Raw genomic sequence first — 144,179 nt, 5'->3', positions numbered from 1 at the left:
AAAATCTAATAGTTCTAAATCTAATTTTTGGGGTCCCCCAACACACTTTCGTTGTTGTCTGAGCTATTTGCAGTGCGTTTCTGTATTTGCATGTGTTGTGAGTATTTTCGTGCACATGTTTAGTCGGAGATTGTTGAATTAATGTTAACTACTTGCATCTCCATAAAAATCTTATAAACAATCTATAAAATTTTGGGGTCCCCCGACACATTTTTGTTGTGGTCTGTGCTATTCGCAGTGCATTTTTGTATTTGCATGCGTTGTAAGTATTTTCACGCATAACAATCTATAAATACAATCAAGACAAAGATACAATTGAAATATAGTTTTTATCGTTTCCTGAGTCTGACGGTATTCAAGTACAGTAACTGAATGATAAAAATTTTAATAATTCAATAAACTTAATCGCCACAAATGGTGCAGTTTCTCATATCTGAACACTTTTTAAATCATTATACAAATCACAGCAACAAAAACACATGCAAATGATTTGTTATAATTCAAACTCAACATTGCATATCCTGCAATGTGACTATTGCGAAAGATCACATTGCGATATCGATGCTGAAACAATATATTGTGCAGCCGTAATTTAGATGAAAATGAAGATTTCTACTGTACGAGGACTGAAGTCACCAAATGGCCTTAAACAATCACTAAATTCCCTACAGAATGTTACGTTTTACACACACACATGCACAAATAGCCTATACATGCATCAGCTTAATACTCAAGACTTTTAAAAGTGCTCATTTTTACTCATATTTCAAGTGATATTTATGACAGATACATTTACTCTACCTGCACTACATTTTCAGGCAAGTAATGGTACTTTTACTTACGCATGATTTTTCAATACTTTTCCACTACTGCTTAAAACCAATGTAATTTCCCCATGTCAGATATTAAATTTTTGAAATCCCGCTAATACTTTGCCTTTAAAAATGAATTCTTGCGTGTGGAAGAACAGTGCGTTTGAGATTCTCCCTGACATCGCGGTTAGTGCATTGTTCATGTGTGCGGCAACCTGACAAAAAAAATATTTAAAAAATGCGAGTCTCTCATACGTCAGGTAACTGTCTTTGTTTATTGCTGGGTTACTTGGTGCAAGCATTTTCACTTCAGCAAGTCAGTTCAAGCGAATGCAGACAAGGTAATTAATATTCAAAGACCTGACAGATTATTAGTAACTATAGTTTATAGTGTAGTTTAAAATTTTAGGTTATAACATGTCAAACATCCAACCCAGGCTAATTGGAAATATATGCCCAGGGCTACATTTTAGAGAACCGAGAAATACGTACCCTGGACTACGTTGTCTTGCAAATTTTTTTTCACAAATCCACTAGAGGGCGCCATGTACATTTTTTGACAATCACAAATACGTTACTGTGGCACGTTTATTCATATGTGCCATTTCTCATGAATGCAGTGAACATTTCTGTGAATATTTACATCGTTCTGGCCCCATTTTAGACAACTGTTATTTTCTCTGTTTTTAATTAAAACTCGTCTTTTACGTTAAAAATGAAAGGTGATCTTTTGTTCACAAGATGACTCATGAAATTTTAAGCATTTTGTGCTTTGATTTCAGTGAAGTACTGATCAAATACCCATGAGAGTATAACAGATTCAGGGACACTGGAGCGTTTTAAAGCCGTGAAGATCGGCTGATCTGTTTATAAGCTGACATACGAGCGATCCGCTGATGAATCGACTCCAGTGTTCCTGTATCTGTGGTTACACTCAGTAAACAGCGTTGAGTTCATTGAACTGATGACCTTCACGGCTAATCACAGCCATTTCTGTTGAGCACGTGAACACAATGGCCAATCAGCGCTGTTTAAGAACGCGCTCAAATGTTAGCTGGAAATGGACATTTTTAACAATTCTGTATCGATTGGTATTGAATTTCAGTATCATAACAACGCTACTTGCATACAATCTTATCAATTTTAAAAATGTTTTTCAAAGGGCTCTTCAAATCATGAAAATATGCTTCATATAAAGGGACAGTTTAGCCAAAAATGTCAATTCTGTCATCATTTCTTCTGTCACCCTCCTCTTCTTCCAAGCCAATTTGAGTTTCTTTCTTCTTTTGAAAACAAAGGAAGATACATTGAAAACTTTGGAAAAATCAGCCATTGACTTCAATAGTATATTTTGTTTCTACTATGGATGTCAACGGCTAGCGTTTTCCCCCCAACGTTCTTCAGAATATCTTGTTTTGTGTTCAACAGAAAAAAAACATTCCTAAAGGTTTAAAACCACAATGAATGAGGGTAAAATGTGAGGAAACTATGCCTTTAAGTATGGTTTACTGAAAAGTTTAGAAAAAAATCGTTTAGTTTTTTTGTCAGCATTTTTCAGCATCAACGACTGTCTAGCATGCAAACTACAATGCTTAAATATGCTGTCTAGTTAGTTAGCACGCTTTTAATAGCACTACGGACTGGCTAAAAAGGTTTAGTACACAATAGATTTTCAGAAAGTGAACCACAAAAATCCTGTGCATGTAGGCAGCTTACCAGATTTTCATTGTAGAAACCTAAAATGCGCTCTATTTATGTGGCTATTTAGGTTTCAAGACTGCTATACTCAAAAATGGCATCTAACATTAGCCCTCGGTAACAGACGCACAGCAAGTTGCCATCATTTTGAGAGATCGCAACCATAGTGAGCAATGCAGTGCTCAAACATGATGTCTAGCTAGGATACTTCATATAAGCCCCAAATTTTTGTAGCCCATCACTGAGTCTATTTATTTACTTATGTTAATATATATTTATTTTATATTAATTCCAGTAATGTTACTGAATCAAACGCCAACTTTTATTTGATTAATTTGCAATACAGTTGGTAAAGTATTTTTTTTATCCTTTAGTAGACATATTATACAAGACTAAGACTTGCTTTGTTTACCAGACGAGTTGGATTTGCATTGTAAACCTTCAATAAAAGTTCATTAGGTATTATTTTTTATCTCATGTTTTAAGTTACTACACTCTCAAAATCATTACAAACTTTTGCGCAGAAATATCAAAAAAATAATAATAATAAATGTCAGCAGATTCTGTATAGCCCTGGTTATATGTAGGAGACTCAACTGCTTCTCACATAGAGAAACATTTGTAGGCAGCAAGGTCTCGTGCTGTCTAGATAGGACACTTGTTGCAAGATCTAAAGATTGTATTGGCTAAAAAGGCTACAGGAGCTCAACCGATTCTAGATGTATGCAATAGATGTCTCTAAAGAACATAATGATCAAATATTTTAAAGGGGGGGCTATTATTCCCCTTTTTACTTCAGGCAAAATAAGCCACTGATGTCGCTAGAATGTGTGTATGTGAAGCTTCAGCTCAAAATACCTCACAAATATTTTTTCTCTTTGAAGCTTCCCTTTTTAAGTTTTGGTCCAAATTGAGTGGTTTTGGTGATTGCCGCTTGGTGATTCAAAATAAGGCGAAGCTACAAATGCCTGCATGTTAGCATAGAGACAGATTCAAAAATTTGTGCATGATAAAACTCCACATTTATAATAACTTAGTCGCTGACATTATCTTCAGGGGGTGAGAACTCTAATGGCGGACAGCTGCTTCTCACTCAGGGCTTTCTATACAAATGAGGCACAGATCGTCACTAATGGGCGGGGCTTTTCCCCTCTCATGACATCATACAAAGTGAGAATGTCAATCAAAGTGTTTCTGCAGACTGTTTTTATAAAGTGTGATTATAAAAAATAACAATAAAAAAATTTGACCATTAGAAGCTGGTTATGTTCACAGATTGTTGCCACACAACTGTGTTTAAATCCATTATAAAAGTAATATTTACATAATATGTCCCCTTTAAATGTGCAGTTAAGATGCTCAATAAATTCTCACACATCAAGACCCTGTATATATAGAAAAATAGACATAACCTTAATACGAGGCTTGGCTCTGAGACCATGATAACCAAAAAATGTTGCCTACGTAGGCAGCTCACTAAGTTTTGATTCCCAGTCATAGAGTTGCTATGACTGAAGTCAGTCCAGTCATTTAAAACCCGACGCCGGTCAAAACAAACAGCTTTAAATGGTCGCCATCACAACAATTGAACACAACAACCGAAATACGCCTCATTTAACCATAACTTTCTTTGACAGTACAATAAAAGTGTCAGTTTACAGTACACTCGACGTCGTAATTACAGGAGTAATAGTCCAACTAACGAGACTGACTGATTGACGGCTGTGGGTTAGCTTAGCATGCTATTCTAAACCCTAAGATCAAACGGCGAAACAGAATCACCCGCATAAAACATCACCCACCTCGGCCTCTCCTTCCTCCAGACTCCGCAGGCTCCATACCACCAGCCCCTGGACCAGCAAGATCGTTAAACCGGCAGCGATTACGAGTTTGTACCGTCTGAGGAGCTTCTGTACACGGGTACTCGCGACCATCTTTCCCCCGTGAATCATTCGCATACAGCAGCGAGTCAGGCTAGCCGCGAGTGACACTTGGTGGGAGTCGATTCCACAGTTCGGACTGTCAACCGAACAACGCCTATTGAGATAGGTTTGCGGTGTGGAGTTGTTCACACCAAATGATTCTGATTCAACTGAATCGCAGAGTGCTGTTCGGAAAGAAACTGAACGCTTGCGTGAAAATATTGTATTATTAAAAGAAGGACATGATTTACAAATTGACGACAATTGTGATTGTTGTTGTTAGTATAGTAAGTTTTTAGAATGATAATAATGATAATCATTTTTATAAAATCTACGGATTTAATTTAATAATAAATCATTACATGCTTCTATCAGCAGAAAACTTATGTAAAACCTAAACAAACGTCTAAAAATGGCCTGTTTTTGTTATTTAGATCAAATGCTCTTTAGTGTTACGTGACAACATTTGAATAAATGTCATCAGTAATTTGCAGAACAAAACATGTTTTATGTTATCACACATCTATATTCATATTGATTTTTGGACAACACAATGCCAGTGTTTTATCTTCAGAAGAGTTCAGAAATCAATATTTGCTGAAATAATCCAGAACCCCAACAAATGACAGCATTTATTATTGATTTGATACCAATTTTCATTTATTACTATTTACCACTTTCCGATAAATAATAACATCTTTATCAAATAATAATAAAAAAGTTTGATTTGAAATGTTCATGAAATTCGATCAATCCTTTAAAGGATAAAACAAATATTAATATTTGTAATATAACAGTATTATACTCACAGTAGTAAACACAGACAAATGGAGAATTTTCAAGAATTATTATTATTATTTTTATTTATAGTAAAATATAGTAAAATTTCTAAATACCTTAAAGTGACATTTAAAGGCTTAATTAGGTTAACTAGGCAGGTTAGGGTAATTAGGCAAGTTATTGTATTACGATGGTTTGTTCTGTAGACTATCGAAAATAAATAATAGTCTACAGCTTAAAGGGGCTAATAATATTGACCTTAAAATGACTTAGAAAAAAGAAAAAACTGCTTTTATTGTAGCCGAAATAAAACAAACAAGACTTTCTCCAGAAGAAAAAATATTATCAGACACACTGTGAAAATGTTCTTGCTCTGTTAAACATCATTTGGGAAATATAAAAAAAAAAATAAAAAATTTCAATGGGGGTTAATAATTCTGACTTTAACTGTATATATATATATATATATATATATATATATATATATATATATATATATATATATATATATATATATATATATATATATATATATATGTATATATATATATATATATATATATATATATATATATATATATATATATATATATATATATATATAGATATATATAGATATAGATATATATAAATATATATAGATATGTACATAGATATATATACGTATATCTATATATATCTATATATATATATCTATATATCTATATATCTATATATCTAGATATCTCTCTCTCTCTCTCTCTCTCTCTCTCTCTCTCTCTCTATATATATATATATATATATATATATATATATATATATATATATATATATATATATATATATATATATATATATATATATATATATTAATATATAATTTTCTTTCATACTTTCATTAATCATATTTTTTCATATTAACAGCTCATTTGCAAAGTACGTGATTTACGAATATCAATAAAATCTGTACATGAAAAAAATCAACGAATATCTGAATGGTTATAACTCTCTGCAGAATATCGCACTCTGACACTGGGCGGCGCTCTTTATATTTGAAAGTTCTTGCTGATCTCCAAGACAACCGGTAAATGTTTGAGGAATGTTTCCTCTTTTTTTTAGAAATACAAAATCTGATGACTACAACAAAATGACACTAAACTTTACAAATTATGTATTAAATGTGGAAGACTCAACACAATGGTGTCAAATTGGGTCCAGAAAAAGAACATACATGCCTTATCCGTGTGTGCGTGCGTGCGTGCGTGCGTGTGTGTGTGTGTGTGTGTGTGTGTACATATGAAAATAAATAAAATGTTTGAGAAATGTTTCAGCTTGTGTTTTTAATCTTATAAAACAAAACATGTTAATTTTCATTTTTGATTAATTATATATATATATATACATACATACTTTTGTTTATTTCACATTATCCTACATTTACTTAACATTTATTTTTATCCAAATAAGCGACTTTAACAGGCGAGGATAAAAGAAGCACCTCAAATCATCAGAGTAGCAGTAAATAAACGCTATGATAAGTATAAGTTACTTTAAATCTATAAATCTTTTAACTCTGACGCCGAAATGAAGAAATTCTACTAAGATGAAGGCAGACCTCATGAATATTAATGAGCTCGCGCAATCGTCGCTTAGCAACCGTCCACTCACGACGCTTATTGTTATTTATAAGACAAAACTCCTCGCCATAGTAGGATTTCCCCAGTCTGTTCACGGATGCCAACAAAGTGTCCGGTGCTTCGTGAGGGTTGACCAAATAGGATGTGTGTCGTGACAGACGTTCAGCTGTAGGTCTGAGACTCTCATCAGTTGTGAAATGAAGCTTCACGACTTCTATGAGGACTTTTTCTGAGGCATTTTGAGGAGAGAAAAGGGAGAGAAGTGTGTATTTTTTGGGAGATGTCCAGCACTGTGCCACCGACCGTCCCCTCCATGAGCTTCCCGGAGGACCAGCGCACTATCGTGGTGGGAGCCTGTGAGTAAAACTATTTCAGATGTATGGAGATAAATACCGCGTTTAAAGGGACAGCTCACCCACAATATAATTAACCGTTTAACGATTTCAATATTTAAAAAATCTAACGTTATCGATTATAAATCATCACATATTTGTATCAGCAGAAAACAAAGTCTAAAACTGTAAAATTAATCTGTCGTCTAAAAAATGTCTAAAAAACGACGCTACACGACTCTTCTGAGGCTCTGGAGAAAAGTGTGTATTTTTGAAACTGTGAAAATCAGATGTTTATGAAAGTAAATACCGTATTTAAAGGCACAGTTCACCCACACTATAGTTAAACGTTTAACGATTTCATCATTCATTCATTCATCTTTCATTTCCTTTTCGGCTTGGTCTCTTTATTACTCAGGGGTCGCCACAGCGGAATGAACCGGCAACTTATCCAGTTTAACAATTTCAATACTCACATATTTGTATCAGCAGAAAACATGGTCTAAAACTGTTATCTACAATTAAACTGTCGTCTAAAAAACGTCTAAAAAACGTCTAAAAAATTAACCTACACCACTCTGGTCACTGAACACTTTGGTCGCTCTGGAGAAAAGTGTGTATTTTTGAAATGTAAATCAGATGTTAATGAAAATAAATACCTTAGTTAAAGGGACAGTCACCCACAATTTAAAATTAACCGTTCACTGAACAAGTTTTTTGAATGATTTCAATATAAAAATAAACGTGACCGATTATAAATCATCACATATTTGTATCAGCAGAAAACAAAGTCTAAAACTGTTAAATTAAACTGTCGTCTAAAAAATGTCTAAAAAAAACGACGCTACACGACTCTTCTGAGGCTCTGGAGAAAAGTGTGTATTTTTGAAACTGTGAAAATCAGATGTTTATGAAAGTAAATACCGTATTTAAGGGGACAGTTCACCCACACTATAGTTAAACGTTTAACGATTTCATCATTCATTCATTCATCATTCATTTTCTTTTCGGCTTGGTCTCTTTATTACTCAGGGGTCGCCACAGCAGAATGAACCGCCAACTTATCCGGTTTAACAATTTCAATACTTAAAAAAAATAACCGATTATAAATCCTCACATATTTGTATCAGCAGAAAACATGGTCTAAAACTGTTATCTAAAATTAAACTGTCATCTAAAAAACGTCTAAAAAACGTCTAAAAAATGAACCTACACCACTCTGGTCACTGAACACTTTGGTCGCTCTGGAGAAAAGTGTGTATTTTTCAAATGTAAATCAGATGTTAATGACAATAAATACCTTAGTTAAAGGGACAGTTCACCCACAATTTAAAATTAACCGTTCACTGAACAAGTTTTTTGAATGATTTCAATATAAAAATAAACGTGACCGATTATAAATCATCACATATTTGTATCAGCAGAAAACAAGGTCTGAAACTAAAATCAAAACTGTCGTCTAAAAAACAGCTAAAAATAACACTACACGACTCTTCTGAGGACTTTGGTCGCTTGTGAGAAAAGTGTTTATTTTTTAACCTGTGGAAATCAGATGTTTATGAAAATAAATATCGTATTTAAAGGGACAGTTCACACACAATATAATTCACTGTTTAACGATTTCAATATTTAAAAAATAATAAACATTACCGATTATAAATCATGACATATTTGTATCAGCAGAAAACAAAGTCTAAAACTGTTATCTAAAATTAAACTATTGTCTAAAATATGTCTAAAAAAACTATGATACATGACTCTTCGCTCGGGAGAACACTGTGTATTTTTGAAATGGAAATAAGATGTTTATGAAAATAATTACTGTAGTTAAAGGGACATTCACGCACAACATAATTAACCATTTAATAATTTCAATGTTTTAAAAAAATTAACGTTACCGATTCTGAATCATCACATATTTGTATCAACAGAAAACAAGTCTAAAACTCTTGTCTAAAATTAAAACTAATTTAAAAATTGTCTAAAACACGACGCTAAACGACTCTTCTGAGGAGTTTGGTCGCTCTGGAGAAAAGTGTGTATTTTTTAAATAAAAATCAGATGTTTATGAAAATAATTACTGTAGTTAAAGGGACAGTTCATCCACAATATAATTAACCATTTACTGACCAAGTTTTAAGAACGATTTCAATATCATTTTGTAAAAATCTAACGCTACAGATTATAAATCATCAAATATTCGTAACAGCAGAGAACAAGGTCTAAAACTGTTATCTAAAATTAAACTATTGTCTAAAAAAACGTCTAAAAACATAACCTACACGACTCTTCTGAAGACTTTGGCCGCTCGGGACAAAAGTGTGTATATTTGAAACTGTGGAACTCAGACGTATATGGAAATCAGATATATGGAGATCAGATGTTTATAGAAATATAAACGATTTCAATATCATTTAAAAAATCTACGGTTCTTTCAATTTAATATATATCATAAATCATAACACAGCAAGAAGGTCGCTGGTTCGAGTCCCGTCTGGGCCAGTTGGCATTTCTGTGTGGAGTTTGCATGATCTCCCAGTGTTGGCGTGGGTTTCCTCCGGGTGCTCCGGTTTCCCCAACAGTCCAAACACATGAACCCCTGATGAATAAAGGGACTAAGCCGAAGGAAAATGGATGAATGAATATATACATAAAACAAATAAATATGACTCATCTGCTTCTCTGAGTTGGTTGACCCAGAACTTGAATTAATGTACAGTAAGGTGAGTACATTATAAGTAACTTTTTTCCGCTGAAGATGTAATTTAATTACAGTAACTAGTTACTTTGTAACTAATAACACCCAACCCTGTTCACTTCACACTATCATGGAGCACATATATTGTACTTAACATATGGACATGTTATTACACCTTTAATATCATAACTTAATTATGTTATGAACTTAATTGAACCTAATTTAATTGATTTGACCTATACAGGCCTATGGGTCTAAGACCAGATGTCCACATCAAATTTAAAAAAGTGATTTCATATACATGGAAAGCAAATTAAATACTATAAAATGTCTTCAATGTTAAAACATCAGTGAGATTCATTCATTTTCTTTCCGCTTAATCCCTTATTTATCAGGGGTCGTCACAGCGGAATGATCCGCCAACTATTCCAGCATATTTTTATACAGTAGATGCCCTTCCAGCTGCAACCCAGTACTGGGAAACACCCAAACACTTTCACATTCACACACACACTCATACACTACGACCAATTTAGTTAATCAATTCTCCTATAGCACATGTGCTTGGACTGTGCGGGAAACCAGAGCACCCAGAGGAAACCCACGCCAACACAGGGAGAACATGCAAACTCCACAGAGAAATGCCAACTAGCTCAGCCGGGATTGGAACTAGCGACCTTCTTGCTGTTAGGCGACAGTTCTAACCCCATCAATGAGATTTTCAATCATTTTTATTGCATGACTGGTAGATTAAAAAAAAAGTCAGGCCAAGTGTTTTGAAAACCACTGATGTTGTGTTTTTTCCAGTCTGCTGTCTGGTGTTTTTCTTCATGATCGTGGTGCTACTGCTGATCCTCTACCGAAAGGTTCCTCTTTGCTGCAAAATGAGGGTTTATCGGGAATCTCGTACTGACATGGTAAGAAGTTTCAGGTGAATTTTCACGTCTTTTGCTTTCATTTTTTTCCATAGAAAAGATATTTGCATCCAATTTGTGCACCCATGGGTATGCTGAGATGAAAAGGAGGGACACTGTGGCATTGTTCGCTATTTAAAGAGCTTATAAAAGTCCAAAACGTGAATACATGTTGCTTATTGCACACACAGGGATGCACAGCAGCACAGAAATATCTTAAAATTGTACTAATTTAATATTAAATTATTTTTTTTATTATTATTATTATTTTATTATTATTATTATTATTATTATTATTATTATTATTATTATTATTATTATTATTATTGTATATATCTGCAAGTTACAAAAAAACTACATATATTTTGACATATAGGCTATATAGAGTATTGTATTAAACAATTATATTTATTTAGTTATATTTATAACATAATATTATATATAATATCTGCAAGATTTACTTTTACAAAACCTTTTTAATATTTAAAATGATTGTACTAAAATGCATATAATTTTATACTTTGTGTATTATTACTTTGTGAAAATACTTTGTGCATTTTCACATGAGTGGAGAAAAAGTTTCAAGTATAGTTGAAGAGTTACCTATCTGACCTAGTTTGATAACCCTGCGAATGAAGAGTGTCCCTGGATGTTTTTATTTCTGCACGTTTGGTACACTGACACACAAACAGAGATTACTCATTATCTTTTCCTTAACTGTGCTCAATTTCATTGTGTACTTCACCGAACGCTCTGACTCGGCTTGTACATTGTTAACGTCAGCTGCAATGATGAGCAAAACAAACCAAGAATAGTAGCGTAAGCAAAAAAACAACAACATTTAATGCCTGAACATTTAGTCAGCTTTAAGAAGAGAAACGTTGCTGTGAGTCAGATGTTTGAAGCATCTAAACATCCTGTTCAAGAGGATAAAACTGTGACACACACAGTACACAGTGCACATTACACAGTAATCAGAGAGTAAACTGAGTGAAACTTAACCAGGGGCACTTTTAAAACAGTGTTTATTGTGGAAAAAGTGCTCTTCAAAAGAATATACTTGATGTTTTCAGACAATAAATGAAAATTTATTGTAGTTTAAATTGATATTAAATACATTTAACTGAACTTAAGAGCACTTTTTTTACTGCTTAATGTACTGACAGGTGTTCATGGTCAAATAAATACAGATTTATTGATTTCTGTTTATTCTGAGAAGTTGATTTCATTGTAACTTAAATTACACATGAAGTTTCAGTTTAGTCCAGTTGAAAGATTTCAATTTTAAAATGTATATTATATTAATTAATACCACTGGTAAGATTATAATCAAGTACTTCTCTTGTGCTTTAATGTGGTAATCAATATATTTAAATAATAGTATTTGTTTAAAGTATGACTAATTCACTTTAAATTAATTAAATGGCCTTCGAATTGTCACCGTTTCCGCCCCCCCAAAATAATTAACTGGCAACAAAGAATATGATGTTGATAGTATGATAGTATTGACAGGATTTAAAAAACAATAGAAATAACAGACATGAGGAAATTGTGTTGATTGTAGGTTATAAATATTCATTTCTTTTCAATTCATCGCTCAACACTGGCTGAAAATATATTACTGACTTGGGCAGAGGGTGCAGTGTATTTCTAGCTAGTCTACCTGTGTGACCTACTCTTGTTTCTCTTCTAATGTGTGTTCACACTTGAGGATGTGCAGTTAGATTAGACTAAAATGGAAATATGTGCTTCAGCTTACATTGTTGTGAAACTACAAAAACATACTTCAGCAATCTGTGCGTTTGACTGTAGTTTATAGGTGAAATCAACACTAGAGGGCAGTATGATGGCAAAACTTTTTCGCCTTATTACTTTAATGATATTTACAAGGACGTATTATTGAAGAATAAAAGATTATTTTCATGCTGTTTTAGGTTTAGGGAAGGATTTAGCTCAGTGGTTCGTTAGCTGATCTGTAGGATAAGCACCACCTTCGTCTAGATGTGTACAAGAAGGACATGAAAACCTCCAACAAAACACCCTCTAATGGATTTGTCATCTGAAACGTACAACAAAACACACCCTAAGTAACGTATTTCAGATTCTCACAAATGTAGACAGCGCCCTCTAGTGGATTTCTCTCTGAAACGTACGACAAAACGCACCCTAAGTAACGTATTTCAGATTCGCACAAATGTAGACATCGCCCTCTAGTGGATTTCTCTCTGAAACATACAACAAAACGCACCCTAAGTCATATATTTCAGATTCGCACAAATGTAGACAGCGCCCTCTAGTGGATTTCTCTCTGAAACATACAACAAAAAGCACCCTAAGTAACATATTTCAGATTTGCACAAACGTAAACAGCGCCCCCTAGTGGATTTCTCATCTGAAACGTACAACAAAACGCACCCTAAGTCATATATTTTAGATTCGCACAAATGTAGACAGCGCCCTCTAGTGGATTTCTCTCTGAAACGTACGACAAAACGCATCCTAAGTAACCTATTTCAGATTCACACAAATGTAGACAGCGCCCTCTAGTGGATTTCTCTCTGAAACGTACGACAAAACGCACCCTAAGTAACGTATTTCAGATTCGCACAAATGTAGACATTGCCCTCTAGTGGATTTCTCTCTGAAACGTACGACAAAACGCACCCTAAGTAACGTATTTCAGATTCGCACAAATGTAGACATCGCCCTCTAGTGGATTTCTCTCTGAAACATACAACAAAACGCACCCTAAGTCATATATTTCAGATTCGCACAAATGTAGACAGCGCCCTCTAGTGGATTTCTCTCTGAAACGTACGACAAAACGCATCCTAAGTAACCTATTTCAGATTCACACAAATGTAGACAGCGCCCTCTAGTGGATATGCCATCTGAAACGTACAACAAAACGCACCCTAAGTAACATAATTCAGATTCGCACAAATGTAGACAGCGTCCTCAAGTGGATTTCTCATCTGAAACGTGCAACAAAACGCACCCGGAGCAACGTATTTTAAGTTTTACAAAAAATGCCACCTATTTACAATGAACCTGGTTTCAGTTGTTGGTTCAGAGTTCATCTTGTGATAAGGCAGATTTCTCATGCCTACCCTGGAGTCAAACCTCAGCATAATTTCCTTTTCCTGTTCACTTTCGACCCGGTGAGATCTTTAACCTTATCTGAGAAACACAGGGAAGCTGCCTCCACATTTGTACTCCCACCAAGAGGAAATGCAAAACACATCTGCTGAAGATAGACACACTAAATGAGCAGGCTAAATGAGAGGTCTGCGATAAAACGACCTTCGCATGTGCAATTCCAGTCACCTTTATAGCACTTTATACAGTGTGGATTGTGTCTGCAGTGGCATATGAATCTTTCTTGATTTAACAGGTTAGCTGGCAATATTCAGCCCATTCCCTGTATCAAACACTGCCGTCATGTTTCTGAGCACGTTACAATTTCTTCAGATTTACTTTTACTTCTTTACTACCCCCCCCCAAAAAAAAAAAACATCTAAATTACCTGCTTTAACACTTTACAATGAAAACAGTTTTATGAATGCACCGTTTTGTCTGTTTATTTGCAGTTGTGAATTGCATCATGGGATGTTGATCTCTGCTCTGTCGACTTTTTGAAAATTCAACTCTAGAGTTTAACAAAGTGACTTTTATTGGCATTTTAGTGGTTTGAAATAATATAATAAATAATATCTAGAGAAATAGGTTTTTAAATTTGCAAAAAAAAAAGTGCTGGCAGTTTATTTTACAAGGTTTTGAAGCATAATATACAACACCAACTCAGACAATATAGCACTTTAAACTACTAAAAATGTTCATAAAAGTGACTTTTTGGAACTTTTCAAGGTTAAAAGTTGTTGGGAGAAAGATCAAAATCCCATAATGCAATTCAAAAGCAGAAGTAAATGGGTAAAATAAAAACATGAATCACAAAATACGGAAAACTGCAAATTTATGGATATATTTTTACAGTGTCTGATAGTTCACTCAAAAATAAATATTCTGTCATTGTTTATTCATCCTCCTCTTTGATTTCAAAGCCTATTTGAGCTTCTGTTAAACACAAAGGAAGATATTTTGAAGAATGCTGGAAAAAAACAGACATTGACATCCTTAGGGCTCTATTTTAACGATCTAGGCGCAAAGTCTAAAACGCAATCAGAGTCTCATCACCCATTCCCTTTGAGAGTCAGTTGCGTTGTGCCATAGCACATTAGCTATTTACATGGCGACTTTGTAAGTGTAAAAACTGAACGCTTCACTAGCGAGAAAACAGTTAAAGAGTCTGCAGTGCGGGGATAAAGAACGAGCCTCCTCTATTCGGCCTCTTTACTTTCTTTTTACTTTACGTTTACTCTTTACTCCTTTACTTTCGTGGATGCGTTTTTCCTTTCTAGTTTGCTACTTTTCTTTTGATTTTCAATGAAAACATGCGCTTGATGGACATTACATTTGGGCCTTTTGAAGCGTTGCCCATGTGAGCGACAAATATCTTTATCAATTCTCAACGGAAGTTCTAAGCAGCCTATCGGAAGCCGCTGGTCACTATGGCACCCTCCATTCAGCAACAAAGAAAAAGGTCTATAGCGCATGTGTTTAGACGGTGGGGGAAACCGGAGCACCCGGAGGAAACCCACGCCAACATGGGGAGAACATGCAAACTCCACACAGAAATGCCAACTGGCCCACCAAGGACTCGAAGCAGTGACCTTCTTGCTGTGAGGTGACAGTGCTAACCACTGAGCCATCACGCTGCGGTAAAGGTGTTTACATGTCATGCAAAGTGAGAGTAATGAGCAGAGATCTGTTGATCAAGCTGTGCTGATTGGTTTAAGTTGTTTGCATGACCACACACATTGTTGGCTTTACTCAGCATAATCAGTTTAAGAATGTGCATGTAAATGCATTCGCTGAGGCGTTACGTGAATGAGCAATCCTGTCCTAAACGATGCTTCTTTATAATCGCTCCTGAAATACTTAAACACAGCGATGTTTTGGCTTTTAACAACTCTTTTACTTGATGAAGAATAAATGTATTCGACGCCTTGTGAAATTTAATCCAAATTTTTTCCAAGTGATGTTAGACATAGCAAGGACATTTTCCACAGAATTCATTCATTCATTTTCCTTCGGCTTAGTCTCTATGTCAGAGGTCGCCACAGTGGAATGAACCGCCAACTATTCCAGCATATGTTTTACATAGCAGATGCTCTTCCAGGTGCAACCCAGTACTGGGAAACACACATACACACTCACACACTCATACACTAAGGCCAATTTAGTTCCTCCAATTCCCCTATAGCGGATGTGTTTGGACTGTGGGTGTGTGTGAATGTGAGAGTGTATGGGTGTTTCCCAGTACTGGTTGCAGCTGGAAGGGCATGTGTAAAGCATGTGCTGGAATAGTTGGTGGTTCATTCCGCTGTGGTGACCCCTGATGAATAAAGGGACTAAGTTGAAGAAACATTAATAAATGAATATGTGAATGAGCACCGTTTATCTTGCTGTATAAGTATTTACAGAAGTATATGTATATTTTTACTGTAAAATATACAGTAATTTCACAATTAAACTTTAAACTACAGTAACATGCTACATAACAGTCCTACAGTAAAATACAGTTCATATTACTGTAAAATACTGTGGTAATTTACACAAATCTTCAACTATGATGAAGATAACTGAAATGAAGCAGATTTAATCTATAGTCAAAATTATTTGCCCTACTGTGATTTTTTATATATATTTCTCAAACGATGTTGAACAGATTCAGGAATTTTTCACAGTATTTCCTATAATATTTTTTCTTCTGGAGAAAGTCTGATTTGTTTTATTTTGGCTAGAATAAAAGCAGTTTTTAATTTTTATAAACCATTTTACAGTTAATATTATTAGCCCCCTTAAGCAATATTAGTTTTGGATTAGTAATTGTGATTTAGTAAGTAGTTTTATAAATGTGTACTTTTACTGTTCCTTGAGTACATTTTACTGCAGTATCGGTAATATCGGCAATCTGCAGTCACTACTTTATTTTCTCTTGTCTATGGGTATTGTACAAATCAGTCCTGTGATTCCTGTCCAATCAAATCGCACACAGAAGATAAATCACCTCATAATGAACTTCCTCAAGACATGGGTGATTTATAATAGCAGAAAACTGTTTGGAAGCATTAAAAGTGTCCAAGATGTCCAAAATCTTTACAGGCAATAACCCAGAGACTGTTTAGATTCATGTCATATATGAGAAGATGACGGATGTTTACTGTATGATGACCAAAATGGCCTTAAACACCCAGCAGGCACAAGACACCAACATAACGTCAGATTAATGTTGTACCCCAACGTTGTGGGGATGTTGCATTTTGTTTGGAAATGAAAATCAGGTTGACATCAGAACCCAACGTCAGGCTGACGTCAACGTCCAACCTAAAATCAACCAAATATCAACGTCTAATGATGTTACAGCTTGACGTTGTGTGGGCGTTACCATTATGACGTCTATCAGATGTTGCCATACCTGATGTATAAATGTCAGTATTTGATGTCAATATGACGCTGCTTTAAGATGTTGGCTCGACGTTGGATTTTGGTCACTTTCTAACACAACCTAAAATCAACGTCGTTATTGAACGTCAAAATAACGTCCTTAGACGCTGGCTACACATTGAATTTTGGTCACCTGACATCACAACCTAAATCTAACCTAATATTAACCTCTTATGACGTTGTGTGCCTGCTGAGCAATAACTAAATGCACTACAGAATGTTACGTTTACACACATCCACAAATTAGATGTAAACATATCAGCTTTTTACAGCGTAATACTCACTACTCACTACTCTTGAGTACTTTTGAAAGCTCTACTTTTTACTCATACTTTGAGTAATATTTACAACAGACACTGTTACTCGCACAACATTTTAGGCGAGTAGTAGTACTTTAACTTAAGTATGATTTTTCAGTACTCTTTCCACCACTGATTATTAACACTAATATGTTTAAAAATGTGTTGAATAAAACTCCTTTTTTAATATATTTAAGAGCATTTGATCTCCAGCTGCGGTGTTTTGGTGGGGGATCAGAGTAAGTAAAAAAACAAAGGTTTTCCTTCAGGTCAGGCGCTGAAAAAGGCTCACCGTCCTCCCCCGACTTCACTGATTTTACACGCTTCACACTGAATCACAAGAGCGCACAAAAGGACGTCTTTCTTTCAGGATGAGGCGACGGCGGTGAGGGAAGGAAACCTCTGACCCCTCATTTACTGAACGTGTCTCTCAGGGGCCCGAATGGGACGGGTGATGGGAAAGGTCAGAATACGTCACCGTGAGGGATGTCAGAGCTGTCAGGAGCATCCCGCTGCTCTACGCTGATTAGCCTTAGGTTTATCAAGAGACAACATTAGCTTTTTAGATTTGATTGTTGCATTTTCTTATTGTCTGACAATATTAGAAATTTAATTCAAGATTACTCACAATAATTGTTGTTTCAAAGCAGCTTTGCAAAAGGTGCACATCATTGCATTACAATCAAATTAGGAAAAGTTTAAGTTATTAGTAAGGCCAGGTGGAATGATTTTGGGAGTGTCAAAACTAAAAACTTAACATATGATATAAAAGATAATACCTTTTTAACTTTTATTTAATGTTTACAATGCAAATCCAATTAGATCAGCAAGTCTCTCATATAATATCTCTACTAAAAGACAGAAAATATGACTTTACAAACTGTATTGTAAATAAATGAAGTGAACGTTTTCATATTAGTCAATAATAATACTGAAATTATTGTAAAAACTGAATAAATATAAATTTACTCATACATTTACATACATTTAGACTCAATGTGCTATAAATCTGCAGATTCTGTGTGGGCCTAGTTATTAGTCACTAATAACTTTAACATTCATTCATTTTCTTGTAGTCCCTTTATTAATCTGGGGTCACCACAGCGGAATGAACTGCCAACTTATCCAGCATTTGTTTTATGCAGCAGATGCCCTTCCAGCTGCAACCCATCTCCACACACACACACACTCATACACTACAGACAATTTAGCCTACCCAATTTACCTGTACCGCATGTCTTTGGACTGTGGGGGAAACCGGAGCACCCGGAGGAAACCCACGCGAACGCAGGGAGAACATGCAAACTCCACACAGAAACGCCAACTGACCCAGCCGAGGCTTGAACCAGCAACCTTCTTGCTGTGAGGCGACAGCACTATCTACTGCGCCACCACGTTGCCCTAGCTTTTAACAGTTAAAGTTAAATGTAAACATAGTTAACCTGCAGTTATATAGTATATAGGTGATGTAATGGTACTCAGAAAAAAAATAGCTGCTTGTTCAAACTACTTATTTAAATTGAGCTGAATTAACACAATTCTTCAGTTTTTTAGGGTAAACTTAATTGTTTTTTTGTTTAATTTACTCCAAAAAAAAAAACGATTAGGTTAACTTAATTGATTTGTGTTGGGACAACATGAAATAATTAGGTGGAACCCAGCTTTATTTTACAGTGAAATTTCATTGGATGATAGTAGTGACCAAAATTGTCGCGATTATCTAAATGGTCACAGCTTTGTTAAAATGAGCTGAAAAAACGGAGTAGGGTCTGTCTGCAGACTGCAAGACAGGGGCGTAACTTGTAGTAACTATGTTGTCGGCAAGATGGCGCTGTATCCATCAGTTATTAACGTCTACACCTAATCCAATGCTAAATTCAACCTTTAAAGTTATTAATGTCTACACCTTCCCCAACTCTAAACCCAGCTATCACAGTTATTAACGTCTACACCTACCCTAATGTTAGCTTGTTAGTTTTTGCAAGTTTAAGTGGATTGAACATGAAACAATTAAGTTGTCACCCAAAAAGCTAATAGTTTTTGTTTCTCATAAGTATTTTCAACCATCTGCAAACGTAATTTTTTGAGAGACGCGGGAACCGAAGTGAGGATCCAATAGTAGTTTATTAAGAGAGTTATCTTGCAAGCAAAGGTCAGGAACAAAGAGGTGCAGACAGATAATCTAAAGCGTGGTAAATAAACAGGGCAATGGACAGTACAGGCGGCAAACAACGTAACAAACATACACAGCAAAAGAGTCAAACACGGCAAGGCAAGGGAAAACGCATCGTAATGCTTACTTAACAGTATATGTGTGTGCTGAGTTTATAGTGCCTGAAATCTTCCAGCTGTGTGTGTGTAATCAGTAAAAATCAGGAACTGGTGTGTGCGAGGTGCATGCTGGGAGTTGTAGTTTATTAACGTGGCATGTGTGTAGTTCTCCAGCAATCCGTAGCCACTAGATCTCTGGTGATTGTAACATGTGCGAAGTTAAAAACCATCTACAGAAGGAGCCGGATTCGCGGTTTCCTGAGGTGAAGAAGGCCATTTTTATGTCAATATTATTAGCCTCTTAAGCTATATATATTTTTTGATTGTCTACAGAACAAACCACTGTTATATCTCAAAGGATACCATTAAAAAGTGAACAGAAAAAAGACACTGATTGTAGGTCATTGTATCACTTACAGTCCATTTCCCCCTGAGCCATGATTAGTTTCGGACCCCTCTCTGCTGGTGTTGTCCAGCTTGTGAACTAATGACTAGTAATGCTGTCCGTGTGACACATGGCCAATAAAACACAGTGCACTGGTTTACTAGTACCTGCCACAGAAACAAGTGTGTGAAACACAGGGAGACGTTTAAAACAGCAGCAAGGGGTTTGTTCCACAGGAGCCTGATGACGCAGGAAGACTCCTCATTGTCCCGGGACACAAAGCCCTCTATTTAGGTGAGGGTGATCAGTGAGTGTCAGGAATTCCTCTCCGCCTGCCCAATCTAGAGCTGCACGGGTGGGCAGATCATGGAGGAAGTGGCCTTGGTGGTCTTCCCTTCAGCGGCGTAATTTACGACCATCCCGAGGACACTCTGGAGTAGGAAGAGGAGGAGAGACATTACACCGACAATAGAGGAGGGTGTGAGGCTTTAAATCAAGACGGCTGATCGCTTGACATGCAGTCAGGATGAAAAACATCGTCACTTTGGAAAACTACACCATTATCGTCTCATGATGTCAGAAGCATGTTGAAGTGAAAACGATGACATCACACGTGTCGATTACATCATGAGTACTTGACAAGGAAAATAACAAACTCCTGCAGGACCCCTGCTGGCTATTTACAGGCACAAGTACTACTGAAAGCCCACGCCAAATCTAACAACCCAGGCGCATTGGGGATGCATGCCAAAGACTAAAATACAAAAGATGCGTTACTCCTATAGTTTTGTAACGATCAATATGGTGAATGAAGCCCCGCCTACTAGTACAGGAGCCAATCAGCGATCGCTATAGACTGGCGATTTTCCAGGGGAGGGGCTTGGTCCAGACTTACGTTTCTGCAGATTTTGTGTGATTCGAACGTTTAGAAATGAAACCGAAGAGACAGTTGTTGTTTAATTTTATTGGTGATTCCTAATATAAAATTTAATCGTAAGCTTGGCAAACAGTTCTAGAAAATTTGATGTTCCCTATCCAAACAGAGAGGCGTTTCAAAGTTGGCCACAGAGTGAAATGACCTGCCTTAAAGGGACTTTGTGTGTGCCCAGAGATACATTATCAAAAACTGCGAAATATGAACACTGGACTACGTCTTCTTGCAGTTTTTGTTTTCACAGATCCACTAGAGGGCGCCGTGTACATTTTTGACAATCTCAGATACATCACTGGTGGCACGATTTCTCATATGTGCCGTTTTTTGTAAATCCACCAGAGGGCGCTGTGTGCATTACTGCGAATATTAACGCACTTTTTTTCCGCATAATATATCAGCTTGCCTAAAATGACCCAGCTTCTGTAAACCCGATCAATAGCGATTTTAAAAGCAAACTAGAAAAGAAAAGCCAACGCAGCCAAATGCTTTTACCAAAATAACACACGGATATCACTTCCGATATCCACAGCAAGATGCGCATACATTTTGAAAATATGCTTAAAAAACGTATGCACACAACTTTTAAACTTTAGCCACAGCCGTATCACCCTGCAGGCCAAGCCTGGTTACTCACTGAAGCTAAGCAGGGCTGAGCCTGGTCAGTACCTAAAAGGGAGGATGTGAATGCTGCACACTGGTGGTGGTGTGGAGAGTCACCCCCCTCACATGATTGTGAGGTGCTTTTGGTGTAAGGCCATACACGATAAATGCATATATAAATACACACAGTAGATTTATATTATTATTATATTTATAAACATGTATTTTAAACGTAAAAAATATTTTACTGTTCAAATAAACGCTCAGATGGTGGTCAGACTTATTTCCAAAACATCAACAGAAACATGACATAAATGTTAGCATCTGCATAGACCCATTGCACATTTCCTGGTTTCTCAGCAGCTGAAGTCGTTGAGTAAACTCGGAGTGCAGTGAATGGGAGAGTACAACAAACACATTTTTTGCATTCCAGATTGATCAAATATCAAAAGAAAAGCTTGTGTTATCATGACTTTCAGAAAAAGGAAGCAAATAGTGAAACTGATCACCACAGCCAGAAGTGAGAACGTCAAAATTACTGTCTCACTTCCATACACTCTGGAAACACCCCGCACATACTGTAAGCGTTCAAGTCCGTTTTTTTTTTCCATATTGTGATGCAGTTCCTATAAAGAAATGGAATATTAAATAAGTAAACAGTGGGAGTGGCTTGTTTTTTTTCTACTGTGAGCTGATTGGATGTAGTAAAGTAGGTGTTTCATTCAGAAAGATGAGGAAAAGGGCTTGGGGAGAGTTATTACAACCTAACAGACTCCTCCTCCTCATCATCATTACTGTTTGTTGTCAAAACTGACAGCTGGTGGGGCGTGGTTAAGTATGTTAGCCACGCCCAATACCTCAGACAGACCTAGGGCTCTATTTAAGCAATCTAGGTACAAAGTCTTAAGCGCAGGGCTTAAAAGCATTAAGGACGTGTCCGAATCTACTTTTGCTATTTTAAGGACGGATAAATACGCTCTGCGCAGCGGCGCACGGTCTAACGGTGTTGTGCTTATTCTCTTAATGAGTTCTGGGTGTGTTTTGGGAATAAACCAATCGGAGTCTCATCTCACATTCCCTTTAAGAGTCAGTTGCATCACGCCATGGCGCATTTGCTATTTACATGGCGGACTTTGTAAGTGTAAAAACTGAACGCCTCACTAGCGAGAAAACAGTTAAACAGAGCATCTGCAGCACGAGGATAAAGAACGAGCCTCCTCCATTCAGCCTCTTTACTTTCGCTTTCTCTTTCTCTCGTTCGTGGATAAGGAAACATGTTGTACGCACAGACATCCATTAGCATACATAATTAATTTAGTTTGTTAAGAGCAAAGATTTGTTTCAACACTATTTCTAAATTCAGTTCTAATCTCCAGCAAACAAATAACTGAACAATAATAACGAAGTGTGGTCAAAACACTGAGTTATATCTAAACACACGTCCTGTGCCCCATTTGACAGGTGGACAAATCTAAGCTTGTTTTTAATAAAACAAATATAAATATGAATATAATAAATAATACTGCTAATAATGATATCATACAAAAGCAAGTTGTCGCGTATAAACAAAAAAATCAAGAAGATTAAGATCACGAAGGCATGCAGGCAGTGGCTTTTATATTTATGGAGAAAATAATCATTTTTGTAATATTTTAATCCTTTTATATCTGTAAAGATATTTGCGTATTGCTGTACATCCTGCGTGTTTTAAGCAATGTGTAGGCGAGGCGTATAACTAACGCACTCTGCACTGGACTTTAGACCACCTCTCAGCTGGTATATTGCTTAGTCTATCTTAGTTCCTCAAAATAGCAACGTGCCAACAATGCGCCTTAACACACCTCTTTTCTAGACCAGATCACCCATGAGTCCACAAAGTGGTGCAAAAGAATTTACAATTTAAACAACGTAGCGGAAAACAGGAACATTTAGGTTGCGCTGGTCTGAAAATAGCAACACGTCGGGGCAAACACGTCTTGCGCCTTATTGCTCCGGGTGTATGATAGGGCCCCTAATCCGAGAATTAAACTGAAAACAAACAGGAAGTGCATTTGCAGATTTCCGTTAATGATTACAAGGGCAAACATAGTTTTTTTGTCTTAATGACAAGCACAGATGAATCGTTCACCGCAAAACTAGCAATGTGAGCAATTTTGATTTCATTTCATCAACTTTAGTTTCTTGTTTCTTCCCATTTGATGCAAAGATGATATAACACAACATATACTGTATAAATCTACATATGTTTCGTATAGAAATATTAAAACCTTTTGAGGATTTAAGAAGCTGTTGATCACTGTCTTGCGATAAGACTCCATGGTCACTGATGATGTCGCAGGTTGTCATGTTAACAGAGCTCTTCATGTGTGTGTTGATCAGGAATCTCCTCCTCAGTACTACAGCAGCAGACAGACTCTGGTCACGTCATCTGATGTGGAGCAGAATCATGACGCAGGTCACGATAACATCACTGCTCAGGTAAGCACTTTCACATGGGAGTTCTGCTGAGCCGGCATTCACACAGCAGCCTAACTGACCTAAAACCATTAATAATCAGCCATCATCTTCTCACCTTCGTGTCCTTAAACCTGCATGAGAAATCAGTTTGTTGAATCTGACTTCATGCAAAAAATATTATATTATAGATATTATAATATATATTATATATATATATATATATATATATATATATATATATATATATATATATATATATATATATTATAATATAGATATTTTCCGTATTTTGTGATGTTTTCCCCATTTATTTATGCATTTGAATGGAATTATGGCATTTTGATCTTTCTTCCAACAACTTTTAACCTTAAAAATCTTCCAAAAAGTGACTTTTATTGACATTTTTAATAGTTTGCAGTGCTATATTGTCTGAGTTGGTGTTGTATACCATGCTACAAAAACCTTGTAATAAAATGCAGCACACTTTCTGCTATTTTACACACTTATTTCTCTAAATATTATACTTTATATTATTTCAAGCTACTAAAATGTGAATAAACCCCACTTTGTTAAACTGTAGAGTTGAATTTTCAACATCAAAAGTTGACAGAGCAGAGGTTTAAAAATCTTTGCCATGATGACAGTAAATAATATTTGACTAGATATTGTTCAAGATGCTAGTATTCAGCTTAAAGTGACATTTAAAGGCTTAACTAGGTTAATTAGGGTAAAGTTAGGGTAATTAAGCAAGTCATTGTATAACAGTGGTTTGTTCTGGAGACAATACAAAACTAATATTGCTTAAGGGGGCTAATAATATTGACCTTAAAATAGTTTAAAACAATTAAAAACTGCTTTTATTCTAGCCGAAATAAAACAAATAAGACTTTCTCCAGAAGAAAAAATATTATAGGAAATACGGTGAAAAATTATTTGGGAAATATTAGACAAACTCAAATATTTGAACTGCATGTGTTGTGTTTCAGTCTGGCTCTCTGTTCCTCATCGGTGTGCCCAGCAGTTATTATTTGTCCTCTCTGGATCCGGGTCTTCCTCGTTTACCCTCATATGAAAGCGTTCGCAAAAAAGACAGACAACGGCAGATCCACATGATGATCGCGGACCGATTCGGACTCAACGGACCCACTGTGACTGAGGTGATGCTTATACATTATTCATTTCCTTAATTACACTAATGTCCAACAACTGCTAAATAACGCAGACTTATCCGGGAGCTGAGAATCACCTTCTTGTGAATACATTCACGTCCATGTACTTACATCCACACTCATACAACACAGTTTTTGACTGTTTGGCAACATTTTGTGAAAGAATAATATGTAGGTTAGTATATGCTCCATTCAGCCAGTTTCGGTTCTGTCAGCTTTGTGTTTTTGACTGTTTGGCGCCATCTTGTGAATGAATAATATGTAGGTTAGTATATGCTCCATTCAGCCAGTTTTGTTTCGGTCAGCTTTGTGTTTTTGACTGTTTGGCGCCATCTTGTGTCTGAATAATGTGCAGGTTAGTGTATACTCCATCAGCTGTTTTAGCTTCTGTCAGCTTTGTGTTTTTGACTGTTTGTCTCCAACTAGTGTCTGAATAATGTGCAGGTTAGTGTATACTCCATCAGCTGTTTTCATGTCTGTCAGCTTTGTGTTTTTGACTGTTTGGCGCCATCTTGTGTCTGAATAATGCGCAGGTTAGTGTATACTCCATCAGCTGTTTTAGTTACTGTCAGCTTTGTGTTTATGACTGTTTGGCGCCATCTTGTGTCTGATTAATGCGCAGGTTAGTGTATACTCCATCAGCTGTTTTAGTTTCTGTCAGCTTTGTGTTTTTAACTCTTTAGTGCCATCTTGTGTCTGAATAATGCGCAGGTTAGTGTATACTCCATCAGCTGTTTTAGTTTCTGTCAGCTTTGTGTTTTTAACTCTTTAGTGCCATCTTGTGTCTGAATAATGCGCAGGTTAGTGTATACTCCATCAGCTGTTTTAGTTTCTGTCAGCTTTGTGTTTTTGACTGTTTGGTGTCATCTACTGTCTGAGTAATGCGCAGGTTAGTGTATACTCCATCAGCTGTTTTTGTTCGTCAGCTCTGCGTTTAATTTAAGAATGAATAAACTATTATGGCTCAGAATATTGTTTTGTGTTTTATTTTGATGTTTTGTGGCAAGTATGCACATAATAAGTGGGATAAAGTACATCCAGTACTGTGGTTTTCGCAGAATAAACCATTCAATCAAATACAACAGTGTTCCGCTTCAGGCTGCTGATAACCCTGTCAGACTTTATTCTGCAACAACTACCTCCTGGATGAACTTTATCCCTTACTTAATAGTTATAGTTAGTGGTTTTGATGTTAAAAGAACCACGCAGAGCTTTCAAAAGCTTTCATCTGCTCTGTCAGCGAGTTGCTCATCTCTAGCAGGTGCAGCCGAAGAGCACAACAATAGACGTTGAGTATGAATGACCGCAGCGTAACATGATCATATCCCAGAAATGGACAGCAGACACTCACAGGCCTCACCTGCGCTGCTGTTTGGGTTGAGAGCATTTTACGAAACAAACACGCTAATGCCAATAAATGGCCATCAAACATGACAAAGCACTCTATCTGGAAGAGTAAACATCAGTGGAGAATACACTCATTGTCCATCTGTCTGCTCTTACTGAACTCGTCCTATTCACTTCTGTCTGCCCTGAAATGACCCTGAGATTGCCTCGGAGAATGACCCCTTTCAAGGTAATTCCAAGATTTGCTCAGATGAACGCAGCCTTGGTGAGCCTTCTATTCAAACATTAACAAATCTTACGGTTTCCAAAGGTTTGACTGGATGTTGATGATAAACAGAAAGACAAGGGATAAAATGCAGAAGGGAAAGTTGCTGCAGGCTGAGAAGGTACATCAGCAGTTCAATTTGTTTAAATAAACAATGAGCACTGTGTTATGAATTAGCATAGAGCAAAGGTCTTTATCTCCGAGGATGTATTAAGCTGCCAACCAGCAGCAATATTGAATAATAATAAAATAATAGCCACGTGTCTGTTTGCACTGAGGGCCCCGAGTGTAAACACAGCAGTTTGTTACCAAAGGCTTATGGTAGATCTGCTCATCCCTGACTGACTGAGACAGACAATAGTAGGGAAGAAAGAAACACTGAAGGTGGGACAGTATGGAAAAATAAAAACAGAAAGTAGTGATTTCCATTTACGTTGGCATTGGTTTCATTGCAGACAACACAACAACACATTATTTAATGTGTTCATAATGTTTCTACGTTTTTAAATGTACGTATTCCAGTTTGGTTCCTGCAACACATTTCAATAACGTTGGAACCGTGAAGCATTTACCACTTTACAATGTTGGCATTCCTTTTCACAACACTTAAAAGGCGTTTAGGGAATGAAGACACCAAGTGATAAAGTGTTTCAGGTGTCATTTTGTCCCATTTTTCCTGCAAACAAGTCTTAGGGTGGGCAACAGTACGAGGTCTTCGTTGATGCATTTCTTGGGCTTCAAAATGCAATACACATTCTCCATTGGAGACAGGTCAGGACTGCAGGCAGGACAGTCAAGTACCTGTATCCTCTTCTGTGTGCAGAATGTGGTTTTCCAGTGTCTTGTTGAAATATGCATGGGTGTCCCTGGAAAAGAAGGCAGCATATTGTGCTCCAAGATCTCTATGTACTTTTCAGCATTAATGGTGCATCAAGTCCAAGTTATCTTTGCCAAGGGCACTGACACAACCCCATACCATGGCAGACCCTGGCTTGTGGACTTGTTGCTGGTAACAGTCTGGATTATCCTTTTCTTATTTCGTCTGGAGCACATGGCGTCCATTTCTCCCCAAAATACCTGAAATACTAATTCATCTAACCACAGTACACATTTCCACTGTGTGATGGTCCTTCACAGATGCCTCTGAGGCTAGAGAAGTCAACAACGCTTCTGGACACTGTTAACATAGGGCTTCCTTTTGGCACAACACATTTTTAGCTGGAATTTGTGGATGTAACTACGTATTGTGGAACTTGACAAAGGTTTGTCCTGAGTCCTGAGCCCATGTGGTGATCTGGCTCACAGATGAATGAGGATTCTTGATGCAGTGCCGTCTGAGGAATCGGAGATCACTGTTGTCCCTACGCACTGAAATTCCTCCAGATTTTCTGCACTGTTGAAGGTGAAATATCCAAATGTCTACCTCTCTTTCTTTGAGGAACATTGTTTTTAAACATTTTAATAGTTTACTCCTGTATTTGTTGGCAAACTGGCGATCCTCAGCCCATCTTTGCTCCTAAAGGACTAGACCTTTCTTGGATTCTGCTTCTGTACTAAATGATAATTGCAATTACAATTACGTATTGACACCTGTTTCACAGCATTATTTAGCCAGTTTACCTGATTACTAGCCCTAAACTGCAGGTCTGAATAACAGGAAAGAATGTATAAGAACAAATGAAATAAAGCTGACTGGACAAAACATGAAATATTTTGTGTTCGTACTGTCTGCAATGAAACACAAGTCAAAGTCAATTTGGGAATCGCTATTTTCTTTTTTTAATTTGTGTTTCCATACTGTCCAAACTTTTTAGATATTCAATTCACCTTTATTTGTATAGCGCTTATACAATGTAGATTGTGTCAAAGCAGCTTCACATAAAAGGTCACAGTAAATAGGAACAGTGTAGTTCAGTTTGTAGTGTTTAAGTTCAGTTCAGTTGAGCTCAGTTCAGTGTGGTTTAATAATCACTACTGAGAGTCCAAATACTGAAGAGCAAATCCAACGATGCGCAGCTCTACAGATCCCGAACCATGCAAGCCAGTGGCGACAGCGGAGAGGGAAAAAAAACTTCACTAAATGGCGAAAGTGAAGAAAAAACCTTGAGAGAAACCAGGCTCAGTTGGGCACGGCCATTTTAATTTCTCCGCTGGCCAAACGTCTTGTGCAGAGCTGTAGTCTCAGCGGCGGAGGCTGGAAGCTGGCCTCAGCGAAGACTCGTCTGTCTCTGGAGCATCACAGGAATCAGTCTCATGTTCTCCACTCCTCCATGACCACCACAGTAGCTGCTCAGGATACGGCCTGGTCCAGGATATGGAAACCTTGGGATCATCTCGTCGTTGGTCTTGGATCGAATCAGTGATTCTGCATAGTCTGAGGGCCTCGGGAAGAGCATCCCCAGGTGGAAATGGAGAATAAAGAAGTTAGCGTAGCTGCTGTTTACAGTGTATATCAACAAGACGCATAACCTGTGTGGAAGCCTCCTAAGTGGTGCACTGACTGTATGCTTTACTGAACAGATAGGTCTTTAATCTAGTTTTGAATTGGGAGAGTGTGTCTTAGCCTCGGACGTTATCAGGATATGGGGTAGTACATGACTTTTTAATTATAGGAGTGTGCAATCTTTGATAATATAGTATGGTAATTGTTGTTTTGATGTTGTGTGAGCTGACACTGAAATAAAACTCTGAGTTTACTGGGATTACTCATGATTAGTTCCAGTCAGTTCCGAATCGATTCTGTCTTTTGGGATACGAGAAATGTCATTTCAATGCCTTACATTTTTGGGTAAAACTAAAAAAAGTGTGTCACCAGCAAAGCCACCACTGAACAAGTGCTCCTAATGCATCTATCCTGTATAAACTGTTGTGTCACATGTGTGGTTTGACTCCAGCTTTATCTCTGTTTTCGCCACAGCTTCCTCCCACATACGAAGAAAGCATTCGTCAGTCGGTCCAATCCATTGACGTCCCGTTTGACATCCTGTCCTCGGAGGAGCCGCGGGGTTCAGTCTCCGAGCCTGACACTGATCTGCCTGCATATGAAGCTCTACCTCACAGCACAGACTCACAACAGCCTAGTGACACTAATAATTAATGCACACTCGAGCATGGGAAACTAGTCTACCCTCAGCGGAAATGAACAGCTGTTGAGCTTTTCCCAGGCCTGACAGCTCATCGAGTGTGTCAGTCTGCTGTCTTTGCAAAAAAACACCACCAAAATATGATATGACTTGACCTATGCAAATACTTGCACTAGCACACCTCCAGAGGAGACGATCACTGCAACACTACCGGGAAACAAAGGGAAGAGAATATACAAGGATTTGAGCTCTGTCTGTGTTCGAAATGAACGTGAAACTGCTACTGCCTTAACTTTGTGACTTTTCCAAGCCAAAGGTTTTAAAGTGCCCTCTTTAGGACAGTTTTAAAGAATTATTTGAACTTCATTTAGGTTAAAGTTTGTCTTTTAATGCACACTGCAGCATCAGCTCTTCTCTCACAGTGTCTGAAATGGTTGGTACAAGGATCCCTAATGAAAATTAAAAAGGAGGCGTGGCACCCAACCCCACCATACCTGCCAACATTTGACTCTGAAAATCCGGGAGGCTCGGCGGGAGATTGAGGCGGAGGAGGAAGAGCGCGCATGTGTAGGTGCAGAGAGTGGCATGCTGGAAATTACGCAAAGTGTGTGTGTGGGGGGGGGACATTACACCAATGTTGGCACTCCGGGGGTGTTATAGACTGTACCAAAAAAATGAGGAGCGGGAGGGGGTTGGGGGCCTAAATTCCTGGAGTTTTCCGGGAGATGGGTCTGAAATACGGGAGACTCCCGGGAAAAACGGGTGTGTTGGCAGGTATGAACCCCACCCCTAAACCCAATCATCATTGGGGGATGAGCAAATCGTACTAAATTGTACGAATTCGATCATATAAATTCATACCTAAATTCAGCCACTAAATCAAAAAAGTTACGACTTGCCGTGAGATTGCGTTGTTTTACCTGCGATTTCAGGCGTTTGTTAGCGATTTCTCAAAACCTGTCGAGTCAAAATCGGGGTTAAAATCATGCAGTCTGAACTCAGCATTACATTCGGCATTTTAGATTCTGGCCCAGATTCACGAACATCTTTTTATAACTATAAATAAATGAAGTCTGTTTTCATTTCATGCTTGATTTTTCACAGAGATGGCCAAAGTAGCTACTGACGTACTGTACTGAACTATATGCACAATATTGGAGATTTGAAGCCATGTTTGGGACATTACAGGGAATATTTCATTTGTTTTTTTGCAGAACTGTTGTGTTCAGTGTAATCATTATGTGTTTTTGTATGAACGTGATGTTCTTGGTTTCTTTAGGTAGAACAAATGTTATTGTCTCTTTAGGCAGAGATATTGGAAATTCATTTCAGCAACGCCGGTGTCATTTTTGTCTGTGTAAATATGTCAAAATGATGTCTCTTGAATCTCTATTTTTTTAATTGCCGTTTATGAAAATGCATTTTTTTTTTCATTTTTCATTGTGAATAAACACATTAAACCAAATGTTTGGGTCCCACGAACATTTCTTTGTTTAGGATCGCACAATATATTGAGAAATTACTGTTAATGCAACATCCATATCGCAAAGAGGTGCGATAAATTACCTTTATTTCTTGTATGCCGGGGTCGCCACAGCGGAATGAACCGCCAACCTATCCAGCATATGTTTTATGCAGCGGATGCCCTTCCAGCTGCAACCCATCACTGGGAAACACCCATACACACTCATACACTACGGACAATTTAGCCTACCCAATTCACCTATACATGTCTTTAGACTGTGGGTGAAACCGGAGCACCCGGAGGAAACCCACGCGAACGCAGGGAGAACATGCAAACTCCACACAGAAACGCCAACTGACACAGCCGAGGCTCAAACCAGCGACCTTCTTGCTGTGAGGCGACAGCACTACCTACTGCGTCACTGCGTCGCTCCTGCTCCATGCAGAGTTTATCCAAATCTGGCAATACAGCACAACCTCCTGTGTAATGTATATCTGATTGGTGTATGGTTTCACATAATCACCGATAGCAATGCCAGATTTGTTTTCAATATCAAGTAATTGCGATACTAGTATTAGAATCTGAACAACTCAAACATTTGACCAATCACATGGGGCCTTACTATCTTTTAGCCCCGCCTTTTCAGTAGTTGCTGTTCCAACACAATCTCATGGCAATTCGTAACTTTTTGATTTAGTGGCTAATTCGTATGAATTCGTACAATCTAATTCGTACATTTTAGTACGATTTGCTTATCCGCCAATGACGGTTGGGTTTAGGGGTGGGGTTAGGTGCCACGCCTCCTTTTTAAAATCGTACAATTTCGTATGACTGAACTCGTACGAATTAGCCACTAAACTGACAAAACGTAAAATATTTACGTTTTCTCGTGAGATCAGGCTGGCTGTTCTGCTGTTCTAACAATTTAGTTTACCCAATTCAACTATAGCGCATGTGTTTGGACTGTGGGGTAAACCGGAGCACCCGGAGGAAACCCACGCCACACGGGGAGAACATGCAAACTCCACACAGAAATGCCAACTGACCCAGCTGAGGCTCTCTCTCTCTCTCTCTCTCTCTCTCTCTCTCTCTCATATAGCTGAGAATGTTATTGTAACTCCTCGTTTTCAGAATTTCAGGACATTCGGTCAATAATTAACACGAACATAATTCAGAAGTCTAGTAGAACTGAATGTACTCTGCCTGAGGATGTCTTAAAGGGACAGTTCACTCTAAAAATGAACAAGTCTGTCATCATTTACTCACTCTTCACTTGTTCCAAAACCTGTTTGAGTTTCCGTCTGTACATTATTTTTATTAATTAGGGTGATCTGTCACTTTAAATAAGACAAAAGGGACGATAAACACGTTTATAATACAGAAAATAGAGATTCCGAGTACAAGAAAAAACAGCCATTGACTTCCATAGTATTTTTGTTACTAACATCGTCATTCGTGTTCAGCAGAAAAATTAAAGGTTTGGAACCACTTGAGGGTGCGGAAATCTCCATTTTTGGTGAACTATCGCTTTAAATTATTCAAAAGTGACAGTAAACACATTCGTAATAAAGAGAATATTCATATGAGAAATATATATATATATATATATATATATATATATATATATATATATATATATATATATATATATATATATATATATATATATATAAACGTATCCATCCTGGCTATCTCTATGTAGACCAATATAGGGCTCTACTGGATAAGGATTTATTTTCAGAGAAATAGCGCTATCTTGTGGTCATTTTAAGCAGATGAAGTGTTGTTTGACAATGAGACTCTCTCTCTCTCTCACACACACACACACACACGCACACACACACACACACACACACACACACACACACACACACACACATAGTGACAGCTGTCAATCAGATGAAGACTCACCAGTGACGTCACTCCCACAGTCAGCTCGGTTGTCGCTAGAAGGGACACAGTTGCACCTGGAAGTTAACGAGAATTATTGATTTATTCAATTATTCATGAATTGTATTTTTATGTAGGTCTACCCCTACCCCAACCCTTAACGCATCCCTCACAGTAATGTAAAAAGAGTAATTATACCGAGTATTCATTTAATTTATAAAGTTACCCATTCAATTGTATTTTATTAACGCCTACCCCAAACATCAACCTAACAAAGCCCGTTCCAACCGCTGAATAATAAAAAAAAAGGTTATTGTGACTTTTTAAGCCAGAATACTGAGATAAAAAGTCACAATTCTGAGTTATAAAGTAAAAATCTGAGTTAAAAACAAAAAAAGTCACAATAAAAAGTCACAATAACCTTTTTTATTTTATGGCGGGAAACGCCCTCCATTTACACCCAACTCTCACAGTAATGTATACCACATTAAAATATTAATTATCTTTGTACCATGTGACAAAATATATGCTACACTGACGTGCATATCCACAGCTGTATCCCCTCTAGACTATTTGTTTATTACACACTTCATCAGGGCTCGTCTTAAAGGCACAGTTCACTCAAAAATTAAAAGTGTCCTCATCATTACTCACACTTAAGTGGTTCTAAGCTTTCACGAGTTTCTTTCTTGATCCAAAAAAAAACTCAATTTAAATGACAAAAATAAAGTCTCAAAGAAATAAAACCAATTTTATGCCTGATTGTTATGCATTAAAATGTGTATACTGTTGTATTTTCACTTTCGAGGGCAGTTTGGACATGAAGAATAGTTAGAAAATGTTCCTAAGTTAAAGTGTTGAATGTTTAAATGTCTTATGTATTTAGACATTTTTATTAATTAAATAAAATGACAAATTCTTCAACATTTCATATCATACATGCGCATATACACACAAAACCTGATACAGAGACTCTCTGATATGGAAAATATAAAGAGAAACTTGAGAATTAGCATTTTCATCCCTACAAATGAAGAAATGTAATGCTAAATAATTTCAATACTCTACCAAATATTGACTTCCCTGCTCTTCTTAAGTTAAAGGATTGATATTGTCTTTTAAAATGAATAAAACATGTCTGAAAACATGACACCTTTGTGTTTTTTATGAAGGAAAAATAAAAATGTGCTCGAAAACAATCCAAATGTATGAAAACAACATATGTATTTACTTTTAACCAAAAAAGAGCAACTTTATTTGATATTATATTTAAATTAATCAAATAATTAGGCACATTCCTTTACTATTTGGAAATAAAATTCATTTATTATGATTTCGAGTATTATTATTATTATTTTATTTTTAATTTCAAGGTTCAAAGTAATATTTATTTTACGAACTTTGGTTACATTCTCAAATTCACATTTTTGTTCACCTTTATTATTAACAAATAAGATAATAACAAAACATCTACGAATATATAATAATATAAAACAATATATTCAATAAAACTTCTTATTTATGCAAGGGAATACAGGGTTATACTACATAAACAGTATACAAGGGAAATAACAGCAAAAATTAAAGGAGTTTATAATAATAATTATAATAATAATAATAAATAATAATAATAATTATGTACATTAAGTAATTTTCAGATGTCTTGCTCTTAATTAAAGTCAGTGAATCATAATAACATAAGGATAACGTAAGGATTTTTCTTATTTTGTCAATTTCTGATAATCCAGAGTTGCGATTCATCAATAAAAGCATTTTATCAGCTATATTGATTGATATTCAAGAAAACTCGCGCTGTAAGTGCCACAATAAACATGGAGCCGCAGTCTTTCCGCCTGTTTTCCGGAAAAGCCCGAGTGACGTTCGGCTGTGTTCGTTCGGGCTCTGCGAAGTCATTGTATGTAAACAAGGTCAAGTATTCGCCGCAGCATTTCATTCTGCACTGACCAACCAGACGTCTCTCTCCAGAGAAGACAACATCATATCAGCAGCACAACTGTTACAGGTACAGCAATCAACGCAGAGAGACATTTACAGCTCGACACGATCATTTATTTACGGTTTAATCTGTTTTCTGCTAATCTTGTGCGGCGGCGGGTCGTTTCTTGCATACGTCATGAAAAAGCAGCATGGCGTTGTTTACATTCCTTCGCAGTGTGAAAAACATGTCAAATATCGAGTCGAGAATGTCATTCAAGGGCATCAGCTCATCAATATACATGGCAGATCCTGTGCAGTGCAGCAAAGTCATGTGTCTCTGTTTATTCAGCCTCACAGACATTAATAACATTTAAATGCAGGCGGATTAACGTGCCTTTACAAACTTACCAAACTCCAGCGTACATGTATTTGATTTACTTATAATTTATTAACAATTTTTGTAAATTTTCTAATATTTATTAATATTATCTCAGTAATAGTACAACATTATAGCTAACTGGTTTAGTCTAGTAGGCTATAGTCTGAAATAAGTGATTAATAAAATTGATTAAATTATTGATTTCGTTTTTATATGTGACCTATAGTATGAGGAGTCTTTCGTTGTGGTATATATAGCCTATAATTCCTCTTTGTGAATGTTTTAGATTGAGGTAAAGTTGGTTTTCACACATTCGGACTTTCCCCTTAATAATATAATATTAGAAAAGTATTATTTGCAAATTCTAAATGGGGAAGTCATATTAGCAGCCAATGATTATCAAAGTACAACATTGTTCAGTCAGTTAAATAGTGCTAATGTTGTTACTTACAGGCGAAGTCTTTGAAGTCTTACTTACAGGCGATTTCAGACCCAATATGCAAATGTAATGTAATGTGTGTTTATATAGCGCATTTATCGTGTATGGTCATACAACCAAAGCGCTTCACAATCATGAGTGAGGGTCTCTCTACACCACCACCAGTGTGCAGCATCCACTTGAATGATGCAGCCACAGGACAACAGCGCCAGTGTGCTCACTACACACCAGCTATTGGTGGAGTGGAGAGACAGTGCAATAAAGCCAATTCGGTGGATGGGAATGATTGGGAAGCCATGATGGGTAAGGCCCAATGGAGGGAATTTGGCCAGGACACTGGAGTTACACTCCTACTCTTTATGAGAAGTACCATGGGATATTTAATGACCACAGAGAGTCAGGATCTCAGTTTAACATCTCATCTGAAAGACGGCACTCACTGACAGTATAGTGTCACCTTCACTATGCTGGGGCATTAGGACTCACACAGACTGCAGGTTGAGCACCCCCTGCTGGCCTCTCTAACACCACTTCCAACAGCAACCTAGTTTTCACATGTGGTCTCCCATCCAGGTACTGACCAGGCTCAGCCTTGCTTAGCTTCAGTGAGTAACTGGTCTTGGGCTGCAGGATGATATGGCTGTGGATAACAATATTTAATTAGCATGGTAAACAATATAGAGACCTTTAAATGAATAAATGTGCGAATATAAAACTAGCGTTAGGGATAGCTGACGTGAAACTGACGTTTCGACACAGTGTTGAGATCCCGAAGCGCAAGTGTTTCGAAACACTGCACCGAAGCACAATCCAAAACACCCAGGTCACGTGACTAAAGTGTTTCAAAACACCCAGGTCACGTGACTAAAGTGTTTCAAAACACCCAGGTCACGTGACTAAAGTGTTTCAAAACACCCAGGTCACGTGACTAAAGCGTTTCAAAACACCCAGGTCACCTGACTAAAGTGTTTCAAAACACCCAGGTCACCTGAATAAAGTGTTTCGAAACACCCAGGTCACCTGACTAAAGTGTTTCAAAACACCCAGGTCACATGACTAAAGTGTTTTGAAACACCCAGGTCACCTGACTAAAGTGTTTCGAAACACCCAGGTCACATGACTAAAGTGTTTTGAAACACCCAGGTCACCTGACTAAAGTGTTTCGAAACACCCAGGTCACCTGACTAAAGTGTTTCGAAACACCCAGATTACGCGACTAAAGTGTTTCGAAACACTAGGTCACCTGACTAAAGTGTTTCGAAACACCCAGGTCACCTGACTAAAGTGTTTCGAAACACCCAGGTCACCTAACTAAAGTGTTTCGAAACACCCAGATTACGCGACTAAAGTGTTTCGAAACACTAGGTCACCTGACTAAAGTGTTTCAAAACACCCAGGTCACCTGACTAAAGTGTTTCAAAACACCCAGGTCACCTGAATAAAGTGTTTCGAAACACCCAGGTCACCTGACTAAAGTGTTTCGAAACACCCAGGTCACGTGACTAAAGTGTTTCGAAACACCCAGGTCACCTGACTAAAGTGTTTCGAAACACCCAGGTCACCTGACTAAAGTGTTTCGAAACACCCAGGTCACCTGACTAAAGTGTTTCGAAACACCCAGGTCACCTGACTAAAGTGTTTCGAAACACCCAGGTCACGTGACAAAAGTGTTTCGAAACACCCAGGTTACGCGACTAAAGTGTTTCGAAACACCCAGGTCACCTGACTAAAGTGTTTCGAAACACCCAGGTTACGCGACTAAAGTGTTTCGAAACACCCAGGTCACCTGACTAAAGTGTTTCGAAACACCCAGGTCACCTGACTAAAGTGTTTCAAAACACCAGGTCACCTGACTAAAGTGTTTCGAAACACCCAGGTCACGTGACTAAATTGTTTCGAAACACCCAGGTCATGTGACTAAAGTGTTTCGAAAAACCCAGGTCACATGACTAAAGTGTTTCGAAACACCAGGTCACCTGACTAAAGTGTTTCGAAACATCCAGGTCACCTGACTAAAGTGTTTCGAAACACCCAGGTCACGTGACTAAAGTGTTTCGAAACACCAGGTCACTGGACTACAAAGATTTAAAGCATCGGTCATTTCAGAAGCGTTTTCAGACCTGGCGATTCTGCGTTTGACTGACAGGCTCTTATGTAGCCTAGTAGACCGTGTGTGTGCACAGAGTAACTATATCCTACTGTAACTGTATCTATATCTTACCATTTGATACGAGGAAATGATGCGCAAATTCACACGATTCAAGCAGACTTTAAAGTAGCTGCAATAAAAATTTGCTTCAGACTTTTATTTCAGTATGATGACGTATTTCCAACTGAAACAGAATATTGAGTCAGGGGCGGGGCTTGATTTTTTTAGCTCCTCCTCTCATCTTTCACTCACAGCAAGCTGACGGATTGGGTGGCAACTGCACAACTGCACACTGTCTGGCAACACTGTCGCACACCAGCCACAGTGATTATTCAAAGTCACCAGCCACTCAGCGTGTTCCAGTTTTATGTTTGGTAAATTACATTTTAAATAAGATTGCTGGTAATATATGAAAATATGCCATTTTATTAGGCTTTTGCTGCATGTTTATTTAAGAAATGGTGCCTCTAAAAAATCTGTTGCTTTTAAAAACAAAAAATAGATGCCACAGATAAAAGAAATCTCTTCAAATCCCTGCGGGGGCACCTTGATGTAAAAACAAACCTGTCATGTTAAGCCAGGCATGGGCAAACTCGATCCTGGAGGGCCGGTGTCCCTGCAGAGTTTTGCTCCAACACTAATCAAACACACCTGAACACCCTAATTAGTGTCTTCAAGATCACGAGAAAGCTACAAGCAGGTGTGTTTGATTAGGGTTGGTGCAAAACTATGCAGGGACACCGGCCCTCCAGGATCGAGTTTGCCCATCCCTGTGTTAAGCTCTGGTGTGCACATGTTTTGCTGTGGGACATGTTTTGGCACAAATCAATGTGTTAATGTTGCGTTTTCCTCTCTTGAAGGATTTCTGAGACCTCCAGCCACCATGATGCAGTGTCTCCAGTTTCTGGTCGAACCCACCAAGAAGGTCACGGAGAAGTTTAAGGTGCACCTTAGAATATAGAAACATCTAGAATGCTTATAAAACAGTGAAATGCGAGCTAGGGCTGCACAATATAATGTTTCAGCATCAATTATGTGCAGTGCATCTACAATAGTCACAAATGAGTAATTCAAGAGGGTTTAAACGGGACTTATTACTCTCTTTTTATTTTTAAAGATGTAAAATAAGTCTCTGATGTCTCAAGAGTGTGTGTGTGCGAAGTTTCTGCCCAAAATACCATATAAATAATGTTTTATAACTCTTTGAAACTGACCCTTTCAGGCTTTGATCCTAATTGTGGTGTTTTGGTGACTGTCGCTTTAAATGCAAATGAGATTGTGCTCTTTTCAGAAGAGGGCGGGGCTATACATGCAAATGAGATTGTGCTCTTTTCAGAAGAGGGCGGAGCTATAAATGCCTGTGTGTCAGCATAGTGGCAGGTTTAAAAACAAGACTAACATCCTATGCTAATGAGGGAGAGATTGTCGCTAATGGGCGGAGCTTTCCCCCTCTGATGACACGTACAAAATGGAGAATTTCAATCAAAGTGTTTCTGCAGGCTGTTTTCATCATGTGGGATTAAAAAAAATAAAATTAATACATTTTTTAAACATTAAAAGCTGGTTATATTCGCACACTGTTCCCACACAGCTGTGTTTAAACCCCTCATCAAAGCCATTTTTTGCATAATAGGTCCCCTTTAAAGCAAGACATTATTACGTTTAAAACTTTAATAAAGATTAATTTTATTTAATTGTTTAAACAATGAAGAATACGCAGTGTTGAGAATAAAATGAAAACCGCAAAGCACTGATTATTTCATTTGTATCTTTGCTCTACTGTAATTAGCAATGCTAATATTTGTTTATTATATGTTATGTATGATTTACTTCCTTACAAAATCACCTTCGATCGATCTCAAATGGCGAAAGCTTTACAAGTAGAGCTGTTCAAGTCATCTGGTATTCATATCACAATATATATCACAGAAAAGCAAAATGGCAGCCCTAATGTGAACATTTGATATCAATATGCATAATAAAGTTTCTAAAGTTCCTGCTTTTTTGTGCACACAGCTCTCTTGTGAGTGTTTTTCTGCTCATTAGCTGGAGACAAAGACAGTGGAAGTGGAGCACACATGAACGGCTTTTTAATGAAGCTTTGGGCTTGTTTATTTGTCCGTATTCGCCTTTATCCGAGCTGAAAATGTCTATGAAAATGGTCACATGAAACCACATATTTGACTAAAACAAGAGTCATTCAAAAGTGCAAACTAGTGCACTGCACTCCCAATAAAATGCACAGATTTATTATCTGATTAATCAATATTACCATTATTAAAGCACATTCTGAGTCACTGATGTTGTTAGTTTGCGTTCTGGCATTCATGTTTAAACTGCATGTTAGCTTGTTATTTAATTTTCAAGATCTGCTGGTGCCTTGATTATATAAATATAACTATAAATGTCATGTAAAATTGTATTTGAACTCACACTGGGAACGTTTAACACTTAATAAAGCACATAATCACCCCTTGAGGTGATTATTGTCATTGTAGTTTATGCTGTTGTTCAGCCGCGACATCGCAGAAATAGAAACTGTGTCTTAAATACAAATGTTGCACATATGGTTAGGACTAAAACTCCTTTAAACATGGAAAAGATGCCTCTGATTGTGTTTTGTTAGGACATAGGCTCCAGCATAGGCTCATTGTAAATATGTGCTTCAGCCTACATTTTTGTTAAACTGCAAAAAAAAGTACTAAAACATATGTTTGACTGCAGTTTCTAGGTGAAATGAACACTAGGGGGCAGTATGACGCCAACAACTTGTGTTCCTTTTCACACTAATGATATTTATAGAGACATATTATCGAGGAATAAAGGATTATTTTCATGCAGATCTTTGCACAACACCAAATAAACACCACAAAACAACTTAACGCTGTCTGTGATTTGTAATCGATTAAGTTTTCGTCACTTATCTATCTCCATACGGACAACTTTTCTGGTGTGGTCCATATAGCTCACTTGTAGGGTGTTGTGCTTGTGATGAAGAGTGCTTGGGTTTGAGTCTGATGACGTGCGCTTCTGCAAGAGAAATCAAAGGAATGTAAAATCAAGGTAAAACTATGTGTTTGCAGTGCACTTTTCTCTTGCGTCTGCTTTTAAAAACATCATAGGTTTTATCTGAGTGGTTAGCTAGCTGACTTGTGTGACAAACGCAGCCTAAGTAAAGTATTTCAGATTCGCACAAATGTAAACAGCGCCTTCTAGTGGATTTCACATCTTAGACGGACAACAAAACACACCCTAAGTAACATATTTCACATTCGCACAAATGTAGACAGCGCCTTCTAGTGGATTTGGCATCTGAAACGTGCTACAACAAGCACCCTAAGTGACGTATTTAAGATTTGCACAAATGGAAACAGCTCCCTCTAGTGGATTTGTCAACTGAAATGTGCAACAAAATGCACCCTAAGTAACGTATTTCAGATTCGCACTAATGTAAACAGTGCCCTCTAGTGGTTTTGTCATCTGAAACGTACAACAAAACACACCATAAGTAACGTATTTCAGATTCGCACTAATGTAAACAGTGCCCTCTAGTGGTTTTGTCATCTGAAACGTACAACAAAACACACCATAAGTAACGTATTTCAGATTTGCACAAATGTAAACAGCGCCATCAAGTGGATTTGTCTTTTGAAACGTGCAACAAAACATACCATAAGTAATGTATTTAAGATTTGCACAAATGTAAACAGTGCCCTCTAGTGGATTAGTCATCTGAAACGTACAACAAAATGTACCATAAGTAGCATATTTCAGATTCGCACTAATGTAAACAGCGCCCTCTAGTGGATTAGTCATCTGAAACGTACAACAAAATGTACCATTAGTAGCGTATTTCAGAATTGCACAAATGTAAAAACAGCACCCTCTAGTGGTTTAGTCATCTGAAATGTACAACAATACATACCATAAGTAACGTATTTAAGATTTGCACAAATGTAAACAGTGCCCTCTAGTGGATTAGTCATCTGAAACGTACAACAAAATGTACCATTAGTAGCGTATTTCAGAATTGCACAAATGTAAAAACAGCACCCTCTAGTGGTTTAGTCATCTGAAACGTACAACAAAACACACCCTAAGTAACATTTCAGATTTGCACAAATGTAAACAGCGCCCTCAAGTGGATTTGTCAACTGAAACGTACAATAAAATGTACCATAAGTAACGTATTTCAGACTCACACAAATGTAGACAGCACCCTCTAGTGGATTTGTCAACTGAAACGTACAATAAATGTACCATAAGTAACGTATTTCAGACTCACATAAATGTAGTCGGCACCCTCTAGTGGATTTGTCAACTGAAACGTACAATAAATGTACCATAAGTAGCGTATTTCAGATTTACAAAAATGTAGACAGCGCCCTCTAGTGGATTTGTCAACTGAAACGTACAAAATGTACCATAAGTAACGTATTTCAGACTCACACAAATGTAGACAGCACCCTCTAGTGGATTTGTCAACTGAAACGTACAAAATGTACCATAAGTAACGTATTTCAGACTCACACAAATGTAGACAGCACCCTCTAGTGGATTTGTCAACTGAAACGTACAAAATGTACCATAAGTAACGTATTTCAGACTCACACAAATGTAGACAGCACCCTCTAGTGGATTTGTCAACTGAAACGTACAAAATGTACCATAAGTAACGTATTTCAGACTCACACAAATGTAGACAGCACCCTCTAGTGGATTTGTCAACTGAAACGTACAAAATGTACCATAAGTAACGTATTTCAGACTCACACAAATGTAGACAGCACCCTCTAGTGGATTTGTCAACTGAAACGTACAAAATGTACCATAAGTAACGTATTTCAGACTCACATAAATGTAGACAGCACCCTCTAGTGGATTTGTCAACTGAAACGTACAAAATGTACCATAAGTAACGTATTTCAGACTCACATAAATGAAGACAGCACCCTCTAGTGGATTTGTCATCTGAAAGTGCAACAGAACGTTTTGTTAGTTTTTTAGAGTTGGGGAGGGGTCTTTTAATCAAATTTATAACATATTCAATGAATCTGTGTGTGCAGGAGTTTCGTAAGAAGTCGAAGAATGAGAAGAGAGAGCCGCTGGACGAGAGTCAGCTGTTTATTGTGAATCTCGCCAAGGACCTGGAACGAGTCTGTCAGGTACACGTACAGATGCAGTATGCCTAAAACAACAGCTATGGCTGAATAATCTCATGCATAGGAACTGAACTGTGTTCCATGCAAGAGAATTTCACATTTGAACTGAGCTGTTCACGCTGGATTGGAATTGAAATGTGAAAACAGGAGAAATTTGATGGCATATTCAATTAACAAACAAAAGGTTTTCAAATCATATTTATTATATTTATGATTAGGCTCCAAACTTAAAGCTTGACTTAAATGTAATTTCATGAAGATTTAAATAAAACAAAAAACCTTGTGTGTGTGGACATGTCCTTACTGTGACGAGTGTGTGTTTTTTATTCAGAGGTCTGAGGTGTTGGAGCACATCTCCAACAGTGAGGACGTGTGGCCCACACTCACCTGCAGGGCCTTCATTCTGGAGTGGGCGGCCCTGCTGGAGAGCAAGGTAATGAAACACTTTAATTCTACTGCACTCTCTGGGGCTTTGGTTAACCCTGGGTCATCCTTAACCCGGATAAAAAGAATCCTGGGTTTTCTGTAATCTTGTTTCACACTGGTCATATTATATCTGGGGTTACTACATGGCTATCTAGAATACTCAATTCTGATTGGTCAGTCGTGATATTCCAAGGTATGTTATTCCCAGATAACAACCGCTAAATAACACAGACTCATCCGGGAACTTACAACATTCAAATCCATTTACTTACATCCACATTTATGTTGTGAATTTATGTTCTGTTTTTGACTGTTTGGTGCCATCTTGTGAATAAATAATACGTAACTTAGTATACGCTTTATTAAGCTAGTTTTGTTTCTGTCAGCTTTGTTGTTTTTGGCGCCATCTTGTGTCTGAATAATGCGCAGGTTAGTGTATACTCCATCAGCTGTTTTCGTTTCTGTCAGCTTTGTTGTTTTTGGCGCCATCTTGTGTCTGAATAATGCGCAGGTTAGTGTATACTCCATCAGCTGTTTTAGTTTCTGTCAGCTTTGTGTTTATGACTGTTTGGCGTCATCTTGTGAATAAATAATACGTAACTTAGTATACGCTTTATTAAACTAGTTTCGTTTCTGTCAGCTTTGTTGTTTTTGGCGCCATTTTGTGTCTGAATAATGCGCAGGTTAGTGTATACTCCATCAGCTGTTTTCATTTTTGTCAGCATTGTTGTTTTTGGCGCCATCTAGTGTCTGAATAATGCGCAGGTTAGTGTATACTCCATCAGCTGTTTTAGTTTCTGTCAGCTTTGCGTTTATGACTGTTTGGCGCCATCTTGTGTCTGAATAATGCGCAGGTTAGTGTATACTCCATCAGCTGTTTTCATGTCAGCTTTGTGTTTATGACTGTTTGGCGCCATCTTGTGTCTGAATAATGCGCAGGTTAGTGTATACTCCATCAGCTGTTTTAGTTTCTGTCAGCTTTGCGTTTATGACTGTTTGGCGCCATCTTGTGTCTGAATAATGCGCAGGTTAGTGTATACTCCATCAGCTGTTTTCATGTCAGCTTTGTGTTTATGACTGTTTGGCGCCATCTTGTGTCTGAATAATGTGCAGGTTAGTGTATACTCCATTCTAACAACTATTGCTGCTCAGAACAATGTTTTGTGTGTAATTTCTGTTTTGTAGCAAGTAGCAATGTTATATGCGGGATAAAGTACATCCTGTGATAACAACCTTCTAGATGTACTTTATCTCTAATATGAATATTCCTGGGTATTCATTTACAGACGTTTCGCACAGAACATTCCTAAACGCAGGGTTAACGCTCTTAGTTGCATATTTGCGGGGTCACTGTCACTGGTTTCCCCATCTCGTCAGTTATAAAAGATGTTACCATGTAAATCTTTAGCGCAAAGGCAAGAAAACAAGGACAATAGAACAAATTAATTAAAAAAGGAGCAAAGACTGTCGGCTTACCATCTCCTGGTCACTTCAGTTTACATGCTTTCAATCATTTACTTTTCTCTCACCAACTGTTGTTTACATGATGCCATGGTTTCTGATTGGCTGTTTCTGAATTTAATCTGTCAAAGGAGTGAGTAAAATATTCTTATTTCAAAGCAAAAGCAACATTACTTTGCTTACCTCATTGTTCAATCAAATATGGACAAACCCAACATTGGGTCAATTTTTTTTACATGAAATTTAAATTACGTTCTTAACCCAATTGTTGGGTTTGTCCATTTTTGACCCAGCTAAGAAACCCAGAAGTGTGAATTTAGTTTCATACTGAACACACTTAACACCACAAATGCTTTGCTAATACCCTGCTCCGGAGCGGGCATGAAATGTGTCTTTGCACAGGATTAAAAGGCGGTGGTCAGAATGACGATAACCCGGGGTTAATCACAGTGTGAAAAGCCCTGCTGAAACCAAAACACTGTTATTTTTGGTGCTGAAAAGGCTGCCAGTGTTAGTAACAGAACAGCTTATTGTTGTTGTTTTAGAAAAGGCCGATGCAGACTGACGGCTGGCCAGAGAGCAGTGACTGGAAGGATCTGGCTCTGAGCGGTGAACAGGACCTGGAGAGAGCCAAGAGAGTCATTATAACCTGGAGCAAAGATCTGAGAGCCCAGCCTGAGGTACTTAAATCAGTTTAACCCTGTTAAGACTATATATATATATATATATATATATATATATATATATATATATATATATATATATATATATATATATATATATATATATATATATGTGTATGTATGTATGTATGTATGTGTGTGTGTGTGTGTGTGTGTGTGTGTGTGCGCGTGTGTGTGTGTGCGTGTGTGTGTGTGTGTATATATATATATATATATATATATATATATATATATATATATATATATATATATATATGTCACTCTAATTATAAATATGATACTCTATTTGAATTATAGTTACATATATATTCTTAACTTAAATACTGTACACTAAATAAACAGTTGTATTTAGGAATGCACCGATTTGGAATTTTGACCGATACAATAAATGATAACTCTTTCGATTTAGAGGACGATGGCTGATATATTAGCCAAATATGTATTATATATTATATATATCTAATAATTTAATTATTGTTACATATAAATTCTTGACTTAAGTACTGTACATACAATCAACACATCTGTTTAGGGATGCATCGATATGGAACTTTTTGACTGATACGGTAACCGATAACTCTTTCGTTTTGGAGAACAACAGCCCATATTCTTGCCAGATATATAGTTATAAATATATATTTGATAATTTAATTATATTTACATGTATGTTCTTGACTTACATCCTGTACATTTCTTCAACAGTTCTGTTTAATGATGCACCATTATAGAATTTTTGACCGATATGATAACCGATAACTCACATTTGGAAGACAACTGCCGATATGTTAGCCAAATATATAATTGTATATATTTAATATTTTAATTATAGTTACATATATATTCTTGATTTAAATGCTGTACATTAACAGTTCTGTTCAGGAATGCACCGATATGGAATGTTTGACCGATACAGTAACCGATAACTCTTTAGATATGGAGGACGATAGCCGATATATTACCCAAATATATAATTATATATATTTAATATTTGAATTATAGTACATATATATTCTTGACCTAAATACTGTACATTAAATCAGCAGTTCTGTTCAGGAATGCACCGATATGGAATTTTTGACTGATACAGTAACCGATAACTCTTTAGATTTGGAGGAAGATAGCCGATATAAATGCCATTACTTTTGGAATTTCTTTTTCAGTAATAAGTAAGCAAATAACCCCCTTCATATCGCTATTACCGTTACTGTGTTATATAATTGGGTTAAGGTTAGGGTTATGTCCTAATGATCGCAGAAGTGTTTTAAATTTGGATGAACTGGAATCTGCGACCATTTTTTTTGTATTGTCACGCAGTTCCTAGAGAAACTAATTGTTAAATGCAAAAACAGTGGGCGTGGCTTGTTTTTTTCTACTGCGAGCTGATTGGATGTAGTAAATGAGGCATTTCATTCGGAAAGATCAGGAAAGGGTTTGGGGAGAATTATTACAACCTTACAGACTCCTCCTGCTCACCGTTTCTGTTTGTTGTCAGAACTGACAGTTCGAGGGGCGTGGTTAAGTATGTTAGCCACGCCCAATACCTCAGACAGACCTAATCTGAGAATTTAACTGAAAACAAACAGGAAATGCATAAAGTTTTGCATAAAGGGCAAACCAATTTTTTCTTAATGACATGCACAGATGAATTGTTCACCACAAAACTAGCAATGTGGGCTAACAAAGACAAATGGTTAGTTTTGACTTCATTTGCCACTGTAATACCTTTAATATCAGTAGTGTTGTGTGCCTGAGCATCATGTATTTTCTCCACTGGGTTTAGCAAAGCGTGTGGCCTGGAGAGCAGGTGGTGGCGGCTCTGGATGATCTGGAGGCTCACTGGAAGCGAGGCCGGATGGAGACCCTGCAGACCGCCATGGAGCTTCTGTTCTGGACACTCGTCAACAGAGACCTGGACAAGGTATGAAGAAGAACATATGTGAGCCTGGAGCACGAAACCAGTCTAATAATGCACATGTTTATTTGTGGGAATAGCCGAAAATACACTTTATAGGTTAAAATAATAGATTGATCAATATTAAACGTGCTGTATGTAGGTTTTTGACTCTTGTAAAGCATTTAAGATTCATGCTAAGTGAACATTTTTGTTTATCTGAAAAACAACGCTTAAGTCATTCTGCTTTGAGAATGTGCACTGTCTGTCTGATTATCTGTCTTTGTTTAAGCCTCTATAACCAGCCCACTGCCGGTTTACCCAATTATATTTAAGCACCCCGAGTTGCCTTGGTGGAAAACAGAGTGTATTTCATTTCACTCTTGATGGCTGCCTCGATGTATGCTGGTCTGGCCGAAAATGTGACCTCCAGAGATCAGTACCAGCTTCCGAAATGAGACGCAGATATGGCTTTTAATTAGCTAATAATACAAATATTACAAACGTAAACATTAGCTGAGCAGCTTACAGTGTAAGGCTTAATCAACAAGCATGCTTGCTGCTTTTTGTGTCGTCAATCTGGCAACCTGCGTGTGCGTCATGTTGTCGGAGGATGGGTCAGGTGGAAAAACAAAACAAAAAAAAAACTCTCCAATATTTTGAATTTGGACTGCAATACCTACTTCAACCACTAGGTGTTTACATACAGTAAAGGTCAGGATCCATCAAGATATTGTGAACATTTCTGACTGTAAATATGCCAAAACCCAATTTTTGATTATTTATATGCAGTGCTTAGAGTTGAATCGAGATAAAGCTCTATAAAATAGATTTTCTCTGTATATAGACTTTTTTAAACCCTCAGACTAAAGATTTTTTAATCAAATATTGTCAGAACAAGCCATACATCAGTGGAAAGCTCGTTTATTCAGCTTTCAGGTGATCTGCACATTTAAAAAAACACACTTATAACTGGTTTTGTGGTCCTGGGTCAAATATTACAGGAGCCTTAGAGATTAGGTGAACAGATTGCTTTACTAACACAAAAACCTTTGTGTGTTTAGGAGAGCATTCCTCAGAAGTGGCTCGTGTGGAAACAGAGGAGCCAAAAAATAGGTCAGAAATTCATTCAGTATCATGAGCATCATCAATCTAGGTGAAGTGGATCTGTAAACGACCACAGCCATGGCTAACGTTCACTTAGCCATTTAATTAGACATCCTGAAGTCTGTTCAAAATGAGACAAATCACATGACACATGAATGCAGCAAACAGCCAATCACATGACACATGAGTGTAGCAAACAACCAATCACATGACAAATGAGTGTAGCAAACAACCAATCACATGACTTAAGAGGGCAGCAAACAGCCAATCACATGACACATGACTGTAGCAAACAACCAATCACATGATTCAAGAGTGTAGCAAACAGCCAATCACACGACTCAAGAGTGTAGCAAACAGCCAATCACACGACTCAAGAGTGTAGCAAACAGCCAATCACACGACTCAAGAGTGTAGCAAACCGCCAAACAAACAACACATGTGCAGCAAATAGCCAATCACATGACACATGAGTGTAGCAAACAACCAATCACATGACTCAAGAGGGCAGCAAACAGCCAATCACATGACTCAAGAGTGTAGCAAACAGCCAATCATACGACACAAGAGTGTAGCAAACCGCCAAACAAACAACACATGTGCAGCAAACTGCCAATCACATGACACATGAGTGTAGCAAACAGCCAATTACACAACAATATAACGCAATATAAATAATTATTTAAATTCAAATAATACGAATAAATAATTAGCAACAAAAGATGTCTTTGACTCAAAAATGCTTTTAGTGTAAAAGGCTTTCATTTGGCACAAAAAAGACACTCTTTATCATATATATATATTATTTCTTACTCACAGCTGATTGGTCCAGTTTGGGTGTTCGATCTCTAACCCAGAGTTAAACCTATTCTGAGCAGGTTAGCCATGTAGCATAAGTTAGCAAGGTGACGAAACCCAATCAAAACCTTCATGAGCTCGAAAACTCAAGACTTTGCTCAAACTAAACGCAAACTTTCCAGGGTAAAAACCCAATCCAGATTTGTGCAATAGAACTCCTAAAAACTGAGCCTCTGTGTTTGTAAACCTTGCAAAAAATATTTCAGACCTGATTATAATATGCACATTTTTATGCATATCACTGGATTAAAGAGCTTAGGGTCCATATTAATATTGCAGTTGAATTGTATTTTTTTAATGTTTAGATTGGTGAATATATATATAATCTTTTAGTAATTTATATTTATGGATCTCTTTTTGCATCAGGTGCTGCCCCATACATTCCTCACATGGGTGAGTCTCATGCTTTGCTTTTAATCTGAATTTCCAGACTGTTTTGAGGTTGAATGATAGATTGAATAATAATTCTCACGATAAACTTTTGTTTTATTTAGTGTGGGACTGGATCTGTGATGCAGGAGGTAAGAAGCCTTTTATACTCTCGCTAACGCCTGGTTTATACTTCTGCGTCGAGTGATTGGCGTGACCCACGGCTTATGCCTTGTGCGTTGCCATGAGTTTATACTTCTGCGTGCTGTTTTCTGTTGCTCTGCAATAACACATCCGAAACGCTAGCTGGCAGTGTTAGCTTTATGTTCAGTGCTAGCTTTATGTTCCTCTGTATTGAGTTTCTTCGCTGGTGTTTTGTTTTTTCTGAGTGCTTTCTTAATGTACAAGTGGCTCAAACTCCCTCATTTTGAGGTGGGAACCGGCGGACGTGCAACAACTTTAATTATAAGGTAAACACTAAACAAAAGTTTCCATCTGGAGCTCCTTCACAGGACTTGACACTTATAAATACTCACTCCAACGGGTTCGCACGGCTCTCAGTCCCGCCCACACTCGTCTGCGCTACCAAGCCGACCAATCACAGAGCTTGCGCTACGTGTCGTTGCTAGTTAAATTTTTGAGAGGTGCACGTCAGCGACGGCCACAGTGAGGGCTATGCGACCACGCTTAGGCTGCGCCGGAGCATACGCATGCACTTGATGCAGAAGTATAAATCAGCCTTAAGACTGCATTTATTGCAAAAATCTATGCTGCGGAGATGATCCTGAGACCATTAGCAGATGTTTAACAAAATTCTGCACATAAATAACTAGGAGTAGTCTCATCTCTCCATTCGTTCCCTAACAGTGGAAGTGACCCTTGACCTGGACACAGCCAACCCTGACCTGCTGATCTCGGAGGACGAGCGGCGCATGCGCTGTGGTTTCGAGCGCAGTGACGTGCCCAATTATCACCAGCGCTTTGACGGCTGGTGGTGTGCAGTGGGCACTGAAGGCTTCTGCTCTGGCCGCCAGTACTGGGAGGTGGATGTGGGAGAAATGGACTGGCGTATTGGTGTGGCCAAAGAGTCTGCATTACGGAAGGGCTTCAAATCTTTGAACACCAACACCGGATACCTGACCCTGCGACTGGAGCGTGGCACCGAGCTGAAGGCCCTCACCGTCCCGTTCACCTCCCTGCCGGCCACCCTGATCCCCCGGAAGGTGGGAGTATACCTGGATTTCGAGCAAAGTCAGCTGTCCTTCTACGACGTGGAGAACCGCTCCCACATCTACACCTACAACGAGACTCTGGGAGAAAAACTGTTCCCTCTGTTCGGGACAGTGGAGATCGTGAAGGACCTGGTGATCCGCTCGCCCGGGGCCCGGAGCCACTGCCTGTGCCCCACCATGTGCCTGTGGGCCTGAGACACCAGCTGGATCCCTAGACCTCTAGAGCAGTGGTTCTCAACTGAGTGCAAGCAGGAAAATCCCTATAGCAGGGTAAAATGTGAAATGCTAGTATTTTCATATGATGGAAGATTTTGTGAAAGAGCTTTAAGTAAACCAACCAGCTATGCCAGCTTTCGTAACATTAAAAGTAAGCTATTATGCCCCTTTTTACAAGATGTAAAATAAGTCTCTGATGTCCCTAGAGTATAACTGAAACTGCCCCCAAACGTTATCTCTGTGAAATGCTGAACATGTCAAAAGAAGTGGCTAAGAAGGAAGTAGGCTATGGAGACTACTGTATTCATTCGTGCATCCTAAAATTTGACAATTATAATTCTTATAAGTCGCTGACTTTATCTTCGGCAGATACGTTATGAAAACACTAATGGCGGACGGCTGCTTCTGACTTAAGGCTGTCTATGATAATGAGGTGGAGAGTGTCACTAACAGGCAGAGCTTTCCTCCTCTAGTTACATGTACAAAGGAAGAACGTCAAAGCATTTCTGCAGGTGGAGTTCCGGTAATTGCGCCTGAGTAGTCGTGCACACGGTCCTCTCCTAAAAAAATTTTCAGTTTTGTCTTTTAACATCAGTGCTTCTGTTGGTATCTGGCAGTATTTGTTTATCTAGTGTTCTGTGACTTAATTCGCTTTTGAAATGTCAAAAGGAAGGGGCAGACAGGTAAGGCTCTGTTTCGCCGAGTGCCAACATTACGTTAGCCGATATTCATGTGTTAAATGACGACCTTAGAGCCTCAATCTGAGAAGCGTTCAAAACGTCTTTTGAAAGTTTGGCAGCCAAACTAGATAACATTCAATCCACGGTGGCTGATCATGATCTTTGCTGCGTGTTGGAGGCTCCAGAAGGACAATGAGTGGCTAAAAGCTAAAGTCTCTGTTCTTGAGAGTCACAGCCGGTGCCAAAACATTAGAATTGCGTTCTTAACCAAATCAATCGAGGGGCCACGACAGACGACCTTTTTCTCTAAGCTTTTGGTCAAAGTGTTTCTGAAGATAAAATAAAGTTTATACATTTTGCCATCTCATTTAATTCTTAGTTCGTTTTAAATAACTACAACCCCATTAAGCATTGCGAATGACATCATCCTGGAGCAGCGTCCTGCTCCAAATATAATATATATATATATATATATATAATGGGATATATTGCCTTCTGAAGGCCACGTCGGAGTAGAACCAATTATGGTTATTGAGCTCCTACTCCTAGCAAAGAAGTTGTTTTAGGTTTGCTTTTTGAGAACAAAGTTATTAGTTGTGGAAGTCCAGTAGGCTGTGGAACTTCCCAGGCTAGCCGAGAGACATAGTCCCTCCAGCGTGTCCTGGGCCTTCCCTGAGGCCTTCTCCTGGTGGGACATGCCTGGAACCCCTCCCTAGGTAGGCGTCCAAGAGGCATCCGAAACAGATGCCCGAGCCACCTCAGCTGATTTCTCTCGATGTGGAGGAGCAGCATCTCTACTCCGAGCTTCTCCCGGGTGTCAGAGCTCCTCACCCTATCCATAAGGGTGCGCCCTGCCACCCTGCGAAGGAAACAAATTTCTGCTGCTTGTATCCGAGATCTTGTCCATGTCCTTTTCGGTCACCCAAAGACCCAAATTCTGCTATTAAATAACAGTTTAATTAAGGTCAGCAGTTGTGTTCAATGAACCAATTACCAACCCCAGAGCTCATGCATTTGACAAATAAATTCTGATGTAACGAAGATTACACCCACATGACTGATCAGCCATCTCCATTATGATTGCATTGTTTATTTTTGGTTGCTAGGTTACCAATACTACAGTTAGCCACTTTAACAACTTGATGGAAATGCACCTTATTTTGTTCTGTTTATGCGAACTCTGAAAAGATTCGCTTCACGTTTAGATTCAACTATCGATCTTTGCGAATTTGCACAAGAAATTGTAATATTAAGGTTATTTCTAAACGTTCTCTTATCATTCGAAGCATTTTTTACAAATGAACTTAATAGAAAACATTCATGTCATGGTTGAATAAACTGCACTGATGGTTTTTCCAAACCTTTGAAAGAACTTTGCTTGAAACTTATCTGAAGTGTCTAATAAAATAGCATATTGTTGATCTCGAGCACTTTATAGAACAATTAAAACATTTGAGTGTGATGCGAAGAACTGTTTTTAGCAACTAAACATAAATAGCTCCTTGTTTGGCCGTCCTGACGTAAAACCAGTTGAGAACCAGTGCTCTAGTCCTTCACTGGGCTGCATTAGATATCAGTTTGTAGTGATTAACTGTGATCCATAGCAGTAAAGCCCAGTGAGTCCATTAAAGTAGTGTACAATCTCTTCCAGCTGCTGCTTCTGTGGTACTTCTGCACCTTATTATATGTAACGCAGTGTTCACCTGCCCTATCTGCACTTTCACATTCATCTGACACACTCAACATCATGATATATGAATAAATGGAAATGAGCTCGAACCCGTGTGCTTGCTTTTGTCATCCTTTACATGATTATTTCAAGAGTTCACACTTAGCTGATGATTGGTTATAAAGCTTGTTTGGCATGCTGTCCCGGGAGAGAGCCCTGAGCTCATAAGATCCTCGAGCCCGGGGCTCCCTCCCGTTTGCATGGCGAAAGGGGAGTTTGAGCTCAGTTAGATCTCGAGAACTCCCCTGCTGTAGTAGCTAATGAACAGATAGTGATTGCTCTATAACTACTAACTAGGAGCATGTCTATTGTGCTGACTTGGATTAGTCCATTAACTTATGTTGCATGTTTTTTGGACGGTGGGAGGAAACCGGGGAACCCGGGGGAAACCCTCGTGAGCACGGGGAGAATGTATAAACTCCGCATAGAAATGTCAGCTGGCTTGGTAAGGACTAGAACCAGTGATGTTCTTGCTGTGAGGCAACAGTACTAACCACTGGGCCACCATCTAGGAAAGGAGAAGGAGTAGGGGTGGAAGGGGGGTTCTTCAAAATAAAGATGGCTGTGATATGGAACTTAGAGTATTTATAGTAGCTTAGGAATCATCTGATTGGTGAATCATAAATTAGATAATGCGGGACCGTCTGCAAGCAATCATAAGTACGTGATCCTCTCGAAATTAGTTTATAAATAAACTTCTCTTATAGGTTATACTTGCATAGGCTTACTTACATTGTGGGAAGAGTTTACTGTATTTTTGAACACAATGGAGTTTGGATAATAGCCAAATTGCATTTATGGTTTATTTAACCTGAGTTTAGTTATTATGTTTCCCAGTACTGGGTTGCAGTTGACGATTATGCGTTGCGTAAAAGAGTAGCTGGCGATTCATTCCACTGTAGTGACTGCTGATGAATCAGGGACTAAGTTGAAGGAAAATGAATTATTATGTATATATCATTACAAAGAAGGACATATTTTCACTATTGAACTGTCCTTTCTCTGTTATGTTAGCCTAAATGCCCATGATATTACCTTGGCTGAACTTTAGCTGACTTATTACACGGTTGCTCACGAGTCATGAATGTTAGCAAGACAAATTTTTGTCTTTGTATCTGTAAACTGGAGCCAGAGCTTAATCTTTTGTTATTCACTACTAACCTCCACACTATAAAGATGAATAGTGAATAATAGTGTGCTGTTTTGTTTTTTGAGCCAAAAAACAGTGTATACGTACAATATAACTTTATTAGGTACACCTTACTAGTACTGTGTTGGACCCTTTTTGCCTTCAGAACTGACTTAATCCATTGTGGCATAGATTCAAGAAGGTACTGGAAATATTCCTCAGAGATTTTGCTCCATATTGACATGATAGCATCACGCTATGCTGCAGATTTGTCAGCTGCACATGCATGATGCCAAGCTCTGGTTCCACCACATTCCAAAGGTGCTCTATTGGATTGAGCTCTGGTGACTGTGGAGGCCATTTGAGTACAGTGAACTCATTGTCATGTTCAAGAAATTAGTCTGAGATGATTCACACTTTATGAATCTCTGCCACTAAGGATTCAAGCAGTTCTGAAGGCAAAAGGGGGTCCAACCCAGTACTAGGGATGACTGACATGAAACTGACTTTTTGGCAGTGTCAAGATCCCAAAGCACAAGTGTTTCAAAACACTGCACCGAAGCAGGATCCGAAACACCCAGATCATGTGACTAAGGTGATTCGAAACACTCAGGTCATGTGACTAAAACGATTCAAAGCATCGGTCATTTCAGAAGCGCTTCGAAACCTGGTGAATCTGCCTTTGACTGACAGGGTCAGAGTAAAAAAAACTCTTATCTTATGTAGGCTAGTGGACTGCATGTGTGCATAGAGGAACTGTGCTGCAAATGACCTGAGTTCAAATCCTGACTTATTGACCTTATTCTTCAATGCGGAAGTGCGCGCGTTTTTGCGATAGTTTTAGAACTTCCGATTCAGTTGCCTATGGGAGAAATGACTAGGAATAATAAACGGCAAAAAAACGGTCAAACTACTCACTCTACAAACAAGTGTTTGCATTACAATACAGACAAAGTAGAATAATATAATAAGAAAATATCAGTTAGCAACACCAAGCAGCAAAACGAGCTGTTTTTAACGTTTAAAAATGAATGAAAGTGATTGAGACCGGAAGTTTCGAGCCAAAATGATTGAAATGGCTGCGCCCGCTCGTACGCAGAGAATAAGGTGAATACAAACACTTAAATTATGACTTGATGTGTTTAAAAAAGTAACACATTTTATGACCAAACAAGACATTTATCCACAGAGTGTTTATTGGGCTGTCAGACCAATGTTAAAACACAACACATTACAAGAACAGAGCATTTAAAAACTAACATCGATAGCTGCATCACCCTGAATTCAAACCCCTTATCTCTGCATGCTAGTCAGGAACTCTCAGCGCTCCACTAAGGGTGCTTACGTCTGTGCTTCGGTTCATTTGGTCCGGACCAACAAATGGTACATTGTAGCATTTTCTGCCGTTTTTGGGTCGTTTTCACACCACACTGATCGCTTTGGTCCGAACCAGTTAAAAAGAACCAAAATGCAGTCATCTGACAAAATCCTCATCACTCATTGGCCAGATGTTATTGAACGTATTTCCTAAACTGCTTTTCGATTGGTCAGAATTCACGAGTGGGAAAATGCCAATGGAATTCCCGCAAGTAAACAAACCGGCCGACACAAAATGTCGCTTTTTACTATGGAGGATCGACTGCGCTGGCTGATTGTATCTCTGGTCATAGTATACTATATAATTTGTATACATAACTTTAGACAAACTATACATTTTGAGAATAAAGCACAGCTGCGGCTGGAAAACAATGTTTTAACGCATTGCGAACGGCATGGTCATGGTCATCTTCCGGAAATATTACCAACAATCCATCAGGTAATGTCTTTCCCTCTTACTCTCTCGGTTTAAAACTTGGTAAAGCGCTGTCAACAAATAATTTTCCTTCACACCCCCTAAGATGGGACAGCGCATCAGACTACGGCAGCTGGGTTAGTTTAAAAAGGCACAGTACTTGTTACGGTTGGGTCTGTTTTAGCTCGGATCATGTTCTCTCACCACAATCGTTGTTATATGAACATATTATTACAATGTAACCTCTCAGCTTTGGAAAGGGTACACAGAAAGTGGTACGGCATGGTTTGTTTTTGGTACCTTTTGACAGTGGAAACAAACATAAAAGCATGAGCATGCGAGTTCCGTTCATACTACTCACATCCAAACTATATAGAACTGACTTTTCTGATGGTCGTGTAGTAAGTTGAGATTCAAATGTAGTACCTACTTAGTAGTAGAAGATTTCGGTTTTAGCATTAAATACACTTTGCCGATATTTATGGATAGTCAGAACAAAGATTTAAAAGCTGAAAAGGCATGCCATAGACTGTAAATAATGACAGTGAGGCGGTATCAGTTTGAGTCAGACACAGAAAATGAAGAGGACACAGCTGAACCCATGCAAACGCGAGTCTTGCGAGATGTTTCCGAATGGTGTGTTTTTTTTTTTTGTTCTATGTTAATGGGATGTGGTCAAGCTATCAGCATTTCATTTCAGCATCCCATACTAGCGTATGTAGGAAATGGTACATTATAAGATGGCTGTAAAGCCCCAATCCCAATTCTAAATTCAACCCTAAAAAATGGGACAGCACTACAGCACCTGCAGACGTCATCATATGTCATCGCAATCTCTTGCTTCATATGAGATGATCACGACTGCTGGAGTTATTCCAGTTGTGCTATTTTTTGGTATTTATCTTCAGGAAATCACTGAAGGCATCGATATCATGTTATCATAACGATCTAATGTGGCAATAAGATCATAACTGTACTGTACATTTACACAGTGGCCATATTCATCTGTGTAAACACACGAAAACAACCTTAACATTATAGCAGACACTGTGAAAAGCCCATTCCCAGGCACTAGACTTTTCTGACAGGGGATTTGAGTGTCATTGAGTGTCAGAATGTTGTGGGACTGCTGTCCAGGGGTTATGATTATGGATTATAGATCATGAAATGTAGCGTTTTTTATTTTAGCGTTTGTGTTTTAAAGCATGACTGTAAAACACAAGCGCGGTTATGAATATAATAAAACATGCGCTTGTTTGCTGTAAAAATATAATGTTGTAATAATGACAAAAAATTATATATAATAATTTGTGGATTTCCATACTTCCGAGTGCAGCTATCCTGCTGTTGTGGCTGGCGCATTCAGGGAAATTTTCTTACTCCTTGGTTTCGAATGTGTTTTAGTCAGGCTAGAAAATTGCTGAGTGAATCCTCTCATGTACTTTCATGTTTCCTTTCTGATTGAATCTCTTGTCGCAGTGTGAACACGTGTACGGTTTCTCTCCAGTGTGAATCCTCTCATGTGATCTCAGGGTTTGTACCTGTCTGAATCTCCTGTCGCAGTGTGAACACGTGTACGGTTTCTCTCCAGTGTGAATCCTTTCATGCCGTTTCAAATTATCAGCCGTCATAAAAGTCGTCTTACACTCAAAGCAATAATACTCTCTCACACCAGTGTGGATCTTCTGATGTAGGCTTAATCTTGACTGCGCTGCAAAACTCTTTCCACACACAGAACATGAATATGGTTTCTCCTTCGTATGAACTCTTAGATGGATCTTCAGAAGCGAACCCCTTGCAAATGTCTTACCGCATCGATCACATTTGTGTCTTTTCTCTCCAGTGTGGATCAGCTTGTGTTTAATCAGTGATGAGGGGTCTGTAAAACTCGTACCACACTGGGTACATATGTATGGTTTCTCTCCAGTGTGGATCTTCATGTGTCGATTAAGGTTTGTTAATTGTGTGAAACTCTTACCACATTGAGTACATGTGAATGGTTTCTCTCCAGTGTGGATCTTCAAGTGTTGATTAAGGTTTGATGATTTTCTAAAACTCTTTCCACACTGGGTACAGGTGAATCGTTTCTGTCCAGAGCAGCTCATCATGTGAATCTTACGGCGGCTTTTTATCCCAATTAATCTCTGAGTGCAGCTGAAAAAAAAATCTTGTCTCTTTTTAAAATTTAAAAAATACCATACAGAGGTTTTTTTCAGCTTTTAGTAGTTCATCGTCTTCACTTCACGCAAACTCATTCTTCTGAAATCAAAGAAAATAAAGTTGTTTTAGCAGATAAAAGACATTCAGCAAATACGAGCAAAATGTGAAGTGAAAAGAAACTGGAAACACTGGATGTACAAATAAACATACAAGTACGTTATCTGTCAGATATTATATCTGTGCAAAGCATATTTCAGAAACCACCAGTAAATTACACTACAAATACAAATAAATGAAGCTACACAAATAACATTAGCAACTATGAATAAAGGTAAGATGTTTTCCTAATCCCTGAAGGGATAATCGGCAGCAAAGTTAAACATTTTACACTCGCGAACGCTACAGAAGTCAGATATAATACACTTACTTTGAAAAGACGCACAACACCCGTAACAGAAGTATAATTATACAGCAAACGGCAAAGTTTAGCATTCATCAGCGATCCGATTCATACTCCATCCACTTCATACACTGAGCGCCGAGGGCGGGATATTAGCCTGTGTGTGGCTCAGCGAATGCTGATTGGCTGCCTGTGTTGCTTAGCGAATGCGGATTGGCTGCCTGGGCCTTACTTAGCGAATGCTGATTGGCTGGCTGTATGTTACTCTCTGTGGATACAAGAGAGAAGTTTTGTGGTCTGAAAGTGGTTTATAATGAATGTTTCTGGTTTAATAGTGAAGTTTTATCATGTTTAATAGTAGGTCTGTTCACTGTATGAAATGTGCTTCGTGTTTGGTGTGAACCCAGCATTATAATAAAAGTCCCTGCTGCTTTATAACATGATGAATAGACCTAATGCAGTTTTGTTTTGTGTCTCAGATCAAAATATTCTGTTTTCCTCAGTTCTGCTTCGGTCAAATGTCAAACATTTTCGGAGAAAAGTAAAGTCTTGTGTCTGACGATATCTGTCTTTTATCTTTAATATGGGTGTAATGTGGGTTTCTTAACATAAGAAAAATAAATATCTTAAAATAACGAAAGAATTAGTGTCTATATAGAAAATAAATAAAGATTTAACATCTATAGTAGTGTTTGATTGAACATAACGTGTGTGTGTGTGTGTGTATTTTGTTTACAGCACTTCTTTGCATGAACGTTTTAATGGATTGATTAGTTTATTTCATGGTATAACATTGCTAAATTTATCTATGAGATATATTTCTGTAGGTTTCTGGTAGTGATCATTCTCTCGATCTTATTGTTATATATATATTGCGTTACACTGTACATTTTCTATATAGAAAAAGAGTTTTTAAAGACAATACCTAGATTTATTATTTATATAATAATAGATATAAATTTCATTAATTGAGTCTCTTAAACTTATTGTTAATATTAAAATATAAATAAAGACAAACACAGAAGCTCATGTTCTGGGTCTCTTCGTTTACACACAGTCACACTGATGGCCCATTAGAGGCCGGTCTTTGTCATTTTATAAATTACTTCTTCCATAATGTTTGCTTTGTGACTCAGATTAAATTATTTTGTGTTCTTCAGTTCTGCTTCTGTCAAATGTGACAAAGTTTTGGAGAAAAGTAAAGACTTCAGGCTCGTAGCAAGCCTGGTGATAGGGGTGGTTCCTTTTTTCCTCAAAAAGTGGACCTTTTTGCAGTTATTCGCTTCATTTTCTTTTTAATAATAAGATTATTAAATAGAAAAAAGTGCATTTAGTGACATTTTTAGCTGGATTAGATGGTCATCATAACCACACTTTTTGAATAATTTAGAATAAAGAAATATAAAGAGAAAAAAATACAAATTTAATACATCATAAATCATCAGAAAACAAAATCTGTTAAAGTTTTCAATTAAAAACTTAAGCATATAATAATAATAATAATAATAATGCATTTTATTTAAAGGTGCCTTTCTTGGCACTCAAGGTCACCGTACAGAACAGCTAGAACAATCAGTTCAAATAAAAACACAATAAAATCAATAAAATACAATACAAACTTTTTAAATAAATGCAGTCGGGTTAAAGAGAATAAAACAGATGTGTTTTGAGTTTGGTTTTAAATTGTGAAAGAGAGTCTAAATTACGGAGATCAGGAGGAAGTGAATTCCAAAGCTGAGGAGCAGAGTGGCTGAAGGCTCTGTTCCCCATGGTGACAAGGCGGACAGAGGGAACAGTGAGGTGAATGGAAGAAGAAGACCTGAGTGTTGGAGAAGTTGTGGCGATATGAACAAGATCAGCAAGGTATGGAGGAGCGAGATTGTGGATGGCTTTAAAAGTGAGAAGAAGTGTTTTATAATTAATTCTGAAAGATATGGGAAGCCAGTGAAGCTGCTGTAGAATGGGTGTGATGTGACAGATAGAGGGGGTTTTTGTGATAATACGGGCTGCAGCGTTTTGTACCAGTTGTAATTTATGAAGAGTTTTTTTTAGGGAGGCTTTTATTCTAGCCGAAATAAAACAAATAAGACTTTCTCTAGAAGAAAAAATATGATCAGAAATACTGTGAAAATTTCCTTGCTCTGTTAAACATCATTTGGGAAATAATAAAAAAAGAAATATAAATTATATTATATTATATTAAATAACCCCCCCACCCCCCACCTCAAAGGTGCTCTCACTAGTTTTTTGGGCTGGAATTAGTCAGCTACATCTGGCAACACTGCACGCATCCCCTATCCGCAACATCCACGATGCTCTTCGGCTTCACGAACAACCCGTGCCCCAATCATTAACCAGATTAGTTAACGAGCACCAGTTATTTTTCCTTCCAAATCTTTTTCAACATGAACAACCAACTTTCTGTGGTAAAGTAATCGTCCTGTGAGCTATTCTACTATGCTACTGAGGAGTAGATTATTGATGTTTGCAGCACAGAATAATGACGCATGTCGCTCAAAGATTATGTAAGTCACATGAAATCCGACATAACCGTTCACACTGTGGTCGCATTGCAACACATCAGATCTGAGTCTGATTTAAGACTACATATGAAAGTGGCACAGATCTGAACTGAAAAGATCAGATTACATGTAGTTTGGGGTGTTCACACTGTCATCACTCGAGTCACATGAGGGGGGGAAAATCAGATTCGGGCCACATTTGCCTGCAGTGTGAACGTAGCCTAAGTCAGATTTCTTGGCTGAATTGCTCGCACAAGCTTTTTCAACTCTGCCCACAAATTTTCTATAGGATTGAGATCAGGGCTTTGTGATGGCCACTCCAAAACATTCACTCTAATGTCCTTAAAGCACATTTGAACTAATTTGGCGGTATGCTTAGGGTCATGGTTTGTTTGGAAGACCCATTTGTGGCCCAATTTCCTGGTGGCGAACACAGGCTAGCAAACTGCAGTGTGAATCCTCTCATGTGCTTTCATGTTACCTAAATGACTGAATCTCTTGTCGCAGTGTGAACATGTATACGGTTTCTCTCCAGTGTGAATCCTCTTGTGTTTCTTCAGATGTCCTAGTTCTCTGAATGTCTTGTTGCAGTGTGAACACGTGTACGGTTTCTCTCCAGTGTGAATCCTCTCATGTTTTTTCAGATCTCCCAACTCATTGAATCTCTTGTCGCAGTGTGAACACTTGTACGGTTTCTCTCCAGTGTGAATCCTTTCGTGCCGTTTCAAATCTTCAGTTGTCTTAAAAGTCTTCTTACACTGAAAGCAGAAATACTCTCTTACACCAGTGTGGATCTTCTCATGGTTTTTAAAACTTGACACCTGTGTAAAACTCTTTCCACACACAGAACATGAATACGGTTTCTCCTTTGTATGAACTCTTAGATGGATCTTCAGATGTGATATCCTTAAAAATGTCTTACTGCATTGATCACACTTGTGTGGCTTCTCTCCAGTGTGGATCATCATGTGTTTATTCAGTGTTGATGACTGTCTGAAACTCTGTCCACACTGGGTACATGTGTATGGTTTCTCTCCAGTGTGGATCAACATGTGTTCATTAAGGATTGATGATCGTGTGAAACTCTTCCCACACTGGTTGCATGTGAACGGTTTCTCTCCAGTGTGGATCCTCTTGTGTTTATTAAGGGATGATGATCGTGTGAAACTCTTCCCACACTGGGTGCATGTCAATCGTTTCTCTCCAGTGTGGCTCATCATGTTAATCTTGCAACTGTTTTCCATCCCAACTAATCTTTTTCAACAGTGAAGGTGAAAAATAGACTCTTCCTTTCCTTAAAAATAAAATCCTCCAGTCAGTAAATGAGGTGTTTTCCAGCTTTTACACCATCTTCGCTTGGCACAATGCGTTCACACAATCTCAGGTCTGAAATTAAAGTAAATAAAGTTGTTTTAGCGGACAAAAGGCATTCAAACTCTGGATAAATAAATATCGGACAGCATTATCTATTAGACAATATATCTGCAAACATATCTCAATGACACTAGAAATACAAATAAATTAAATACACACAGATAACATTAGCAAATATGAATAAAGATCAAATACTTTCAGACTTCAGGTAAGATGGCGGAGTAAGAAGTCGCAAGCTTCTGCTCCGAATATTAATTTCAATCATTTGATTAATCCGAGTTCTCTATACACATTAAGCACATCTAATATTTTGCACAAGACTAATAAGACATCATGAAAGCACTTATAAGCTAATATGCCTGTTATGTTCTTGTATTAAGTCACTGAATCACATGGGGGCGCTAGTGGTTACTCTGGGTTCTATAAAAGGGGTAGTAGAAGAATGCGTAGGTAGAACCATGTGTTGGTAACCATGTGGCATGCTGAGCTGTTTGATGTTTAGCTCTGAAGCTAATAAAACTTCTTGATCATGAAATCTTCTTGACTCCTTATGCTTGAGAAACCATTACAATGCCGAGAGGTAATACAAAAATGAACACTGAAATACTTGAGGAGCATAACGTGCAAGCAGCAGGCACGGTGGCTTTGACACGGCGAGCTTCTCTGGTGCATCAGATCAGAGGTCACAGCGCTCAGAGTGGAGATTCTTTCCGAGCTAAAAACCTCCATTTCAGCTGTGAAAGCGTCGCTGCCAACCCAGGGCGAAAAACTGAAAGATGCCGAGGAATCATTAACTGATGCAGATGCCTACGTCACTTCTTTGGAGAGACAACGACCGAATGAAAATGAGACTCGACGACTTCGATCGCTTAAGAAGGAACAAAGTGAGAATAATTGGCATTCATAAGCACTCTGAGGGCACGCGTCCAATCTAGGGATGGGTATCGTTAAAGTGTTAATGATATCGGTACCACTTATCAGTTCGGTACTTTAACAGTTCTCTTATCTGTACTTTTTGTAGTTTTTTTATTTATTTGTTTGTATGAAAAAACAAACCGAACAAAATTAACAACACTTTATTTTATTATTATGTTTTTAATGTAAAATAAAAATGAAACCAATAATTGTAAAACAAATAAAAAAATTTTTTCTTATATATATTTTTTTCCCCTGTAAATGACTTTTTAACCTTTGTTCTGGAGAAAAATCAACATGTTTGCCTTTTTTGGCAGAAGTCAGGATCTTTCCTTGTTTATTGTGCTCCCTGCAGTTGAAAATACCCTCTTTGAGTTGCAAAATTCAATTAATGAGTGCGCGCACAGCCGAGAACTGTGAAGGCTTTTATACTAGACGTGATCTTCGAAAACACAAGCATTTCTCATGTGAGATCACCAACTGTGCAGACGAATATGAAATATGGCAAATTATGCTGCTGAAAGTATTGTTTATTCAGCAATAATTCTCCAGTACCGAACTGCTAACGTCAGAGCCAGGTCCGGAGTGGGACTCCTTTTCAGCCCTGGAGTTTCAAGCCTTAGACCGGCCCACCTCACGACTGACTATATTAAGATAACGTCATTTCCAATTCAGTTTCTAATTACACTATCACGTCTTTTTTAAAGGACACAGCTGCTTTAGAACTTCAAATGTTTTTCATAAATATGAGAACATTAAAGGGGAGCTAAATCTCCAACACTATTCTTTAAAACATCACAATGTCCTTTCCTGCAATATCTGAATATATATTCTGTGCAAAATTCTTTATAGATATCCAGTCCTTTGTAAAGGTAGTCACACACACAAAAAAAATATGCACACCTATATAAGTAACCCAAACAGTATTATATGTCATAACACTAAAAATGTAAAAAATTAAATAATAATAATTTACTCAGGTGAGGTTCGAATTGGCGGCGTCGTAACACAACGTGTTGACCACTAGACCACAATGGCACTGTTATGCTGGTGCGCTAGGAAGAAAGAAAATAAGTATTGCACTGTTATCTGCAAGACTCTTTTAACCACAGTATTACTTTCTATTGATGGCTTCATCTTATTCTACCCTTTTTAGATTTCTGATCACGTTGTCAGATTTATTAATGTAGTGAATATCTGATTTTCACTGAGCAGGTGTAATATTCATTATTCAAATTCTGATTTTCACTAAGGTGTTGCTGTTTGGGGTCGAATGATAGCCCTCGCGGCCAAAAAACAGACTGGCCCACCGGGAATTTTCCAAGTCCTCCTAAATAGCCAATCCAGGCCTGGACTGAGCTTATCGATACTTCGATCTTTCATAGTGTAGCACCATTACCCGAGTTTTAGTACCCATCCCTAGTCCAAACGCATTTAACGAAGAACCACTACTCAAAGTATTCGGAAGGAGAGTTTTCCCAAGCCCCTGGTGGTGGATAGAGCGCATCATGTCAGGCTGAATAATTATAATGAATTATTGACTTCTGCGGTCTTAATTTGTTTCAAAAACACTGATTTATTTACAATTCTTTTCTGCTGGAGATACTGCTGTCCTCAAAAAATGTAAATAAAAAAATCTTACCCATACCTAATGGCCCGTTTCCACTGAGTGATACGGTACGGTTCAGTTTGGTACGCTTTTATGGCCGTTTTCACTGTCAAAACGCATACCGAACCGAACCGTACCACTTTTTCGGCACCCTTTCGAAAGGGTACCAAACACGAGAAAGGGTACCAAAAGGCAGAGCCACACGCGCAGCTGAACGCTATTGGTTTACAGAGATACGTCATTCGCTTATGCAACAATCCAGAATGAAAACAAAAAAAACGCCATGTTTGAAAAACACAGCGAGAGATTACAGCAGAATTATAAATACATATAATAACGAGCCATGGTCGACCTGGGCTCAAACAAACCTTGTCGTCGTCTTGAACAGCCACAAATCCAAGAAGAAGAGCAGATTTACGCTGTGCCGCGTAGTTTTTTACGAGCCAGTCTGAGGCACGAGCGGTTTCGATTTCTTCCTTGCGCTCGCGCTACTAACATTATATCTGAAATAACAAACCTCTAGAGCTGATGATAATAACCTGCGCTTGATTATTGACGTGCTTTTGAAACCCGATCCTGTCAGACACTGACAAACGCGAGAGTGAATCGCGAAGAAACAAAGGAGAAACCGGAAAAAAAGGAGCACATTATCAGCAAACATGAACAAAATGCTATGTATAACTAACTTATTATCTTCACCTTTTGGACTAATATGAACCGAGAATGACGGAATTACTCTCTAACAGAGGCTACATGTGCTGCTGAAGATTACAGACACAGATGAGAGGTTTTCACTGACTGTAGGCTATAATTTGTGTTGTTTTAAACCTAAATACTGGCAAAATGTCTGCTATATGTAGTTCTTCTGTAGTTGGTAACATATCGGAGACTGTAAGGGTCTGTATGTGTTCATATATGTTCATTTATTTAGTTATTTAATATAGTTACAGACGTTACAGTAAGCTATTTCGCACTGTCATTGATCTGCAGTTATAATCAACTCATGTTCATAGTAAAGTTAGTAATAAAAATTTCTACACAAGTGTTTATGTGTGTGAAGCGTCTGTGTTGTGAGAAGAGCTTCTCATATGATATGTAAGCGACCTGTACAGCATAATTGTAGAGATTTCCTCGAGCGAGAATGACGTCGACTGAAACTTTCTGTCATACACCACGCCCACCAAAAGGGTACCCTTGTTAGTGGAAACGCAAGCCTGATAAAGGTGACCCGTACCGAACCGAACCGTACCGTACCAGTCAGTGGAAACGAGCCATTAGGTACGGTATAGCAGAAAATTTTGACGGTTTTAAATCCGTGACTTTTCCAAACCGTTGTATACCTTGGAAAACGGTTATTGTCCCATGCCTACTTGCTTGTAATAAAAGTATACAGAACCTTCCTTTTATTACACACTGAATGGCTCGCTTATAATGTGTATCGTATATCTTTTCGCATTTTCCTTTTCTACATTTATCTATTTGTTTGTCATTACAGTATTGAAGTTGTGTATGCACCTTATACACACACTTACAATGCATCTGTGTGATGCTTGAAGACTTTAATGTTTGCAAACTGTTAGCTATGGATCTCTTCTGTTAAAGCCACACAACGGAATTTTGTTTTTGAATGAGTTTTTTGTTGACTGCTTGTTTTTGTGTGCAAATTTCTAAAACATAATCTATAAATAAACTATATATGTACATATATATTCTCCTAATGCTATAAGCATTGACCACATGAGTTAAATCACATCAAATCACGGCATAATCGGTAGCAGGATAAACATTTCACACTCGTGAACGCTACAGAAGTCAGATATAATACACTTACTTTGAAAAGACGCACAACACCCGTAACAGAAGTATAATTATACAGCAAACGGCAAAGTTTAGCATTCATCAGCGATCCGATTCATACTCCATCCACTTCATACACTGAGCGCCGAGGGCGGGATATTAGCCTGTGTGTGGCACAGCGAATGCTGATTGGCTGCTGTGTTTTGCTCAGCCAATGCTGATTAGCTGCTGTGTATTGCTCTGCGATTGCTGATTGGCTGCTTGTGTGCCTCTGCGTGGCTTAGCGAATGCTTGAGAGAGGTTTTGTTGTCTGAAAGTGGTTTATAATGAATGTTTCTGTTTTAATAGTGAAGTTTTATCATGTTTAATGGTGGGTCTGTTCACTGTATGAAATGTGCTTCGTGTTTGGTGTGAACCCAGCATTATAATAAAAGTCCCTGCTGCTTTATAACATGACGAATAGACCTAAAGCAGTTTTGTTTTGACTCAGATCAAAATATTCTGTTTTCCTCAGTTCTGCTTCTGTTAAATGCGACAAAGTTTTGGAGAAAAGTAAAGACTTGTGTCTGATGATATTTGTCTTTGTTATTTACTTTGATAGGAGTGATGTGGGTTTCATAACATTGCCCTGCTGAAAAATCCAGTTTAAACCAGCCTAGACTGGTTGGCTGGTTTTAGTTGGTTAACCAGCCTGGTTTTAGAGGGGTTTTGGCTATTTCCAGGCTGTTTTCCAGGCATTTCCAGCCTGGTCTTAGCTGGTCAGGCTGAAAAATGACCAGCTAAAACCAGCTTGACCAGCCTGGTTTAAGCTGGACATAGCTGGTTTTGGCTGGGCTCCCAGCCTGGCTAGGCTGGTCAAGCTGGTTTTAGCTGGTCATTTTCCACCCTGACCAGCTAAGACCAGGCTGGAAATGGCTGGAAACCAGCCTGGAAATGGCCAAAACCCCTCTAAAACCAGGCTGGTTGACCAGCTAAAACCAGCCAACCAGCCTAGGCTTGTTTAAGCTGTTTTTTTCAGTAGGGTGAGGAGGATTTGTCTTAAAATAACTCACAGAATTAAGTGTTAGATTAAATGTAACATGTGTTTATTTGTTCACCACACTTCTTTGTATGTTTTTTGGATTGATTTATTTAGGCTATTTCATGGAATAACGTTGCTAAATTTATCTATGAGAGATATATTTCTGTACTGATTCTGGTTGTGATCATTCTCTCGATCTTATTGTTATATTTTTATGTTACACTGTACATTTTCTATATGCAAAAATAAGTTTTTGAAGACAATACCTAGATTTAATATTTACCTGACTAAAGTTTTAATAATTGTTTAATCACTTAAACTTATTATGAATAAGAACAATATATTTATTAAAGCTTACAATGACCTTTTTCTTAATGATCTGTAGAGTAGAGAAGGCTTTGTAGTTTTTTCTTCATGTTCTCTCCTAATTTAATGTGCAAAACTTTTACAAGAAAAGGATTTCCTGACCTGATATTTAGTTAATTGTTTGATAGAGAAAGCTGTCCACAAACTGAACATGCAAATATACATCAATTATTTTAATGCTGTTAGTAGTAAACAAAAATAATAAACAAGGCAGGGGCTCAAATCTGAAGAAACTTGGTACAGAGTAATGTAAATGTTCAGATCACTGTGAGCCTTTGACTATAACTATTTATATTGTGGACTAAAATTAAACTGTAAATAAAGACAAACACAGAAGCTCATGTTCTGGGTCTCTTCATTTACACACACTGATGGCCCACTAGAGGCCGGTCTTTGTCAAGAGTGAGAACGACATCAATATTCATGACAAAGCCCTCACTTTCTGTGTCTCACTTGTAAATCAATATATTGTTCACAGTGAACGAGTAAACAGGGTGATTCTCAGATACTTCTGTGGCAAAAGCTAACCATTATCAATTAGTCAGTAAAATCTGTGTATACAGTATAGTGGCATGTTTTTGCATGTTTATAGTAGGGGAACTGACTATTTTATCCCATAAATGACCCATCTGTCAGATGAAGAAGAGCCGGAGTCAGAGATTCAATTAGAAAGAAAATATATTGAAGACAGATTTGCAGTTTCACCAGCAGAAGCCAGCTTCAACACTCGCGAATGAGTCCGTAGGCTGCTCTTTTTGCAATATCAAAACAATAATTATACTTTAGCTACAATTATACTATAGATATATTTCACTTTGAACATTTCCATGTGTGTGTGCACAATATCTCAAGCATACAAACATCAGACAGCCACTATAGGCTATTCAGAGCTGACCCCAGACCTGTGAAATGATCCACCAAGGAATAGAACACACACACACTCAAAGTACAATCTGTTTCTTACCCAAGGCTGAGTGTACTCTCAGCAGTTTAATCCAAACTGGTAGCTTACATACGAAGAAATTAACTAAGATTTAACAAATAAAATGGCAAATGACTCAGGAAACAGCCCAGTTTCCAATTCTTCAAGAGTCAGGTTCACTCAAGAGGTCTCCATGACCTCTGACCTGGCAGGGTAGATCCTGAGAAATAATTTGGCATACAGAAAAGCAATGACACACACATTATTCCAGTTTTACTCTGAAGTGGGATGACACTAAGGTCATCATATCCGCTCGTTAAGTCGTGACATATGGAATATTTGCTTCCGGGTCCAAGCTGCTACTCCTTTGAATTGAGAAAATATTCGTTTATGGCCACTTTTTAGATACATCGCATATAAAATCACGGTGTACACACCATTCTCCGGACTTCCTGCATCACAAGCACCAAAATTGCATGAATGTTATATACAGTTGAAGTCAGAATTATTAGCCACCCTGTTTATTTTTCCCCCAATTTCTGTTTAACAGAAAGCAGATTTTTTTTTTAAACATTTCTAATCATAATAGTGTTAATAACTCATCTCTAATAACTGATTTATTTTCTCTTTGCCATGATGACAGTAAATAATATTAGACTAGATATTCTTCAAGACGCTTCTATACAGTTTAAAGTGACATTAAAAGGCCTAACTAGGTTAATTAGGGTAAAGTTAGGGTAATTAGGCAACTTATTGCTTAACGATGGTTTGTTCTGTAGACTATTGAAAAAATATATAGCTTAAAGGGGCTAATAATACTGACCTTAAAATTATGTTTAAAAAATTAAAAACTAGCCAAAATAAAACAAATAAGACTTTTTCCAGAAGAAAAAATATTATCAGACATACTGTGAAAATTTCCTGAATCTGTTCAACATCATTTGGGAAATATTAAAAAAGAAAGGGGGGCTATTAATTCTGATTTCAACTGATTTCAAACACCTTTCATTACAATTCTTTTAAAAGCTCCTAAATTGTTTTGCAGTTTGTGAATTTTTATAAGTTGAATTAAAATCTATTCTCCATTCATATATTAGTATTAATAGTTTGCTAACATTTAAAATTATATATAAAAAGACTTTTCTATTCACATAGGCTGTATTCTGTAGTGTTTTCGTGTCCTTTACTGCATAGAATTAATCAAAATAGCAGTAAAATAACATTCATTACGAGCTGATTTAACAAAAAGCTCCTAAATTATTTTGCATTATGCTAATTTTTACCCAGTTGAGTAAGGGAAGTTTATTTATAAACTAATTTCGGGAGGATCACACGCTTATGATTGACCACAGCCGGTCCCGCATTAGCTAAACACATGATTCACCTATCAGATGATTCCTAAGTCACCGTAAATAAGCAGATTTGCGCCTCAGTTATGTTCGTTTTGAAGAATCCCGCACTTCCACTCCTACTCCTCCTGTTTAAACACACTTTATAGTCAATTTTCAGCTAAGTTTGAACTCCTGAAAAGACTATTTTCCAATCATGTATTTGATCATTGAAGACTTCGTAAAAATGTAGTAGAAAAATCTCATCTCGTTCTCGTGGAGCGTCTCGTCACACTTATACAAGTCAGGCTTTAGCACATTGCTGAGTGAATCTTCTTATGTATTTTCAGGGTTCCCATCTGTCTGAATGTCTTGTCGCAGTGTGAACACCTGTATGGTTTCTCTCCAGTGTGAGTCCTCTCATGTGGTTTCAGTGTCTCTAAATGAAAGAATCTCTTGCCGCAGTGTGAACACTTGTACGGTTTCTCTCCAGTGTGAATCCTTTGGTGCCGCTTCAAACCCCCAGCTGTCGTAAAAGTCTTCTCACACCCAAAGCAGACATATTCTCTCACACCAGTGTGGATCTTCTGGTGTTGGCTTAATCTTGCCTGCACTGCAAAACTCCTCCCGCATACAGAACACGAATACGGTTTCTCCTTCGTATGAACTCTTAGATGAGCCTTCAAAAGTGAACCCCTTATAAATGTTTTACCGCACTGATCACATTTGTGCGTTTTCTCTCCAGTGTGGATCAACATGTGTTGAGTAAGATGTGATGATGTTCTGAAACTCTTCCCACATTGAGTGCATGTGAATGGTCTCTCTCCAGTGTGGATCTTCATGTGTTTATTAAGGTTTGATGATTGTGTGAAACTCTTACCACACTGGGTACATGTGAATGGCTTCTCTCCAGTGTGCATCCTCATGTGTTCATTAAGGTTTGATAATCGTATGAAACTCTTATTACACTGGGTACATGTGAATGGCTTCTCTCCAGAGTGGATCCTCATGTGTTTATTAAGGTATGATGATATTTTGAAACTCTTTCCACACCAGGTACATGTGAATGATTTCTCTCCAGTGTGGATCTTCATGTGTTGATTAAGGTTTGATGACTGCGTGAAACTCTTACCACACTGGGTACATGTGTATGGTTTCTCTCCAGTGTGGATCCTCATGTGTTTATTAAGGTGTGATGGTTGTGGGAAACTCTTACCACACTGTGTACATGTGAATAGCTTCTCTCCAGTGTGGCTCATGATGTGAATCTTACGCCTGCTTTTTCCCCCAAATTAATCTCTCCAGCTTTTACTAGCTTATAATCGTCGCTTCACGCAATCTCATTCTTCTGAAATCAAAGTAAATAAAGTTGTTTCAGCAGACAAAAGACATTCAAAGATGAGCAAAATGTGAAGTGAACAAAAACCTGGAAATATCAGATTAAAAAAAATAAACAGAAAAGTTATCTGTCAGATATTATATCTGTGCAAAGCATATTTCTGAAACACCTAGCAAATTACACTAGAAATACAAATGAATGAAGCTACACAGGTAACATTAGCAACTATTAATAAAGGGGAAATATTTTCCAAATTCCTGGAGCAAAGTTAAGCATATCACACTCGTGAACGCTACAGAAGTCAGATATAATACACTTACTTTGAAAAGACGCACAACACCCGTAACAGAAGTATAATTATACAGCAAACGGCAAAGTTTAGCATTCATCAGCGATCCGATTCATACTCCATCCACTTCATACACTGAGCGCCGAGGGCGGGATATTAGCCTGTGTGTGGCTCAGCGAATGCTGATTGGCTGCTTGTGTGTTGCTCAGCGATTGCTGATTGGCTGTCTCTGTGTCAATCACTGTGGGCTAAAGAGGAAGGTTTCGTAGTCTGAAAGTGACTTTGTGGATTAGAATTAATGTTTATGTTTTAAAAGTGAAGTTTTAATAATGTTTTAATGGCCCGTTCACCGTTAATGGCAAGCAGTTTTAACATTTAATCAACAGCCTGCACTAGTATCTATTTTTATGTTACTATTGCTTCTTATTTTTTAGATACTAGTATCTTTTCCATTAAGTACTAGTGCTTAGTCATTAGACACTAGTTGTTTTTATTAGATACTAGTACTCATTAAATAGATACTAGTTCTTATTTTTTAGACACTAGTTCTTATTTAATAGTGACTAGTAACTAATCGGTTACTAGTATTACATTGAAAATCTGCCCATTGATTTCTATGGGATCTGTCATTGAGATATCAACTATTCAGCTATTCAATTGCAAGTTGTTCAGAGTGAATGTGTAAACGGTGATTTTCAGATACTTCTGTACCATCAGCAAAATCTGTGTTTATACAGTATAGTGGCTTAAAAAAGTGTTTACCCCTTACTAATTTATTGTTTTTGCTTTTTGTCAAATTTTTATGTTTCAGATCATGAAATGTATGTAAATAAGAGTCAAAGATAACACAAGTAAACACATCATGGAGTTTTAAATTAAGGTTTTTATTATCAAATCAAAACAAAATCCAAAAGTACATAGCCCTGTGTGAAAGTGTCTGTCAGAAAACATCTTGATGATCCGCAAGACTTTTGGGAAAATACTCTGTGGACTGACGAGACAAAAGTTGAACTCTGCTGTGATGCTGGCGCCAATAGCCTAGTGGTTAGTGTGTCGACACATAGCTCTGAGGTGCTCATGGTGACCCAAGTTCGATTCCCTTGAGGTCATTTGCCGACCCTTCCCCTATCTCTGCTCCCCATACTTTCCAGTCTGTAAATCTCCACTGCCCTATCACAATACAGGTTAAAACCCCCTAAAAAAATAATTATAACAATAAAAAATAATAATAAAATAAAAAAGATTTGGTGTGATAAATGAAGTCATAAATTCTGCTGTGTACCAATCAGTGGTGTAGTCCTTGCTATACTCAGTATGCCTACCTTTTTCCATGAGCTGTTTGGGTATTACGACTTCTAAGGATCAATAATTCCCTTGGTACACTCACTTGTTTTGGTGATTAAACCTCCCTAATTTATGTGTTTTCGCATCTCCTTTAACTGTCTACCAAATGTATTTTATTAATCACATCTTAATCTGTTGCAATTGGTGCATTTGTTTAACTTGCGCCATTCCCCGCCGCCTGACGACCGCAGCAGCTGTGAGAACATTTCGTGAGAGTTTTTCGAAGATCACAAGTCAACTGAATGATATCTCGCTGAAACCTTTAAGTAAAATTTAAAAACAGCTTGGATGTCCCTTAAGCACTCCTGTATTTCCATTCGACCCCCGTTAAACCTTTGCGATCACCTCATAAACTGTACATCACTCAATAACCGCCTCAGTCCCCTTTAAATTTGATATAAAAACGGCGGCAGACTTCCGCTCCTGTTGTCAACTCGCTTTTCATTTAGTCAGCAAACCACAGCTGTGCAAACTGTGAGCACAAGATGCGTTTATTGATGCATAGTTGGAATATCTGCATATTATTATGTATATTTAATTAGGCTCATATACATTTAAATACAGCTCAATATAATCAGCCAATCTCCGGCTCTGCTGGGGTCACTGTTAGCTAAGCATAATTGAAATGGGATAAAAATTAATGCATTCAAGTATTTTTAAATGGATAGTTCACCCAAAAACAATGTAAATTGTCATCATTTACTTCACTTGTTCCAAACCGGTTTGCCTTTTTTTATCCTGTTGAACACAAAAGAAGATATTTCGAAGAAAGCTGGACACCTGTAACCATTGACTTTCATAGGTTTTGTTTTTTCTTCTGTGAAAGTCAATAGTTATAGAAGTCAATAGATGTTTAGTATATATATATATATATATATATATATATATATATATATATATATATATATATATATATATATATATATATATAGCTAATGAATCAAAGAAACATTGTCTTTTGTCATTTCTTTGCCTACTTTTTACATTTTGGATTGGGTGGGTAATTTTTTTATGACTACACCACTGGTACCAATATATCCAAAAATGTAAAGGTTTGGATACGAGAGAATGAAAATAACACTGACAGATTTTGTTTTAGAAACCATCTAAAGTTACAAATAATATCACATCTTATTAGGGATCCTGTGGTGAATTATAATCCTGGAAGTGACAGCTACATGTAAAAATTTAACACTGCATACACCTTTGCAAAAGCGCCTGCATTCTCTAAGAGAAGACTAATATTGCAGCTCATAAAAGACTTATTGCTATTAAATGACGTATGCAAATAATAAGTTATATGTCAATATCACCTGTGCAATATCAGACACCACCTGTGAGAACAGCACAGTTATATTCATTAACTCAGTTCATCTCATTCATGTAATGCAGTGCGTGCAGGGCCGGTGGGCGCATGCTGAATTTTTTGGTTGTTAGTTTTGATTAACGTTGATTTCAAATGCAATAAATCTATTAATATAAAACTTGCAGTAACTGCTCATATTATTTGGTGGGTGCACCTAAATTGTGGCTGGTGCTTCCTTCATTTTTGAAGCTAGAAGCGCCAGTGCTGCCAAGCAAAATGGTTCATTTCGAGCCCTGGCTCAGACCGGCTTTTAGGGTTTCTCTCCAGTGTGAATCCTCTCATGTCTTCTCAGACTTCCTAACAGACTGAATGTCTTGTTGCAGTGTGAACACATGTATGGTTTCTCTCCAGTGTGAATCCTTTCATGTGATCTCAGTTGTCCTGATCCACTGAATGTCTTGTCGCAGTGTGAACACTTGTATGGTTTCTCTCCAGTGTGAATCCTTTGGTGCTGTTCCAAATGATTAGCTGTAATGAAAGTCATCTCACACCCAAAGCAGATCTATTCTCTCACACCAGTGTGGATCTTCTGATGTTGGCTTAAATCTGACTGCCGTGCAAAACTCCTCCTGCATACAGAACATGAATACGGTTTCTCCTTGGTATGAACTCTTAGATGGACCCTCAGACTTGAAACCCTTGCAAATGTTTTACCACATTGATCACATTTGTGTGTTTTCACACCAGTGTGGATCCTCACATGTTGATTAAGGTGTGATAATTGTCGGAAACTCTTTCCACACTGGGTACATATGTGTGGTTTCTCTCCAGTGTGGATCATTAGGTGTTTATTAAAGTTTGATGATTGTCTGAAACTCTTTCCACAATGGGTACATGTGAATGGTTTCTCTCCAGTGTGGACCATCAGGTGTTCATTAAGGTGTGTTGATATTCTGAAACTCTTACCACACTGTGTACATGTAAATGGCTTCTCTCCAGTGTGGATCCTCATGTGTTTAATAAGGCTTGATGAATGTCTGAAACTCTGTCCACACCGGGTACAGGTGAATGGCTTCTCTCCAGTGTGGATCAGCATGTGTTTATTAAAGTTTGATGAATGGCTGAAACTCTTTCCACACTGGATACATGTGAATAGTTTCTCTCCAGTGTGGACCATTGTGTGGCTTTTTAGAGATGATGATAGTGTGAATCTCTGCAGTGCAGGCAAAAAAATGTCTCTCCTTTTCATTAAAAAATGCTGTACTCGGGTATTTCCAGCTTTAACCAGTTCATCATCTTCGCTTCACGCAATCCCATTCTTCTGAAATAAAAATCAAAGTAAATAAAGTTCTGTTAAAAGATATTCAACAGAGTACATTATCTGTCAGATATTAAATATGTGCAAAGCATATTTCTGAAACCACCACAGTTAGTAAATTACACTAGAAATACAAATAAATAAAAGACACAGATAACATTAGTGACTATGAATAAAGAATGATAAATATTTTCCTAATGTTAAAGACACTTTGGGTGATTGACTTCAGAAACATTTTAGCTGTGCTGATTAAATGTATCTTCACATTTCGATAGTAATGATTAAAGTAAACAATCTAAATGTGTTTATGAGTATTTTTATATTCTGGATTAGGCACAGGACCAAAAATGTTTGTCAAATTATAAATTTAAGGCCGAAAATTATGATGGGTATCCCAAACTGTGTCAACAAATGTAGATTTGTTTCATTCAGATCAAAATCTGAGCAAAACCTGAAGAGAAAGGAAACTGGAAACATTGGATGAATAATTAAACATATAATTATACAGGGTTCATACACATTACTACTAAAATTTCATGACTTTTCCAAGACGTCCAAATAAATTTTCATGACCTAATGTTTGCAGCATATCGTAAAACACACAACAATCTATTTAGTTTCTATTTATGTCAAATTTATTTAGATACTGCTTACACCACACTAATAATGTGAGAGTATGTGACTGGCCAAGGACAGAAAATAAGTAAATAACCAATATTCAAGTATAGATATCTAATTTCCATGACTTTTCCAGGTTTTCCATGACCGTATGAACCCTGATTGTATCTGTGCAAAGCATTTTTCAGAAACAACCAGTAAATTACACTAGAATTACAAATGAATAAAGCTACACAGACAACATTAGCAACTATGAATAAAGGTAAGATGTTTTCCTAATTCCTGGAGTTATAACACTCGTGAACGCTACAGAAGTCAGATATAATACACTTACTTTGAAAAGACGCACAACACCCGTAACAGAAGTATAATTATACAGCAAACAGCAAAGTTTAGCATTCATCAGCGATCCGATTCATACTCCATCCACTTCATACACTGAGCGCCGAGGGCGGGATATTAGCCTGTGTGTGGCTCAGCGAATGCTGATTGGCTGCTGTTTGTTACTCAGCGAATGCTGATTGGTTGCCTGTGTTGCTTAGCGAATGCTGATTGCCTCAATCACTGTCGGCTAAAGAGAAAGGTTTTGGGGTCTGAAAGTGGCTTTGTAGTTTAGAATTAATGTTTATGTTTTATAAAATTGTTATAATAAACGTCCATGCTGCTTTATAACATCATGAATAGACCTAAAGCAGTTTTGTTTTGTGACTCAGATCAAAATATTCTGTTTTCCTCAGTTCTGCCTAGGAGAAAAGTAAAGACTTGTGTCTGATGATGTTTGTCTTTGTTATTTAGTTTGATGGAAGAAATGTGGGTTTTTTAACCTAATAAAAGGATTTATCTTAAAATAACCCACATAATTAACAGAATAAACTTTCTATTATTTATTTTTTTGTATTATTCAACCTCGTTTTAGGTGTCAAAATCACTGTTTAACCCAGAGTTTTAAACTTCAACAATGAAAATAACATTTTAAAATTTTATTTATCTGGTACCTGTTAATGTATCTTAATTAAGCACTAGTGAAATCATTTAAATATTTTAAAGTTATTGACGAGAGACTATTATCAATATTATTTTATGTACAAAATATAGCTGTCGCACACATGGGCGTAGCAACCGGGGTGGACGGGGGGATCCGTCCCCCTCACTTTTAGAGACAGACCATTTAGAAACAGGTGATTAATAATTATATGAACGTATGATCTCATACAGCCATCGCCCCCCAACTTTTAAAATGTCCGCTACGATCCTGCACAGCATCAGTGTCATTTCCACCACAACACTGTAATGTCGCTTTAAAAAGTTTGTGTGAAAGATTGTTTAGGTGGTTTCTATGAAAATTAATAATGACATCAGAGCACGTGTTCAAGATGGAGGGAATTTAAATTTATCAACAACACATGAAGAAAAATCAGGGTAAATATCGCTTCACAGAGTAATACATTTATTCTACGCCATTTCCGAACATGCTGTACCTTTAAAAATGTCTTCAAAAACCAAATGAAATTAAGGTAAAAGAGAGTATTTTGTATATATGAAATGCTAGTTTCAATTCAAAGCTAATTGGTGACGCTATCTTTAATCTTTTCACAATAAACTGTAAAAAATGTCATTTCCACCACACTACCCTGTAACATATGGGCTGCAGCTGAAGAAAGGGATTGCCCTTAAATACCCTATGCCAAGGCATCTGGCGTCAGACCTGGTTGCTTGGTTAGCCCTGGGGATCCGTTCTTTAGTCTGTAACAGGGGTGTCCAAACTCGGTCCCGGAGGACCGGTGTCCTGCACAGTTTAGCTCCAACTTCTTCCAACACACCTGCCTAGAAGTCTAGTATACCTAGAAAGAGCTTGATTAGCTGGTTCATGTGTGTTTAATTGGGGTTAGAACTAAAATATGCAGGAGACCGGCCCTCCAGGACCGAGTTTGGACACCACTGGTCTATAATCTATATTACAGATGGTAAGTGAGAAACCATTGGTCAGTCAGTAGAGAATGGGTGTGACATGACCAATAGTTAAAACACATCTACTTCCCAACATCGAGGCAGAAAGGTCCCGGTTAAAAGACCTCCACAAAAGTGCCCCTGAGGGGGCAGACCGCGTTTCTGTACCCACGTGACTCACCTGAGTCCACGTTTCTTATTTTCCGGCAGATTAAACCAATTTAAAGTTTGCGTCTCGCGTATCTTCCGATCTGCGTCGCAAGCTCCACGCATCAAGAAAAGACTTCTTAAAAGACTCCATCTTCCACCTATCAGAGAAACTCGCCTCACATGAGAAAGAGACAGACCCATTAAATCCAGGTATTTAGTCGTGCGTTAAAGCTGTGGCCCTTTCAAAAAGGTGTTTTTTATACTCTTGGTGGTCTTTAACAGTTGTGTGGAACTGAGCGAGGGTTGCCATTCTTTTACATTAACTCTTTTACTTCCTCGCTGTCTTTCGTTTATGTTTTTTTTAGTTGTTGTTGTTTTGTACGTTTGTTTGCTATATGTTAGACTAGACTAGTCCATAAATCACGCTATAACCATGTTGGATTGTCTTTGTTTTGCCTCACAGAAAAGGTCAATTTAATGATAGAGCCTTGATACAAGCTTTACTAAACCATTCATTCATTCCTTTTCTTTATTAATCCGGGGTCACCACAGCTGAATGAACCACCAACTTACCCAGCATATGTTTTACACAGCAGATGCCCTTCCAGCTGCAACTCATCTCTGGGAAACATCCATACAGACTCATTCACACTCATACACTACGGACAATTTAGCCTACCCAATTCACCTGTACCACATGTCTTTGGACTGTGGGGGAAACCGGAGGAAACCCACGCGCAAACTCCACACAGAAACGCCAACTGACCCAGCCGAGGCTCGAACCAGCGACCTTCTTACTGTGAGGCGACAGTGCTAACCACTGCGCCGCCATTACTAAGCCAAGTTTATTAAAACCTCTAAACTACTCATCTACTTCACAAGAGGTGGTCATACTTCCCTTTCTAAATAAATAAACAATTACAGAGGCGAAGTCATTGTTATATTTATTGTGTTAAATTAAATATAAGTTAATTCAGAATATTCATTCATTCATTTTCTTTTCGGTTTAGTCCCTTTATTAATCCAGGGTCGCCACAGCGGAATGAACCGCCAACCTATCCAGCACGTTTTTACGCAGCGGATACCCTTCCAGCCGCAACCCATCTCTGGGAAATAATTCAGAATATTAATAACTAATATTCATAAACTTGAGCAAATTTCGCTACAGACCTCTGTGGTGGAGAAGACATTTATGGTTTCAAAACAGTTGATTTGGATTGTGAAAATACAGGGGTTGGACAATGAAACTGAAACACTGGCCGAATTAGTGTTGGAGGTTTCATGGCTAAATGTGAGCAGTAAATATTTTAACCCTGATTTCATTAGTATCATGTGATCTTAGCAGTTATAGCAAGTGAAATGTTTGGCTAGGAAGTTGTAAAACTGTAAATTGTTACTGTCAATTCAATTCCAATTTATATATAATATTTATATATAAATTCATCCATAACAGAGTTAACATATACAAAAAAACGTTTCATTAATTTTATTAATGTAGTAAAACATTCAATCATTTATGTTTGGCAAAAGCTGAATTATAAAAAGTAAATATGCTTTCAATAAGATACTGGTTTCAGAGTTTTATTCCTTCATTTTTTGAAATGTCAAATACACATGCAATAGAATCCCCCATATTGCTTTCATATAACTCATATAATAACCTTTACAATAACTGTAGTGTAGTCATGATGCTGGAATTTCCAACTTTGAGATGATACCTTCAAAAATATAAACATTTGATACCATTTTGTGATTTAAAAAAAATCTTAATATTATTATTAATTATTATTTAATGCACCAGAGCTAATATGGAGATTAGTATTTTTAATAACTAATATAAATGAATTTTGGTGACGCAGTGGCGCAGTAGGTACTGCTGTCGCCTCACAGCAAGAAGGTCGCTGGTTCGAGCCTCGGCTGGGTCAGTTAGCCTTTCTATGTGGAGTCTGCATGTTCTCCCTGCGTTCGTGTGGGTTTCCTCCGGATGCTCCGGTTTCCCCAACAGTCCAAAGCGGTACATGTGGTACAGGTGAATTGGGTAGGCTAAATTGTCCGTAGTGTATGTGTGTGTTAATAAGTGTGTGTGGATGTTTCTCAGAGATGGGTCGCGGCTGGAAGGGCATCTGCTGCGTAAAACAAATGCTGGATAAGTTGGCGGTTCATTCCGCTGTGGCGACCCCAGATTAAAGGGACTAAGCCATCAAAAAAATGAATGAATGAATAAACGAATTTTTGAATAGCAGATCTTTGCATATTAGCCTAGTTGTTAGTGGTAGATAGCTAATACATTATCAATTATAGCATATCGAAAAAAAATGTCTGCGTTTATCATTAATAAATCAATCAATTAATATAAAATTTGCATTAATGGCACTCATAATCTTTGGTGGGTGCACCTAAATTGTGGCTGGTGCTCCTAAATTTTTGAAGCTAGAAGCGCCAGTGCTGCCAAGCAAAAAGGTTCATTTCGAGCCCTGGCTCAGCCCTGCTTTCAGGGTTTCTTTCCAGTGTGAATCCTCTCATGTTTTTTCAGATTTCCTAACAGACTGAATGTCTTGTTGCAGTGTGAACACATGTACAGTTTCTCTCCAGTGTGAATCCTCTCTTGTGATCTCAGGTTTCCCAACTCACTGAATGTCTTGTCGCAGTGTGAACACGTGTACGGTTTCTCTCCAGTGTGAATCCTTTGTTGCCGTTCCAAATCATCAGCTGTGATAAAAGTCTTCCCACACTCAAAGCAGACATATTCTCTCACACCAGTGTGGATCTTCTGATGTTGACTTAAATTTGACTGCCGTGCAAAACTCCTCCCGCATACAGAACACGAATACGGTTTCTCCTTCGTATGAATTCTTAGATGGATCTTCAGAAGCGAACCTCTTGCAAATGTTTTACCGCATTGATCACATTTGTGTGTTTTCTCTCCAGTGTGAATCATCACATGTTGATCAAGGTGTGATGATTGTCTGAAACTCTTCCCACACTGGGTACATATGAATGGTTTCTCTCCAGTGTGGATCCTCATGTGTTTATTAAGGTTTGATGATTGTCTGAAACTCTTTCCACAATAGGTACAGGTGAATGGTTTCTCTCCAGCGTGGATCATCATGTGGCTTTTTAAAGATGATGAGTCTGTGAAACTCTTACCACACTGGGTACATGTGAATGGTTTCTCTCCAGTATGGACTATTAGGTGTTGATTAAGGTGTAATAATTGTCTGAAACTCTTACTACAGAGGGAACATGTGAATGGCTTCTCTCCAGTGTGGACCATCAGGTGTTTATTAAGGTTTGATGATTGTCTGAAACTCTTTCCACAATGGGTACAGGTGAATGGTTTCTCTCCATTGTGGATCATCATGTGGATTTTTAAAGATGATGATATTGTGAAACTCTTTCCACACTGGGTACATATGTATGGTTTCTCTCCAGTGTGGATCATCATGTGGATTTTTAAAGATGATGAATGTCTGAAACTCATTCCACACTGGGTACATGTGAATGGCTTTTCTCCAGTGTGGATCAACATGTGGATTTTAAAAGAGGATGATATTCTGAAACTCTTTCCACACTGGGGGCATGTGAACGGTTTCTCTCCAGAATGGACCATTAAGTGTTTATTAAGGTGTATTAATTGTCTGAAACTTCTACCACACTGGGTACATGTGAATGGTTTCTCTCCAGTGTGGACCATCATGTGATCATTAAGGTTTGATGAATGTCTGAAACTCTTACCACACTGGGTGCATGTGAATGGTTTCTCTCCAGTGCGTACCATCTTGTGGATCTTACGGCTGCTTTGCATCTCAATCAATCTCTTTCCACACTGAGTGCAGGCAAAAAAATGTTGCCTCTTCTTTTCATTAAAAAATGCCTTACTCAAGTATTTCCAACTTTTACCAGTTCGTCATCTTCACTTCACGCAATCTCATTCTTCTGAAATCAAAGTAAATAAAGTTCTGTTAAAAGATATTCAACAGAGTACATTATCTGTCAGATATTAAATATGTGCAAAGCATATTTCTGAAACAACCACAGTTAGTAAATTACACTAGAAATACAAATGTATAAGACACAGATGACATTAGCAACTATGAATAAAGGTAAAATATTTTCCTAATGTTAAAGACACTGTGGGTGATTGACTTCAGAAACATTTTTGTTGAGCTGGTTGAAAATCTCTTCACATTCTGGTAGTAATGATTAAAGTAAATGATCTAAATGTATAATGAGTATTTTTATATTCAGGATGAGGCAAAGGACTAAAATGTTTGTTGAATTATAAACTTCAGGCCGAAATTATGATGGTATCCCAAAATGTCAACAAATGTAGATTTGCTTCATTCAGATAAAAATCTGAGCAACACCTGAAGAGCAATATAATTGTAAATATTAGATAAATAAAATATTTCTGAAACAACCAGTAAATTACACTAGAAATACAAACGAATAAAGCTACACAGATAACATTAGCAACTATGAATAAAGGTAAGATATTTTCCCAATTCCTGAAGGGATAATCGGCAGCAAAGTTAAAGATATCACACTCGCGAACGCTACAGAAGTCAGATATAATACACTTACTTTGAAAAGACGCACAACACCCGTAACAGAAGTATAATTATACAGCAAACGGCAAAGTTTAGCATTCATCAGCGATCCGATTCATACTCCATCCACTTCATACACTGAGCGCCGAGGGCGGGATATTAGCCTGTGTGTAGCTCAGCCAATGCTGATTGGCTGCTGTTTGTTGCCAAGCGAATGCCGATTGGTTGTCTGTGTGTGGCCAAAGAGCTTAGAATGACCAAGAGGCGACACTCAATTGAACGTTCCATTGCAACAGCAGCGCCCAGCAACAGCCCCGTGATTCCGCCATTTTGAAGTGAAAGCGATCGGCCGTCCATTGGATCTCATTGCTGTCACGATGGCAAGCAGCTGCTTTGTTTTTTATTTATTTATTTAAAAAGCGCGTTAAAGCTGAGATACAACCAGAAAGACGACAATACAAGACTTACTAAGACAATCAGCAGCACTTTTAATAGGTTATTTTACAGGCTTATAATATGCTGTTGTTCTATTGGAATTTTCATTCTAAAATGGCCGCCGCGTGACAGTAGCGGTATCTAGTGGCTGTTTACCAAACAACAACAGAGTGTCGCCTCTTGGTGATTCTATGCTCTTTGGTGTGGCTTGGCTCAATCACTGTCGGATAAAAAGAAAGGTTTTGTGGTATGAAAGTGGCTTTATGGCTTATAATGAATGTTTCTGTTTTAATAGTGACGTTTTATCATGTTTAATGGTAGGTCTGTTCACTGTATGAAACATACTCTGCATTTGGTGTGAACCCAGCATTGTAATAAAAGTCCATGCTGCTTTGTGTTGACTATAAATTACAGCTCCTATAATGTTTGTTTTGTTTTCCATAATTCTGCTTCTGTCAAAAGATAGACTTGTGTCTGTTTGGTATTTGGGCTACTTTGATGGGATTAATACTTTAAGAAGGTTTAGTTAAGATACTCCCAAAATCGTTCCGCATAAATCTGCAGATTTTTACCAAAATTCTGCGCAGAAATAGCTAAAAATGTCCACAGATTCTGTCTGGCCCTAGACATTGGTGACTGCGTTATACCAGGTTAGTGTCTGCTTTTATATTCGGTGTTAGATTAATATTTGCTGGTTGGGAAAATCTATTTGTTCGCTTCTGATATTTATACCTTGATTTGCATTTGTTTATTTTTTTCCACTTAACTGCAAATTAGAAAAAAAACGGTATAAAAAGCACATACTGACAGTTATAGGTACTGTACATTGTTATGGGTCAATGCTAATATTTGGCACAAATCCATCAGTTTTCCTGTTCTGGCTGTTCTTTCTATGAATGAATTATGTAGAAGCACTGTTCATGCGTATTTCTTCGTCGGCTAATAACGCTATATTTCATTGCACAGCAATTAATCTATCAGGCTTTTTAACCAACAGTTTATCTCTATACAGCAATAAGGGGGAGTCTTTGAGACCTACCTGAGCTCAAACTCCCCTCTCGCCCTGCAAACTGTCCAGGCTCGTGGATCTTATAAACTCAGGGCTCTCCCATGCCAAACTCACTTTATAATCAATAATCAGCAAAGTGTGAACTCTTAAAACCCTGATTTAACGTTCACAAATCAGGACTCTTGTCATGTGATTGAAGCAACCTCATTTATATAACCCCCGATCAGAAAAAGTTGTACCTGTAGGAATATTTACAGTTTTAATGCAAAAATGACCAGTCTGTGAGAAGAAGACGAGCCGGAGTCAGAGATTCAATGAAAATGGAAGTTTACTGAAGATAGTTTGAAGTTTCATTAGCAGAAACCAGCTTCAACAATCGCAAATGAGTTTGTAGGCCGCTCTTCTGTCTTACAGTACAACACAGCGATTATACTTCTTACACAAGACCAGAAATGGTGTCAACTCAGGTGAAAGTCTCCTATTGGTTAAGCAAAGATGGACAATTCTAAATAGGTACCTCAATGCAGGGTTGATCTGAGACCAGATAGGGATGGAGATAGAGTTACTGGATCAGGTCGATTATAGACTATTCAGAGCTGATCCCAGACCTGTAGAGCTGACCCCTCTGATGCATATACAAAGCAAGAGAACAATCCAATATAAAAGCTCAAGGTTGTTTCTTTGTATTCTCAGCTGTCGTATCAAACTGGTTCAAAACTGGTATAATCAGCAATCGGTCTGCTATATTCTCACTACACAAACTATATCTAGCATAAAGAGGAATCACAGAAATAAAATAGCAAAATCATATAGGAGTATTAACACAAATGGAAATAACAATAGTAACAGTTGTTTCCAGTCATCAGGAGTCCAGGTCCACTCAAGAGGTCTCCAAGACCTCTGACCTGGCTGGGTAGATCCTGAGGAAACAAAACACTTGGCATACAGAAAAAGCAATGCAACATTCAACTTAATTAATAATCATGAAGACATAAGAAAGGACTTGTGTTACTCAATCTTGGAGCAGACATGCATCAATCAAATCTTGAAAGATGATTAGGGACTGAAGACACCAAGTGATGAAGTGTTTCAGGTGTAGTTTTGTCCCATTCTTCCCGCAAACAAGTCTTAAGGTGGGCAACAGTACGAGGTTTTCGTTGTTGAGATTTGCTCTTCAAAATGCAGCACACATTCTCTATTGGAGACAGGTCAGGACTGCAGGCAGGCCAGTCAAGTACCTGTATCCTCTTCCTCCTCAGCCAGGACTTTATAATATGTGCAGAATGTGGTTTTGCAGTGTCTTGTTGAAATATGCATGGGCGTCCCTGGAAAAGGAGGTGGCTTATTGTGCTCCAAAATCTCTGTACTTTTCAGTAATAATGGTGCGTCACAGAAGTGTTTAAAATCACTCCAGTTCTGTCCAAACAGAGGACATTGTGAAGAAGCTAGCAAATTACTAACAAATAGTCAGGCTAGCATATTACTGAGTGACTCATCTCATGTGCTTTCATGTTTCCTCTCTGACTGAATCTCTTGCCGCAGTGTGAACACACGTATGGTTTCTCTCCAGTGTGAATCCTCTCATGTGCTTTCATATTTCCTAACTCACTGAATCTCTTGTTGCAGTGTGAACACGTGTACGGTTTTTCTCCAGTGTGAATCCTCTTGTGGCATTTCAAATGACTAGTTGTAATAAAAGCCATCTTACACTGAAAGCAGACATGTTTTCTCACACCAGTGTGGATCTTCTGATGTTGTTTTAATTTTGACTGCCATGTAAAACTCTCTCCACACACAGAACTGAATATTGTTTCTCCTTTGTATGAATACGTAGATGAAACTTTAGAAGTGATCCCCTTGCAAATGTTTTACCACATTGATCACATCTGCGTGGTTTCTATCCAGTGTGGATCCTCTTGTGTTCAATAAGGTTTGATGACCGTGTGAAACTCTTACCACACTGGGTACATGTGAATGGTTTCTCTTCAGTGTGGACTATTAGGTGTTTATTGAGGTGCGATAACTGTGTGAAACTCTTTCCACACTGAGTACATGTGAATGGTTTCTCTCCAGTGTGGACCATCAGGTGTTTATTAAGGTTTGATAACTGTGTGAAACTCTTACCACACTGAGTACATGTAAATGGTTTCTCTCCAGTGTGGATCAACATGTGTTCATGAAGTTTTGATGATCGTGTGAAACTCTTACCACACTGGGTACATGTGAATGGTTTCTCTCCAGTGTGGATCATCATATGTGCATTAAGGTTTGATGATCGTGTGAAACTCTTATCACACTGGGTGCATGTGAATGGTTTCTCTACAGTGTGGATCAACATGTGTTCATTAAGTGTTGATGATCGTGTGAAACTCTTACCACACTGGGTACATGTGAATGGTTTCTCTCCAGTGTGGATCAACATGTGTTCATTAAGTGTTGATGATCGTGTGAAACTCTTACCACACTGGGCACATGTGAATGGTTTCTCTCCAGTGTGGATCATCATATGTGTATTAAGGTTTGATGATCGTGTGTAACTCTTACCACACTGGGAGCATGTGAAGGGTTTCTCTCCAGTGTGGACCATCTTGTGAATCTTACGGCTGCTTTGCATCCCAATCAATCTCTTTCCACACTTAGTTCAGGGGAAAAACAATCTTGTCTCTTCTTTTCATTAAAAAAGCCTAGCAAGGATTTTCCAACCTTTACTAGTTCATCATCTTCGCTTCTAATCTCGTTCTTCTGAAATCAAAGAAAACAAAAGTTGTTTTAGCAGAGAAAAGACATTCAAATATGATCAAAATGTGAAGTGAAAAACATGGAAACATTAGAAAAACAAACATTACAGTACGTTATCTGACAGATATTTTATCTGTGCAAAGCATATTTCTGAAACCACCAGTAAATTACACTAGAAATACAAACTAGATACACTATACACTAGATAAGTTGGCGATTCATTCCGCTGTGGCAACCTCGGATTAATAAGGGACTAAGCTGAAAAGAAAATGAATGAATTAATATATATTTCTATATTCTGCATAAGACATAATGGTCTAAACTATGTTCGTCGAACTGTTTGTCAACAAATTTGTATATCTACGCACCCTGTTCACGCAGAGAACGTTATTATTATTTTTTCATTACGACCTGCAGCTGACAGTGAGAGTGACAGCAGGAAAACTCAGCATCAACCTGACTTATTTCTGAAAGACCAACCCGTGCCCTTGTATCCATGTTTGTGAAAGGGCTTCTGCCAAAAATGCAGAATCAAAACTTTTCTAAATCCTGAATCAATATGAGAATTGCTTTTGCACGCTGGAGGGAAAAATGCAGTTCAAAACCGCAATCTGAAGCATGACACGGTGCTTGCCCTGAAGTATTTCTTTTAGACACGCGTGTATGTTTCAAAACTATTTTAGTCACACAAAGCTTGTGTAGATTGCGTTTGTTTACGAATAGGCTATATGCACAGAAGTGCGGTTCAGCCACAGAAAACGTTAAAGGAACCTATAACAACACTGATAATGTAATCGATCATTGTGGACATGAATTTTAAATATATAGTCAGTTAAATAGACCCAAGCATTAATTTAGTTGTTGAAGTGTAAATGAGTTTAAACAAAGAGCAGAGCACAGTCAAAACAAAAAGTTAAGTCGTTGTCTTGGTAAACTAAGTGTAATGTAAAAAGATGGCAGAATATTTCTGTTTTTAACACTCATTATTATTTAGCTGAATAACAAAACATGAGTAAATTTCGCCCTCACATCCAGTCAGCTTTACTTTTATATTCGCACATTTGTTGATTTTTAAACAGTAACTACCTGTCCCTATGTTGTTGCTACTATGAATAATCCGTCTGAAATAGCATACAGATTATTCAAAACAACATTAGCACTACTTAATTGAGTTGAGGTGCACATTTAACTCAGCAGTGAGTTTGGCAGCTGTGGTTTTATGGATATAATCGGTGTTAGCACCCGGACATCCCTTTCAGACAGCTTCCTATTGTGTTCACAGTTACTCCTGTTAGATGTGGTTCTTCTTCTTACTGGTTTGCTAACATTACTCTGGTTATCGTGGCTCTTGATACATCACGAAGACTTGCTGTCTTAGTCACAGATGCACCAGTGAGACGAACACCAACAATTTATCCTCTTTTAGTTTCAGTTTCATCGTCCAACCCCTGTACTTTCACAATCCACATCAACTGTATTTTAAAGCCATAGATGTCTTTTCCACCACATGTTGTCTTTTCCACCACATGTTGTCTTTTCCACCACAGGGGCAGTGTGGTGGAAATAACATTTCTACAGTTTATTGTGAAAAGATTAAAGATAGCCTCATTGATTAGCTTTTAATTGAAACTAGCCCTTCATATATACAAATTACCCCTATTTACCTTAATTGTCTTTGGTTTTTGAAGACATTTTTAAAGGTACAGCATGTTTGGAAATGGCGTAAAATAAATGTATTACTCTGTGAAGCGATATTTACCCTGATTTTTCTTCATGTGTTGTTGATAAATTTAAATTCCCTCCATCTTGAACACGTGCTCTGATGTCATTATTAATTTTCATAGAAACCACCTAAACAAGCTTTCACACAAACTTTTTAAAGCGACATTACAGTGTTGTGGTGGAAATGACACTGATGCTGTGCGACAGCTATATTTTTCTATAAAAATCTATATTGATAAGTCTCACATTAATAGCTTTAAAATATTTAAATTATTTCGCTAGTGCTTAATTAAGATATGCGGATAGTTACCAGACACTATAAAGGTGCAATGGGTGATTGTGTTCAGAAACATTTTCGTTGTGCTGATTGAAAATCTCGTCACATTCTGATAGTAACGATTAAAGTAAATGATCTAAATGTAAATATTTTTCATATTGGCAAGGCACAGGACGAAAATAAAATGTTCGTCGAATTATAAATGTCAGGCCGAAAATTACGATAGGTATCCCAAACTGTGTCAACAAATGTAGATTTGCTTAATTCAGATTAAAATGTGAGCAAAATATGATAAAAGAAACTGGAAACATAATGAATAAACATATGAGTACGTCAGATATTATATCTGTGAATATATCTGAAACAACCAGTAAGTTACACTAGAAACACAAATGAATGAAGCTACACAGATAACATTAGCAACTGTGAATAAAGATAAGATGTTATCCTAATTCCTGAAGGGATAATCGGCAGCAAAGTTAAAGATATCACACTGGTGGACGCTACAGAAGTCAGATATAATACACTTACTTTGAAAAGACGCACAACACCCGTAACAGAAGTATAATTATACAGCAAACGGCAAAGTTTAGCATTCATCAGCGATCCGATTCATACTCCATCCACTTCATACACTGAGCGCCGAGGGCGGGATATTAGCCTGTGTGTGGCTCAGCGAATGATGATTGGCTGCTGTTACTTAGCGAATGCTGATGGGTGTGGCGTCGCGAATGCTGATTGGCTGCCTCTGCGTGGCCTAGCGAATAGAAAGAGGTTTTGTGGTCTGAAAGTGGTTTATAATGAATGTTTCTGGTTTAATAGTGAAGTTTTATCATGTTTAATGGTAGGTCTGTTCACTGTATGAAACATACTTCACGTTTGGTGTGAACCCAGCATTATAATAAATGTTTGTTTATTATAATGTTTATTATATTATAATGTTATATAATGTTAATGTTATTATAATGTTTGTTTTGTTCTCCATAATTCTGCTTCTGTCAGATGTTAGACTTGTGTCTGTTTGATATTTAGGCTACTTTGATGGTAGTAATGTGGGTTTATAAATGACCCAAAGATTTAACATCTAATATACATTTAAGCAATTACACATATTCATTTGTCACTTTAATATTCATTCATTCAATTTCTTTTCGGCTTAGTCCCTTTATTAATCTGGGGTCGCCACAGCGGAATGAACCGCCAACCTATCCAGCATATGTTTTACACAGCGGATGCCCTTCCAGCTGCAACCCATCACTAGGGAAAGTTACTTTAATGTGTTTGAATGAAAATTATTTAATAGTAGCGTATGGTAAGCTGGAGTACATTTATACATTCTTACTGTTATAACCGGCCTTTCGAGAGCAGACATAATGCTGAAGTGAAAATGTGTGTGAATGTGTGTGTGTTTTATTCACGGCACTTCTTATGTCAGACCCCCTGTCCCTTCTCTCATGGATTCCCACAAAAATGAGGCATAATGGCACATAAACAGTCCCTTTAGATAAATGTATGTATATCAGCTTGTGTGTGTGTTTTAATGGATTGATTTATTTCATGTTGCGTAGATTTAAATGTTCACCTGAAAAGCATTTCCTGACCCGATATTTAGTTTTTAATTGTTCAATAGTGAAAGCTGTCCACAAACTGAACATGCAAATATACATCAATTCTTTTATTACTATTAGTAGTAAACAATAATAATAACTTCCTTATAAAGGCACTTTCTCCTGAGGAAGAAACAAGGCAGGGGCTCAAATCTGAAGAAACTTGGTACAGAGTAATGTAAATGTTCAGATCACGGTGAGCCTTTGGCCATAATTATTTATATTGTGGACTAAAATTAAACTGTAAATAAAGACAAACACAGAAGCTCATGTTCTGGGTCTCTTCATTTACACACAGTCACACTGATGGCCCACTAGAGGCCGGTCTTTGTCAAGAGTGAGAACGGCATCAATATTCATGACAAAGCCCTCACTTTCTGTGTCTCACTTGTAAATCAATATATTGTTCACAGTGAACGAGTAAACAGGGTGATTCTCAGATACTTACATGGCAAAAGCTCTAAACATTATCAATTAGTCAGTAAAATCTGTGTGTATACAGTAGTAAAGACATAAGAAAGGACTTGTGTCACTCAATCCTGGAGTGGACATCCATCAATCAAATCCACGCCATCATACCGCTTTGTGATGTTGCCATTCCTTTTCACAACACTTAAAAGATGATTAGGGACTGAAGACACCAAGTGATGAAATGTTTCAGGTGTAGTTTAGTCTCATTCTTTCTGCAAACAAGTCTTAAGGCAAGTAAAAATTAGGGCTGGACGATATGGCAAAAATTTATATCACGATATATTTCTTAATTTCGGTCGATACGATATAATTCCGATATCGAAATGGACAATATTAAAAGCCAGGAAAAAACTGCCAAGAACGCACACAATGTCTGTACCTACACATGTCTGCAAACTAAATTTGCAAACTTTTTAATACCTCCCAGGATCTTATAACGTTTTTTTTAAATAAAAAAAGTACAAAAAAATTTAAGTTCACTTTTTATTTGTATTTAGACTTTACAAACAGATGAGTATATTCATAGTTCGGGTTGCTTTTCATCTTGAACGTCTTTTAAGGGTTCTATCTGTCTCAGAGCACCAAAACTAAGTTTATCTGAACTTAAAAAGCTGAAACACTTCCACACCACTGCATTAGTCTTTCCTGATAAACTAATCTGTCTGCATTCTTACTCGTGGAAGCTTGTTCATTCACATCTGTGTTCAGGGCGCTCGTTTTGTAGCTAAATCTTTCTGCGACGGTCACGGAGCTTAACCAACTGCTGAGCGCTGGCAGCGTGTCTGTGATGTACGTCATCACGCAAGCGACATCGCGCTCTTTCTGACGGCTGAGCACTGAAAGTCATTCAGGTACAAATGATACAATGTATACGATCTTATATATAATAAAATGTATATGCAAAAAATCTATCGCGATATATATTGATATTGAATTATTGTCCAGCCCTAGTAACAATACGAGGTCTTCAAAATGCAGCACACATTCTCTATTGGAGACAGGTCGGGACTGCAGGCAGGCCAGTCAAGTACCTGTATCCTCTTCTTCCAGAGCCAGGACTTTATAATATGTGCAGAATGTAGTTTTGCAGTGTCTTGTTGAAATATGTATGGGCGTCCCTGGAAAAGAAGGCAGAATAGTGTGCTCCAAAATCTCTCTGTACTTTTCAGCAATAATGGTGCGTCACAGAATAGCAAGTGTTCAAAATCACTCTAGTTCTGTCCAAATGTAACGGAGGCCAGCTAGTAAGTGCTATGCAGGTACACCTCACTCCTCTGACCTCTAAAGGTGCTCTAGTGACAGACGCTAGAGGCCATGGTCTTTAGCCTCCTTGTTAGAGCAATCAACTCACATGCGGAAGGTCGCCGGTTCGAGCCCAGCTTGGAGTGGGTTGGGTGGTGTAGACTATTTAAATACAGATAATAACTCTCTAGAAAACAACTGGTTATCATGAGGAATTATTAAAAAAAACAATATATGCAAGTCAGGCTAGCAAATTACTTAGTGAATCTTCTCATGTGCTTTCAGGTTACATATCTGATTGAATCTCCTGCCGCAGTGTGAACACATATACGGTTTCTCTCCAGTGTGAATCCTTTGGTGCCGTTTCAAATCATCCGCTGTGATAAAAGTCTTCTCACACTCAAAGCAGACATATTCCCTCACACCAGTGTGGATCTTCTGATGTTTTCTTAAACTTGACTGCCGTGTACAACTCTTTCCACACACAGAACATGAATATGGTTTCTCATTTGTATGAGAAACCATTAGATGGATCTTCAGAAGCGATCCCCTTGTAAATGTTTGACCACAGTGATCACATTTGTGTGGTTTCTGTCCAGTGTGGATCACCATGTGTTGATTAAGGTGTGACGATTGTCTGAAATTCTTCCCACACTGGGTACATGTGAATGGTTTCTCTCCAGTGTGGATCATCATGTGTTCATGAAGGTTTGATGATCGTGTGAAACTCTTACCACACTGAGTGCATATAAATGGTCTCTCTCCAGTGTGGATCATCAGATGTCTATTAAGGGATGATGATTGTGTGAAACTCTTACCACACTGGGTACATGTGAATGGTTTCTCTCCAGTGTGGACCATCATGTGAATTTTACGGCTGCTTTGCACCCCCTTCTGAAATCAAAGGAAATAGAGTTGTTTTAGCAGACAAAACTCATTTAAATATGATCAAAATGTGAAGTGAAAAGAAACTGGGAACATTAGATAAACAAACAAACACAGTACGTGATCTGTCAGATATTATATCTGCGCAATCGCATTTCTGAAACCCAGCAGTTTGGCGAAACTCTATGTAACTCAATTACATTAGTAATACAAATGAATGAAAGGTACACAGATAACATTAGAACCGAGTAAAGGTTAAATATTTTATATATTCATTTATATGTATTTTTATATTCTGCATAAGGTATAAAGGACTAAAATATGTTCATCAAATTAAACATTCAGTGGCCTCACGGTGGCACAGTGTGTGGCACGATCGACTCATAGCTAGAAGGTCGCTGGTTCGAGCCTCTGCCGTATGTTTTAAAACTATTTTAGTCACACAAAGCTTGTGTAGATTGTGTTCGTTCATGAACTAACTTATATTGACCCCACACCGGCTATTCAACGTGTTACTCCTTACATATCTATAGTTATACATTGTGATTTCCTATCCTGTTTGAGCACTGGTTATCCAGATTTGGTGATCCTGAAAAGTTCCTATCCGGATCAGATTGATCCAATCCAATGTTGCTTTGAAAAACTGGCTCAAAAAGCAATCTGGATTACGTGATCACAGATCGAAAAAAGGATTACTAAATCCAGATCATTTTCCTCCAGATTAAACCTTTTGGAAAACCGGGCCCAGGATACAATGTTTGACCCGCTGGGTGCACATAGTCCTCCAGAACGCTTCGGTAGTCCTTGGCAGTGATGCTTCATCTAGCACCAGTATTGGGCCTAGGGAATGCCATGATATTGCAGCCCAAACCATCACTGATCCCCCCACCCAATGCTTGATTCTGGGCATCAATGGTCTGGGTGGGATGCTTTTTTGAGGGCTTCTACACACTGTAACTCTCCCAGATGTGGGAAGGATGGTGAAGGTGGAAGGCATTGGCATGAATAGGCAAAGGTTTGGCAGGCGGCCATGTATATTGACCCTCTGGAGCTCCTGGCTAACAGTTTTGGTGGAAACAGGAGAGTTGAGGTGCACATTTAACTCAGCAGTGAGTTTGGCAGCTGTGGTTTTATGTTTTTTGGATACAATCGTTGTAATCACAGGGACATCCCTTTCAGACAGCTTCCTATTGCGTTCACACTTACTCTTGTTGGATGTGGTTCTTCTTCTTGATAGTTTGCTGACATTATTCTGGTTATTGTGGCTCTTGATACATCACGAAGACTTGCTGTCTTAGTCACAGATGCACCAGTGAGACGAACACCAACAATTTATCCTGTTTTAGTTTCAGTTTCATCGTCCAACCCCTGTACTTTCACAATCCATATCAACTGTATTGTAAAGCCATAAATGTCTTTTCCACCACGTTGTCTTTTCCACCACAGCGGGCAGTGAGGGCAGTAGAAATAACATTTCTACAGTTTATTATGAAAAGATTAAAGATAGCATCACCGATTAGCTTTGAATTGAAACTAGCCATTCATATATACAAATTACCCCTATTTACCTTAATTGTCTTTGGTTTTTGAAGACATTTTTAAAGGTACAGCATGTTTGGAAATGGCGTAAAATAAATGTATTACTCTGTGAAGCGATATTTACCCTGATTTTTCTTCATGTGTTGTTGATAAATTTAAATTCCCTCCATCTTGAACACGTGCTCTGATGTCATTATTAATTTTGATAGAAACCACCTAAACAAGCTTTCACACAAACTTTTTAAAGCGACATTACAGTGCTGTGGTGGAAATGACACTGACGCTGTGCGACAGCTATATTTTGTATATAAAATAATATTGATAATAGTCTCACATTAATAACTTTAAAATATTTAAATTATTTCGCTAGTGCTTAATAAAGATACATTATTAGTTACCAGATACTATAAAGGTGCAATGGGTGATTGTGTTCAGAAACATTTTTGTTGTGCTGGTTGAAAATCTCCTCACATTCTGATAGTAATGATTAAAGTAAATTATGTAAAGGTCAATATTTTTATCTCCCGGATAAGGCACAGGACTAAAATAAAATGTTTGTTGAATTATAAATTTGATGATAGGTATCCCAAACTGTGTCAACAAATGTAGATTTGCTTCATTCAGATCAAAATGTGAGCAAAATATGAAGAGAAAAGAAACTGGAAACAATATTATGAATAAACATACGAGTACTTTATCTGACAGATATTATATCTGTGCAAAGCATATTTCCGAAACAACCAGTAAATTACACTAGAAATACAAATAAATAAAGCAAAGCTACACTGATAACATTAGCAACTATGAATAAAGGTACATATTTTCCTGAAGGGATAATCGACAGCAAAGTTAAACATATCACACTCGTGAACGCTACAGAAGTCAGATATAATACACTTACTTTGAAAAGACGCACAACACCCGATACAGAAGTATAATTATACAGCAAACGGCAAAGTTTAGCATTCATCGGCGATCCGATTCATACTCCATCCACTTCATACACTGAGCGCCGAGGGCGGGATATTAGCCTGTGTGTGGCTCAGCGAATGCTGATTGGCTACTGTTACTTAGCGAATGCTGATTGGCTGATCTGTGGGTTAGCGAAATCTGATTAGCTGCCTCTGCGTGGCTTAGCGAATAGAGGTTGTGTGGTGTGAAAGTGGCTTTGTCGTTTCCAATGAATGTTTCTGTTTTCAGTGTTGCCAGATTGGGCGGTTTCCCCTCCAATCGGGCGGTTTTGAATAAAAAAAAGGACATAGGCGGCTAGTGAAAATTTGGCCGGTTTTGCAACGTAGAACCCCCCCCCCCCCCCCACACACACTTAGCCTGATTTCCAGATGACTGGGTGGGTATTTTTGCATTTCAGCGTGTTTTGGAGCTGGAATCAGTCAGTTACATCTCGCAACACTGTTATAATAGTGACATTTTATGTTTAATGGTAGGTCTGTTCACCGTATGAAACATATTTTGCATTTGCTAAGAACCCAGCATTATAATAAAAGTCCACGCTGCTCTATAAACTATGTTGGCTATAAATTACAGCTCCTATAATGTTTGTTTTGTTCTCCATAATTCTGCTTCTGTCAGATGTTAGACTTGTGTCTGTTTGATATTTAGGCTACTTTGATGGGAGTAATGTGGGTTTATAAATGACATTTAAGCAATTACGAGTATTCATTTGTCACTTTAACATTCATTCAATCATTTTCTTTTCGGCTTACTCCCTTTATTAATCTGGGGTCGCCACAGCGGAATGAACTGCCAACCTATCCAGCATATATTTTGTGCAGTGGATGCTTTTCCAGCTGCAACCCATCACTAGGGAAAGTTACTTTAATATGTTACGATGAAAAATTTTTAATAGTAGCGTATGGTAAAAGCAAAAGCTCTAACCATTATCAATTAGTCAGCAAAGTCTGTGTATATACAGTAGTAAAGACATAAGAAAGGACTTGTGTCACTCAATCCTGGAGTGGACATCCATCAATCAAATTCACGCCATCATACCGCTTTGTAATGTTGCCATTCCTTTTCACACTTAAAAGATGATTAGAGACTGAAGAAACCAAGTGATGAAGTGTTTCAGGTGTAGTTTTGTCCCATTCTTCCTGCAAACAAGTCTTAATGTGGGCAACAGTACGAGGTCTTCGTTGTTGCGATTTGCACTTCAAAATGCACCACACATTCTCTATTGGAGACAGGTCAGGACTGCAGGCAGGCCAGTCAAGTACCTGTATCTTCTTATTCCACCGCCAGGACTTGTGCAGAATGTGGTTTTGCAGTGTCTTGTTGAAATATGCATGGGCGTCCCTGAAAAAGACGGCAGCATATTGTGCTCCAAAATCTCTGTACTTTTCAGCAATAATGGTGCGTCACAGAAGAGCAAGTGTTTTAAATCACTCCAGTTCTGTCCAAACAGCTCCCAAAAGTTGATTTTGCGTGATAGGAGCCCTTTAAAGCTACTGAGGACATTGTGAAGAAGCAAACTGCTTGATGCTAAGCCCGTCTTTCAAAGACTATTTAAAGACCGATAATAACTCTTTAGAAAACAACTGGTTATCATGAGAAAAGATTAAATAACAATACATACAAGTCAGGCTAGCAAATTACTGAGTGAATCCTCTCATGTATTTTCACGCTTCCTTTCTGACTGAATCTCTTGCCGCAGTGTGAACACTTGTACGGTTTCTCTCCAGTGTGAATCCTTTGGTGCCGTTTCAAATCATCAGCTGTAATAAAAGTCTTCTCACACTCAAAGCAGACATATTCCCTCACACCAGTGTGGATCTTCTGATGTTTTCTTAAACTTGACTGCCGTGTACAACTCTTTCCACACACAGAACATGAATATGGTTTCTCATTTGTGTGAACTCTTTCATGAAGCTTTAGAAATGAACCCCTTGCAAATGTTTTACCACAGTGATCACATTTGTGTGGTTTCTCTCCCGTGTGGATCAACATGTGTTGATTAAGGTGTGACGACTGTCTGAAATTCCTCCCACACTCGGTACATGTGAATGGTTTCTCTCCAGTGTGGATCATCATGTGTTCATGAAGGTTTGATGATCGTGTGAAACTCTTACCACACTGTTTGCATATAAATGGTCTCTCTCCAGTGTGGATCATCATGTGTTTATTAAGGGAGGATGACTGCGTGAAACTCGTACCACACTGGGTACATGTGAAAGGTTTCTCTCCAGTGTGGATCATCATATGTCTATTAAGGTTTGTTGATTGTGTGAAACTCTTACCACACTGGGTACATGTGAAGGGTTTCTCTCCAGTGTGGACCATCTTGTGAATCTTACGGCTGCTTTGCATCCCAATCGATCTCTATCCACACTCAGTGCAGGCGAAAAAAAAATCTTGTCTCTTCTTTTCATTTAAAAAGCCTAGCAAGGTATTTCCAACCTTTACTAGTTCATCATCTTCGCTTCTAATCTCGTTCTTCTGAAATCAGGGAAACAAAGTTGTTTTAGCAGAGAAAAGACATTCAAATATGATCAAAATGTGAGGTGAAATATTAGATAAAGAAACATTACAGTACGTTATCTGTCAGATTTTATTTCTGTGCAAATCATTTTTCAAAAACAACTAGTAAATGACATTAGAAATACAAATGAATGAAAGGTACACCGATAACATTAGCAACCGAGTAAAAATAAAAAATATATATTCATTTATATGAATTTTTATACTCTGCATAAGGCATAAAAGGACTAAAATATTTTCATTGAATTAAACATTCACCGGCCTCACAGTGGTGCAGTGGGTAGCACAATCACCTCACAGCGAGAAGGTCGCTGGTTCAAGCCTCGGCCGAGGTAAGTGCAGTAAGTGATGGTCTTCAGAAACATGTTTTGCTGTGCTGGTTGAAAGTCTCTTTGGACGGCAGGGAGGGACAAGTGTTTTCAAAGCTATTAGGTTAAAGTTAGCATTATCCTAGTTCTCTAACTGCACCTATATATGCAGATCAAACCGCGGGATAATCAACAGCAAAGTTAAACATATCACAGTCACGAATGTTACAATTGTCAGATATAATACACTTATAATACACTGATTCTCAATCAATCTCTTTCCACATTGAGTGCAGGCTAAAACAATATTGTCTCTTCTTTTTATTAAAAATACCTCCAGTCAGTAAATGAGGTGTTTTGAATGAGAAGTTCATCATACTCGCTTCAATGTGTTCACACACTCTCATTATTGTTAAGGTCTGAAATCAAAATAAAGTTGATATAGCGGACACAAGCCATTCAAAATCTGAACAAAACCTGAAGCGAGAAACATTACTAATGAATAAAAGAGTATGTTATCTGACAGATATTATATCTGTGCGAAGCATATTTCAGAAACCACCAGTAAATTACACTAGAAATACAAATGAATGAAGCTACACAGATAACATTAGCAACTGTGAATAAAGGGACATATTTTCCTAATTCCTGAAGGGATAATCGGCAGCAAAGTTAAACATATCACACTCGTGAAAGCTATATAATACACTTACATTGAAAAGACGCACAACACCCGTAACAGAAGTATAATTATACAGAAAACGGCAAAGTTTAGCATTCATCAGCGATCCGATTCATACTCCATCCACTTCATACACTGAGCGCCGAGGGCGGGATATTACTGTGTGGTTCAGCGAATGCTGATTGGCTGCCTGTATGTGGCGTCGCGAATGCTGATTGGCTGCCTGTATGTCATTCACTCGGGAAAAGAGAAAGGTTTTGTGGTCTGAAAGTGGTTTATAATGAATGTTTCTGGTTTAATAGTGACGTTTTATCATGTTTAATGGTAGGTCTGTTCACTGTATGAAACATACTTCACGTTTGGTGTGAACCCAGCATTATAATAAAGTCCATGCTGCTCTATAAACTATGTTGACTATAAATTGCAGCTCCTATAATGTTTGTTTTGTTCTCCATAATTCTGCTTCTGTCAGATGTTAGACTTGTGTCTGTTTGATATTTAGGCTATTTTGATGGGAGTAATGTGGGTTTATAAATAACCCAAAGAATTAACATGTAATATACATTTAACCAATTACGCGCATTCATGTCACTTTAATATTCATTCAATCATTTTCTTTTCAGCTTAGTCCCTTTATTAATCTGGGGTCGCCACAGCGGAATGAACCACTGACCTATCCAGCATATGTTTTACACAGCGGATGCCCTTCCAGCTGCAACCCATCACTTAAGTTTAATGTGTTTGAATGAAAATTATTTAATAGTAGCGTATGGTAAGCTGGAGTACATTTATACATTCTTACTGTTATAACCGGCCCTTCGAGAGCAGACATAATGCTGAAGTGGACCTCAGTGAAAATGTGTGTGAATGTGTGTGTGTTTTGTTCACGGCACTTCTTATGTCAGACCCCCTGTCCCTTCTCTGATTAATTCCCACAAAAATGAGGCATAATGGCACACAGACAGTCCCTTTAGATATATGTATGTATATCAGCTTGTGTGTGTGTTTTAATGGATTAGCTTATTTCATGTTACATAGATTTAAATGTTCACCTGAAAAGCATTTCCTGACCTGATATTTAGTTAATTGTTTGATAGAGAAAGCGGTCCACAAACTGAACATGCAAATATACAGAGTGGGCCATTTATATGGATACACCTTAATAAACCCATTGGGAATTTCACAAGAAAAACAATGGTGTGCTTGGTTTTAACATAACTTTATTCTTTCATGAGTTATTTACAAGAAGTATTCAAAATACACCACACATTCTTTATTGGAGACAGGTCAGGACTGCAGGCAGGCCAGTCAAGTACTTGTATCCTCTTCTTCCACAGCCAAGACTTTATAATATGTGCAGAATGTGGTTTTGCAGTGTCTTGTTGAAATATGCATGGGCGTCCCTGAAAAAAAAAAAAAAAAAAAAAAAACAGCATGTTGTGCTCTAAAATCCTTTCATTACAGGTGCATCACAGAAGTGCAAGTGTTTTAAATCACTCCAGTTCTGTCCAAACAGCTCCCAAAAGTTGATTTTGCATGATAGGAGCCCTTTAAAGTTACTGAGAGCTTCGTAAAGAAGCACACTGCTTGATGCTAAGCCCTTGTTGCAAAGACTATTTAAAGACCGATAATAACTCTCTAGAAAACAACTGGTTATCATGAGAAAAGATTAAATAACAATACATACAAGTCAGGCTAGCAAATTACTTAGTGAATCCTCTCATGTATTTTCAGGCTTCCTCTCTGATTGAATCTCTTGCCGCAGTGTGAACACTCGTACGGTTTCTCTCCAGTGTGAATCCTTTGGTGCCGTTTCAAATCATCAGCTGTAATAAAAGTCTTCTCACACTCAAAGCAGACATATTCCCTCACACCAGTGTGGATCTTCTGATGTTTTCTTAAACTTGACTGCCGTGTACAACTCTTTCCACACACAGAACATGAATATGGTTTCTCATTTGTGTGAACTCTTTCATGAACCTTCAGAAATGAACCCCTTGCAAATGTTTTACCACAGTGATCACATGTGTATGGTTTCTCTCCCGTGTGGATCAACATGTGTTGATTAAGTTGTGACGATTGTCTGAAATTCTTCCCACACTCGGTACATGTGAATGGTTTCTCTCCAGTGTGGATCATCATGTGTTCATGAAGGTTTGATGATCGTGTGAAACTCTTACCACACTGAGTGCATGCGAACGGTCTCTCTCCAGTGTGGATCATCATGTGTTGATTAAGGTTTGATGAATATCTGAAACTCTTACCACACTGGGTGCATGTGAAGGGTTTCTCTCCAGTGTGGACCATCTTGTGAATCTTACGGCTGCTTTGCATCCCAATCAATCTCTTTCCACACTGAGTTCAGGGGAAAAACAATCTTGTCTCTTCTTTTCATTAAAAAAAGCCTAGCAAGGATTTTCCAACCTTTACTAGTTCATCATCTTCGCTTCTAATCTCGTTCTTCTGAAATAAAAGAAAACAAAAGTTGTTTTAGCAGAGAAAAGACATTCAAATATGATCAAAATGTGAAGTGAAAAACATGGAAACATTAGAAAAACAAACATTACAGTACGTTATCTGACAGATATTTTATCTGTGCAAAGTATATTTCTGAAACCACCAGTAAATTATACTAGAAATACAAATGAATAAAGCTACACAGATAACATTAGCAACTGAGTAAAGGTCAAATATTTTATATATTCATTTATAATCATTTATATATTCTGGGTAAGGCATAAGACTAAAAATGTTCATCCAATTAAATATTGTCGGGCCGACATCTCCCATAATTGCGATAAGTAACCCAAACTGTCTGTCAACAAATGTAGATTTGGGCTTCTGCACATCTCCGTTTACGCATAGAGGAAGAAAATGTCAAGTAAGAAACGCAAATATAGCGGCAGCTAGATTGGTTTCGAGTTTACATGGACTGGAGATGCAGAAAATCCAAATCCGCAGTGTGTAGTCTGTGGTGAGGTTTCAGCTAATAGCAGTCTTAAGCCCTAATATATGGTCCGGCGCTTACAAACAAAACTGTAGGTTTTTTTTCCAAGGAAAATTGTAGGAACAAAGCAGCAGCTTTCATCTGAAAAGTTGCACCATCGGTTTCCTGGCTACACTGCAGCATCCACCAAGAAGCTCTAGTGATGGAGAACATGCCAGAACTTTTGGCTGTACTCAATGACGCTGTGAAAATTGCCATGGTCATATAAGCTCATCCATTAAATTCATGTACTTTATTCTTTTTATTTTAATTGCGTATACAGAAAATATGTGTATTTAGTTATTGTAGTTAAAATGTGGAGTTTAATTGGTGAAAGGGGTGCTTGACAGGTGTCAAATATAAGAAAGGGGTGCACACAGCAAAAAGTTTGGGAACCACTGGTCTAGGGGGTCGAATCGAGATCGAGATCTTTTTAGGATTAATTGTGCAGCTCTAATGTGTTCACACAATCTCATTATTTTAAGGTCTGAAATCAAAAAAACTGAAATTGTTTTAGAAAAAAAGCTATTCAAAATCTGAGCAAAACCCTTAGTGGAAAACATTGTTAATGAATAAACATATGAGTACGTTATCTGACAGATATTATATCTGTGCAAAGCATATTTCAGAAACAACCAGTAAATTACACTAGAAATACAAACAAATAAAGCTACACAGATAACATTAGCATTAGCAACTGTGAATAAAGGTAAGATGTTTTCCTATTTCCTGAAGGGATAATCGGCAGCAGGATAAACATATCACACTCGTGAACGCTACAGAAGTCAGATATAATACACTTACTTTGATAAGACGCACAACACCCGTAACAGAAGTATAATTATACAGCAAACGGCAAAGTTTAGCATTCATCAGCGATCCGATTCATACTCCATCCACTTCATACACTGAGCGCCGAGGGCGGGATATTAGCCTGTGTGTGGCTCAGCGAATGCTGATTGGCTGCTGTGTGTTGCCCGGCGAATACTGATTGGCTGCAGTGTGTTGCTTAGCGAATGCTGATTGGCTCAATCACTGTCGGCTAAAGAGAAAGGTTTTGTGGTCTGAAAGTGGTTTATAATGAATGTTTCTGTTTTAATAGTGAAGTTTTATCATGTTTAATAGTAGGTCTGTTCACTTGTATGAAATGTGCTTCATGTTTGGTGTGAACCCAGCATTATAATAAAGTCCATACTGCTTTCTAACATAATGAATAGACCTAATAGTAAAGACTTGTGTCTGATGAAATCTGTCTTTGTTACTTACTTTGATGGGAAATACGTGTTTCTTATAAATAACCCAAATAATTAACATCTATAGTGTTTTTAATGTGTGTGATTGTCTTTAATTTCCATGGTACTTCTTTGTATTTATGTTATAATTGACTGATTAATTTATTTCATGAAATATCAGTGCATTTATTTAAATTTATCTATGAAATATATATTTCTGTACGTTTCTGGTAGTGATCATTCTGTGATACACTCTACATTTTCTTTATACAAAAATACGTTTTTAAAGACAATAGCTAAGAATAATACTTACCTGAAATAAATTTCAATAATTGTTGAATCTCTTAAACGTATTAGAACATGTTTCTTAAAGCTTACAATGATCTTTTTCTTAATGATTTGTAGAGTAGAGATAAATTTGTGGAGTTTTTTCTTCTTTTTCTAATTTAATGTGCAAAACATTTGCATGAAAAGCATTTCCTGACCTGATATTTAGTTTTTAATCGTTCAATAGTGAACGCTGTCCACAAACACGCAAATATACATCAATTATTGTATTACTATTAGTAGTAAACAATAATAATAACTTCCTGATAAAGATACTTTCTCCTGAGGAAGAAACAAGGCAGGGGCTCAAATCTGAAGAAACTTGGTACAGAGTAATGTAAATGTTCAGATCACGGTGAGCCTTTGACCATAATTATTTATATTGTGGACTAAAATTAAACTGTAAATAAAGACAAACACAGAAGCTCATGTTCTGGGTCTCTTCATTTACACACAGTCACACTGATGGCCCACTAGAGGCCGGTCTTTGTCAAGAGTGAGAACGGCATCAATATTCATGACAAAGCCCTCACTTTCTGTGTCTCACTTGTAAATCAATATATTGCTCACAGTGAACGAGTAAACAGGGTGATTCTCATATACTTACATGGCAAAAGCTCTAACCATTATCAATTAGTCAGTAAAACCCGTGTGTATACAGTATAGAGGCTTAAAAAGTGTTTACCCCTTACATATTTTGTTTGTTTTTGCTTTTTGTCTTATTTTAATGTTTTAATATTATAATAGTATTAAAAAAAAAATTAGGATTATAAAATGTATATATTTTATTTCCTGTCTAGCCGTTTATACCTGCTCTTTCTGGGAAACGTCTACTTAAAGTGCAGCTCACTTATGTTAGGAATGTCCTTTTGTTCAGTCTTTTTGGATTAAAGTGCTTTTTTGAAAATGCTTTCATTATCCAAAATAATCTTAATCATTGTTTAAGACTTAAAACACCTTGTTCTGGGTTTTACATCATCATTGCTTATTTTTGAAAAACTCTGGATGTACGCATGAGAAAATACTAGCGATTTGCAAAACAAAACTGAAAGGCGCGCGCAGGATATTCCCCGTCAGCAATCACGTGACGTCATCGACGCGCGACCTCGAGTTGTGTGAAAGTTGTTCGAATGTTGTGATTGTGCGTGTTTTGTGTGCTTGTAGTTATGAGTGTCGTTCATCGAGCATTAAAGACACATTTCGGCTTCGAGAAGTTTCGCTCTCGGCAGCAGGAAGAGGCCGTGAACGCGCTGCTGCAGGGTGACGAGCACTTATTATGGGCTGAGAGAAGGAGTGAGAAGAGGGATAGAGCAGTGTGTGTTTTGTTTGTTTGTTTGTGTGTTTCAGGTGACAGGGGTGTATTTGTGTGTATTTTCAGGTGACAGGGGTGTATTTGTGTGTATTTTCAGGTGACAGGGATGTGTTTGAGTGTGTTTTCAGGTGACAGGGATGTGTTTGAGTGTATTTTCAGGTGACAGGGATGTGTTTGTCTGTATTTTCAGGTGACAGGGATGTGTTTGTGTGTGTTTTCAGGTGACAGGGATGTGTTTGTCTGTATTTTCAGGTGACAGGGATGTGTTTGAGTGTATTTTCAGGTGACAGGGATGTGTTTGTGTGTAGTTTCAGGTGACAGGGATGTGTTTGTGTGTGTTTTCAGGTGACAGGGATGTGTTTGAGTGTATTTTCAGGTGACAGGGATGTGTTTGAGCGTGTTTTCAGGTGACAGGGATGTGTTTGTGTGTGTTTTCAGGTGACAGGGATGTGTTTGTGTGTATTTTCAGGTGACAGGGATGTGTTTGTGTGTATTTTCAGGTGACAGGGATGTGTTTGAGCGTGTTTTCAGGTGACAGGGATGTGTTTGTGTGTATTTTCAGGTGACAGGGATGTGTTTGAGTGTATTTTCAGGTGACAGGGATGTGTTTGTGTGTGTTTTCAGGTGACAGGGATGTGTTTGTGTGTATTTTCAGGTGACAGGGATGTGTTTGTGTGTATTTTCAGGTGACAGGGATGTGTTTGAGCGTGTTTTCAGGTGACAGGGATGTATTTGTGTGTGTTTTCAGGTGACAGGGATGTGTTTGTGTGTATTTTCAGGTGACAGGGATGTATTTGTGTGTAGTTTCAGGTGACAGGGATGTGTTTGTGTGTAGTTTCAGGTGACAGGGATGTGTTTGTGTGTATTTTCAGGTGACAGGGATGTGTTTGTGTGTATTTTCAGGTGACAGGGATGTGTTTGAGTGTATTTTCAGGTGACAGGGATGTGTTTGTGTGTATTTTCAGGTGACAGGGATGTGTTTGAGTGTGTTTTCAGGTGACAGGGATGTGTTTGAGTGTATTTTCAGGTGACAGGGATGTGTTTGTGTGTGTATTTTCAGGTGACAGGGATGTGTTTGTGTGTATTTTCAGGTGACAGGGATGTGTTTGTGTGTATTTTCAGGTGACAGGGATGTGTTTGTGTGTATTTTCAGGTGACAGGGATGTGTTTGAGTGTGTTTTCAGGTGACAGGGATGTGTTTGTGTGTATTTTCAGGTGACAGGGATGCGTTTGTGTGTATTTTCAGGTGACAGGGATGTGTTTGTGTGTGTATTTTCAGGTGACAGGGATGTGTTTGTGTGTATTTTCAGGTGACAGGGATGTGTTTGAGTGTATTTTCAGGTGACAGGGATGTGTTTGTGTGTATTTTCAGGTGACAGGGATGTGTTTGTGTGTATTTTCAGGTGACAGGGATGTGTTTGTGTGTATTTTCAGGTGACAGGGATGTGTTTGTGTGTATTTTCAGGTGACAGGGATGTGTTTGAGTGTAGTTTCAGGTGACAGGGATGCGTTTGTGTGTATTTTCAGGTGACAGGGATGTGTTTGAGTGTATTTTCAGGTGACAGGGATGTGTTTGTGTGTTTCAGGTGACAGGGATGTGTTTGTGTGTAGTTTCAGGTGACAGGGATGCGTTTGTGTGTATTTTCAGGTGACAGGGATGTGTTTGAGTGTATTTTCAGGTGACAGGGATGTGTTTGTGTGTATTTTCAGGTGACAGGGATGTGTTTGTGTGTATTTTCAGGTGACAGGGATGTGTGAGTGTGTTTTCAGGTGACATGGATGTGTTTGAGTGTATTTTCAGGTGACAGGGATGTGTTTGTCTGTATTTTCAGGTGACAGGGATGTGTTTGAGTGTGTTTTCAGGTGACAGGGATGTGTTTGTGTCCGTTTCAGGTGACAGGGATGTGTTTGTGTGTGTTTTCAGGTGACAGGGATGCGTTTGTGTGTGTTTTCAGGTGACAGGGATGCGTTTGTGTGTGTTTTCAGGTGACAGGGATGCGTTTGTGTGTATTTTCAGGTGACAGGGATGTGTTTGTGTGTATTTTCAGGTGACAGGGATGTGTTTGTGTGTATTTTCAGGTGACAGGGATGTGTTTGTGTGTATTTTCAGGTGACAGGGATGCGTTTGTGTGTGTTTTCAGGTGACAGGGATGCGTTTGTGTGTATTTTCAGGTGACAGGGATGCGTTTGTGTGTATTTTCAGGTGACAGGGATGCGTTTGTGTGTGTTTTCAGGTGACAGGGATGCGTTTGTGTGTGTTTTCAGGTGACAGGGATGCGTTTGTGTGTATTTTCAGGTGACAGGGATGCGTTTGTGTGTATTTTCAGGTGACAGGGATGTGTTTGTCTGTATTTTCAGGTGACAGGGATGCGTTTGTGTGTATTTTCAGGTGACAGGGATATGTTTGTGTGTATTTTCAGGTGACAGGGATATGTTTGTGTGTATTTTCAGGTGACAGGGGTGTATTTGTGTGTATTTTCAGGTGACAGGGATGTGTTTGTGTGTATTTTCAGGTGACAGGGATGTGTTTGTGTGTATTTTCAGGTGACAGGGATGTGTTTGTGTGTATTTTCAGGTGACAGGGGTGCGTTTGTGTGTGTTTTCAGGTGACAGGGATGCGTTTGTGTGTGTTTTCAGGTGACAGGGATGCGTTTGTGTGTATTTTCAGGTGACAGGGATGCGTTTGTGTGTATTTTCAGGTGACAGAGATGTGTTTGAGTGTGTTTTCAGGTGACAGGGATGTGTTTGTGTGTATTTTCAGGTGACAGAGATGTGTTTGTGTGTGTTTTCAGGTGACAGGGAAGTGTTTGTGTGTGTTTTCAGGTGACAGGGATGCGTTTGTGTGTATTTTCAGGTGACAGGGATGCGTTTGTGTGTGTTTTCAGGTGACAGGGATGCGTTTGTGTGTATTTTCAGGTGACAGGGATGCGTTTGTGTGTATTTTCAGGTGACAGGGATGCGTTTGTGTGTGTTTTCAGGTGACAGGGATGCGTTTGTGTGTGTTTTCAGGTGACAGGGATGCGTTTGTGTGTATTTTCAGGTGACAGGGATGCGTTTGTGTGTATTTTCAGGTGACAGGGATGTGTTTGTCTGTATTTTCAGGTGACAGGGATGCGTTTGTGTGTGTTTTCAGGTGACAGGGATGTGTTTGTGTGTATTTTCAGGTGACAGGGATGTGTTTGTCTGTATTTTCAGGTGACAGGGATGCGTTTGTGTGTGTTTTCAGGTGACAGGGATGTGTTTGTGTGTATTTTCAGGTGACAGGGATGTGTTTGTGTGTATTTTCAGGTGACAGGGATGTGTTTGTGTGTGTTTTCAGGTGACAGGGATGTGTTTGTGTGTATTTTCAGGTGACAGGGATGTGTTTGTGTGTATTTTCAGGTGACAGGGATGTGTTTGTGTGTATTTTCAGGTGACAGGGATGCGTTTGTGTGTGTTTTCAGGTGACAGGGATGTGTTTGTGTGTATTTTCAGGTGACAGGGATGTGTTTGTCTGTATGCCCACTGGAGCTGGTAAGTCTCTGTGTTATCAGCTGCCAGCTCTACTGGCCAATGGAGTCACTCTGGTCATTTCTCCTCTGATCGCCCTCATTCAGGTAAACCACCCTCCCCACCCCTTCCAAACACATGCTAATATACACTAAATTGGCAAAAGTTTTGTGACATTTGCCTTTATGTGAACTTTAATGACATTAGTTAGTACTGATGTATAGTAAAGTCCTGGCTCTCAGATTCTGCTCTAATTCATTACAAGGTGTTCAGTTGTGTTGAGGTTAGGACTCTGTGCAGGCCAGTCCAGTGACCGGTTGCATGAAAAGTAATTTAACTTACTGGTGTGTCCATCCATCCATCAACCAACCAACCAATCTCTCTATCTATCCATCTATCCACCCATTCACCATCCATCATCTAACTAATCTCTTGATCTGTCTGTCTGTCCATCCCTCATCTGTTTATCCATCCATCAACCTATTAATATATTTTTCCAAACAACCATCCAACCAAACAGCTAATCTCTTTAACCATCCATCCATTCAGACATCAACTAACCTATCTTTATATCCATCCCTCCCTCCCTCCATCCATTAACCAACCAATCTCTCAATCCATTCATCCCTCAATCATCCATCTTCTAACCAATCTCTTTGTCCAGCCACCTGTCTGTCCATGTCTTCATTCATCATCCAAACTAAGCCATATCTCTATTCATCCATCCATCGTTTGATAATTTTCTGCAATTCGATAGAACAGCACTGAGTTGATTTAGAAAGCTTTACAAATGATTTTAGGGTCATTTTTAAATCAATTTAGTGCATCCTTGCTGAATAAAATGTTCCATGAACAAATTTAGCAAATAAGTTATATTATTAATCTGTCACCAGTTTCACATACTTCTAGCTAGCTCTTTAACACCCTCAATGCTTTTTGTGCTCCGGGATCAAGTGGAGCAACAAAAGGCTCTGAAAGTTCCAGTATGCTTTCATTCATTCATCCATCCATCAACCAACCAATCTCCCCATCCATTCATCAATCCATTTATCCATACATCCATTCACCAACCTATCCATCCATCCATCAACCAACCAATCTCTCTATCCGTTCATCCATCCATCCGTAAACCAACCAATTACGCTATCTATCCATCCATACATCTATCCTTCCATTATCCATCAACAAACCAATACATCCATCCAACCAATCCATTCATCTATTTTTCCATTCCTATATCCATCCATCCAGTCCGTCTGTCCCTTTATTCATACATACACCCCTCAATCCATACATACATCCCTGCATTCATACATACATCCCTCCATAATGCATACATTCATCAACCAACCAATCTCTTTATCCATCAATCTATCCATCCATACATCCATCCCTCCATTATTCAGTAACCAACCAATCCATTCTTCGATTTATCCATTCATATATCCAGTCCATCCATCCAGTTCGTCGATCCGTCCATCCTTTCATCCATCCATACATCCCTCCACCCATACATACTGTCACCCCTCCACCAATACATACACCCCTCCACCCATATATACATTCATCAACCAACCAATCTCTGTCCATGAATCCATCTGTCCATCCTTCCTTCAGTCCATCCATCCATCCATCCATCCATCCACCCATCAATCATCCATACATTCATCCCTCCATCATCCAGCAACCATCCATCCATCCATCCATCCATTTATCCATCCATCCATCCACCAACCTATCTCTCCATCCATCCATCCATTTATCCATACATCCATCCACCAACCTGTCTCTCTATCCATCCATACATACATCCTTCCATCATCCATCAACAAACCAATGCATCCATCCAACCAATCCATTCATCTGTTTTTCCATTCATATATCCAATCCATCCATACATCCATCCAGTCTGTCGGTCCGCCTGTCCCTTTATCCATACATACACCCCTCAATCCATACCTACACCCATCCATCCGAACATACACCCCTTCGTCCATAAGTACATTCATCAACCAACCAATCTCTTTATCCATCCATTCACTCCTCCATCCATTCAATCCATCCATATACCCACCATTCGTACATCCATCATCCAGCAACCAACCAATCTATTCATCCATTTATCCATTCATATATCCAATTCATCCATCCAGTCTGTCGGTCCGTCCATCCCTCCATCCAAACATACATCCCTTCATCCATACATACACCTCTTTGTCCAAACATAGACCCCTCCATCCATTCATACTTCAATCAACCAACCAATCCCTTTATCCATCCATTCATTCATCCATCCATTCATCAACCAACCGATTTCTTTTTACATGCATCCATCCGTCCGTCCATTTGTCTATCCATCTGTTCATGGATCTTTCAGCTAACCAATTTCTCTCTTCATCCGTTCATCATTTGATAATTTTATGCATTTTGATAAATATAATTTCTAAAAAAACAGCACTGGATTCAATTAGAAAGCTATACAAATGACACATTCAGCAGATAAGCTATATATTAATCTGTCACCAGTTTTACATACTTAAAGCAGGGCTCTTTAACACCCTCATTGCTCTTTGTGCTCCAGGATCAAGTGGAGCACCTGAAGGCTCTGAATGTTCCAGCGCGCTCCATCAACTCTAAACTGCCCCTGGCCGAGCGCCGCCAGATCCTGGCCGATCTGGAGAGCGAAACTCCTCGGCTCAAGCTGCTCTACATCACTCCAGAGATGGTGGCGTCTCCATCCTTCCAGCCCGTCCTGAACTCGCTGTCTTCACGGGGTCTGCTGGGGTATCTGGCTGTGGATGAAGCTCACTGTGTCTCTCAATGGGGTCATGATTTCAGACCCGACTACCTGAAGCTGGGAGACCTGCGCTCTCGTCTTCAGGGCGTCCGTTGTATCGCCCTCACAGCCACGGCCCCCAAAAGAGTGAAGGAGGACATCGAACGTTCGCTCAGACTGCACTCTCCGCTAGTCTTTTCCACACCGGTTTTCCGGAAAAACTTGAAGTATGATGTGATATTCCGTGATTTGTTGCCTGAACCCTATGTACACCTGCTGGCGTTTGCTAAAGAGTCTCTGGGCGGAAATACTGCTGAAAAGGTCAGAGACTGGCTTTATTTCGTTTACTGAATTATGACTTTGTTTAATATATTGTTTTAATGAAACCAAAAGTACCGATCTACATGAGGTGTTTTTTAATTAGCAAACAATTCAGATATTACTATAGTAGACATTGGTTGATCAAGGCTAAATCATCAGTCATCTCCCAATCTGTTGGTGTGTCAATGTGGCTGTAACGTGAAGTAGACGCTGACAAGGGAGTACGGATCCAAATGTAGGTTTATTAAACAGAGAATGGTCAGGCAAGCAACAGTCAACACAGGAACAAACAGATGTATACGGGCAATCCAGAGTCGAGATCAATAAACAGGCAGATGGTCAAAAGGCAGGCAGCAGACAATGTAAAGCAAACAAAACAAAGCAAGGTTCAAACACGTAAGGCAAGGCAGGGAAACCATGTCGTAATGTTCGCAATCAGTTAAACAAGACTCAGCAACTTCTATGTGTTTGTGTGCTGACTTTATAGTCCATGTAATTAGTTCATGAGCTGCTTCAGCTGTGTTCGTCTGCAATCATGGGGATCCAGGCCAGGTGTGTGAGTGGTGGATGACTGGATCTTGTAGTCCATTTAATGGCGGATTTGTAGTTCTATGCAATACTGTGTGTTTACCAGCGATCTGCACAGGCTGGATTGCTGGTGATCGTGACACTGGCAACCTGCATGTGCATCATGTCAAAGGAGGAGGGACAAAAAACCCTCTCCAATATTTTTCATTTGGACTGCAATACCTTGTTCAACCACTAGTCAATCCTACACACCGCACCTTTATGGCTGATTTATTCTTTTGACTCGAGTGATTGGCGTGACCCACGGCGCCTGCTTTGCGCTTAGTCGTGCATTTATACTTCTGTGTTACACTTCCGAAACGCTAGCTGGCAGTAGGTGTTTATATTCCTCTGTGTCGAATTTCTTCACGGGTGTTTTTGTTTTTCTGAACGCTACAATTAGCTAAAACTCTCTCATTCAGAGGTGGGAACCGGCGGACGTGCAACAATTTTAATCATAAGGTAAACATAAAACAAAAGTTTCCATCTAGCGCTCCTTCACAGGACTGGAAACTTGTAAACACTCGCTCATCAGGCTCACGGCTCTAAGCACCGCCCACACTCGTCACTGCAACCAAACCAACCAATCACACAGCTTTCGATACGCGTCGTTGCGACGTGTCGTTACATTTTGTGAGAGGTGTGCGTCAATCTAAATTAGCCTTTAGGCTTCTCCTTTACAATATCTTACAACTACATATACCGAGTTTAACATCTCCAGGACATCATCTATCTAGCTATCAATTGGTCACTAGCAAAAATTAGCATCTAACCTACAAAAATGTTAATTCATGCTAGCAACATGTTAACATTCCCCATCAGTGCTTTTGTGGAAAGTTATGCAGCTAAAAGTGTTAGTGTTTTGTTAAAAAAATTTCAGTAACATTTGAATTAATGATAGCATAGTGTTAAACATGCTCGCAACTTATTTAAATATGATAGCAGAATGTTTTTCATGCTAGTAATGTTACCCATGCTAGCAACAATGCTAAAAATGGTTATTCATGTAAAATAGGCAACATGATGGCTCAGTGGTTAGCACTGTCGCCTCACAGCAAGAAGGTTGCTGGTTCGAGTTCCGGCTGAGCCAGTCGGCATTTCTGTGTGGAGTTTGCATGTTCTCCCCATGTTGGCGTGGGTTTCCTCCGGGTGATCCGGTTTCCCCCCACACTCCAAACACATGCGCTATAGGGGAATTGAGGAACTAAATTTGCCGTAGTGTATGAATGTGTGTGTGTGTGTGTGTGGGGGGGTGGGTGTTTCCCAGTACTGGGTTGCATCTGGAAGGGCATCCACTGCATAAAAGATATGTTGGATAAGTAGGCGGTTCATTCCGCTGTGGCGACCCCTTATAAATAAGCAGAAGGAAAATGAATGATTCATGCAAAATGTTAATTTAAGATACTTTAGTATAAAAATAGCTAGCAACATATATTAAATGTGTTAAATTATATTACCGCAGATGTGTTAAACATGATAAAACATCTTTGCAACATTAAAATTTATAATATTAACATGCTAAACAGGTCAGAAATGCTATGACATGCTATACAAAGTGGTAAATTCATGGTAGTAACATGTTAGCCATGTGTTTAAACACAATGCAAGCATGCTAGCAAAATATTAATTGATGCAAGCATTCTTTTAAAATATGCTAGTTGATGCTAGCAAGATTAAATGACATTAGCTCTGTTTAAAATGTTGCAAACATGCTGGCATTGTGCTAATGATGGTAGAAACATGCTAACATGTTAGTTAATTCATACCAGCAAAATCATATCTGTTTGTTTAATACGGCATGCTAGATTATTGGTAACATCATGTTAAAATGAGCAGTTCTAGCAATTAGGGCTGTGCGATATTGACAAATTATATCTCAGTATTCCTCTGGATTTTATTTCTGTCTGTATAAAGTTTATCTAAGCATGTTTTTGTGCTTGTATGTTGGGTGGTTTATAACTTTATGTATAAATAATTATGACACTAGAACCGCCAGTAGGTGGCGACAAGAGCTTGTGATTCACTGAATCATTAATTCAATTGATGATTCACTGAATCATTAATTCAACTGATGATAAATGCAATCTTATATATGTAATCCGGGCTGATTTGAAGCTAAGAAACCACTTTTGCTTTTGCAGGGATGTGGGATTGTTTACTGCCGAACGCGAGAGAGTTGCGAGGAAGTGGCTCATAAGTTGACCAAATTAGGAATCGCAGCCAAGCCCTACCATGCAGGTGAACATTTGTTTGGTTATTTAGGTAACACTTTCCTTTCGGTCACAATTCACGATATTAACAAACCATGAACGAACACTGCTAGCTTAATAAACTAGTAATTAGCTGCTTATTAACAGTTAGTAAGGTAGAGGTTGGGTTTAGGGTTTGTGTAGGATAAGTGATGCAGAATAAAATCATAATTTAAATCTACTAATAAACAGTTCTTATCCTAATAATAGGCAGGGAAGGAAACCGTAGTTGCCATGAAATATGCATTTTTATTCGATGCTTGTCGTAACTAAAACATGCGAGAGGGCGGGACATAGTGTAGCCCCTCCCCTTTTAAAAATAAAAACAGCCAATAGTGTTTAGTTTTCGCACAGCTCTGCCAGTGAGAATGGTTGATCTTAAGCGCATCAAATAAAAAGCAAATGAGAAGCGTCTTAAAGGGGGCGGAGCATGTCAGACGCTAGAGAGCATTTGATTGGTTATGATTTGATGATAAACTGAATGTATTAATGAGGTGATGAGAATAAAACCGTTGATCCGTTCAGGCGGAAGTCATAAACTACAAGCTTTACATGCTTATATCAGTTTTATATGTTCTAAACGCGAATTTTGTCACTGTTTTTGGAGCGCACTAGCTTATAGATATCTAAAAAACTAACAATACTGATACTAACATCTAAAAAACTTTATTTTAATTTTATGGGACCTTTAATAGCACGAATTGTGACCTAATGTAAAGTGTTATCGTTGTTTGTGTATATTGTTTGTGTTTGTGCATGGGAGAGCTCATTGTGGGTTGTGTCTCATTTCTCTGCAGGGCTGAAGTCAAGCGATCGTTCGGATAATCAGGCAGATTGGATGGCTGATAAAGTGCCTATTATTGTGGCCACCATCAGTTTTGGTATGGGAGTGGACAAGGCCAATGTCAGGTCAGTTACGTGTTGAAATTAGTGCTGGGCAACGATTAGAACGTTTAATCGGGATTTTTCTGTGACTAATCATGATTAATTGCGTTCATATATGCAAAATTCAGCAATGAATTCAATCATTTATTAAAGTTAGAAATATATTTTAAATATTAACTTAAAGGGCACCTATTATGCAAAAATCACTTTTATAAGGGGTACAAACACAGTTGCGCGGCAGCAGTGTGTGAATATAACCAGCCTCTAATGGTAAAAATTAATTTATTCGATTTGTTACGATCAGACTTGATAGAAACGGTCAGAAACTTGCAGAAACACTTTGATTGACATTCTCCCTTTGTATGATGTCATTAGAGGGGGAAAGCCCCGCCCACTAGTGACCATCTCTTCCTCATTAGCATATGACATTAGTCTTGTTTTTGAGTTTGCCACTATGCTGACAGACAGGCACCATTAGCTCCGCCCTCTTTTGAAAAAAGCACATTCTCATTTGCATTTAAAGTGGCATCACTAAAATAACACAATTATGATCAAAACCTAAAAGGGTCAGTTTCAGAGAGATATAAAGCATTATTTGTGTGGTATTTTGTACTGAAACATCACACACGCACACTCTAGAGACATCAGAGACGTATTTTACATTTTGTATAAAGGGGCATAATTGGTTCCCTGTTAAACATGAATCACTTAACATCTAAAACCAAAGCTATATGCCACTGCTAGGACGGAGAGTGATAATGAAGTGATGATTGCATCAGTGGTTCTCAGTTCCTGTCCTCGCACCACACACTGTTCTCAAATAACCAGCTGACAGATGAGAATGCATGAACTGTGTTCAGAATTACTGAGTGCTAATGCAGTGTTCACTACTCTACTAATCTGAGCATGGGTAACCTTTACTTCACTCCAGAATGTTCATTTATGGATCTGTGCAACATATTATAATATGGATTATAATATGCTAGGTTTTTCCCAGTACTGGGTTGCGACTGGAAGGGCATCCGCTGTGTAAAACATATGCTGGATAAGTCAGGGGCGCACTAGGGGGGGGGAAGTTAGGAAGATTCTAAGGGCCCATACATTTATGGGGGCCCCAGAGACATTATCAAGGGCCCACGCCAATTCTCATCCCCCATAAGCACCCCCCCCCACTCCCCCTGCCGTCATCCCCCCCGCTCTTAACTTTCAGCCACGATACCAACTCTCAACACCCCCGTCACTCTTCATTTTCAGCCGAGAAACCAACTCGCCCCGCTCTTATCTTTCAGTCACGATACCAACCAACACGCTGAGTTTACACCAAAAGCAAGATTAGGAAGATTATAAAAAATTCAACGCAAATAGCAAATTTAGGTCAATTTTATGGATTAAAAACTGTCATAAATATTTCATGCGAAAATCCATGCATGTGTGATTCTCAAAACGTAAAAGAAAACGGAACGCTATCGTAATTTTACAAGGGTGCAAGTCCAAAATCTGCATTTAGAACAGTCGCAGACCAGACATTTTCTTCGTCTGTTTGTGTACGACTTAAAAATTACTGTTGGTGTGCTTTACATGTAGGCGGCACGGTGCCTCAGTGGTTGTCACTGTTGCCTCACAGCACGAAGGTCACTGATTCGAGTCTTGGCTGTTTCAGTGTGTAGCTTGCATGTTCTCCCCGTGTTGGCGTGGGTTTCCAACAACATGCGCTATAGGGGGAATTGGGTAAATACTAAAATTGGTCATAGTGTGTGAGTGTGTGTATGCAAATGAGTATGTATGGGTGTTTCCCAGTACTGGGTTGCGGCTGGAAGGGCATCCGCTGCGTAAAACATATGCCGGAATAGTTGGCGGTTCATTTCGCTGTGGTGACCCCTGATAAATAAGCGACTAAGCCGAAGGAAAATGAATGAATGAATGTACTTTACATACACAAAATGCAGTTTCACCACTGCTGAGCTACGAACGCGAAAAGACTACGAGTATAAATCAAAGAGCGACACTCCACTGTCAAAATTACGTCACCACTGTCCTATCGCAAACTTTGTACTTCCATGATGACGTTCTGATTCCCGACCGTTCTAAATGCAGATTTCGGATTTGTACCCTTGTAAATCAATTGTGTACCCTTGTGATCAATGAACTTCTAAACTACTACTGTTAAGGTGCGATCGGATGCTTTTAATAATTGTCGGTATTATTAATGCGATAGTAATGGGTTAACTTGCTCAGTCGTAAGTGTGTGCAACTGTTAACTTCCATTTCTTGATAAATCTGACGACATGCAGTATTTCATAGGTGGATCTGCCTTCATCTCTGTGCGTGTGTTTCAGGTTTGTAGCTCACTGGAATCTGGCGAAGTCTCTGGCCAGTTACTATCAGGAGTCTGGACGCGCTGGACGTGATGGACTGCCGTCGTCCTGCAGGATTTACTACTCACCCAAAGACAGAGACCAGCTCAACTTCCTCATCCGCAAAGAAATCTCCCGCAAACAGGTCCAGAACAACACCCAGTCTGCATGGCTGAGTACTTATGAGGTGTTATTGACAACTGCCAACTGGCTTATGATTGACAACAACATGCTGTACCACTTGTACCACAGAAAACTAACAAAGCTAGCTATGATTTAGGTCCAGACAGCATCTCCGGACATTTTTTGTTATTTTCACGCCGAATTTAATAAAAAAATATGTATGAAATAAAAGATAATTAACTTTTATTTAATGTTTACCATGCAAATCCAATTAGATTCACTAATTTAGTAAATAAAGCAAGTGTCATATACACTCACTGGCCATTTTATTAGGTACACCTTACTAGCACCAGGTTGGACTCAGTTTTGCCTTTAGAACTGCTTTAATTGTTGGTGGCAGAGATTCAACAAGGTACTGAAAATATTCCTCAGAGATTTTGCTCCATATTGACATGATAGCATCACACAGTTGCTGCAGATTTGTCAGCTGCACATCCATGATGCCAATCTCCCAGAAACTAGTCTGATTTGCATATATGACATGGCATGTTATCCTGCTGGAAGTAGCCATCAGAAGATGAGTACACTGTGGTCATGAAGGGATGGACATGGTCAGCAACAATACTCAGGTAGGCTGTGGCGTTGACACGATGCTTAATTGGTTCTAATGGGCCCAAAGTGTGCCAAGAAAATATCCCCCACACCATTAAACCACCATAACCAGCCTGAAATGAAGCAGGATGGATCGATGCTTTCATGATGTTGACGCCAAATTCTGACCCTACCATCCAAATGTGGCAGCTCATCAGACCAGGCAACGTTTCTCCAATCTTCTTTTGTCCAGTTTTGGTGAGCCTGTGTGAATTGTAGCCTCAGTTTCCTGTTCTTAGCTGACAGGAGTGGCACCCGGTGTGGTCTTCTGCTGCTGTAGCCCATCCGCCTCAAGGTTGGACGTGTTGTGTGTTCAGAGAAGCTCCTCTGCAGACCTCGGTTGTAACGAGTGCTTATTTCAGTTACTGTTGCCTTTCTATCAGCTGGAACCAGTCTGGCCATTCTCCTCTGACCTCTGGCATCAACAAGGCATTTGCGCCCACAGAACTGCCGCTCACTGGATATTTCCTCTTTGTCGGACCATTCTCTGTAAACCCTAGAGATGGTTGTGCGTGAAAATCCCAGTAGATCAGCAGTTTCTGAAATACTCAGACCAGCCCTTCTGGCACCAAAAGCTATGCCACGTTCAAAGTCACCTTAAATCACCTTTCTTCTCCATACTGATGCTCGCTTTGAACTGCAGCAGATCGTCTTGACCTTGTCCACATGCCTAAATGCATTGAGTTGCTGCCATGTGATTGGCTGATTAGAAATCTGCGTTAACAAGCAGTTGGACAGGTGTACCTAATAAAGTGGCCTGTGAGTGTATTCTCTCTCCATAATTGTCAGATCTGTTTGTCCCATTCTGCTTTAGTATCAGGAATTGTGAAATTTAATGATCTTTGAAATCTCCCCAAAATAGTTTGGACATATGCCCCACTGATGATCATTCAAAAATATCATGATAACATGATTGTAGGATTGACATGATTCTGAATTTCCCCATAATCGAGCTGGCCTATTCAGAGCTTCCTTTTTTTCCTCAACTGCGTACGCACAGAGCGCTTCGTCAAATAAAAATACGCAATGCAGCAGGAGGTTAAAATGACGCAATTACATTTAAACATAAACCATCAGACAGTTTTAGCTAACATTTATAATGAATTAATAGCTGAAATGTTGCAGGTGCTGTATATGTAGCGATGACAAATAAAATAACATCAAAAAATGAAATACGTGACAAACATCCGTCCTGACAAAGCTGTTTTCAATCCGATCTTCCAGGAGAAGCGAGGATCAGAGAAAGAGCAGGACAAAGCGCCCATCCTGGACTTTGAGGCCATGGTTGCTTTTTGTGAACAGGAAGGGTGAGTGGAAGAACACAGAGCATTACCATTCTGGAATCAAGGTGCGGAAGTGTTTAATTAAACAGAGCAGTTAGAAAACATGCTTGAAGTACAACAAGATTAAACACATTAACATTAATATCATAGCATAGTAGATTATTACTTCTTTTATTGGTCATTGCTCTTTCATTACACCAGCATTCAGCTCTATTTGTCATTGTTTATAGCACGTGATCCTATTATAACAAGGGATTATCAGAGTTCTTTTCAGATTTGTACATCAGATGTGAACTGAAGTTTGGCAGGACATTTAATGCTCTTGAATGAAATCTCTTCTCAAAAATACATCTGGTATTTGTTTGGCAAAAGTACTATTTATTTATTTATTTTATTATTTATTATTTATATATATATTTATTTTTATACTATTTATTATATATAAAAATTTAAAATGTAACTTTTATATTATAAATATATATATTTAAAATGTACCTTTTATTTTATATATATATATATATATATATATATATATATATATATATATATATATATATATATATTTTTTTTTTTATGTAATTTGCTGTGTTTTAGCATCATTACTTCAGTCTTCAGTGTCGCATGATTCTTCAGATTCAGCCTAATATGATGATTTGATGATCAAGACGGTATCACTATAATAAAAACACGCTATAAATCATCTATTCAGATGAATCGTTATTTGTTATGCATTAACTTTACATTAATAGACGTTAGCTTATAATTGCAGATACACATGCTCTATTCTTGATAACTGTGCTTAATAATTGTACTTTCATACTTTGTTACTGATTTATTTTCATGACTAAAATAAGTGTTGCGTTATTTACTAATCATTTGTATTTTAGTGTAGTTGGGGTTTTTTAAAGATCATTCAGAATGAGTTAAATTATTAATAAACTATTCAAATCAACATTTATAATTCTTATTATTCAGGCATAGAGTAATAGCCATAGACTGTAAAATATATGGACGGAGCATCCGTGACGTCACCCATAGGTTTCTGAACACTGCAAAAGAAGCTACAAGTAGGCGCGGCCAACCATCGCCATTTTGTTCGCGCGTCATCGCACCCACGGCGGGATACCAAACAAGGGCAAAAAGGCGGAGAGTGAGCGGAGCTACAGACACCTGCTGGCATTTTGCTTGGACCTGGTTTAGACAGAGCTTACTTTGGGAGAAACGCTTAATACTCTATTACCTGCGACTCGTTTGTGTTCTGACCACATGTGCTTGGCTGTACACTATATCAATAAAGTGTTTAGACTTTTAAAAACACTCTTGTAATACATTGAGCCACTAAACATTGTTCTTATGACATTATTCAACAGGAGGAAAACCCGAAATATGTCCAAACACTTCAATTATAGTCTGTGTTAGTTAATCCAAGACTATTGTTGAAATCCATGCATAACACTGTATGATAACGCTTCATATGACTGTTTCATAGCCTACAGCTAATCAATCTGGCACATTCTGGAGGGCATTACAGCTCTAAAGAACATTATAAATGATAAATGATCTTAAATAAAACACACACATTTATAGAGATGGTATATGAGTATATAACTTTACTCACCAGGGAAACGGAGGCCACTTGAATGGTTTGTGAGCACAATTAAGTGCACACAGCATCCCATATCATCTGATAATTGTAGGAAATAATCCCAAAAGACAGCTGACTGTGTAAAGAAACATTAACCAACACAAAAATGCGATGTATATGCCGAGTTTATCGGCTAATTAGCCGTAATCAGCTCAGGTGACGAGACAGCGAGCAGCGAGACCTAGCTGTCACTCAAGTGGCCACGCCCTTAATTATGCAAACTTAATATAACCTAATATAAACGAAACGGATGAGTTATAAAATAAATTCACCCCCTCACAGTTGTCATGAAGGTTAATCATGGCTATATGCACCAAAGCCATCATTTGTACCAGGGTGTAAGCATGTTTTTATCAGCTGTAAAAATGGCCAATTTCCCATTGCAGTCAGAAATGACCTGGACTTCCTGGAGCCAGCCCCCCCAAGGCGAGTTGATGAATTGCAGTTTTAGTTACTTCCGTATTGGCTTCCCGAGGGATAGCGGGAGGTTGCCCCTTGGTTCACACTAGCTAAACATACCGTACTATGATGTCAAACGAACCCAGCTGCGGACCAAAAGTGCTAGTGTGAAAGCACCCCAAGTCAAGAATAGAGCATTTGTATCTGCAGTTATAAACTGCTTATTAACATCTGTTAATGTAGAGGTAATGCTTAACAAATAATGAATTAACTATTTCCTTATGCTTAATAAATGAGTCACGTGTGTCATTATTATAAACTATTACCACAATTTCTTTTAGGATTCTTGGAAGTTTAAACATAATTTATTTTTGAAAGAAGGCATAATTTCAGATATTAATCTTCTGTAACATTATAGATGTTGTTTTGATGCTTCCTTGCTGTATATAAAAATATAAAACACTCTTAAAAGCTCCACATAAAACCTCCCGCCTTTAGTTTCTTCATCTCTTCTCGTAATACTGCAGTTGTGTTTGCAAACACCAGAGGTCAGTCTTTGGCCCTGGATTCATAGTGGCTTCATTCCCGTAAAGGGCTGGAATCTGGTGTTTATTTGTGGCGTTAACAATGAAGGATTGGGCCTGCTTCTGCGTTTGAAGCTCTTCTGATGTTCTACATGGCTGTGAATGTTGTGTATTGACAGCGTCAGACACTTTCACTGGCTCAGGTTTTATTTGGGCCCGTTGTGGTGTGTCTCATCAGGGTTCCCATGTCTCAGTGGAGACTCTGTTTTTGGTTCCCGGAGAACAGCATCCACAGCAGCCGTAAACACATCCGGCCACAATCATAGTGAGGAACGTCACTGCAGGACACACAAACACACACACACACACACACACACACACAGTCAGTCAGTCACATGCCTTAATTAAACCGATTTCAGCCAAAATCAGGGAATGGCTTCTCGTTATGCTATATAAAAGACTGGGGCTTTTGTTTTGGGTAACACTTGATTTTGATGGTCCCTATTGCTATTTTAGTTGACCAAAAGTTGAATTGCAACTACACGCCAATTCTGTCATTTGTGTATTAGTAGACTGTCTGCTTAATATCTGCTGATACTGCTTACATCCATCCGTTACACAACACTTTCATTTTCACATTATATACATTGCAGCATCAATTCAGAGTCTTGATTTGAACCGTCTGGTCTTTTTAAATCCTTTTGCTGGGCGTTTCTTTTTGTGTGATGGCTCTATTTTTCTCTGATGGGTCAGATGGCTCTACTCTACTGTGATTGGCCAGATGGGTTTACTCTACTCTGATTGGTCAAATGGTTCTACTCTGTTCTGAATGGTCAGATGGCTCTACTCAACTCTGATTGGTCAGACAATTCTGCTCTGATTGGTGAAATGGTTCTACTCTGTTCTGATTGGTCAGATGGAAACACTCCGCTCTGATTAGTCAGATAACTCTACTCTGACTTCATTAATCAGATGGTTGTACTCTGCTCTGATTGGTCAGATACATCTACTTTGATCTGATTGGTCAGATGGTTCTACTCTGCTCTTATTGGTCAGATGGCTCTACTCTGCTCTTATTGGCCAAATTGCTCTACTCTGCTCTGATTGGCTTGATGATTCTACTCTTGTCTGATTGGTCAGGTAACTCTACTTTGCTCTGATTGGTCAGATGGTTTTACTCTGCTCCGATTGATCAGATGGCTCTACTCTGCTCTGATTAGTCAGATAGGTCTACTCTGATTTGATTGATCAGATAACTCTTCTCTGATTTTTCAGATGGCTCTTCTCAGCTCTGATTGGTCTGATAGTTCTACTCTGATCTGATTTATCAGACAACTCTACTTTCCTCTGATTGGTGAGATGGCTCTACTTTGCTTACACTCGTTACATGGCCCTTCTCTGGTTTGATTGGTCAGATAACTTTACTCTGCTCTGAGTGGTCAGATAACTCTACTCTGATTGGCCAGATGGCTCTACTGAGCTTTGATTGGTCAGATAACTCTACTCTGATTGGCCAGATGGCTCTACTGAGCTTTGATTGGTCAGATAACTCTACTAATCTTTGATTGATGAGATAACTCTGCTCTGATTGGTCAGATAACTCTACTAATCTTTGATTGATGGGATAACTCTGCACTGATTGGTCAGATAAACCTGCTAATCTTTGATTGGTCTGATATCTCTGCTCTGATTGGTCAGATGGCTGTTCTAATCTTTGAACAGGTTACTCAGCTCTGATTGATCAGATGGCTGTACTGAGCTTTGATTAGTTGGATAACTCTGCTCTGATTGGTCAAATTATTCTACTGACCTTTGATCATAACTCTTCTCTGATTGGACAGATGGCTCTACTGAGCTTTGATTAGTTAGATAACTCTGCTCTGATTGGACAGATGGCTCCACTGAACTTTGGTTAGTTAGATAACTCTGCTCTGATTGGACAGATGGCTCTACTGAGCTTTGGTTAGTTAGATAACTCTGCTCTGATTGGACAGATGGCTCTACTGAACTTTGATCAGTTAGATAACTCTGCTCTGATTGGACAGATGGCTTAACTGAGCTTTGATTGATGATAACTCAGCTCTGATTGGACAGATGGCTCTACTGAGCCTTGATCAGATAACTCTGCTCTGATTGGTCAGATGGTTCTACTGAGCTTTAATTGATCAAATAACTCTGGTCTGATTGGTTAAATGGCTCTACTGAGCTTTGATTGGTCAGATAACTCTGCTCTGATTGGTCAGGTGGCTCTACTAATCTTTAAACGGATTACACTGCTCTAATTGGTCAGATAGTTCTACTGAGCTTTGATTGTATAACTCTGCTCTGATTGGTCAAATGGTTCTACTGATCTTTGATTGATTATATAACTGCTCTGATTGGTCAGAAGGCTGTACTCTGTTGTTGAAGATTTTTCTCAGTTTGTTAATCATTTTCTATATGCATGTGTTTTGTTAACTTGCAGTGCATTTAGGCTCTCTCTGCCATGTATTGTTGTGCTTTTTACACCACTTAAAATACCTGGATGATGAATTTTGATCAGTTTTGCTCATGTAGTGGAGCCATCGAGGGGCTGAGTCTTTATTTTGGACTGTGAAAGCAAAATTCTCCCACGTGAGTGATTATGGGTCCTCAATAGTGAATGCGGTTTAACTCATAATTGGCACTCTTTGGTAGTTTCGTCATTTACTTCCCTAATTTGGCAACTGATAAATGTAGTCTCATAAACAATTAGGATTTTTGTGCAGTAATAATAATGTTAGTGCTCCATTTGGGGCGACCCTAAACTCTACGCTACATGCTTGAGTGTATAAGCGTGTCATTTGAGACCCAACTTAACTCTCAGAACTCAAGATTCATAGTCCACTCCGAAATGGGAATTTATAGCAGGAGAAAAGAAACGTCTAATGTCAGAAACCTTCCACTTTAACCTAAATCCTCCCACATTTACAGACACCTACTTATTAAGAGTTTTTAATGTCAGTCTATGTGCCGCACGGTCACTAAAATAGCAAGCTAAGTATGGATGTGCACTCGTGGAGGCCTCTAATCTAAGCTCTCCGCCTTGAGTTCAAATAAAACCTCTGGCAAAATGATGGAGCGCTTACAGAAGAACAGCACGATGATGGAAAACGCCGCCTGGGTGAGCGGGTGGTCTTGGGGAAGAGCCTGCAGTTTGGTCCAGACGTTCTGGAGGAGGCTCATTATATCCTGTGAAGAGCTCATTCTGGCTGTCTGATCTGAAGACATGGAGAGAGAGGAGAGATCCCGTCAGCTTTTAAATGATTGCTTTAATATAGTAAATGATAGAAAGGTATTAATATTGAAAGAAAATATATCAAAGTTTTATGTTTGATTAGTAAGATGCAGTGCTAAAAACCCTCAATTGTACGACTTCAAAGGCGATTCTCTCATTAATTACTCTCAGATTCTAGATTTTCACATAGTTTCATCTTGTCCTGTTCTAACAAACCATACATCAACGGAAAGCTTGCTTATTCAGCTGTCAGATTATGCATAAACCCCTTTTTCTATTTTATGACACTTGTGACTGCTTTTCCAGTGTTACAATTGGGTAAAACCTGTAGTGTTTTGAAGAATACTGGCAAAGTACCGCCTTTCATATGGAGAATGAATTCACATCCTTCGCTCGTGTGAGATTCTCACAGGCTTCAGCAGAGTGTAAAAGTCTTGATGCTTCTGTGGGTCTCGTCTATCAAATCTGAGCTTTATTTTGTATTTTCTATTGGATTTGGCTCAGGTGATTGGCTGGGCCATTCTACAGGTTGATTTTCTTTCTCTAAAGCATTTGGGAGTTTCCTTGGCTGTGTTTAGGATCAGTGTCTTGCTGAAATTGTTTCATCTTCATCATCTGCTAATATAGATGTTGGACTGAAGCAGCTGATATTCATTTACACTGACGAATGGCAGAGGGTTGCTGAAGAACTACTGAAAGATTTCAGCTGCTGTCTGGGCTTTCACCGCCTTTCTACACCTCCCTTTCTTCATGTGTTCAAAACTTTTGCCTGTGTCATTTCATTTTATTACACATAACTTAATTTAGTAAGTAATTCTTTTTTTTTTTTTTTTGCATATATGGATTTTTTTGGTTGTTATAAAAGTCAAAAGAACCTTTAGAAATATGTTTTCTGAGAAAAATGGTGATGTGTTCAATACCTTTTCCCGCACTGTTTATTTATAAAGCTCTATAATATTATATCTGGTAAAGCAAAAAAAAAAAGAATTAAATAAAATCCTTAATTCATATTAAGTTAAACATTTACTGAGTTAAAAAGAACAATTAGCTATCAAAACTTCTGGAATCAAGGTATTCAATTACTTTATTTGCAACTGCAATTATTTGTCATTCATACTTTCAGGGTCTTATCATTCACCCGGTGCAACAAGGTGCAAGATGTGTTTTGCACGATTTGTTGCTATTTTCAGACCAGCGCAACCCTAATTTTGTGGACTCATGTGTGGAATAATATGTAGGTTAGTGCATACTCCATTCAGTTGTTTGTCTTTCTGTCAGCTTTATGTTTTAATTAAAAGTTCATTACATCTCAGATCAATGTTTTGTGTCGAAATGTTTATGGCAAGTAGCAATGTAATAAGTGTGATAAAGTGTGAACAAAGAGTCATTACTTGCTATTCATTTACTTGTTATTAGCACTTTTAGCATTAGTTCTTTGGTTTACATCTTTTTTAGTTAGTTTAGATTGTAATGTATGCACAACAGTGTGATGACGATGGCTGACTGATGTTTTTATTACATATGAACACTGTAATGTCATATTTTGTCCTGTATTTTAATTGTTTATACTCTCAAATGTTGGTTAGTTTAATTACCATTTTTTTCTGTTTCTGTTTAGATATTAGTTTTGAGGTCATGTATGCATGTATGTATGTATGTATGTATGTATGTATGTATGTGTGTGTGTGTGTGTGTGTGTGTGTGTATATATATATATATATATATATATATATATATATATATATATATATATATATATATACATATATATATATACATACACACACACACACACACACACACACACACACACACACAAACGCATACAGAAAACGACTGGGTTTGTCTGAGAACATCAAAATTTCATGTTTAGATAATTGCTGATGCTCGTTGCCAGGTTAGTTTAATTAATGTTAACTTTAATGGAGCCTTATTGTGTGAAGTGTTAACAAACTAATGATTTCGATACAAGTAGTCAGAACATTTTCAATCAGTTTCTCTGCCTCTTTACATGGCAAAATTGTGTTTGAAAGTAAATAAATACTCTTTGGTGCTTTAAATAATAAAAAACTTTTCACTGTATTTTAAACTGCCCCAAAATATGATTTCCAAACGCATGAAGTTATTAATAACATACGATTCAGTTATCATTTATAAAGGTTTATATTTAATGTTTTACCACATTTATGGATCTCTGTTCAGGACTCATTTGATGAAACATTACTTTAGTGTTAACATTTGGCATTATAATTAAAACCATATTGATTAATGTTTAAACAAACCCCATTAAATTTCGCGCAGACTTTCGCTTTGAATGAATACTTTAAGGATATCGACCGTAAGATGTTTGACAACCTGTAGACCAGATTGCTGAGGTAAAATATGAGCTATGAATGATTGAAGCACATGAAATGTGTTTCTGAAGGGAACCAAATATTAAGGATATTTTCTTTTCATCTTACCTCAGTGTAAATGAGAAAAAACAGTAATGTTTTACCGCATTTATGGATGTCCCTTCACGGCTTATGTGATGAAACATTACTTTAGTGTTAACATTTCGTGTTGTAACTAAAACCATCGATTAAAGTGTAAACAAAGCCGTTAAAATTTCGCGCATGCGCAGAAGACTTTTGTTTTGAACGAAAACTTGAATATCTACCATGAGGTATTTTACAACCTGTAGACTAGACTGCTGTGGTAAATAACATGAGCTATGAATGAATGAATCAAGCACATGAATGTGTTTCTGAAGGGAACTAAATGTCAGGGATTGTGTTTTCTTTTGCTCTTACCTCAGGAGTATAAAGCAATGTTTATCTCTTCTACCGCGGTAACCACGGCAACAGCGCAGTTTTGTTCCGCAAGCGCCTCCTACAGTCAGAGGACGGAGTTACATCTTCATTCAGATCTCCTATTATAAGCCGTTTAAATACTTGTTTTGATAAACGCTAATGTGAATTATGTCATATAAACAGTTTAATTCTTTATAGTTCTTGGAGTGAATAACGTCATTATAACAACAACTTAGCATATTAATATCAAAACCAGAGCTTCTAACAATAGCGTCTATATAATTTGTGTAATCAATAGACTAACTGGAAATGGTCATTTATTTAGCTACAAATCTTTGTTTATTTGTTGTTTTTATTACTTCAGTTGCTTTTAGATCAAATGTCTGACATGTTATTAAAGTATTATGTAAATAATGACTTTTTTTAAAATGAAGTGTGAGATGTATTGTTTTATAGTAGCTTTGTTTTTACAGTTTTTGGTCGTCTGAAATCTAGCTAGCACTGTTAAAGCTACTGTTTAAGCTAACAAATCACTTGGTGCTGTGAATTTGCATTTCGTATTGGTTTTAAATCTATTTAAATAATTTGTTCAGCACATTTTTACATCACTGCGTTAATAATGTTGAAAATCGTGACCTTTTTAGTCACTATGATCGTAATGCAAAATTATCATGCCATTATCATCTCCAGTTTAGATCGATTTGTTGCCTTTTTCCCACTTGAACACACAAACACGCTTACATGAACATACAAACACATGTACACTAACACACACAGAAATGAACACACACACACACACACAAACATGAACTCTCACAGGCACATACACACACATACAGAGAAACAGATGTTAAAGCTCTCTTACCTCAGCTCCAGTATGTAGTTCTCCACTCACTTGTGTGCATGTGTGTGTGTGTGTGTATGCGTGTGTGTGTTTGCTCTCTGTTTCGTCAGGCAGTTGTTGTTAAAGTGGTGTGTGTCATGCTGTGTGTGTTTGTTCTCCGATGTTTGACTTTACCAGTATAGCGACTCTCTGATAACTGAACTGTGCACTTTTACTCCTCTCTCTCTCTCTCTCTCTCTCTCTCTCTCTCTCTCTCTCTCTCTCTCTCTCTCTCTCTCTCTCTCTCTCTCTCTCTCTCTCTCTGTTTACCGTGTTGGTCTCCTCCCTCTTTTCTTTCTGCTGTCTTTTCTCCTCCCCTCAAATCACTTGAGACACTGTTTTTTTTTCTCCTCCTTTTGTCTTGAGGTTCTTCTGAAAAAGACTGTTTTGTGTTAGAGAGCAGTAATACTGTGTGTGAGAGACAGAGAAATAGTTTGTTTGTGTGTGTGTTAGAGAGAGAAAGTGTGTTTGTGTGAGTGAGAGAGAGAGAATTTGCATATCAACAAAACAAATGTATGTATTTTACCATTTCTTTACAGATTCCCAGTAAGTAAAAACATTCTTCTTTGCATTCACAATACTATAAAAGCAGTGCAAAGAGTAACATCTTATCACATAATCAGCATTTCCAATAGAGAGAGTGAGAAAACTGTATATTAACAGAAATTAAAACTATATTTTGCATATTAAACCTGCTTTAGCACCATGAAATGTGCACATTAAAAATACAGTTATGTTTTGACCATTGTTATGCATTATTGGGATATGATAATAAACCTTGTAAATAAATATACACCTTACTAGTATCGGGTTGGACCCCTTTTGCCTTCAGAACTGCCTTAATCCTTCATGGCATAAATTTTAGCAAGGTACTGGAAATATTCCTCTGAGATTTTGGTCCGAATTGACATGATAGCATCACGCAGTTGCTGCACATCCATGATGCCAATCTTCCGTTCCACCACATCCCAAATGTGCTCTATTGGATTGAGATCTTGTGACTGTGGAGGCCATTTGAGTACAGTGAACTCATTGTGATGTTCAAGAGACCAGTCTGAGATGATTGGCGCTTTATGACATGGCGTGTTATCGTGCTGGAAGTAGCCATCATAAGATGGAGACACTGTGGTCATAAAGGGATGGACATGGTCAGCAACAATACTCAGGTAGGCTGTGGCGTTGACATGCTCGATTGGAACTTATGAGCCCAAAGTGTGCCAAGAAAATATCCCCCACACCATTACACCACCACCACCAGCAGCCTGAACCATTGATACAAGGCAGGATGGATCCATGCTTTCATGTTGCTGGTGAAATTTTAACCCGACCATCCAATCGAGACTCATCAGACCAGGCAACGTTTCTCCAATCTTCTATTGTCCAGTTTTGGTGAGCCTGTGTGAATTGTAGCCTCAGTTTCCTGTTCTTAGCTGACAGGAGCGGCACCCGGTGTGGTCTTCTGCTGCTGTAGCCCATCTGCCTCAAGGTTGGATGTGTTGTGTGTTCAGAGATGCTCTTCTGCACACCTCGAGTGATTATTTGAGTTACTGTTGCCTTTCTATCAGCTGGAACCAGTCTGGCCATTCTCCTCTGACCTCTAGCATCAACAAGGCATTTGTGCCCACAGAACTGCCGCTCACTGAATATTTCCTCTTTTTCAGACCATTCTCTGTAAACCCTAGAGATGGTTGTTTGTGAAAGTCTCAGTAGATCAGCAGTTTTTGAAATGCTCAGACCAGCCATTCTGGCACCAGTCAATGATAGTAGCCTTTAAAAGTAGACATTTTTCATTTTGTTTTTAGGGTAAAATGTGGCTCAGAAATGCTGAGTGTCTTTATAGTGCGGTTTCTGCCAGACAGAACAAACTTTCACACTTAATAAGTGTGAACAGGATGTTTCAAAGCATGCCACTATTTCTTTTATCTGCATTTGTTCAGCATTAATTTATCCTTAATGTTTTAGCATTTGTTTACCTCAAAGTTCCTTATTTTGTGAAAACATCCAGTGTTTACTTTGAGAAAAAAGAAACCTTTGCTATGTTGTAGCCTTAAGAGGACATCAGTAAGGGTTGAGCGGTGTTGTAGTGATCAGGAATAGGGCTCTGGTTGGACTCTGGTTGTGGGCGTCAGTGTTGGCACACAGAGGGTCTTTGTGTGTGTCAGGCCATGTAAATGTGTTTTGGGGGGATTTCAGCCTCTCCCTCGGCCTCACCAGCTATTTCAGACTCTGAAACCTGAAACCCAGTGGTCTGTGAAGTGAGAAGCACACGGGTCTATTTTAAACTTCACACTGTATGTGTGTGTGCACAAATATTTACTGAGAAACACCTCCTGTTTTTCATTGAAAGTGAACATCTGAAAACAAACGAACGAATGAGTTATAATTTACTTACTTAACCAACTGAGTTTCTCACAAGTTCCTCACTCTTACAATGAAGTCGTATAGCAACCAGCAACAGTGCTCCTCATCTTAATACCAGGTGTAAACAGGGTCTAGAATTCATAAACAGAAGTTCAATAATCAAATGGGAACTAAGGGTGTACTTACACTAAGCCAAGGTTCACCAACCCTGTTCCTGGAGAGCTACCTTCCTGCAGGTTTCAGTTGCAACCCTGACCTGTCTGTACTTATCAAGTGCTGCTTCATGGTCCTAATTAATTGGTTGAGGTGTGATTGATCAGGGTTGCAGCTGAATTCTGCAGGAAGGTTGCCCTTCAGGATCAGGGTTGGTGACCCCATGCACTAGGCCATCTAAACCATTCCCCAAATCCTGATTAGTCTGAATAAGTTAAGTGCTCTGTATGGTAGCCGGATGTGGTTTGTTGAACCGGTCCTGGCATGTTTGGAAGAGGATGGGTTGAGTGCAATTTGGTTGGGCTAACCGCACCCCCGCACAGAACTGGAGATGTTTGGGTTCTGGGTTAGGGTTAGGGAACCAATGGCTGGCTGCACCAGTGCTTGTTCCAGGGTAGGATCTGCTCAGGAATATATTTTATGAGAGTCACCAGTTGTCAAACAACTTAAAGTGCGACTATTATGTAAAAATCACTTGTATAGGGGCTTTTAAACACAGTTGTGACCTCTGAAGGTGTTGTATGTACAGACATATAGGCCATGGTCTTTAGCCTACCTGTTAGAGCAACCGACTCCCATGCGGAAGGTTGCCAGTTCGATCCCAGCTCGGAGCGGGTTGAGTGGTGTAGGACCAGCGTGGTTACACATGGGGGGGGCCCGAGAACTGGAATTGAGAACCACTTTTTTTACAACAATAATCAGTAAGAACTGCATTTTGACCTAATGTTGTCTGAATTTGCCCTACCAAGCTCAATAACGTATTACTATGTACCCTGCCGTACCGTAACATCTTTTGTGTTTTACATTTTACAACTATTGGAATTGTTTGCAATATTGCTAGATATTTTAATCTCACATTTACTCTTCAGGTGCCGACATGCCACCATCTCAACGTTTTTTGGCAATGAGAAACCCAACTGTGCAGGAGCGTGTGATTTCTGTCGTGACCCCAAACTGGTGCGTGCTCAGCTGGCCAGAGCAGCTGCCCTGAGCACCAGAACCAACCCGACACAAAGCACAGAGCCTAGAGGACCATTCGGATTCGATCCAGAGCTGTACGCCGGAGGAAGGAAGGGTTACGGCTTCGAGAGGTCCGCTGATCTGAGACTGCAGCAGATGAATGATGGGTGTAGTTAATATGTGGAGACTGAGAGACCTGTGTCTGTTTGTGTATGTCTATGTGTGTCTGTGTGTTCAGGCATGATGAGGAGTATGGCAGTGAGGAAGATGACTCTGAGAAGAGGAAGAAACAGTTTGGAGATCTCTTCAAGAAGCAGATGAGCTTGAGAAAGGTGAATTAACAATTGTGGGCAAACTTTTGAATACACATCCAGTGTCACAGAAGGCAATGCAAAGGCAAGAGGCTGATCCAAACGCCGTAACACATGTATTAAATTCAACAAAAAAACTAAATCCAGGGAAGATGGGATGAAAAACACAGGAAATGAAGGAACAGGAACATCTGACACATTCACATTCAATGACAGACAAAGACTCAAATACTCAAACAGAATTGTTAAGTACACTGAGCAAACCAGGGGCTAACCACCCAACTAGGAACCAAGGGGTAGAGACGATTAGTAACTAAGGGAACAAACTAGGGTTACATGAAGAAGTTACTTGGGTGTAGCCCTGACAACAAAGAAAAGTGAACAGAACAGCTGAAAAACAAACAGGAGCATGACATAACCCTCCTACAAGAAATGACCTCTAGATGCTCTAAAAAATAACAGGTGACAATGGAGGAACAGGGCCATACAGAGCAAGAGTGGGTGATCAGGACTCAGTAGCGCATGAGGGTGGAAATCAGGGCTCTATGGCACATGAGGGAGGGGATGAAGGCTCTATGGCACATAAGGGCAGGGATCAGGTCTCTATGGCTCATGAGGGTGGGGATGAGGGCTCTATGGCTCATGAGGGTGGAAATCGGTACTGAATGACTCATGAGGTTGGGGATCAGGGCTCTATGGCACGTGAGGGCAGGGATGAGGGCTCTATGGCACATGAGGGCAGGAATCAGGGCTCTTTGTACTGTATGACTCATGAGGGTGGGGATGGGGGCTCTATGGCACATGACGGTGGTGATGAGGGCTCTATGGCTTATGAGGGTGTGGATCAGGACTCAATGGCACGTGAGGGAGGAAATCAGGGCACTGTGGCTCATGAGGGCAGGGATCAGGGCTCTATTGCTCATGAGGGTGGAAATCATGGCTCTGGCTCATGAGGGCGAGGATGAGGGCTCTATGGCTTATAAGGACGGGGATCAGGCTCTATGGCTCATGAGGGTGGGGATCAGGGCTCTATGGCTCATGAGGGTGGGGATCAGGGCTCTATGGCTCATAAGGGTGGGAATCAGCGCTGAACAGCTCATGAGGGTGGGGATCAGGGCTCTATGGCTCGTGAGGGTGGGGATCAGGGCTCTATGGTTCGTGAGGGTGGGGATCAGGGCTCTAAAGCTCGTGAGGGTGGGGATCAGGGCTCTATGGCTCGTGAGGGTGGGGATCAGGGCTCTATGGCTCGTGAGGGTGGGGATCAGGGCTCTATGGCTCATGAGGGTGGGGATCAGGGCTCTATGGCTCGTGAGGGTGGGGATCAGGGCTCTATGGCTCGTGAGGGTGGGGATCAGGGCTCTATGGCTCGTGAGGGTGGGGATCAGGGCTCTATGCCTTATGAGGGTGGGGATCAGGGCTCTATGGCTCGTGAGGGTGGGGATGAGGGCATTATGGCTCATGAGGGTGGAGATTAGGACTCTATGGTGCTTGAGGCCGAGGCCTAATGGCGTTTGAGAGTTAGGATGAGGGTGCAATGGGAAAGTAAGGAGGCAGCACATAGATGCTTAAGCTGATATCAGTGATGTGTCTGAAACACTGGACGTGTGTAGGATGCTAGGATGCTGTGGTAGAGTATCTCTGAGTGAGACTGACATGATGGCAGAGATTCATGAATGGCAGCCATGTTGGGGTGAGGCTCAGGGATGGTGTTAGCAGCATGTTAAAACATTAAAAGAGCTAAAACGTGTTTCCATCTTGGTTTAAAATGGTGTTAGCATTCAGTCGCAATGACAAAGCTTGTTAAAATCTTTAGCCATGTTAGCACTTGGAAAGCTTTAAAGATGTACCTGCTCAGGCTCACACCAAATGTTCTCTTAGTTAATTCACGTGAATCACAGCTGAGTTTTCAGCATCACTCCAGTCTTCAGCGTCACAAAATGCTTAAGAAGATGTTGAAAGCAGTTGTGCTGCTTCAAGAGTTTATGAAAACCCTGAAACATTTTCACTCTTGAATATAAATTAAGAAGAACACCGTTTATTTTATCTAATGTATTCTTGATGATGTTTTGTTTTTGTTAAAGAGTTCTTACTGCTCATAGAGCCCTCAAAGCCAAAAGAGCTGTGTTTATCTTCACATTGCAGTAATGCATATTATTATGGCATTAGCTCCATGTTTTATGACACATATGGATCACTTCACCCTCACGGTCTGAGCCAGAACATTCCTCTTCTCTCTGTCTCTCTCCTCCACATATGTTTTCCAGCTGTGTGTTTCAGTCCTCCCTCATAAAGCTGAACAAGCTACAGCTGTGCTGAAGCCACTGCAGGTTTACTCCTGTTTAACTCCTCACGCTCATCATGTTACAAAAACACAGTCATGGAGTTTCTTACAGACAAAAAAAAACCTGCCCCTCCTCGCGTATCTATAAAGTCATGCATTAGGATTTTACAGTACTAACAGTTGATTAAGACGGGAAAATGGAGCATATATGATCTTCAAGATCTCTCTTGTTTTATTTACAGGGATCAGATGCTCCCAAAGAGACGTTTGTTCCACCAGGTCAGTTCTTAGATATCATTTTCTGACAGATTACAGCACGCGTTGAGCAGTGTGTGGATGTAAATGTTGATGTTTGTGTCAGATGCGGACTGTGTGTTGAAGGATGCCAGCAGTCAGAGGATCCCCAGACTCACAGTGAAGGTAAAAACCATCATCTGAAGAGTTTCAGATCTTTAAAAGGTGTCTTGTCTGTAACTTCACATGCAATCGTGATATTTTCTAACTGAACACAACGGCAGTATGATTGTAGACTGATCAGATCGAATGGTATTTGGCCTCTGATTTTATTACTGAGTGTAAATCTGTGTGTGTTACAATATTGGCAGATTTCTTTGTATTATATCTGTTGTGCAGTGCTGCCCTCTGATGGAGTCTCAGAGTGTGTGTGTGTGTGTTGCAGAGTCGAGAGCACTGTTGGTCTCTCCTGCAGGAGTGTCTGAGCAGCCACAGCGGAGATGCAGAGTTTTTACACCGGTAAAGCAGACTCCACATTCAGAATCCAATTTTTATTTCTTTTATTTCCTTTATTATTTATTTTATTTATTTATTTAGTTTTTTATTAATTTATTTAATTTATGTATTTCCTTTATTTATTTCCTTTATTATTATTTATTATTTTTTATTAATTTTTTTATTTATTGAATTAGTTTTTTTATTTCCTCTATTTTTCTTTTTTTTCTTGATTTTTTTTTTTTATATTTACTTTATTTTTTATTTCCTTTTGTTTATTTGTTTATTACCTTTATTTTTTTATTTCTTTTATTTTTTATTTTTCCTTATTTATTTATTTATTTCCTTTATTGTTATTTTAATTTCTTTAATTTCCTTTTCTATTTGTTTAATTAGTTTTTCATTTCCTCTATTTTTCTCTTTCCTTTATTTATTTATTCATTTATTTATTTATTTATTTCCTTTATTTCCTTTATTTATTTATTTCCTTTATTTTTTATTTATTTATTTATTTATTTACTTTATTTTCTTTATTTTATTATTAACTACTAAATGTCAACTGAATAATTTTTCTCTTGATTTTTCCTTTTTATTTTATTATATTTTTTGCACTGTAATCTTCAGATTTTTTGTTATATTAGTTCCAGTTTTGGCTTTGGTAATGACCAATCAAATCAGATAAATCAAATCAAATATATATATATATATATATATATATATATATATATATATATATATATATATATATATATATATATATATATATATATATAATATATATATATATATATATATATATATATATATATATATATATATGAGCAATATCACACTCATAGCAGGAGGCTGCAGGCAAAGTGCCTTAGTGTCCCACCAGTGCTTATATACAGCCATATCGCACTGATACGAGCGTGATATTGCGTTTATACAACAGTTCGATGGCACAATCAAGTATATAAAAAAGAAAATCAAACACGAGAGTCTAAAAACCCTTTTGTATTCTGAACTACCTTCTTCCACCATTCATTCACATCTACAGCTGACATCAGAACAGCAGAAGCCGTCACTTATTCACCAACGTCACTTCAGAGCTAGTGTTGGAATGATTCTCTAGCGTAATGTCTAAAGTAATGACAAAACAGGTGATTTTGCTGACATTTTAAGATTATAAGGCTGAACTTACAGTGTCATAGTCTACAGTATTTCTCTGTTGCAATCGGAATATCACAATAATTAACCCAGAAAAAGCAGCGCAATAACTATGAGACTGCTGTTGTGTTTGCGATAAGGAAAAATAAGAAGGGGGAGGGGTGTTCGGGGGTGAGGTCTCTGAATAACACTGTTGAGAAATGGGATAGGAAAGTAACTATTAAAATAGGCACTAATAAATAAACTACATAGTTGCAATCTATACAAAAGAGAGAGATCGACTTAGAATGTCACTTACAAGTTTAATAATGATTTATTCAGCTTTATTTTAGAAAACATGCTGTTTTTATATTCTAAGCAAGGGCTTATTAATGGCCGCCGACGCGCTGTCTCTCAGAAATTATAAATATTTCGAAATAGGCACTATCCTTATAAATAAACTGCACAGTTGCAATCTAAACAACTACATTCTCGACTGAAAAAGCCTCAAAAGTACATTATGTTGTCCAACAGCTGCAATATTTGTCAAACTGTAGTGTCCTCTGCTTGTTGCTGTATGTGGGCGGAGTAATACAAAGGTGAAGGGTAAAGAGGCTGGACCAGTGCTGTTATTGCAGAATATCTCACAGCTATCAGCCAATCAGATTCAAGAACCAGACCGAACTGTTGTATAAATAAATAAATATATATATATATATATATATATATATATATTTATTATAATTATTATGTCTGAACGAAATGATGTTAAAGTTTGCAACATACTGAAATAAAAGCTTTTGAACCATCAGATTCCTGATTTTCAAATTGTATTTCAGCTTCTAATAATCAATCAATGGAAAGCTTATTTAAATCTCAAGTTTTATATCATCTGTAATGCTGATATGATTTGGTTTCCTCTTGTTTTGTGTTTGCACAGCTCTGAGGCTCTTGATCAGGCCGTGGACATCGAGCACGAGATCTTCAAGAGCAGTAAATCTGCAAACATCTACAAAGCTGCTGTTCTGAAGAGAGTGAGTGCTAATGATCATATTCAGACAGCGCATGTGAAGCTATCTTGCATTAATGTGCATTGTTTGTGTACAGTTGTGTGAAAAAGTTAGTGTGCACTGGTGATGTTCATGGCTTTTCGTATGAAGACTAGGCATGGGCCGGTATGCTAACTCCGGCTAAAAATATCACGTTCTTGCATGAACTACTTCAGCAGTGTGACGTGGCATGAAATGATCAGTCAGTGTTATGAAGCTCTGAAAAACGGCTCTTCTGTGTTAGTCTGGTGTTTTTTATCTTCATTTCCACAATACACATAGGTCATAGGTCTGGCGAGCTTGCTGACCAATCGAGTACAGGGATACCATATTCAAATAAAGTACACATGAAATCAAAACTGACCATATTGATTTTGTTAGCTCACATAGTTCTGTAGTGAACAATTCGTCTGTGCATGTCATTGAGAAAAAAACAATAGTTTGCCCTTGAGATCTTCAATTGAAATCTGAAAATGCACTTGTTTTGTTTTCATTAAACTTTCAGATTAGGTCTGTCTGAGGTAGTGGGCGTGGCTAACAAACTTAACCACGCCCCTCTAGCTGTCAGTTTTGACAACAAACAGAAATGGTGAGGAGGAGGAGGAGGAGTCTGTTAGGTTGTAATAACTCTCCCCAAACACTTTTTCCCATCTTTCTGAATAAAATGCCAACTTTACTACATCCAATCAGCTCACAGTAGAGAAAATGCCACGCCCACTATTTTCTCATTTAAGTTTTTTCTGCATCACAAGATGAAAAAAATGTTGTTCATCTGACGTTTTATTTCACATACTTTTAGATCAGATCATGTTTTACGTCCTGTTATGGAAAAACTGGAATTGAATAAGGGGTCCAAACTTTTGCACATGACTTTATGTGTGTGTGCAGGTGTCAGAGATGAAGAAGAGCACATCTGTGAGCATCACTGAGGAGAAACCATGTGAATCTGCAGAGGAGAAGCCGACCTGCTCCTCGTCTGCTCAACATCTGGACGGCTTCACTTCAGCCTCTCAGATATACTCGGTGAGAACATCACACAATTTAGACCACAGCTCTAAAGGACGTATAGCTTACACTGACTGCCCTGCCACTCTAAAGGACTAATCGCCCCACTTTAAAGTACTAATAGCCCCGCCATAAAGAACTAATAACCACGCCATAAAGGACTGATAGACCCACCATAAAGGACGGACAGTCCTGCCCTAAAGGACTGGTAGCCCCACCCTAAAGGACCTCTAGCTCCTCCCTTAATGAATGATAGCCCCGCCCTTATAGACCTGCACTTATAGCCCGACCCTTAAGAAATTTTAGCCCCACTCTAAAGGAGTTATAGCCTGTGCTGATAGCCCTGACCTAAATTACCAAATAGCCTCTCCTCTAAGGACTAATAGCCCTGCCATTAAGGACTTATAGCCCTGCCCCAAATGACTGATAGCCCCGCCCTATAGGAATGATAGCCCCATGCTAAAGGACTTATAGCTCGCACTGACTGCACTGGCCTGCCCTAAAAGACTGATAGCCCCGCCTAAAAGACTGATCGCCCCACCCTAAAGGACTGACAACCCCTGCCCTAAAGCAGTGATCGCCACACCCTAAAGGACTGATAAGCCCCACCCTAAAGCACCAATAGCCCCACCCTAAAGGAATTATAGCCCCATGTTAAAGGACTTATAGCTCGCACTGACTGCACTGGCCTGCCCTAAAAGACTGATAAGCCCTGCCTTAAAGCACTGATCGCCCCACCCTAAAGGATTGATAGCACTCACCCTAATGGACTGATAGCCCCGCCCTAAAACACTGATTGCCCTGCCCTAAAACACTAATTGCCCCACCCTAATAGACTGATAGCCCCGCCCTAAAGGACTGATAGTCCTGCCCTAAAGGACTGATCGCCCTGCCCTAAAGAACTTGTAGTCCTGCCCTAAAGGACTGATCGCCCCACCCTAAAGGACTGATAGCCCTGCCCTAAAGGACAGATAGCCCTGCCCTAAAGGACTGATCGCCCCACCCTAAAGAACTGATAAGCTCTGCCCTAAAGGACTGATAGCCCCGCCCTAAAGGACTGATTGCCCCACCCTAAAGGACTGATAAACTCTGCCCTAAAAAACTGATTGCCCCACCCTAAAGGACGGATAGCCCCGCCCTAAAGGACGATAGCCCCGCCCTAAAGGACTGATAGCCCGCCCTAAAGGACTGATAGCCCCGCCCTAAAGGACAGATAGCCCCGCCCTAAAGGACAGATAGCCCCGCCCTAAAAGACTTATAGTCCTGCCCTAAAGAACTGAGAGTCCTGCCCTAAAAGACTGATAGTCCTGCCCTAAAGGACTGATCGCCCCACCCTAAAAGACTGATAGTCCTGCCCTAAAGAACTGATAACCCTGCCCTAAAAGACTGATAGTCCTGCCCTAAAGGACTGATCGCCCCACCCTAAAAGACTGATAGTCCTGCCCTAAAGAACTGATAACCCTGCCCTAAAAGACTGATAGTCCTGCCCTAAAGAACTGATAGCCCTGCCCTAAATGACTGATAACCCTGCCCTAAAGACATTCCATGTGACCAGAAGAGAAGAAAAGTCATTTTACGGGGGAGGGAAGGTTATTGGTATTTGATTAAACATTATGAGATACATCGATTATCAAAACCACTACTATATACATATAAAGATAAGAAAGAGGTGTACATTTTGATTTCTCGCCAACTTTAACTTCTGAAAACAAACAAAAATCATATTAAGCTTCTTGATTTAATATTTTGTTCGATATTTGCACTTAGAACCGAGATAACTAACATCATTTTGAGGTGTATTATTGATCCCGCAGTCGTCTTGTTTTTCTCCTGATTGCAGCTGAAGAGGAAGCGTGTGGGAGCGGGATTTCGAGGCTCGTCCAGCCTGTTTCAGCCAGCTGGAGATCTCCTCAAGAGCTCCGACCAAACACCTGGAGACAATATCTGTGAGGAAGAGAGCGGGAAAACACAGAAGAACAACAACAACACGTCTTCCATCAAAGCCAAAAGCGGCAGCTCTTCCTCCCTAAACAGCCCAAGCAAAAAGCTCAGCAGGAAGCAGCAGAAACTGGCGGAAGCGGCCAGAGACACGCGCCTCATATCACTGTACTTCGGGAAAAAACAAGCTCAGAAGAAGAGTTCATCAGAGCCTGAGGAGACTGAGGAGACTGAAGATGTGTGTGAGGAGACTGAAGATGTGTGTGAGGAGACTGAAGATGTGTGTGAGGATCAGTCGGCCTCAGCTAACGGCCTCAGCAGCTCTACTGAAGATGCAGAGAGAGCAGCTCAGGAGAGTCTCTGTGAGGTCACTGCACATGCTGAGGATTATGGGTAAGACGGAGGAAGACTCGCGCTCTGAGATTCATTCGTCATGACAGAAATGACTCGCTCTGTTCTCATCCGTTGTGTCTTTGTTCCAGCAGAGAGAATCACCAGGATGACGGCCAGGAAAGATCACCAAAACAAGTAACAGTTTATTCTCTATGAAAGCTTTGGTCAGAGCTTCACGGTTTATTCTGCAGAGTCCCGCTCAGCTGTCATGCCTCCTTATTTAAGTTATGACGTTGAGCAATAGGACAAGCGATGTGAAGACCGGGGAGGGTGATTATGTGAAGATCAGGGGGGTTTGGTGGTGTTTGACAGGGTGTGCGCGGCATGTCTGGGGAGGGGTGAGAAGGGAGCACGACGTATTTGAGTATTGGGAGGGAGACGTGTGATTTCCAGGAGATTATCACTCGTTTGCGGGCATCCGGGAGTCTCTGTGCATTTACGAGAGACTCCCGAAACTTCCGGGAGACTTGGGATGTCTGGAATGACCTCCCGCCCCACTCATAATTCTCTCTTCATATAGTCCTGTGCCTATTACATATCCATAATACACTGTGATATAACCGGGCTTGGATTGTATAGCTTTCTCACTACTATCGATCCACTCCAGAGTTCGTTTCAATCGAGCCGAGATCACCTCATTCAGGCGATCTCGGACCGATTGTTTTGGCGATTGCTGGATTCACATATGCCAAACGAACCGCGCTAACTGGGCCAACGAGACCGGTTCCGAAACAAAAGTCTAGTGGCTCGTTTCTGCTGACTGGTACGGTACGGTTCGGTTTGGTACGGGTCACCTTTATCAGGCTTGCGTTTCCACTAACAAGGGTACCTTTTTGGTGGGCGTGGTGTATGACAGAAAGTTTCAGTCGACGTCATTCTAGCTCGAGGAAATCTTTACAATAAAGCTGTACGGGTCACATATCATAT

At 38.6% G+C, this 144,179-nt stretch overlaps 11 protein-coding genes and 2 pseudogenes across 17 annotated transcripts in view; 3 read left to right on the top strand and 10 right to left on the bottom strand.

Moving 5' to 3' along the window:
• xylt2 (xylosyltransferase II) overlaps positions 1 to 4,468 on the bottom strand; it is a 40,310-nt gene extending 35,842 nt beyond the window's left edge. Inside the window, exon 1 of the mRNA XM_056454362.1 lies at positions 4,313 to 4,468. Coding sequence (XP_056310337.1) covers positions 4,313 to 4,468 — 156 coding nt within the window. The remainder of the gene's footprint in view (positions 1 to 4,312) is intronic.
• Positions 4,469 to 6,923: 2,455 nt separating this feature from the next.
• si:ch73-364h19.1 (uncharacterized) lies at positions 6,924 to 30,760 on the top strand. Its single transcript, XM_056452498.1, has 5 exons — positions 6,924 to 7,184; positions 10,666 to 10,775; positions 24,208 to 24,306; positions 25,272 to 25,442; positions 29,984 to 30,760. Exons 1-5 carry the CDS (start codon positions 7,109 to 7,111, stop codon positions 30,161 to 30,163), a joined length of 636 nt encoding a protein of 211 aa, XP_056308473.1. The 5' UTR covers positions 6,924 to 7,108; the 3' UTR covers positions 30,164 to 30,760.
• Positions 30,761 to 35,402: 4,642 nt separating this feature from the next.
• si:ch211-120g10.1 (E3 ubiquitin-protein ligase TRIM21) lies at positions 35,403 to 54,273 on the top strand. Its single transcript, XM_056454361.1, has 10 exons — positions 35,403 to 35,527; positions 39,270 to 39,352; positions 43,476 to 43,574; positions 43,903 to 44,004; positions 46,004 to 46,138; positions 47,922 to 48,059; positions 49,097 to 49,148; positions 50,364 to 50,390; positions 50,492 to 50,518; positions 51,234 to 54,273. Exons 2-10 carry the CDS (start codon positions 39,293 to 39,295, stop codon positions 51,791 to 51,793), a joined length of 1,200 nt encoding a protein of 399 aa, XP_056310336.1. The 5' UTR covers positions 35,403 to 35,527; positions 39,270 to 39,292; the 3' UTR covers positions 51,794 to 54,273.
• A 3,801-nt stretch (positions 54,274 to 58,074) lies between these two features.
• Positions 58,075 to 59,408, bottom strand: LOC130221767 (gastrula zinc finger protein XlCGF49.1-like). The gene has a single exon (XM_056454359.1). It carries the CDS (start codon positions 59,250 to 59,252, stop codon positions 58,554 to 58,556), a length of 699 nt encoding a protein of 232 aa, XP_056310334.1. The 5' UTR covers positions 59,253 to 59,408; the 3' UTR covers positions 58,075 to 58,553.
• Positions 59,409 to 61,942: 2,534 nt separating this feature from the next.
• LOC130221763 (gastrula zinc finger protein XlCGF49.1-like) lies at positions 61,943 to 68,070 on the bottom strand. The gene is made up of 2 exons (XM_056454354.1): positions 67,956 to 68,070; positions 61,943 to 63,612 (listed from the first exon to the last, which is right to left on the bottom strand). The coding sequence occupies exon 2, from the start codon at positions 63,468 to 63,470 to the stop codon at positions 62,664 to 62,666; it is 807 nt and encodes a 268-aa protein (XP_056310329.1). The 5' UTR covers positions 63,471 to 63,612; positions 67,956 to 68,070; the 3' UTR covers positions 61,943 to 62,663.
• A 1,864-nt stretch (positions 68,071 to 69,934) lies between these two features.
• Positions 69,935 to 73,350, bottom strand: LOC130221762 (gastrula zinc finger protein XlCGF7.1-like). The gene is made up of 2 exons (XM_056454353.1): positions 73,218 to 73,350; positions 69,935 to 72,906 (listed from the first exon to the last, which is right to left on the bottom strand). Exon 2 carries the CDS (start codon positions 72,815 to 72,817, stop codon positions 71,870 to 71,872), a length of 948 nt encoding a protein of 315 aa, XP_056310328.1. The 5' UTR covers positions 72,818 to 72,906; positions 73,218 to 73,350; the 3' UTR covers positions 69,935 to 71,869.
• A 2,150-nt stretch (positions 73,351 to 75,500) lies between these two features.
• On the bottom strand, positions 75,501 to 78,672 carry LOC130221761 (gastrula zinc finger protein XlCGF8.2DB-like; annotated as a pseudogene).
• A 2,769-nt stretch (positions 78,673 to 81,441) lies between these two features.
• On the bottom strand, positions 81,442 to 84,567 carry LOC130221760 (gastrula zinc finger protein XlCGF57.1). Its single transcript, XM_056454352.1, has 2 exons — positions 84,454 to 84,567; positions 81,442 to 83,805 (listed from the first exon to the last, which is right to left on the bottom strand). Exon 2 carries the CDS (start codon positions 83,672 to 83,674, stop codon positions 82,361 to 82,363), a length of 1,314 nt encoding a protein of 437 aa, XP_056310327.1. The 5' UTR covers positions 83,675 to 83,805; positions 84,454 to 84,567; the 3' UTR covers positions 81,442 to 82,360.
• A 1,606-nt stretch (positions 84,568 to 86,173) lies between these two features.
• LOC130221768 (gastrula zinc finger protein XlCGF57.1-like) lies at positions 86,174 to 91,265 on the bottom strand (annotated as a pseudogene).
• A 1,048-nt stretch (positions 91,266 to 92,313) lies between these two features.
• LOC130221765 (gastrula zinc finger protein XlCGF49.1-like) lies at positions 92,314 to 104,754 on the bottom strand. 3 transcript variants are annotated; one of them, XR_008836310.1, is made up of 3 exons: positions 104,621 to 104,710; positions 103,095 to 103,293; positions 102,034 to 102,233 (listed from the first exon to the last, which is right to left on the bottom strand). XR_008836310.1 is itself a non-coding variant. In XM_056454358.1 (3 exons), exon 2 carries the CDS (start codon positions 103,162 to 103,164, stop codon positions 102,538 to 102,540), a length of 627 nt encoding a protein of 208 aa, XP_056310333.1. In that variant the 5' UTR covers positions 103,165 to 103,293; positions 104,621 to 104,710; the 3' UTR covers positions 102,034 to 102,233; positions 102,518 to 102,537. The 3 variants fall into 3 exon arrangements, 2 of the variants coding, with proteins under 2 accessions (XP_056310332.1, XP_056310333.1); XM_056454358.1 differs by having other exon boundaries at positions 102,518 to 103,293; XM_056454357.1 differs by lacking the exons at positions 102,034 to 102,233; positions 103,095 to 103,293 and adding an exon at positions 92,314 to 94,815 and having other exon boundaries at positions 104,621 to 104,754.
• LOC130221764 (gastrula zinc finger protein XlCGF49.1-like) lies at positions 97,661 to 100,952 on the bottom strand. 3 transcript variants are annotated; one of them, XR_008836309.1, is made up of 3 exons: positions 100,862 to 100,952; positions 99,600 to 99,798; positions 97,661 to 98,658 (listed from the first exon to the last, which is right to left on the bottom strand). XR_008836309.1 is itself a non-coding variant. In XM_056454356.1 (3 exons), the coding sequence occupies exon 2, from the start codon at positions 99,667 to 99,669 to the stop codon at positions 98,947 to 98,949; it is 723 nt and encodes a 240-aa protein (XP_056310331.1). In that variant the 5' UTR covers positions 99,670 to 99,798; positions 100,862 to 100,952; the 3' UTR covers positions 97,661 to 98,658; positions 98,939 to 98,946. The 3 variants fall into 3 exon arrangements, 2 of the variants coding, with proteins under 2 accessions (XP_056310331.1, XP_056310330.1); XM_056454356.1 differs by having other exon boundaries at positions 98,939 to 99,798; XM_056454355.1 differs by having other exon boundaries at positions 97,661 to 99,798.
• A 1,715-nt stretch (positions 104,755 to 106,469) lies between the features above and the next one.
• The window catches only part of recql5 (RecQ helicase-like 5), a 41,913-nt gene continuing 4,203 nt past the window's right edge, over positions 106,470 to 144,179 (top strand). The window contains exons 1-16 of one of the 2 annotated variants that reach the window (XM_056454348.1): positions 106,470 to 106,635; positions 110,162 to 110,283; positions 112,758 to 113,273; positions 115,982 to 116,078; positions 116,887 to 116,998; positions 119,311 to 119,473; positions 121,327 to 121,409; positions 134,328 to 134,549; positions 134,657 to 134,750; positions 137,253 to 137,289; positions 137,372 to 137,430; positions 137,690 to 137,763; positions 139,808 to 139,901; positions 140,805 to 140,939; positions 142,762 to 143,252; positions 143,345 to 143,387. In XM_056454348.1, the coding sequence (XP_056310323.1) occupies positions 106,542 to 106,635; positions 110,162 to 110,283; positions 112,758 to 113,273; positions 115,982 to 116,078; positions 116,887 to 116,998; positions 119,311 to 119,473; positions 121,327 to 121,409; positions 134,328 to 134,549; positions 134,657 to 134,750; positions 137,253 to 137,289; positions 137,372 to 137,430; positions 137,690 to 137,763; positions 139,808 to 139,901; positions 140,805 to 140,939; positions 142,762 to 143,252; positions 143,345 to 143,387 (2,436 nt within the window). In that variant the 5' untranslated portion in view covers positions 106,470 to 106,541. Of the gene's footprint in view, positions 106,636 to 110,161; positions 110,284 to 112,757; positions 113,274 to 115,981; positions 116,079 to 116,886; positions 116,999 to 119,310; positions 119,474 to 121,326; positions 121,410 to 134,327; positions 134,550 to 134,656; positions 134,751 to 137,252; positions 137,290 to 137,371; positions 137,431 to 137,689; positions 137,764 to 139,807; positions 139,902 to 140,804; positions 140,940 to 142,761; positions 143,253 to 143,341; positions 143,388 to 144,179 lie in introns of both variants that reach the window. The other variant, XM_056454347.1, reaches the window with a different exon arrangement.
• smim5 (small integral membrane protein 5) lies at positions 123,763 to 131,075 on the bottom strand. Of its 2 annotated transcripts, XM_056454350.1 has the most exons (4): positions 130,867 to 131,075; positions 130,002 to 130,080; positions 127,061 to 127,192; positions 123,763 to 124,291 (listed from the first exon to the last, which is right to left on the bottom strand). In XM_056454350.1, the coding sequence occupies exons 3-4, from the start codon at positions 127,176 to 127,178 to the stop codon at positions 124,188 to 124,190; spliced, it is 222 nt and encodes a 73-aa protein (XP_056310325.1). In that variant the 5' UTR covers positions 127,179 to 127,192; positions 130,002 to 130,080; positions 130,867 to 131,075; the 3' UTR covers positions 123,763 to 124,187. The 2 variants fall into 2 exon arrangements, with proteins under 2 accessions (XP_056310325.1, XP_056310324.1); XM_056454349.1 differs by lacking the exon at positions 130,002 to 130,080.

Source organism: Danio aesculapii, chromosome 3 (assembly GCF_903798145.1).
Source record: "Danio aesculapii chromosome 3, fDanAes4.1, whole genome shotgun sequence".
Taxonomy (NCBI): domain Eukaryota; kingdom Metazoa; phylum Chordata; class Actinopteri; order Cypriniformes; family Danionidae; genus Danio; species Danio aesculapii.
The sequence above is the reverse complement of the archived record's forward strand: the minus strand, read 5'-3'. Positions and strand labels throughout refer to the sequence as shown.

Excerpts from the sequence above, each read along its gene's own strand:
- si:ch73-364h19.1 (XM_056452498.1), top strand. The coding sequence starts at position 7,109 with ATGTCCAGCACTGTGCCACCGACCGTCCCCTCCATGAGCTTCCCGGAG. Across the intron at positions 24,307-25,271 it reads ACGATAACATCACTGCTCAG|TCTGGCTCTCTGTTCCTCAT; the intron begins GTAAGCACTTTC and ends GTTGTGTTTCAG. Across the intron at positions 25,443-29,983 it reads ACGGACCCACTGTGACTGAG|CTTCCTCCCACATACGAAGA; the intron begins GTGATGCTTATA and ends TTTTCGCCACAG.
- si:ch211-120g10.1 (XM_056454361.1), top strand. The coding sequence starts at position 39,293 with ATGATGCAGTGTCTCCAGTTTCTGGTCGAACCCACCAAGAAGGTCACG. Across the intron at positions 39,353-43,475 it reads AGGTCACGGAGAAGTTTAAG|GAGTTTCGTAAGAAGTCGAA; the intron begins GTGCACCTTAGA and ends CTGTGTGTGCAG. Across the intron at positions 50,519-51,233 it reads CTGGATCTGTGATGCAGGAG|TGGAAGTGACCCTTGACCTG; the intron begins GTAAGAAGCCTT and ends GTTCCCTAACAG.
- LOC130221767 (XM_056454359.1), bottom strand. The coding sequence starts at position 59,252 with ATGATGAGCTGCTCTGGACAGAAACGATTCACCTGTACCCAGTGTGGA.
- LOC130221763 (XM_056454354.1), bottom strand. The coding sequence starts at position 63,470 with ATGGAAAACAGTTGCAAGATTAACATGATGAGCCACACTGGAGAGAAA.
- LOC130221762 (XM_056454353.1), bottom strand. The coding sequence starts at position 72,817 with ATGAGCCACACTGGAGAGAAGCTATTCACATGTACACAGTGTGGTAAG.
- LOC130221760 (XM_056454352.1), bottom strand. The coding sequence starts at position 83,674 with ATGCAAAGCAGCCGTAAGATCCACAAGATGGTACGCACTGGAGAGAAA.
- LOC130221764 (XM_056454355.1), bottom strand. The coding sequence starts at position 99,669 with ATGCAAAGCAGCCGTAAGATTCACAAGATGGTCCACACTGGAGAGAAA.
- LOC130221765 (XM_056454357.1), bottom strand. The coding sequence starts at position 104,689 with ATGAATGCTAAACTTTGCCGTTTGCTGTATAATTATACTTCTGTTACG. Across the intron at positions 94,816-104,620 it reads GTGTTGTGCGTCTTATCAAA|AAGGGGGTGCAAAGCAGCCG; the intron begins GTAAGTGTATTA and ends CTTTGATTTCAG.
- smim5 (XM_056454350.1), bottom strand. The coding sequence starts at position 127,178 with ATGAGCTCTTCACAGGATATAATGAGCCTCCTCCAGAACGTCTGGACC. Across the intron at positions 124,292-127,060 it reads CATCATCGTGCTGTTCTTCT|TGACGTTCCTCACTATGATT; the intron begins GTAAGCGCTCCA and ends TGTGTCCTGCAG.